General features: G+C 44.5%; 6 protein-coding genes across 14 annotated transcripts; 2 read left to right on the forward strand and 4 right to left on the reverse strand.

Annotated features, from left to right (window-relative positions):
* Positions 1-851: 851 nt before the first annotated feature.
* Positions 852-2985, forward strand: RAX (retina and anterior neural fold homeobox). The gene is made up of 3 exons (XM_041472238.1): positions 852-1269; positions 1390-1619; positions 2179-2985. The coding sequence occupies exons 1-3, from the start codon at positions 1002-1004 to the stop codon at positions 2629-2631; spliced, it is 951 nt and encodes a 316-aa protein (XP_041328172.1). The 5' UTR covers positions 852-1001; the 3' UTR covers positions 2632-2985.
* A 4556-nt stretch (positions 2986-7541) lies between these two features.
* On the reverse strand, positions 7542-14383 carry LOC121356130 (gastrin releasing peptide). The gene is made up of 3 exons (XM_041472233.1): positions 11739-14383; positions 11095-11342; positions 7542-7943 (listed from the first exon to the last, which is right to left on the reverse strand). The coding sequence occupies exons 1-3, from the start codon at positions 11875-11877 to the stop codon at positions 7890-7892; spliced, it is 441 nt and encodes a 146-aa protein (XP_041328167.1). The 5' UTR covers positions 11878-14383; the 3' UTR covers positions 7542-7889.
* A 137-nt stretch (positions 14384-14520) lies between these two features.
* Positions 14521-19602, reverse strand: SEC11C (SEC11 homolog C, signal peptidase complex subunit). 2 transcript variants are annotated; one of them, XM_041472235.1, is made up of 6 exons: positions 19434-19602; positions 18676-18785; positions 18082-18231; positions 16808-16927; positions 16223-16280; positions 15638-15819 (listed from the first exon to the last, which is right to left on the reverse strand). In XM_041472235.1, the coding sequence occupies exons 1-6, from the start codon at positions 19473-19475 to the stop codon at positions 15766-15768; spliced, it is 534 nt and encodes a 177-aa protein (XP_041328169.1). In that variant the 5' UTR covers positions 19476-19602; the 3' UTR covers positions 15638-15765. The 2 variants fall into 2 exon arrangements, with proteins under 2 accessions (XP_041328168.1, XP_041328169.1); XM_041472234.1 differs by lacking the exon at positions 18082-18231 and having other exon boundaries at positions 14521-15819; positions 19434-19582.
* Positions 19603-25664: 6062 nt separating this feature from the next.
* On the reverse strand, positions 25665-58739 carry ZNF532 (zinc finger protein 532). 7 transcript variants are annotated; one of them, XM_041472227.1, is made up of 11 exons: positions 58604-58737; positions 57465-57608; positions 56887-56996; positions 47500-49859; positions 42778-42959; positions 39741-39917; positions 35564-35726; positions 31834-32112; positions 28268-28380; positions 27781-27928; positions 25665-27521 (listed from the first exon to the last, which is right to left on the reverse strand). In XM_041472227.1, exons 4-11 carry the CDS (start codon positions 49837-49839, stop codon positions 27027-27029), a joined length of 3897 nt encoding a protein of 1298 aa, XP_041328161.1. In that variant the 5' UTR covers positions 49840-49859; positions 56887-56996; positions 57465-57608; positions 58604-58737; the 3' UTR covers positions 25665-27026. The 7 variants fall into 7 exon arrangements, with proteins under 7 accessions (XP_041328161.1, XP_041328158.1, XP_041328162.1 ...); XM_041472224.1 differs by having other exon boundaries at positions 57465-57635; positions 58604-58735; XM_041472228.1 differs by having other exon boundaries at positions 57431-57635; positions 58604-58735.
* A 10535-nt stretch (positions 58740-69274) lies between these two features.
* Positions 69275-89816, reverse strand: MALT1 (MALT1 paracaspase). Of its 2 annotated transcripts, XM_041472231.1 has the most exons (17): positions 89559-89816; positions 88597-88763; positions 86045-86166; positions 85496-85646; positions 85195-85373; positions 84853-84949; positions 84139-84171; positions 83063-83089; positions 81947-81979; positions 80903-81106; positions 77702-77879; positions 76493-76567; positions 75979-76106; positions 74248-74397; positions 73377-73534; positions 73056-73181; positions 69275-72314 (listed from the first exon to the last, which is right to left on the reverse strand). In XM_041472231.1, exons 1-17 carry the CDS (start codon positions 89708-89710, stop codon positions 71850-71852), a joined length of 2445 nt encoding a protein of 814 aa, XP_041328165.1. In that variant the 5' UTR covers positions 89711-89816; the 3' UTR covers positions 69275-71849. The 2 variants fall into 2 exon arrangements, with proteins under 2 accessions (XP_041328165.1, XP_041328166.1); XM_041472232.1 differs by lacking the exon at positions 84139-84171.
* Positions 89817-91204: 1388 nt separating this feature from the next.
* ALPK2 (alpha kinase 2) lies at positions 91205-121056 on the forward strand. Its single transcript, XM_041472223.1, is given in 12 exon segments — positions 91205-91477; positions 98331-100020; positions 103527-106365; positions 108323-108470; positions 109103-109230; positions 109325-109360; positions 110357-110631; positions 110752-110840; positions 111081-111298; positions 112140-112188; positions 115738-115858; positions 115860-121056. Coding segments are annotated over 11 exon segments (5328 nt in total). The 5' UTR covers positions 91205-91477; positions 98331-98649; the 3' UTR covers positions 115914-121056.
* Positions 121057-135836: the final 14780 nt, after the last annotated feature.

Consider the following 135836-nt stretch of genomic DNA (forward strand, 5'->3'; position numbering starts at 1 on the left):
AAACACTCTCTGCATCCCCCATGAAGCTATGCCCTGCCTGCTACCCCGCCAGCCGCACTCACACCGTGGAGCACAGGGTCACCGAATCAGCTCTTCTCACAGGCTCTGTGAGAAGCGGCATACTTGAAAATACTCTGTGGCATACTTGAAAACTTCTTCGCAAATATTGCTTAGTGCTCCCTCGGGTTTGTGAAGTCTGAAATGCTGAACCCACCTTCTGCGTCTATCCTGCCCAGAAGCACCTGGTCTGTGAAATGCCTTTGGAGGCAACAGGGCGCAGTGTCCCGCAGAGTCGGGCCGGGACCGCGGATCGTCCCGCAGGGCAGCTTTCGAGCGGCCGCCGTGAAACCGACGCACCTACAAACCGTCCGGGAGGATCTGGGCTGAGGCCGTCGGACAAGAGAAAAGCGGCCAGGCTCCGAGAGCCGCCGAACAGCGCGGGGCCATACCAGGGACCCGCTGTCCTCCGGCCGGGCACCTCCGGGCTCCCGCCCCTTCCCTTCCCGTTCGCTGAGTCCCCTTTACCGCGCCCCCGGCAGCGGCTGCCGCGGCTCTCGCCGTCCCGGCTCTGTCCCCCCGTGCCCGGCGCGCCTCTCGCCGCCCGTCCCACCGCGATTTCAGACAGCGCTGCCCCTGCCCCGGGGCTCCGACCGCGGCGCTCGGCCCGGGCCAGCCCCCGGCTGCAGCGGAGGCCGCCCCGCTCCGCCTCGGGCTCTCCGGATGGCATCGCCCGGCGCCGCCTGGGGCTGGGACTGGGGCCGGGTCCGGAGCCGGCGGGGAGGGGCGGGGCGGGCGGCGGGGGGCGGGGGGATGCCCTGCCTCCCCCTCCACGCCGAAGAGATGCAGGGGCCTCGCCTTCCCTCTCGCCTACCGCCCCCTGGCACTCCTCCCCCGCCCCAAGGAGGCCAGCCCGCCCGGCGACACCGTGCCAGACTTGCCCGCGCCGCCCTGAGGCCGGGTAAGACCGCAGCGGCGCGGCGGAGCCCCGGGCCGGCCGCCTCATGCACCCGCCCGGCGCCCTGCCCGCCATGGCCGAGGGCGCCTTCTCGCTGGCCGCCCCGGCGGCGCGGAGCCCCGGGGGAAACCCGTCGAGGCTTCACAGCATCGAGGCTATCCTGGGGTTCACCAAGGAAGACGGGCTGCTGGGCGCCTTCCCGCCCGACGGCAGCGCCAAGGAGGCGGACCGGCGAGGGCCCCGGCATTGCCTGCCCAAGATGCCCGGAGAGCAGCCGCCGGCCGAGCCCCAGGGCCGCGCTGAGCGCTTCCAAGGTGAGCGCTGTGGACGAACGCCGGGTACCGGGGGGCGGACGGGTGGGCGCCTTTCCCCCACGCCCCCTGGCAAGCCCCGCGGGGAGATCCCGCCGGTGACCCCCCGTCTTCCCCTCGCAGAGCCGTACTGTCCCGGCAGCGCCAGCCCCGAGTTGCCCGCTGGCAGCAGCGGCGAGGGGAAGCCGTCGGAAGAGGAACAGCCCAAGAAGAAACACCGGCGAAACCGCACCACCTTCACCACGTACCAGCTTCACGAGTTGGAGCGTGCCTTTGAGAAATCCCACTACCCCGACGTGTACAGCCGCGAGGAGCTGGCCATGAAGGTCAATCTGCCCGAAGTCCGCGTCCAGGTAACGCCCGGCCCGGCCCCCCGCGACGGCCGGGCCCCGACGGTCCCCGGCGCCGGGAAGCCACACACGGCCCGGCCCGACGCGCCTCGGCGCAGCCCCGTGGTCCCGGTGACCGGAGCAGCCCCGGTGCGGCGCGCGGGCCCGTAACCGCAGCACGGCTCCGGCCACACTCGGGGCCCCGCTGGAGCGCTGGACACGGCTGCCGCACAGCCGCGCGCCGGCCCGGCCGGCGGGACAGCGCGGGGCTCGGGCAGACCTGCGTCCGGCAGCCGCGTCGTCGGTGCTGCTGCCCTTTGAGCGGCGTGTCCCAGCCCGGGGCTGCTGAATCTGCTGCGTGCCAGGGCAGTGGCGGGTGGATGGGCGGGCCAGCTCCACTGAGGGACTGCTTTCCACCGAGCCGGGGCTGTGGGTCGTGGAGGAACGCTCGAGCCCCCCAAATTCCCTTTTGCCCCAGGTCGGCAAGGCGTGTTTCCCTCACTCCGTTTTGCGTGTGCCACTGCAGCCAGAGGTGAAGCTCTTTCCACTGCCTGGGGCCTGGCTGATACAGCTCTGCTTGCAGGTTTGGTTTCAGAACAGAAGGGCTAAGTGGAGGCGGCAGGAGAAACTGGAGGTGACCTCCATGAAGCTGCAGGACTCGCCCATCCTCTCATTCAACCGCTCACCGCAGGCAGCACCCATGGGTCCTCTGAGCAGCAGCCTGCCCCTGGAGACGTGGCTCAGCCCACCGGTGCCCAGCAGCACGGCCCTGCAGACCCTGCCTGGCTTTGTGGCCTCGCCGCAGAGCCTGCCCGGCAGCTACACGCCGCCGCCCTTCCTGAACTCTCCAGCAGTGACCCACGCGCTGCAGCCTCTGGGGGCCATGGGGCCACCACCGCCTTATCAGTGTGGAGCCACCTTTGTGGACAAGTTCCCTTTGGATGAGGCAGACCCACGCAACACCAGCATTGCCGCCCTGCGGCTGAAGGCCAAGGAGCACATCCAGTCCATTGGCAAGCCCTGGCAGACAATCTGAACTCCCTCTCAGCAGCTGGGAGAAAGCCATGGGGAAGACGCATCCCAGAACGCCTGAGGGGCACCCTTACCCTGCCTTGGCTGCCACGGATGGATGGCCAGGCACAGGAGGGCTGTCCCTTACACCCGCCTTTCCCCTACGCCTTGACTTGCTTTTGTATTTTGTGGTCCTTTTAATTCCCTTTTCCACAACACCTGAAGAGTTAGGGGCCTGATCATAGCTTAGGAAAAACAATCTCTTTTGCTCTCCCTCCTTGGCTGGATGCTTTAGTTGCAATAAAAGCTACAGCAGGGCAAAGAGCTATGTAAGGTGGCTGGGAGCTCAGGACTGCTGTACCTGGGGAGGGGGTTCTACTTTTACACCATTAAATGGCACATTCTGCATGGAGGCTGTGTATCATGTTTCTGAACCCAAATGGGCATCTTGGGCTGGACCCTCTGCTCCATGTGATGTACAGAGGGGTGGGAGATGCCTGGCTGTGGGCTCTTCTCTGTTCTCCATCAGCAGAACACTGCCCAAGCTGGCTGTGGCACTGGGGCCTGCATCCCCATGATGGAGAGTGTGCCCAGATGGGAGTGGGCACAGCGGGGCTGGAACCCTTGCAGTCCTTGGGCCAGGCACACCACTCCCACAATTGCCCTTGTGGAACAGTGCCAGGCTCAGGTAGGCTCTGCAGGCCAGAGTCAGTGACAGTCCTTGCCTCTGCAAAGAAGGGGAATGGCAGGACCCCCAGGGCTCTTGCCCCGTGCAGCCCAGCTGCCCACAGGGAGAGACAGACAGCCTCTGGTTGGACACTGACACCTGGCTGGGGCCTGGCAGGCTCATCCTGCCCACTCTGGCTGCCCAGGATAGCCCCTGGAGGCTGGCACAGAGCTGGGCCATGCCTGCTCCCCTGCCCACCCAGTGCCCATCGCCAGGCTGCCTGAACTAAAACTGCGGCATCTTTATTTTTCATTATCTCTGTTACTGCCTGTAATGGGGCTGAGAAGCTGTAATGAAACACCCCTTCTCCTCTGCTGGGCATGGGGTGCTCTACACACTCGGGAGGTTGTGGCAATTAATGTTTCTCATTAGGGAAGAGAGAAGGATGCACAAGTGCCCTCATTGTGTCCTGGGGATGATTCAATGCAGACTGGGAGACCTCTCCTTTCACCATTTCCCACTCGTTGTGGCCAGACAAAGGCTGGCGTCTAATTATATTTTCACAATCTGTGCGTATCTTTTAAGAGTCCAGTCAGAAACAAGTATGTCAGCCTTGTTCAGCTTCACTTCAGAGAGCTTTTTAACCTCAGACAGCAGTTTCTAAACATCCCTTCATAGCTTTCTCCACAGCAGTCCCCATCTATTGTATGGAGAGCTTCTTTTACAGATAATAGGAATCCTTCTTGTTTTCAAACGCCTTTTCCTCTGTCCCCAGCCTCCCTGCAGATCCAACCTGCCTCGCTGGACCAAAGCACACACTGTTCAGGACCCCCAGCTTCCCTTCCCTGAGCTGTGCTGGTCCAGGGCATGCAGGAAGCCAAGTAAGTGGTCCCCCCTGAATTTGAGGGGAATGAAGCCCTGCTGGGGGAGACTGTCCTGCTGGGCTCTGGACTTGACAGTTCTACTGTGTGTGCATTTGTGGCGGTGCCCACCCTTCCCCAGCCCACATCTCTTTGCTTCCTTGGCAGAGAGAGGAAGTGCTGCCAGGAAAATAACTGCCATTGCTGTCAGGAACAGGGAGGTATTTTGCTAACTTCTAGTAAGGACACCTAAAGGAGAAGAAAAATCATATTGCTTCAGTTTTTAGGTCTTATTCTAGTGGTCCTTTCACAGGTAAGCTTTGCTTGCATCACCAGTTGCAAGAAGGCATGGCATTTTTAGTGACTGCAAGAGAAGGATTTCTCTTGGTGTGCTTGAGAAGTGCCTGCATAGCCGGGTTTATGTCAGCAAGAGACACACACTAATGAGTGACTGCACAGGCTCTCCACACTCCTCCTTCTCAGGGTAGGAACAATCTCACTTATCATTACTTGGCTGTAGTCCAGCTGTGGCTCTGAAGCTGAAAACCCTCCTGCAGGCAAGCACATTAAATTGCTGCCCTAAAGTTCTCACCTGTGCTTATTGCTCATGGTTAATAAGCAACTCCCCAAGATTTCAATAGTGCTTTCCCGTATTTTGGCATTACTACTCTCCCTTTCTCTTACCTACAGTTCTTCTGTATCCTGTGAAGCCATTGGAAAGAAGCCCTCTAATTCCTGATCAGCTGTCACCAGCGCTGATGCTTGGTTACTTGAGATAGTCGAAGAGTGGCAGTAGATAAAACCACAACGACAGGGCAGCAGAAGTAGCAGCTGAAGACACCTGCTCACTTTTAATAAGGCCCTGATCCAGCGCCTGCAAACAAATAAAGATTATGGCAAGATATGGTGATCGTTCTTTTATTGGCATATTAAACAAGTGTTTGTTATACCTTGTACAGGTGAACCCTGTAAATGGATCGACTTTGTGCAGTCATATCCTTCAAGGAAAGCTGCGAGTTTATTGCTAAAAATGAATATTTTACCAGCTACACAGAAGTGGGCAAATAAAGAGACAGAGGGATATGCAAACGCATCTTTCTTCTAGCCTGTCTAGTTTTCTGTGTTCCTACACTTTCTTTCAAATTGTCCCATTCCATTTTAAAAGCCCATTTGTTCATTTTGTTGTAAATATCTTCTCCTCCTTAATTGGGTGCTGAGTCTAATAATCCTGCCTCGGCTTGTTAACTGTACAATACCAGTCAGAGTTAATGACCCATTAGCGATTAATTCCTTAAACAGCATCTAATTGCTCACTGTAAAACCTTTTCTTAAAACTGGATTAAATCATCTAGATCCTTAACCACTTCTTTACTCTAACTTTGCTAAGGCTATTAGCATGGCCTTCTGAGTGGTCTGTGTCTTCTTTTGCTCAAACTGTATTAGCAACGTAGTATTTTTAGTGTCCATACTTGACTTCTTTTCAACACCTGAAGTTATAAGGAAGAATAATACAGAAAAAGACTGCCAGAGAATGAGTAATTGTGAGGAAAATGCCATAATGGAATTTGTTCTCAAGAGTGTATTCTGGTCTCCCTTCCTTCTCTCTATCCCTGCTCAAAATCCTCTCAAAATTCAAGAAAACGAGCAGATGCCTGAGCTCTTTAATTTTGACTTGAGGTTCAGCTCGTTGGCTTCCCGGTGGAGCAGGACTGTCTCTGTGTGCAGGACGGACCCTCAGTCCCTGCTGGATGGTTTGGAAGCTGTCATTCCCTCCGGAGCAGCAGGATGGCTGTTGTGTGTGCTACTGCCATGGTAGCTCACAGCCCCTGTGACATGAAAACATGCGCTGCTCAGCCATAGTTTGAATTTCTGCTATTAGCTGCTGGGGTTGAGGGCAGTACTGTTCCCTTCCTCTGCGCAGAAAGTTCAACGATCTTATTTCCATCTGCCCTGGCTACATCTACAGCCATTTCAATTATGGACATTCAGTTTCTTACTATTGCAACATCTCAAGTAACAGCTCAAAGCTCCTCGTTACATCTTTCCTCATCTCTAGGGAGGTACTATGAACAAGTGTTAATTCAAGGGGGTTCCCTTCAGCTACAGTGTTTCAGTTTCTCTCTTCTATGCAGTAAGCCGTCCTCCTTTGTCGCTGCTATAAACCTTGGGATTTCCTTCAGTAGTTTGTCAGCCACAGAGTACCCACCCGCAAAATGCTAGCATTGGAGAAAATAGTGGAACAAAACAAAAACAAAAAACAAAAAAACAAAAAAAAAAAAAAAAAAAAAAAAAAAAAAAAAAAAAAACCCCAACCAAACAATGAAACAAAAAACCCCAAACAAACAAAAAACCCCCAAAACCCCAAAACAAACTAACACCCCCCCACAAACAACAAAAAGCCAAACAAAAACACAAACAAACAAACAAACAAAGCGAACCCAAAAGCTCGTTGGACTAGAACGCTGATACTACCAGTCTCTCTAGTAGAATTAATACCATGTCCCCCCTCTGAGCACCTCTGTGTTCTGCTAAGACATTATGTTAAAACTGGCTGACATTTGGCAGTCATCCCTGTGTCATATGACTCTTCTGCCCCTTAAAGATTGGGATTGCGGAGCCGGGCAGTGTGGTGCGACTGAGATACGGCAAACAGCCGCAGCCACGGGGCTCACCGGGCACCGGAGCGCACCGGGACACCCTGCACGCCGGGGCTCAGCCGGTCCCGGGGCTCACCGCAGCGCTCACCTCACGGAGGGGGCTCAGCCGGTCCCGGGGCTCACCGGAGCGCTCCCCTCACGGCCGGGGCTCAGCCGGTCCCGGGGCTCACCGCAGCGCTCCCCTCACGGAGGGGGCTCAGCCGGTCCCGGGGCTCACCGGAGCGCTCACCTCACGGCCGGGGCTCAGCCGGTCCCGGGGCTCACCGGAGCGCTCCCCTCACGGCCGGGCCGAGGGCGCCCCCTGCCGGCCGCGGCGGCAGCAGGAGGCCGGCGCGCGGAGCGGGCGGGTTCCGCCCCCGGGCACAGCGGAGCTGCCGGCGCGGGCCGGGGCGGCGGGGACACACGGGGCACGGAGGCTCCCTCCCGGCCGGGACAGCGCCATCCCCGGGCACACACCGGGCACGGAGGCTCCCTCCCGGCGGGGACAGCGCCATCCCCGGGCACACACGGGGCACGGAGGCTCCCTCCCGGCGGGGACAGCGCCATCCCCGGGCACACACCGGGCACGGAGGCTCCCTCCCGGCGGGGACAGCGCCATCCCCGGGCACACACGGGGCACGGAGGCTCCCGGCAGAGCGGCTGGAAGTACAACACACGCGCTGTCCCGGGGAAGGCAGTGGCCTTTGCTACTGGCTTTTACACAGCGAATTTCACTGCTTAACTCAAATAAAAGCATAAACTCCACCTTTTTCTTGTTACTATTTATTGCGAATGTTGCAATGTCATGTAGTTTCAAACTAAGAGATGAAATTATTCGATAGGTAAGTAATATAATTAATTGGAAGACCCTTCCGTGACAATTTTATATATATATATATATATCAAAGCCATTCAAATGAGAAAATGCAACCTTGAAAATGAAGTAGAGGATTTAGTCCTTGCTGAACCATACAAGAATATGTGTATTTAAGTACTTTACACAAAGGAATTCTTGTGTACAGAAAAGTGACCGTGTTGATTATCTGATACAATCAAGTGCTTGTGAAATATAGTCTCTTACAGAAAGTATTCGATTTCTTCATGATTTAGTGATCTTCTTTCAGCTTGGAGCGCTCTCTTTCATATTCACAACTTGAAGCAGATAGTCCATCATCTAATAAAAAGAAAAATACATTATTTATAGTCCAGTCCTGAATAAAGTAATTTGCTAAGATAATAAAGCTTCTATAAGTTAATAAACCTAATAGATAATTGCTGTGTGCATTCACATAACAAACATATTCCTAATAATCTTTCCGAAACAGACCCCATTTGTCTTGGTTAGTGTAATAACCAACTGTCAAAGTAGGAGGAAAGTCATTCTCCCAAATAATTCTGTGTGCCATCTCATTTATATCCTGTCTCATTAGTGTGAAAAAGCCAACTAATATAAACAATTTAAAGCTTATTTTCCAACTTACTTTTGCACTTAGTCCAACTTGCAGGAGAGATTTGCCATCCCTTTTAACTACATTAACTGTAATTTATTCACAGAATAAAGAGCAGGCAAGGCATTAACTGAAAATAAAATAACACAGGTGCACCATCCTAAGCCAAACCCCAAGAAGTATTGGGCTCACCTCATCAATTTTTTGACTATTTGTGTGTTACAGCTATTTCCCTCCTCTGAGTGAGTCCTTTATTCTTAAGAAATATGCAGCCCAGTGTGAGCATCAGTGGTGATGCACCGGATGATGTGGGCTAATAAGAGAGACCCTGAATTGAGTTGCTTGAGGCACTTATCTGTATTTAGTTCTAGCTTTGGCACTTCCTGATCTTAAATTTAAAATTCAAGTTATGAATTAAATCAGCTATATTTGAAAGCATCCATGGAACAAAGTTCTTGGAGTCTGTTTTTCCCAACACAGGCAGTGTTTGCTGTGTGCAGCAGGTGGAGCACAGGGCTGCAGGCAGGCTCCTGGGGAATGCAGCCCTCGGTGGGCATGTGCCCCTGGGACAGCCATACCAGAAGCTGCTGGCTGGGTTCAGTATTTACCTCCTTTTGGTCACATTTAGTATCTCAGTCCAACAGGCCACCGCACAGGGAACAGTAACCCGCTGCAATTCTGGTGTCCGGTTCCTCCTAGAAAAAGTTTCTGTTCCAAACTCACAGGAAATATGCTTGGAAAAGTATTTTATGCCAAGGACAAATTTTCTGGATGCGCTGTGCATCATCCTCAGCTTCCTTTACCTGGTAATCTTCTCCTGTGCATGGACTCCTTCCACAGCTGTGGTACAGCAGCACCTTACCCCACAGTGTTGTCTAACCAAAGCCTGTGTACCTGAAACCCCTCACATCCTGACAAATCTACACAATCAACCCCCAAAGGCCAGTATGCATTTGTTCCACCATGCACATGAATGTCACATTCTGTATACCAGAGTTCCACCTTTATAAATAAGGCCTCTTTTGTTCAAAATAACTTTAAAATGAAAAATAATTCTCACTATTTAAATGTTTAGGAAACTATCGCAGCCCTCAAAAGAGTAAAGCACATTCCTTTTGATCTTCATGTTTTCTTCATCTAGAAGGAAGACCTCAGAAGTACCTTAAATTTCAGGTGCTTTCTTGAAGCCAAGGGGAAAACAGGACATCATATCCTGTCTAGGCTGTTTGTGTCCAACAGCAGGAAATTACAGCTACAGCTCCTTTCATTAGATTTTACTTCAGGGTGGAGACAAAGAAACTGTTGAAAGATGGACATCAAAAGTTCTATGGCCAAATGAGGTTCTGCAAGTTGTCTTCTATCTTAGTCACAGGAAAAACATGAGCTTTTTTTACTAATCCTTGCAGAAATCTGGATGGTTAAGGCAATAACCTCATTATTCCATAAGGATGTTCAATGTCTGACCACAGAAATGCGGATGTTAATTTACGGTGAAAGTACACATATATGGATATGATTCAACTTACCGGAGGCAACTTCCAGCCTTCCTAAGTAGGATTTATTGACAGATACTTTTAGAAGTCAGAACATTTCCCTCTTTACATTAAATAATGGAATTTGTTCATTTAATTTGATTACAAAGCTGCACACTGCAGAACTGGAGATGGAATAAATAGTTTCTCTTTTAGACAGTATTAATAATCAGTTACTATGATGCATCACTATCATAAAGCTACAGCCAAAAAGAAACCTATGGGCAGCATTCGTATCACTGGTGTGAGAGATTTAAATCACAGCTTAATTTAAAGGGTGAATTTTTACCCACATTCAAATAAAAGCCTAAGTATTCATTGATTTGATTGCACCAGGATTTCAGGAGGGAAACCAGGCTGAAAGTTAGCACAGGAATATTAATGACATCATATTGCAGTAGAATACGGGAAGGAAAAATTCTTCCCATTAATGTCTTTAAGGGGGCGTATTAATCTTTTTATTCTATTTCACTGTCACCCGAAAGAATTCTGAAGCTTTATCACCATGACTGTGCCTGAGATATAAGAAAAGGAATTTTCTTGAGGACGCTGTGATTTACATTAGACCCCAACTACTTTCTTTAAAGCCTCAGTTATCCTTCCCAGTGTATTTTATAGGATTTCCCAAAATAACAGGGATTAATCTGTTCCAAACCTTGTTGTCTTGTGCAACAGCACTAGGAAGAACATCAGCTTGAGGGATGAGGAGGGGCAGCTTATCAGTAACCCCAGACTCCTTTAGCAAACCCAGGAATGACCACAGCAGTAGCCAGCACCATGGGCTGGAGAAAAGGCAAAGGAAACAGGGACAAAGCTGGCACCAGAGAAAATTCTGCAGCCCTGTGGCTTTACTTAGCCCAAGGCAGAACATCCTGAAGGGTGATGGAAGGGGGCGGTCAGTGTGATGCTGTTCCTCCTGCCCTCACACTTGTTTTTCACACCAGCTTGGCTTTGCTGGGCAATATCTGCTGCCGATGTGATCACCTAAGCATAAAGAAAAAGAAAAGAAAGAAAAGAAAAAGAAAGAAAAGAAAAGAAAAGAAAAGAAAAGAAAAGAAAAGAAAAGAAAAAGAAAAGGAGAAAATGCCCCAACCAAGCAGCTTGAAGGAGCCCAGGCACTAAAATCTGTTGAATGCATGCCGTGTTTATGCCCACTAGCAAATGAAGTCATCAAAAATACAGTCGGTGAGTGACAATCTGCAATCAAGGGCAGAGTCTTACTGTACTGAATGTCTAATACATGAAATGTTTTCTGCTGCTTTTCTGGACAATCCACCAGCTGATATGCTACTGTAAACCAAAAACTGAAAACATGGAGTATCTTTACAGGTTTTATCTTACTTACATGTTTCCAACTGCTATTGTCATCTGTCTCCCAGGTGTTCCTGGTATACCAGGGGAGCCCTCCTTTTGAATAGTGACTTTTATTTTCATTCCTTTCTAGCAGCCTTAGCAAATATTTTGAGATTTCTTCCCACTGCAGATACTCTTCCAGCTGCTTGATATTGTCAGGTAATGCTGAAAATGGTGTCTTGCTTTCTTCTTCAAAACCATAAGGAAAATCTCCAGTGCTTTTTTTCCCCATTAAATGTCCTGTATCAACAATTAAAGTAGCACAAAATTAACGAAAACGGGTAAAAATTTGATTGTTCAAACATCAATGGGACTTTGCTACTGATGGAAGGGAAGGGAAGGGAAGGGAAGGGAAGGGAAGGGATAGATGATGTCGAGTTGTAGCATTACTGGGAGTGAAGATATTGTCAGTGTATTAATTTCTTCTGTCTCTTGTGTTAAATGGTCAGAGAAAAAGTGGCTGAGAAAGGGGCAGCGATTACCAAGAGCTTTGTCTGGAGACAGAGAGAGGCTCTTGCTAAGATTCGCTGGAATAAAAGGGGACGGAGAAGCTGAGGTTTTAGACTTACCCTGCCTGGACACGGGACGCAGGAACCGCGCGTTCCAGCGCCTTTGTAGGAGTTAAAGCGCACTTACCCACAGCCCAGTGGCTGCCGCGGGGGTAGATCTTGGTGAGCGCGGGGGTCCCGCCGGGCTGCAGGGGCGCCGCTCCGCCCTGCGCCGTCAGCAGCGCCAGTGCCAGCAGCGGCAGCGCCGCGGGCCGCCCGCCGCGCATCCTGCCCTGCCGCCGGTGCCGCCGGTGCCGCGCTCCGCTCCGGCTCCGCCAGGGCCGCCGCCGCCGCCCTCCATTTATCCGGAGCCGGGCCCCGAGCGGAGCCCGCGCCTGACGCCTCCTCACGGGGCCGCTCCGCCCGCGGGGGGAGCCGGGGCGGTGCCGGCCCGGGCGCTGCCCCGGGCGGGGGGGCCGTTCTCTCTCTCGCTTCCCTCCGCAGTACGGCCGCGTCCCGCTAGTTCGTGCTCCCCTGCTCCGTCCGCGGGGCCGGCGCCGAGGGCGGCCCGGGGCACCTCGGGGCCGTGCTGCCGGCAGCGCCCGGGCACCGGAGCTCCTCGGAGGGCGGCGACAGCCGCGGAGGGGACCCGGGAGCCGCGGGGGGAGACGTCACCCCCATCCTGCCGGACCGCACCGTGCGGGCTCCGGTTCGGCTGCACTTGGGGCAAAGGGTCTCCCTGTCCCTCGCTGGAACAGCAAGTCTGGTGTAAAGAGCTTATTGTAATTTCCAGTATCTCCTAAATTTCCAGTCACAAGTGACAGTAAAGTGGATGCGCATTTACAGGACTTCAGCCAGGAGAACAGCAGGGACAGGATGAAGCCACGTGTAATGCGATGATTTTGCTGTCTAGAGAACTATGGCAGGAGCTGGGATACACAGAGCAGAGCTGACTGTAAGGAACTTGCCAGCTCCTCCAGCTAGCCCCACATGACAGAACTGAACTATCCCTACTACTGGAAACTCACACGGATGTGAATTAACATAATTTCCAGGCAAAATCTTGTACAATTCCTTTTGAAGTAAATCCTGTATCCTGCTCTATTGAGCCAAATTGTTCCCTTGTTTAGTCACAGTTTGTTTCATCTTCTTTCACTGATTAATGTGATTCATTCTTTTATTTTGGTTATTAATTATGCATTCCTGCTTAATTCACAACAGTATTCTCAAGCCTCAAGTTGCACTGTGCAGCCCACAGTACAGCTACTGACATGTGCTCTGTGCTGAGTGACAGCTGATCAAATAAAACATTGCCATCCAGAGAAAGTTCTAATTGTTTGGAGCAATCAAGGCAGGAAATTGAAAAATTGAGGACATTGTCCATTTTCAGCAAACAAAACCAAAACCCACCAAAGATGAATTCTTACTCAGTTCCAAATCTCTTGTACTGAAAATACCATGCAAACAAATAAACCTTTCTCATATGTTGTATATGTACTATGCCTTTTTCATTTAGTTGTTCATAAGGATTTATTCTAATTCTTAATTGATTACCCTTCTAAGGAAAATAGTAACTTGATTATATAGAGAAATATTATTGTGGACCCCCCAGAACAGAAAAGGAACCAGGTACAACCAAAGGGTGTTATGAACTGTGAGTGACTCAACTCACTCAAGACAATCTTTAAGAAGAAGCCTGATTACATCAATTTGTGTGTAAACATCAAGAAACAGCTCTCTCTGTTTTAAAATATCCTTCCCTTTTTCATATACCCCATGGCAAAGCAAAACGTTGCTGTGCTTCATGGCAGGAAAACATTCATGGTTCTTAAATGCTATTACCACGACAACACTGTGGATTAAAATCCACTTCCTTTACATTTTAGACAAGCATCATTGTTCTATCAGCAATGCATATTAGATGGCTATAAAAAGGGATAACACAAGAATGGTGTGCCTTTCATCATTTTCTTTGTAGGGATCCTGGCGTTACACGCAGCCAGGACGTATGTACAGAACAAACACTGGTGGAAGCCTATCCCCAACGTAATAACAGGCGTGATCACTGAGGAATACTCTGTAAATGTTGGAGATGCTGAATAGACTAATCTCCAGCATTTCTGACCCGCACTCAGGGCAGGTGTTCTGCAAATAATCTCAACATCGACTCAGTGCAGCAACAGCTCCCTGAAGAACTGAAGACATTTCTCAGAAAAGAGCTCCACAACTTTACAGAGGCTGAATAATATGAAATAATAACATTCATTTAACAAGGCCCAGTGTAAGACAGTTGACACTGTTTGTGCTGCACTTTGGGAAGTCCTGGACAGTTGAAGCTTAAGCAGTGATTTCTCACTGCACATTTAACTTGTGCCAGGCTGCTGTGGCAGCCACAAGTTTGGGTTTATGATTCTTGCGGTGGAGGGGTTCAATAATTGGAGAATTCAAATGGGAAGCAGTTATGCCTGTGGACCAGAACAGCCTACAGGGACCATCCAGCCCAACAGCCTGAGCCCTTCCAGGCTGCCCAGAAGCTCAAGGGTGTTGTCCAAGTGCCCCTGGAATGCTGAGCTTGGGACATCCACCCTCTCCCGAGGGAGGCTGCTCCAGGTCTGAGCACCCTCTCAGTATGGAAATGCTTCCTGACATTCACTCTGATCCCCCCTGGCACGGCTCTGAGCCACTCCTGTGACTGGATCCCAGTGTCACACTGGCCAGCTGCAAAATGTCCAACTGCACTCCCCAAGTCTGTGCTGACTGTGCTCGCATTAGGGTAGGTGGACAGCAAAAATCTGGATTTCAGCAACACCAAGAGAAAGAAAAAAATCTTATTCCACATACACTGTCTCCAAAAAACACATTATTTTTTCTTAACTGGGATGATACACTTCCAGGAAGACTGCATTAATGATCCCAACATTATTCTGCCATGCCATTTATTATACTCAATTTTATGTCTATATAATTTGACACAAAATAAGTAACTTTTATAATACAGTTGGACATGAAAACCGCTTAGTAGGACACAAAAGAAGTAATATTACTTGGAGAAATTCAGCAGTTGTCTGCTGACCATGAGCTGTTACAATAGAAAAGGTGTCATTATTGTATAATAGAGTATTTTTGCAGAGGTAAGGGATTACAGAAGAAACAGAACTCCAGAGGAAAAAAGCATCATGCTGTTCCTTATCAAAGCTACAAAAACAAAGCCAGCAAGGAAAACAAGTTCTGCTTTGTTGAAAATGCAACACTGACATTTGAAGATAAGAGAAAAATACCAAATTTCATAAAAGACAGTTATCAGGTAAGTTTTTAAATGAAAAATCAATTTTATGTTTAACACTATTCAGTTGTCATATGATAGGAGAGAACAATACATTCTCCAAACTGGCATAAGAGTTCTGGTTTCCCCGTCTTGGCAATATCTCTGAAGTGTACTACTGTGCTATTCATTCAGTAATTTACAAGTGTTATTACAGCCCCAGAAAACCTTTTTGTTGGGTTAGTTTAAGAGCTAGAACACAAAAGGCAGATCATCAACAGCCCGAGCGCTAGCAACACAAACAGTCCCTAAAAACCAGGCCTCTAAAAATCAGGCCATCTGCATTTTTTCCTCACCCGTGAAGGAGCAAATTTCAAATTCAAGGAAAAAGCTGTGAGTCCCCACTGCTCAGTACCAAGTTGGAGCGCAACTCCCCTTCCTGGCTGTTTTTGGCAGCCACAACCAGCCAACTTAGGCATAAGTCTGACTAAACTCCTAGAACTTACTGCCTGTTCAGAGATTCTGTGTCCTTACAAGCACTGACCAAAACAGTATGTATCGTGGAGAAAAGAGGGCAGTGACAGATGAAAAATAACCCCCAAAACCAACAGGAGGGAAAAAGTGGGATCAGATGCAGCAGCAGCCAGTCAAACCCACTGCAGCATGGCAGGAGAGCCCTTGGCTGCTCCAGCACGACAGTCCCCCCAGTCAGTGCCAGACTAGCTGAGAGCAGTCTGCAGAAGGTGCTAAATACATCATTTTGGAATTAGCCAGCAGCCAACAGCTTCACTCATTAGGAGTCGTTTATTCAGACAAGACAAAAGCTTGCACAGTTTTGTAACTGTATACAGAAATGAAACCATCTGAAATATATTAGTTGTTTCCCCCTGGGTGTTTCCCCCTGCTCTCAAGTTTAGGATTCCCGCTTGAGCAGTACATATGCTCCCATCACTGCCAGCAGAGCATACTGCAAGGAAACACAGAACACAGACTCGTTACAATTCCTCTCCACTGAGCTCTGAAAGCACAAACTGCTCAAAAGATGCCCTCTCAAACATCACACTCTGCACAATTACAGAGCTCTGGCCCTACAAAATTGCAGGAAGATTTTAAAGCGATCAAATTCATCATAACCAGGCATCACAACTGCATACGCTTAACTAACAAAATTCTAATAAATGATATGTTTTCAACTCCTTACAAACAACAAATTCTACTGCCCAACAGTCAGCAAGGAAACCCAGCTCATCCTACGTTAGATACCAAACCACAGGCACAAATCTATTAACATGTATGCTTAGAGACAAGGTTCTTATTGTCTGTACTTGTTATTTTAGCAACTCAAGTATTCACAATGTCAGCATACATACCTTAAATTTTGGGTAGTCATTCATTATTATAGTTACCATTCCCACATAGGGCAAAAACCTGTAATTGACAAAACAGGTGAATGTAAAATTGACCCTTAAATATTACATGGAAGTATTTTAATGTTACTCAGTCTGGAATATTTCAGTGTGATCCCACAATCTACACCTAATGGGGATCTGAATAGGAAGTAAAATTCATTAGTTTTCCTTAATCAAAGTTATCTGAGAAAATCTGAAGAGATTTCAGCTCAACTGAAGGAGAAGGAGACAAAGTCAAAAGCTCAAACCTTCCATAAAATTTCTGTGGAATGCCAAAACAATTTCCTAGAAATTCCCAGCAATTACAAGGAGAAGCTGGTTAATATTGCATTTTCAGGTGAACTATTTGTTAAATGCCCTTTTTTTCCCCCCCACACTCCACATCAGTGTGAGGACTATAGGAAGGAACTTTTCCAGGTTTTCTTTTAAATTACAATTCCATTTAAGAAATTGAAAAATACATCAGATCTGGTTTGTAGCAACAGCAGAACCGATTTAAGACCTAATTTTTCTCTTTAATTACAAAGTACATTTTGCTTTACTTACCCTCTTGCTCTTCCAACAACATCTTTCTTCTCCAACCAGTTCTGACCTTCTTTGTACAAGCCTCTATCATCAACTTCATTATTATCCCCTTTAGTCAGAAATTTGATGTTCCCATTTCCTCTAGAAGGCAATGAGGTGATAAACTAAATAGCACTTAATTTAAAAATCTCAATTAACATCTACAAAGCAAATGAGGATGAAAAGTGCTACAAGATTAGATAACAACGTTTGCTTTCAGCCCTGCTTATTGAACAACCACCATTAAATCATTAACGTTACAGACTTTACTGACTTTATCTATCAACAGATAGATAAAAAGCAAGAAACATTTTTTACAACACTCCTAGATTGTCAGTTGATGTAAGCAATTACACAATGGACATGAAAGGGACATTGTCCATCCAGGCACTAGACTTCCTCAACAAATCCTGTGTGTTTATCAGCATCTTCCACAGAACACAAATTCAAATAAAGTTCTTAAGTTTACAGTCTTCAAATGAATTTTGCTTAAGTACCAATATCAAGAAATGAGGAGTTCTCATAAAAACAAATTAGGTAATAAAAAAAATTAAATAAGCAATTCTTGGAAATTTTAAAAAAGCATGGAAGAACAGATGCTACTCAAGACATGAACACCTTCAGTTCATGGAGCAAATACATCACTGCTTGCCACCTCCAGCTTGGCTTTTCACTGTGCAGAACTAGGAGCAGAACTGTGGTTTGGAAGAACTGTTTGGCAGGGCAGGCATCTGCAATCAAGGCCAAACCAAGCCCTCTCCCTGCTGCTTTCAGCAAGAACTGTCATGGGCAGCGTGGCCAAGAGACACAAGAATAACAAGAGTCTCTTCTTTTATCCTGAATCAAATTTGGCAAACTTCAGTTAGCAAAGTTCACACACTCTGTCAGGCTGCACCCTGATTCTGGATCTCCACCTTCCATCAAAAATTTACATCTTACAACCAAAATCCCAACTGCACAACCAACAGCACAGATGTGGATTCTGCTCCCACGCACATTCCTGCTGCCAAGATTCCTCCTGGGCACAGCTCCACCTGCTCCAAGCCTGAGCAGCTCCGCTGAGGGAAAGGTCTCAGACCCTCACAAAGTGTGACACAGAACTGGGGACAGAAGCGGATCACATCCTACAGCTGAGCTTGCTCTCACTGCTGATGCTCACTTGACTTTCTCACACACTAAACCACAATTAAATTGACACTGAAAGCCATGGGGAAGGAAAGGAGCTTTACAAACAAAAAACCACCAAATTGCATTACTTTTCATGTACTTTGATAACTCTGTGAACTATTGGAATGTCTCTGCCTTCAACTTTAAAAACAACTATTTCACCAGCTCTGATTGGGTCATCATGGAAATTTGTTAGGAACAGCAGGTCTCCCCTGTGAAAAGCTGGCTCCATGCTGCCACTACAAAAAACAAGAAAGAGAGTCTGTTGGCATAAATGAAAGAAGCACCATGAAATCAAAGAACATTTAATTCTTACAGATAAATCCACAGTTCTGACTGAGATCTGTAGCTTCACCCATTCAGTTACACTGCTCAGACCTTTAACAGAACCCAAATCCCAGGAAGCAATCTGCAGGAGTTTACCCATTAAGTGAAGGAACTTGGATTTCAAAAGGTCTCACACATCTACTGCTCCTACAAACCTCAGTGGGAACTGGGCCATGGCTACTGACAGTGTGACTTTTTTTGTTGGAGCCCAAACACAGCTAGAAGAAAGCGAGTGTTTGAGTCTTTCTTTAAATAGGTGACATTTCAAATTCCAACTGTATCCAAGGAGGAGGGGGACCAGACAAAAGGCAAAACAATTCCTGGACTTGAAGCAGAAAGCCTTTCCATTGACTCACCTGAGCACCACCACAATGGGGCTCTCACTGCCAGTCACCACGATCAGCCCTTTCCAGATCATCAGGGCAGAAGACACAATCATAGCAAAATTTAAGACTTGGTAATACAGCTGTGTGAAACAAGAAAATCGGTTTTTAAAGGTCCTGTATTGTATTTAGAAGAACAACACAGAACTTTAACTCAAGTCCACCTCAAATTCTAGGTTAAAATCCTACTCCAACATAAGTCTGGTAGCACAGGTTGCCACGTCAGAATCCACCGAACTGCAGCATAAAGCTGGAATCCTCAGTGTGCCTTAGTCTTGGGATAATTCGCTCCTGTGTGGCAGTGACAGACGCAAACACTCTGATAAAGGCTTATAAAGCTGGGGAAGCGCCCTGGCAAACGATCAGAGCTGTTTCGGTGACACGACCCTGCCTCCCTGCCGAGCTCGGAAATACCGCACCGGCCTACCAGCAGAGCCTGGCTTTCTGAGAGCGACTTTTCTTAAAAAGGAGCTGGAGCAGACGAGACTCGACAAAAGATCATTTCCTGCTACTGTCATACTGAAATTTCTTATCTAGAAAACCACTGATTTGACTTTCTGCCCCCAGTGCTCCCGCTCCGCCGGCCCTCACAGCAGCGGATGCGCTTTAATCACACTCCTTCATTATTCTGGGCTCCTTTTCTCGGCAGCACACGGGGACAGTGGTGGGAAGGACCCTGCAAGCTGGCGTTTGCAATCCGCCGCTGCCGGTGAGGGCAGAGAGCCCGGTACCTGCCGCTTGTTCATGCGCCGCAGGTCCCCGAACAGATCCATGGCGGCCCCGCCGCGGCCCCCGCCGCTCCCGGGCCAGCACGGCCCGCGCCCCCAGCGCGGCGCCAACGATGACAGCGGCACCCGCGCTGCTCTCTGGGAGCTGTAGTTTTCTTCCTCTCCGCCCTGCTGACACACCGGGAGACTCTGCGGCCAGGTGAACCATAACTCCCAGACGCACCGCGGCGAGAGGTCCTGAGGACGAGGCCCCTTGCTTCTCGCTCCTGGAGGTGCCGGAGCAGCTGGCTATACCGTGGGACCGTCGGCGAAGGCTCAGACCCCTCGGCTCGGCGGGAAGAGCCGCACCCGCCCTAGAAGCGTCGGGACTGCTGCGCCGCTCGCCCGGCCGCGGAGAGTCTTGGGTCAGGCGACTGCCGCGGGCATCCTGGAGCCGCCGCTGCGTGTGGGCAGCTCATTGGCGGGAAGGGGAGCGCGGGGGGCGCGCTGGGGGGCGCGCGCGCTCTGTGAGGGGCGGACGGCGCTGTCCGCCAGGGGCCGCTGTGCTGAGCGACGTGAGGGGCCGTGAGGGTCCGTGAGGGGCCGTGAGGGTCCGTGAGAGCCGTGAGCTGCCGTGAGAGCCGTGAGGAGCTGTGAGAGCCGTGAGGGGCTGTGAGAGCCGTGAGGGGCCGTGAGGAGCCCCGAGGGTCCGTGAGGAGCTGTGAGGGCCGTGAGGTGCCGTGGCGGCGGAGGGGTGCGAAGGGACCGGGTAGCATCGCAGTGTCCTCCTCAGCAGCTGTGAGCGGAATAATTTAATGGCAGCAGCACCTCAGCGTTTGTTCAGGGACACGAGCCCCATCCGAGACGAGCACAGAGGCCCAGAAAAGCTGCAGCCCCTCGGTGCCCTCCGCAGGCCTGGCGGCCCACAGCGATGGGCCGGGGCTGCTCAGTGTGCCTGGCAGTGGGACACCCATTTCCAGTTCGTCACTGAACGGTTGCATGAGTGAAGCAGCAAGCAGCCACACAGATACAGCCTAGAGCCTGATTTCTTGGGAATTAAATGGGCCAAACCGAGTTAGGCATTCACCAAGTTTAAAATTAGTCCTTGAAGACTGAGAATGGGTGAGCAGAGAACACATGGAAATGCTACTAAGATAAATGGAAACAAACCATCTGACAGCAGTGTTTTTGTAATTTGCTAGAAATACATCAAGAGTTTAATGCTTGTAAACAGTTGCATGAAACAGACTAAGACTGACTAAGAGAGGCAGAACTGACATTAGACCACAGGGGAAGGTGTGATGCTCTCAGGAATGAACAGAAATGGCAAATTGGAAAGAAAGTTCCAAGGACACCAGGTAGGCATGATCTAGATAAGATCCTTTACTTCATCTAATTATTCTTACAGTGACACCATTATTCTTTTACTTATTACACAGGAGTTCCTCTAACTAGTTTAGGTTAGTTCTCTGCTATCCATTACATACTCAGAGAAAAGCATCTGCTACTATCCCCTTTGAGCAGATGCAATATTCAGAAGTAATTACTAACAGAGAAAGAAAATATACAAGAGGAGACTCAAAGGTAGTGAAAAGATTCTGAATTTTCTTTATGCAATTAAGAATTTAATTAAAAAGGTGTGTAACACAGTTATATCTTCTGTACAAGTGGGATCTACCCACTGAAATGTTGTGTTGACTCTTGACCAGCAAAAGGTTTTCTGTAATTCTCTGAGTAGGTTTTTCATACCATACTATCTGGACAGTTTTTTTTTTTTTTGTTTTTTAATAGAGTTTTTTTGCCTTTGTGTACAAATCTGCTTGCCTTTATTTTTATAAAAAGTCCCAAGAAAACAGAGATGAAAATGGTGATTGGGACAAAATTGATACAGGCTGTACAATCAACATAAGGGAGACTAACAATCCTCAGTGTTTGAAAACCTTGTTGAACATACCAGTAATTTACACTAGGGTTCACACTACTAACTCATAGCAATCCCAAACAAAAACGTCTTTGTTAAATGTGCTTTGCTATTGGAAGGAAATCTGTGTAATTTCTTGTGTTTTTAGCTGTATATTCCACTTTAGCTATTAATTAATTATATTAATGCTGGGTAACATATCTGCATCAATATGAAAAAAAAAAAACACAATAAACCAGCTTTTGTTCCAAGATACTGTGTATCACACCCAGATTCCTCCTAAAGTACAATAGATTTAATCCTTGCTTTGTATTTAATTATATATTTGCACTTAACAGTAAATATTTTAGACTTTTCTATTACCTGGTCACACAAGGAATGGCTGAATATAAATGGATGAATTTTCATCCATTTATAGTTGCAATGCTGCCACTCACAGAGCAAAGACAAATGGCTGTCATAGAAGAATAATCTCTGAATGTTATTTTTGGGTAGTGCTTTATTCATCAAACAGGCAGAAAATTGTTCTTGCCCATTGTGAAGCAGGGATATCATTTTTGGAGGCAAAAGACAAGCCACTCAGCAAAGGGAGATGGCAGCAGCTGAGAGAACGTAAATGACAAAGTTTGGTGTTAATTCCTTGCAGTCATTCCTGATGGAGAGAATGAATAGTGGAAATCGAGGTGGTAAAATCTAGCTCTGTAACAAGCAGAGGGAGGAAGCAGAGCAGAGTTAGTGTATGGAGAATTTAGAAAAGGCAGCTTTGTGTTGAGATCTGGGAGGATTGAAGCTGTTTTTGTTCACATAGAGGGGTCTTTCTTTTGTCCGAGGCACAAACCCACACTTAATTCTGAGACTGCAGTTCCTTTGCCTGTTGGTTTGATTGTGCTTGGTGTTTGATAGCTCAGAAAAGACTTGGGACTCCTCCATTGTTTGTGGTAAGAGAAACATATCAGGAAGTTGCTTTTCTTCCTTTTCCAGAGATGCTGGGAATCACCCACATCTCTCTTGGTGGCTTTGTTATTTTACCATCTGCATGATTTCGATTTTTAAAGGTTACGTGTATTTTGAAATCTTTCCCTGTGCTGGATGTTTGACTTCAATATTTGTACAATAGATCTTCTGGAGCTCTGCAGCTAGAAAATCATGCTAGTTTTTTAGTACACAGAAAATGTAGCTCTTGACATTCTGGCAGATTTGCCAGACCTTTGCACACAGCCAGGAATTAGTACTATGTGTATGTATAATATTGAGTGACAGCTCTTGGTTTTCCAGGGGACTGGTCGTGGGCACAGAGCTCACCCCTCTTCTGGATACTTTTAATACTTGTGTTTCATTGCAGCTTTGTAACAGTAGAAAGACTATTTGCTTCATGCACACCCCCACTTTGGAGGCCACTGCTTGGGAGCATGTGTGGCTTTTGTCTTGTGTCACTCCTGTCCTGAGTCTTGTCATGTGCCTTGGGAACTGGCAAGGACCCACTCACAGGCACAGTTTGCAACCCCAGTGTTACTTTCTAAGGGTATGAGTCAACATTTTGAGTCTGCTCTGTGACCCAGTGTCTGTAGAGCTAATTGGATTTCAGCTGAGTGGATTTGTTCCAGGGAATAGTTTATTTGTGAAAATAATTTCTTTTGCTCGCGAGGAAGGGTAGGGGGAGGGAGTGACCCAGCCATCTGAACATTCAATTGAATTTAGCAAATCATGTTCTCTTTTTCTTCCCCTTCTCCCATGGATCAGGGAAAAAAAATCAGAAACAATCACTAAATAAGGAAATGTTGTTGTGCTTGACCAGCAATATTGGTCTGGCCCGCAGAGGTATGGCACTGTTAGCCAAGTGCTGGACTGACCCGGGGAGAGCAATGCTGGTAATGCACTGCATCCATATCCCCACCATCACATTAGAGCCATGAATACAAAGTAGCACAAATTGAGAACAGAAAATAAATGAACTGCATAAAGCCTTTCGCCAAATCAGATAAGGGGACATATCTGAGAAGGGTACTATGATCAGCTTATTTGGCTAATAGTCACATTACTGTTTTAAATACATTTCTTCCTTCAAAATAGAATCCTGGGGCTCAGAGAAGAGAGCTGTAGTGCCTCCAGTTAATTTTCCAGGTGAATCTGGGTCATTCCCAGTGCAGTGCCTCACTGCAATGCCCTCAAGTGGCCCATTTGGTTCTCAATGAGGAAAACTCTTTTTTGCCAACTAGGAAAGAAATAACATCAAAACCAGGTTTTGTACAGTCACTGTTGAGGAGCAAATCAAAATTTTTTTTTTCGAAGTGAGGAAGTGCCCAGAGATGATCTGGGAAGTGGCTCCTTCTTTCGTGCGTCTGCGTCCACATCCGCTCCTGGCTGCAGAATCTACTTTGTACAGAGAGCCCGGGGATGTAGGTCAGGAACGCTTGTGCCTTCCATGGGTGACCAGTTCTGTACTTATTTCTCATGTCAGTCCATTCCCCACTGTTCCTAGTCACCCTTCACAGAGCCTGGGCGGATAACCTTTGAGTAATAATCTGAAATTCAAATACAAATAATTGACTACTGAACTGCCCTAATATTTGAGAAAGGTTTTAAACTAAAATAGGTTCTTCTGTGTGCCGTGATTGGCCTGGCAGCTATGTGTGTATGCTAAGTGTACTGAGAAAGGTAATATTAACAGAATGAAAAGGTCGGAGTTGTATAAAAATCCTTTTAAAAGTAAATAGGCTTGCCAAACCGAATTCCCCACAGGTAGACAGAGGTTAAGAACTGAGAACATTTGGGCCTTTGGCAGGTCAAGTTGTGCATCTGTAAGTGCCCTTCAGAAATACAAAAACCAGACAAGTGTAGAGAAATACAGGGATTGTGACTGGTCAGATTTAGCTCTGGTTGTACCTCCAGGCAAGCAGGCCAAGGCTCAACAGCTCCCGAGGGATGTATCTGGGGGCACCATGCAGGGTGGGACACAGCACCTCTGTGTCATGCCTAGGCACCCCAGGGACAAGGGAGGCAGATGCACATGGTAGTCACTGCCCACATGCCCTGAGGTGAGGTGTTAAACAATATTAGCAGGTGAAAAAACAGGTTTATTGCAGCTGTGTTGGCAGGTGGACCTGAGTGTTGGTGCAGTCCTGGTTGGGCAGTTTGCAGCTGGATATTTGGGCAGAGGTCTTGGTGCACTCCCTGCCTCCTTGAAGAGCAGAAGGGATAGAATGGGAAGGCACACAACAGGAGGAGATATATAGCCTTAGTTTCTGTTGCAATTTGAGGTTGCACTGTTAAGCACCTTTGTTTCCAACCACAAGATTGGCTGCAAAATGGTGGAGTCTACACAATCTCTTTCCTAACTCTCAGAGAGATTTTATGAGGTTTAATCCATTACTCAATCCTCACAGGAAAGGGGTAAAAAAGAGGAGTATTTATGTCATCACTGACTGTTAGTGTCACATTGTTAATTAAAAGCAAACAACTCAAATGTCAGGTCTTGGACAAAATTAAGTTTAAACATTTTTTCTATAGTTTACAAGAGGAAATAATTCCTTTAGGCATGCCTACTGATATTTGTGCCTTTTCACCATATCTCACATTGCTTTAAAACCTTCTGTTCACCTCCTGCTTCTCAGGACATTGTCCTCCTGTTATGGACATAAGTCAGCTCTGACACAGAAATGTGGCTGAAACTTATGGGGCAGTTCAAGACCCTCTATCCCTTAAACCTTTCAAGAGATTCCTGGCAGGACAGTTAAATTGTTCTGCCAGTTAGACCTGAAGAGAGCCCACTGCCAAGCAGCTGGGCTGCACTCCCTGGCTGTGCAGGAGCTCCTCTGGGGACACGAGTGGCAGCGTGACAGCCTGGCACCATGATGCCATTTGCATCATCAGGTTACTTGCAAACGTAAGACAGTGAGAAGGGAAAATAAAGGAAAGTAATAGTAATAGCTGTGAAAATTGAACTTTTATTATCTGTTCACTGTATACAAAACACCATTCTGCATAGTGATAACTGATTTGTTGTACAGTTGACAGTGCACATCAACAAACAAGTGTTCAGAGGTATCCACTAAATGGGAAGGGCAGCGGTGGCAGTGATGCTGTGCCCACTGCTTGCTGTAGGATGAAGTACCTCACAAGCACTTGATATGCCAGTAATAGAAATGAGCTAACAAGCATCTACCCAGGAGCCAAATTAGGAATGAGGACGGAGAGAGCAGAACTAATGTATCTGATAAACAATTTCCAGAATGATTAAGTTTTACAGAGGTGGCTGAGAGGAGCCATATTTTTTTAATCACTTCAAATTTTAAAACTATTAGAGTTTAATGATAAATAACAGAATCTCACAAGTCTTTTGGGGCAAAATGCTCCACATTTATTTACATATGAAATGTGTTTAATACAGTCATAATGGACATAGTGTATAGTAACATCTGACAGCAGCAAGACTTTTAAGGAACTCAACAATTACTACTGTTTCTCATGCAGCTACCTATATATACACAATTAGTTTTAAAAAAAAGTACAAAATTTTTTTTGTAGGGTTACATACAAGGTATAAAATGCAAAAACAAACTAAAAATATACTCTTACAGAGAACTCTATCTGAAAGGGACAGTATGGTACCTTTTTGTACTTGTGCAAGCAAAACTAGCGGTGCTGGACAGGAGTTTGCAATGTCTGGCCGAGCTCTGCAGGGCCTGTGCTAAAGCTGCGAGCCCCAGTCCTACTCCTGGCTGGGGCTATCTCCTTCCCAGTTGTGGCTGTGTGTGACACTGAGCACCAGAACTTTTGGCATGATCATGTGGAGCTGGCAAATTCCAACCCCTGCAGCAAGGGTCAACTATTTCCTTTCAATAACCAGCAAGGAAAATACATAATGCTGTGTACTCACTTCTATATGTTTAATAAATTACATTACAAAAAACATCATCATTATAAACCTATTCCTCTAATTACATCTTATTTCTTAAATCCAGAGCAGCCCAGCCCATTTGTAACAATTTGAGCTTTGATCATAAGCACCTGGTGACCTAAAAATGTCACTTCATGATACTCAGAGTTGTGCATTTATACTCTTCAAAAGTACTTTACCATTCCAGGGGGTCTGCACCTGTTCTGGTGTTGCCACCTAAAAACCAGCACTTTATTTTACACATGCAGTGGTACTTTTGTCTTTTGTTGTAATATATTTTGTAAGAAAAAGTTTAAAAGCTTCCTTTGACATCTGGAGATCCAAGTTCTTTAGAATTTAAAATCTCCCCTTAGCTTGCTTCCTCTCTCCCCTCCTAGCACCTCCCTCCTGATGCTAATCTTCCATTAGCTAAACTTTCTTTCAGAAGCATTCAAAAACCAGTTTAAGAGAACCAAAGGAACTGCCCCGGCATTCAGAACTCTGTTTTAAAGAAACTTACTACAAAAGAACAGAAAATAACCGGAAAAAAACCCATTTTTTCCACTAGATACTGATACAAACACATAACCAAAGAGTATAAAAATTATTAGTTTAAATATATACAAACATTTTTCAACTCAAATACTGCTTCAATGGTTCTGAGGGTATAGACAATGAGGTGAAGGGGACACTTTTATGCAGAATATATTGCAACAGCCTGAACAGTACTGTTAACACTATTATACCTTGAACTTTCTGTAGCAAAAATGTCATTAGTATTCCAATGTGGAGTGAGATTTCTGCATCCCAAACAGTCTGGTCACTTGTCAGCTGAACTCATTCTTTTGGACTTGATGAAGGCCATGCCATGTGTTCTCATGTGAGTGTTTAAGGCCGCTTCAGTTTCAAAAGTCTTTGCGCACACTTTGCATCTTCTGTCTGATGCCACACTGTTGGAAGAGTCATCCTCATGGCTGGGTTTGTTTTCTTGCTGATTATCCTCCCCAGACCCATTCTGTTTTGATACTGGCTGAGGCTCCTTCAGCTTATGTACAATGAAGAGGTGTCTGGAAAGGGACACATGAGATGTGTAGCAGAGTCCACATTCCCTGCATTGGTATGAAGAGCCATCAGATTTATGCTGAGGAATATGTTCATGAAACTGGAGAAGATTTTCTGTTGTAAAGCCACAAACTGCACACTTGTGAACTTTAAAAACATTTATCTTCAGCTTCTTTAATGGCTGAGTGATTGCACCTCGTGGAGGTCTGAACTCCATTACAGGTTCTTCCAATTTACGCTTTGGACTAGGAACCTAACAAAGAGACAGAAATGGTGTATCATGTAAGCATAAATATGCAGTTCTTTTCATAACTATTTGTGACTTGCAAATGTCAGAACCTTTCCCTTGGCAAATTCTAAAACAACTCTGATAAACCATCCTTTTGGGGCTCTACTTCACAGAAGATGAGACATTTATGGCATCGAAGTACCTGTATTTATTTAAAGATCCTGAATATATACCCAAAAAAAAAATCATTCTCAGTGATTGAATGAGTCTTCTAAGTGATTACCTTTGTGTCTTCTTTTACTTCCCTTTCTTCCATATTGGTAGATTCAGTCATTTCTTTCACATCAGGGTCTTTAATGCCATGCATCAGCTGAATATGTTTTTCCAACATCAACCTCTTGGTAAAAGTACGTCTCGAATCTGGGCAGTGCCTGCAGATACGCACACACACACACACAAACATTCAAGTGTCATGCTTAACAAATGCCCTTTGTAGACTGGAAGAGTGGTTGTGTATTTGAGAGTCTCCTGAAAACCAGGTTCCCCAAAGTGGAACTGTGAACTCTCAGCTCAGCCAATTTCAGATTGTAGACTTTACACACTGCACTCTCAGGAGCCTGACATGTTTCTGCAGGCAGGATAGGTAATTGATTTGGCCTGTCCGGGGCATCTGAAAGAACGGGACCCTGGCTTTTCCACAGTTAAGGAAAGATGTTTAACTAACAATGGTTTTTGTATTCCATTTCTAAATAAATAAAACCAGAACTTACGAGCACGTATAAACCTTCCTAATGCCTTTGTGCTTGATACGATTGTGCCGACATAAACTGTGAGATGAACTGAAAGATTTGTCACATTGCCGACAAGGATGTTTCTTCATTTGCTTTTAAAAAAAGAAGAGAAAAACATTCATTAAAAAAGCTCAGTAAAAGTGGTGCATGTGTTGAACCTTCTGATAAACAGGAAAGAAACCTCACTTACCCATTTTTGGTACTGTACTTCATGTACACCCCCTCTCCAACAACACTGTACAAGTCAGAGCTGGACCCCCTCATGGGGGTCAGTGTGGCCCCCATGAGCTACACACACACACCCACACACCTGTCTCCAGCTGTAAACTGGTGTCACAGACAGTGGATGAAGAGAACTTCTTACACCAAAGAAACACGGAAGATCAGAGGACTATTTCTGGATCAATAAAGGCAGCGGGATGCTTTCCCTTCCCATCACCAAACCATGTCCTCAGCTGCTGACTAGGAGCTCCTCAGCCACATACAGAGAGTGGTGAAGAGCACAGAAGAAGGACCAAACTTGAATCTCACAGACATTGACAGGGTTCAGGAAAGTCATGACAAAATGAGCGGTATGATCTGATGCCAACTTGATGGCCATCTGTTTGGGGAATTCTGTGGGGCTGATGTTGCAGCTGGTCAAGTGGAAGGAAAAAGTAAAGGAAGAAATTGAGAAGGGCTGGAGCAGTCACACACCGTAGCTGTGTGGCACTGAGCAGAAGCATCAAGCCCGTGGTCAGAAAAGCAGGAGGAGGATGATGCTCAGCAGGACCTAGGGGCACTATGTGGGGTAGCCAGCTGTGACCCCACACTTGTTCTAAATTCCTTGGGGAGACTCAAGATAGAGACCCAAACAGGATTTTGGATGCACTAGTTTCTGCAATGGCAGCCAAACCAAAAAGAACGGAAAAATTAGTTCTGTAATGAAGTGCAGCATGACCTATTGTACAGCATCTCGTCTTGACAGAAGAGGATGATCAGTGACTAAGCTGAGTTGGTAATTCCTACTTAGAAAACATCTGCCCTTTCACAGAAACACACCTGCACACAAGTCCAAGGAGCTCAGCAGATGGCTGCCTGGTGGAAGGCAGACACACATGATCCAGTTTCACACAGGAGTTATACAGGCTTGTTAGAACCCTCCCTTGTCTGGGCTGGTAACTTTTTTTTTTGTGGCAGCACTTTTAAGATCAGGCAGAGAGTCACACCAAGGTGGCTACAAAATTTCCTACCCTACAGCTTGCTCCCTTCATCCAGGAGCCTCAGGAGAGGATCAGAAAATGTGAATCTGTCTGTCTGCATAGACAGTTCCCAGTAAGGGCTGGAACCTTAAGGATCTGTCCAAAGGGGATATACATAGCAACACCTCTCCTGTGAATACCTCTGCCTAATCCAGCCTGGGATCAGCTAGGGGTTACAGCTCTTTCACTCTGGTCCTGCAAAAGCAGAAATTAGAAGTTTGAAACTAGTATTTTCATATACCTTGCATGACAATGGATTTTGTGAATAGCACATTAATTGCTTAATTACAGTTTTAACAATCATTCCGAAAGGATCATTTCAGAGCATTTAACCCACACCTATCATTCTTAAGAAAATAAGACTGTAAATTAGCTCCTCTACTTATTAGATCCATATCACATACTTGATTATCTTATGCTCATTCCTATTCTCTCTATAGTAAAAGCTTAGTTTTTCAACATAGTCTTTTTGACAGCTAACAATTACAAAAAATTTTGTCAGGTTGGGAAGGAATGTAGCACCTGGTCTGTATCCCCCATTTCTGAAAGACATGGAATTGTATTTCTGTTCATTTTAGTATCTGTGTGCCTCATGTTATTCAAAGAACTGCTTGAATGGGGATAAAAACCAGCACCTGAATGGAAGCAATGAAAGAGGTCTTCAGGCCAGGATCTGAGTGCAACAATGATCTAATATTTCATAATAAGGGCTAATAATAAGGTTCTCTCTCTGATATTTATGTGCAATGTTACCTCAAGGTAATATTGAGGTAACATTGCACATAAATATCAGAGACAGAAAGACACAGATTTAAAGCTAATATTTAAAAAGCTTTCTTGATATGTTACTAACCTTCTTTTACATGCCTTTGGCTACTCTGCTGTGGATGGAATCAGACTGAATATCACTCTCTAGTTCACTTAAACTGACAGTTTCATTGGGAGGTTGTGCTGCTTTGTTTTTAAGAACTGGATAAATGTACAGTGCATTTGATCTTAAATGCATTTCTGATTGCCAGTAAAAGCTCTGCTGAGTTAATATTCGGGCAGCAGGAAGCTGAAGGAATGGGGTGGGAGTTACTGGAGGCAGTGATGCTGGGGTGCTATTTGCTTGAAGTTGTCCTAAGAAAATTGAAGATGATACTCAGTAGTCCAGCATTTTCAGCTTTTCTATAAAACGTTTATAAACAGAATAAAATAATTTGCAGAACAGCTTTAGAGATAATAACTGTAATAGAAACCTCTGGAAATGTGCAATCATTTATTACAGCACATTAGAATCCTGATAACTACGGATTTTCAGTTAGAGTGGTTCTCCTCCACTCAGGCAAAACCAGCCTATTATCCCTCCCAGTCCTGCTCTTTTGCTGCAGTGCAGCACAGTACATCAGTTTAGCTCCCTGGTTCCCAGCTGAGGAAAGAGTCAGAGCACTGCCACCAGCACACAGCAAAGGTGAAGACTGGCTTGGCCAGTGGCTGCCACATGTCAGCAAGGGGCTGGAGCCTGCCACAGCTAGGCAGGGTCACTGTTGCCTTCCTGCCTGCCAGTCTTTTAAATGTCTTTTAACTGAAATGCTACTGAACACAGGAAGAACATCAAACAGTCTCTCTGCTGACATGAGGATGCAACATTGCCACGTTTCACTTTCAATCCATTTTAAGTAAGATAGCTCAAATTCAGGTGCTTTAAATATAAAATTCAACTTGTTAACTCAGCTGAACTCTTAAGTGTCAGATTAGAGCAACAGTTCAACTGTGGAATGTGTCTGCCTTTAAATGAAACACCAGTTGGCACTCACTGGATGAGTAAAACATGAGTGAGTCTCCACTCCCTGAGGCTAACAGGCACTGAGCTTCAGAACAGAACAGAATCAAATTGTTTGAGCTGGAAAAGATCTTTAAGACTGAATCCAACTGTTACTCCAGCACTGCCACATTCACCACAGCACCGTAAAGAGAGGGAACTGAGAAGGCACAAAGAAGAAATAAGAACCTGGAACAGATCAGATGGCTTGGATGAAATACAGCAATATCTCTCACTCTTTCCATCTTGAAAAAATTTCGGTACTGAATGAACAAGCCTACAAATGATTTTCTCAGTAGAATGATGTAGAAACTGAAATAAACTAAGCAGACAAAGCAAAAAAGATGAAACAGATATAAGAACAATGAATAATAATACTGGGACTTAAAGGAATTATTTTCAAAAACAAATTTAGAAAAGTATTTAGAAAAAGTATTTAGAAACAAATACTTCACCTTTCAGGTTTAATTCACCTTTTTGTACTGAATATATTCCTTTACCTTTCCATGTTCTTTCCTCATGTGGGAGATGTAAACGTCTCTCTGAGTGAAGAGCCTGTCACACTCCCAACATGTCCAGCCAGGACTAGTGACTTTTTTAGGTTCTGCTTTCTTTATGGGAGAAGGAGATTTCTTCTCCAACTTTTCTGTTCCATTGACAGATTTTGTGTCTTCCTTGTTGTGACTGGCTGAGTTTTGAGTTGTGGGCTTAGTACTGAGAGGCAGATTTATCCCCAGGTTTGGTGGCCCCTCAACACTTTTCAAAGTTCCATGCATAGACTATAATAAAAGAGAGAGAAAAAGGTACAAAATTGACACAGACATACACAGCTGTACTCAACCAAAAGCCTTCAGTTACTTCTTTGGCATACTATTATCATCAGATCACATTAATAAAGAAACAGGATAAAGTAAAGGCAAGACCTAGCATGCCCTAACAATAACTGACATTGTATGTAGGTATTTTCACAAAAAAATAAGAGACTTACTTTGGAGGTTAAGTTTAAGTTGTGGTTTAGCAGGGAGGAAAAAAGGGGTCAAGAAGTACTTTATGTTAAGTTTAATTTCTTGCTTTACTTACCTGACATGTTAGTTGAACATCCTCATTCCAGACTATGAGACTGGAGTTTTCCAAGAAGGAAAGGTGTTTTTACTGACCAAATGTTGACTTAGCATATTGGTAAATAAGATAAGGCAAGTCTGGAAACATCACATGGCTATGTAATTTATTAACATTTTATGTTGAGGCTGAGATTAAGGCCAGCCTTACTCTCTAGTCAGGTTATGAGCACACTCATTTAGGGCTACCTTGCTAGGTAGTGTGGAGCAAAGTGTGTGGAGCGGACAGGGCCCCACAGCAGGTCAGATGGGTCTGAGCAGCTGTTCTCCAGCCCCTGAAGCTCCTGGGTGGGAAGCTTTCCTCAGGGACTTTTGTCTGCACTTTAAGTCAGTGGTCAGTAGAAGGGAAGAACTCGTCCGTCCCCCACTCCCCGTTTCCAGACTGGTGTAGTGCACTGGTGTGACACCTGAGCCTTCCAACAAAGTCACTTGTTCAGAAAGGGCTGGGGGGCTTCAGCTGTGTGTCTGAGTTCCATGCATGGACGTGGACACAGCAACAATGAGGAGGGTTGTGGGCCAGCAGAGATGACTGCAGCACAGAGCTAATCCACTGCTAAACAGGGACCCACAATTGAGGTCTCATGTCTGGAAGGCTGGTCTGAAGGGATGGTGTTCTGATCCTGTCACCTACTGACCCTTTCTGTAACCCTCTTGGAGGATACATTTAACCAGCCCAAATGGAATTATTTTTCCTTCAGGTAAAACCCATTCAATCCATTCTTGATTCTGGGAATACAGGAGTATCAATGTGATACTCCAGCTACAAGTTCTTTTGTAAATACTTTGGCTCTTGGGACTACCACTGGCTCTAGAGCAAATATCAACCTCATCAGTAGAACATGTTCTTTGATTTAACAGCTTTTAAACAGCAGAAAAGCCAGTAATTAACCCCCCATAACTGTTAATAAAAAGCAAAGTGCACAGGACCAACAACTAAGAACGAAGTGCAGTTGTGTAGTAAAGGAGGAGGCTGGCTTTAGTATCCAACTGCACAGGGGAGCAGGAAATGAGGTTCCTGTACTCTTAGGCAACTGAAGCTGACCTGGAGATTCCATTCCAGCCTAACCTGTCAGCATGTAAAATGTTAGTGCTCAACTTTCCAAATGTCTTGTAAATACAATACTTGAAATTTCATTTCTTATTTGAAACTACACCAAGAGCATTAAAGCATAGTATGGAGTCCCAGTGCTGGGCAAACAGGGAGCATTATACCTCCAGGCCAGGCCAGGCAAGTCCTTCACCATCTTCTGTCACTGGCTCCTGGAAATTTTCTTGTAGTGAGTCATTACAGGAAAATAAGACATACATTTTGCCATCAAGAAATACTGGCATCTGCGGGAGTTATTCTGGGTTATTTTCTGTAGCTTTAAATAATCTCCTCCTGAGCTTCCTTTTGTCCCTTTCTGTCCTACTTTCACCCAGGTCTGTCTCTGCCTTGATGGTTTATGTCTAGCCATACCAAACCATTACTTTCTGTGCAGCTGAGCTCTGCCTCTGTCTGGCACTCGTTTTCTCTCTGAGTCCTTTTGTGCTTTTATCCTCTCCCTGAATCCTTTTCTGATTTTATCTATAAGCTGTTACTGTTTTTTTCAGTCCCGCTTAACTGAATTCCAATTTACACTGCTTTGCTCCAGTCCCTACTGCTATACAGACATTCTAAATGCAAAACCTGCAATACTGCTACTGCACGTGTATTGATTAATCCTCTAATTTTAGTCTTAAAAATGTCTGAATCATTTATAGTGAATCATGCTAAAACCCCACTGGTTGAAAGTTCAAATACTGTCATGGAACACTAAAGCCAAAGAAATTAAGTAGTGCCCAAGTAACTGAGCATAACTTTGAAATGTGAGATGCTAAGCACCTCAATTTCTGTAAAGATAGCTTCTGGCCCTAACTGCAGTCAGATTGAGCTCCTGAAAGTGTTGTCTTCAGGTCTTACAGAAGTACTTGTGTACAGATATAACAATACATTTCCAGTAACATCTGAGTCAGGAAAAACTAATTACAGAAACAAGACTACATTGCAATACACAGAATTTGCCTATTTAGTAAAAAAACCCCAACCATCTGAGTAGATGAAAGGAAACAGAAATCAGAGTTTTGCATTGCTGCACGAGAGGAGCATCTACAATATCTTGCAGTAAACATGCAAGAACTAGTGCTGCTAGTTCAGAAACAAAGAAAATATCCAGTCCTTGTATTTCTGAACATCCTGGCTCAGCCTCACCCTCATCTCCTCCTCAGGTTGAAGACTGGCTTTAAGACCACCTGTTTTTTTCAAGACTTGTGATCTTATTTTCAACACTACTTCAAAGAATTCTGTGGTAACAAGTGCCATCGTTGGGACTAAAATGCAAAATGATGGTTTTAGCAGCCAAAAAGATGTCTGGTTTTCCACTCTGTGGTAGAGAAACAGTACTCAGAAATTGTGTCACTGCCAGAGAAGCGCAGTGAGCTCCACAGTCCCATTCTGTGTTCAGGCACCAGGGATTAATAAGGCAGAAAACCTTAGCTTTGGTCTGTATGACATGAGGTAACAGTCTGTGTCAAACACACAGCCAACAAATGATAGCCAGGGGGCTGCTGATCCTTCAAACCAGGACTTACAAGGATCACAGTGAATCGTTAGCTCTTAAGGGTGTTTATGAGGAAATCCACTGGAGTTTTTTTCAAAGCACACATGTTCAAGTTCATATAACACAGGTAACCTCTACATCCAGCAACATACTGCTTCCTGGTGAATTCTGAACATCAAAGGTTTGATTTTGTGATGCACTCAGTATTCTCAGCTCCTAACAATTGGAATAATACTTAGAATACTGTAAATAAAACTCAGTATTTGTTAGGATTGGACTTGCTGAGATATTCCCAGTATGCCAAAATCAACATTCTTACAGAAAAACTGACTGAGTCATCACAGATATGCTGAAGAGCAGACAAAATATAAAATTTTAATATTTGATAACAACATTCACAGATTACCCCCTCAGAACTATTAACATCTGTCTCAGCAGTCTTGTTACTCCATGCCTTTTCACAGCACGTTCTCACAGCATGTATTGCATGACAAATGGTATCGTGAAGGAAACAAGAGAAGATGCCTACACACCTTGATATGATCCATCATAAGCTGTTTCTGTGCATATAGAAGAGAACAGTCTGGACACTTGAAAACAGACACCTTCTGGTTTTCAATGTGCTGATCAAAGTGGCGATAGAGCAAAGGTTGTAGAGTAAACACAGTGTCACACATAGAGCATTTATATATTATTCTAAAAACAGAAGCACAATAAACAGTGTCAGTCATGTTGATGATCTATTTGCAAGAATCATGACGTTAACTTTTTTTCTCATCACAGATAAGATCTGACATGTTTAAGCAATCTTTTCACACTGCCTGAAAAAAGTTAAACTAATTCAACACATGCTCCAATTTCAAAATATGGGAGCAGTAGAAGCAACAGAAAAATAGAAAAAAAAATTTAAAAGTGCAAACAAGAAGCCAGAAAACAACAGCGTGTGCCAGTTACAGACACAACAACAATATCTGCTCAGGATACTCTGACAGTTTAACACCTTCAGTTTCTGAACTCACATTGTAGCTAAAGGATAATATCCCTGCTCCAGGTTACAAACCAGTATATTGTATATGCAGTATATTGTAAGGGAGTGATTCATTCAATCGTAGTTAGTAACATACTTCAAGATATATACATTTTTGGCAGTGTTCATGGCTTTGATGCTCCTGAATGCCAAACCTAGACTCCGTTAATGCCCTGAAGCTCCAACAGCGCAGGACGGGATTTCCCTGATCTGCCATTCCAAGCCTTGATGAATCTGTCACAGAAATGTAGAGACAGCACCAAATGCTTCCTTTCTTGGAACACACGTGGCTTTTGAACATAGGTCCCCCATGCTCCTGTTCTTACAGCAGTTTTCTAACCACAGATCATGAGATAACTCATGAGAGAAATCTAAGCCATGTAATCTGTAGTGTTGCAGAGAAAGTTTAGCTAAAATAAAAGAAACTCAACCACAGGTGGTCAGTACATCAACAGGCACTTCCCATCTTTAAGAGTAACTTCCACTTACAAAAAAACAACCCTCAAACCCTCCTACCTAAATCTTCTCATTAGGCACATAAATGTTCCCACTCATTTCTGTATCCCTCTAAGTAATTATCATTGATAGTACATTGTTCCAGAGCTCTAGGGATCACTCTGCACTGTGTTTTGAGATGACAAGAACATGGGCATTGCTTCCATGTCCAAGCTGTCCTGTAACTCCAAATGAAAAACAATACACTTCTTCATATTAACTGGGAAAGACTTTGTGCTATCAAGGGGTCCCAGTTTCTCACACATGCTAAGATAAATGTATTATTTTATTATTTACACAGCATCCTCTGATGATCAATGTAATATTGTCCTGCTTTCTGTGGTGAACCCTTCACTGCAGATCTGGAGATTTGTAGAACTTCTTTCTGAATTTATCGCATATAAAAACTGTAACTCTCTAAAAACACCACGAGCTGAATCTCTGTATTTTCTGTGGCAGCTAAAGTACTTTACCCTGCCTTCACAGAAGCAGAACTATCTGGTAAAGATCTGAATTTCAGACAAGTCTCTGGGCAAAGACTGTACTCACTTAAATTCATACCAACACACATCACAGTATGAATTATGACTATACACACCTGGAGTATTTCCTTCAGACACAGCAAAAACATGACTTTCAATCCTTAACAATATATATGCAACCATGTACGCTGGATTCGTTTTTTGTTTGTTTTTTTTTAATTGAAGTAGTCAGTGTTTAACATGCAACTGCCTAAAATGCTGTTCAAAGCTTAAAGGCAGTTGTGCTTCCACAGGATGTCATTTACAGGGATGCTGGAATAAGTCTGGCAGTTCATCCCATCCCATCCCATCCCATCCCATCCCATCCCATCCCATCCCATCCCATCCCATCCCATCCCACTCCCAGGCTGGTTACTCAGCACTGCTCCTGCCCCACAGTACACACCAAAGCAGGCACATGGCCTTTTCACTTCCTAAAAATCTGTTTAGCAAATTCATGTACTATCTTGGAATAAATACATGTGTTATCTCACAGGAAAATACTTTCAGTCACATAAAAGACATTTAGCATTTGGAAAGCTTCTGCACCAGAGGATAGTATTCCTCCTTCCCAAATTTTTTCTTTAAAAAAAGGAACTTGTGGGATAATACACTTTTTTACCAAGATTACCATAAATATCCATAATTTGGCTTGATAAAAAGAATTTCTCCAGCACTCAAAAAGAGATCAGCCATGAAAAATATCTTAGTGCCATTCTTAGACACTGCTTACTGAAAAAAGATCACCTCTGTGGTTTTCTGGGAAACCAGAGCTTTGAGTATGTTAGAGGATAGAGCTTCCCAGAGTTGAAAGACAAGACAGCCATCCATTTCCCTATATTAAAATAATCTTATTTCATCCCACTGAGAATCCCTGCATATAAAAATCATTTTTCATACACCAAATTATTTAGTGCATCTGTTCTGCAGCAACTGTTTGTAATGTAATTGTAAATCACACAGTTCCAAGTAAATGCTAGGGGCAGGCAGCCAGATTCCCCAGGAGCCCAGTTCCTGTAAACAGAGGAGTGTGACCTACTACGGAGTCCCTCAGAAGCCAAGGGGCACTGCTGAAGCCATGGCCAGAGTCCTTGGACTGTGCCACACCCCTGGGCTCAGGAATGAGGCTGGCAGGCTTGCAGTGGGTGCCAGTCGTGCAGCCTGGGTGCTCCATGATGCAGCACAGATAACCCAAATGGGAATGTATTGCCTCAAATACAACCTGTCAGCTCTGCTCAGAACTAGGCAAGCCAAGAACTCTGAACACTGCAAGGGCTGGAAAAATCCCACCAGTCACTCCACATGCACTGTAATTAAAACTGGCAAATTTAAAGGAAACACCACTTCTTAAGAGGAGTGCTCAACTATGGACACATAATAAAATTTCATTTCACTTTTTAATAATCAAAGTAAATTCATCAAGTAATGCAATTATAAGTGCATCTGTATGGAAAAAAATAATGCAAAATACTTAATTCATTAACCTGATCAGAAACAATTTGGCAGATCGGAGCACAGTTCACTTTTCGTATGTGTAGCATCTTATACAAACAGTGATCTTAATCTTTTAGATTTCTCTAATGAGAACTATGGGAACTTGAAAGAAGTTTTAAATGCTGGTATCTCACAGCTCCTGACTGATGACACTATCCTGAATTAAAACATGTATCATTTCCCACACAGCAGAAGTTACTTCCATTTGGTATTACACATGGCAACTTTGTTACCATTTTGCTTTGCTGGAAGTGTAAACAAAGAAAAAAAAATCTGCTGTTAGTATATTAGAAGAAACAGTGAGAAACTGAACTCTCAGGAATGCTGGTTATTACATCACATGACACATTCCATGTTCTTGAGCCTGCAGGTTGTTACCGTGCTGGTGCTCTGTGCATGCCCCAGAGAAAACAAGCAGCTCAATCCCTGTTTGCTCTCAACAGGGCACTCTAGCAGTGAGGAAGAGGCAGATGGAGGAGAAGGGGTGCTCAGAGAGGTTCACACCCAAGGGCCGGAGGAGTCTGCACACACAGACTCTGCAGCACCTGCTGCCTTCAGCAGAGCCCCGCAGTGCCCAACAGCTTTAAAAAAAGACCCTGAAGCCAAGTCCTACTTGTACCCTGTGTCACCACCTTCAGCAAACCACCATTTTTATGGGCAACTTTCCTAAGTACAGAACAAAACCACTTCTGCTTTAAGCCAGAAAGAGATTACCTATTGGAAAAAAAGCTTATATAAACACAAAAAATCACTTTTTCTCAGCTTCTCGACCACATTATGAAACTCACCACATAAGCACTGATTAGAATTAGCAGCTCTTTTTGGAATCACATTATTTTAATTCACAGTAAAAATGCAGATGAGCTAAGCAGATTAAAACATCAGAACGAGCAACACTCTGGCCACCTGTCCAAATAATTTGTGTAATTACATCTTGCAATCACTCTCTTGTAGCGTGCAGTGCTTAAAGACCTGCTAGTGCATTCAGAGAAATGTCACCTTTGCCCAATGAATAACCAGCTGAAAAGTCATGAAAGCACTACACAAATCCTACATTTCCAGCAGGCTGACAAATTGGTGCAGGTCAGAGGTGTCCTGCAAGCACAGGACAGAATGCAATTTCACAGGCCATTCAAATGCAGGCAAGCGCAGTAGAAGATGAATTTTGCTTACTTTGGTTCGCCTATCTTGATACCCGGGTGTTGCGTGTAGGCGTGGGAGTGTGTGCTGGGAGCAGATTTAAACGCCATGGGACAGATAGGACACTTGTAAAAGACTTCACAGTGACAACCTTGAATATGAGACTTGAGTGCCGCCACGTCGGAGTACACAACATTGCAGTGCACGCAGCTGCGGAGAGAGCAGAGGAGAGTCAGTGCGGCCTGCCCTGAGCAGTGCTGGACATAATCAACATGGATTTTCAAGCAAAGGGAAGAGAGAAACACGCATGGATGACAACTGGATAAAACTACATTTCTCTGTCAACTTAAACAAGCCCGTAAGAATCAACATAACCAGTGATTTGTGGATCATAAAGTAAGGGGAAAGAAATTTCACACATTGTTATTTGAAAATCTAAGAGATATAAGGTCAGAACATATTTTTATGTTATTACAATAAAACAGATAGAAGGGTGGACAGACAAATACTCTATTGATTGCAGAAAAAATGCTTAAATCCTCTGCAAATTTGGAAAGAGATTTTCCAGAACGCATTTTTATCACATGCAGGGCATTGTTTAGAGTACACCACCGCAATTTAGAAACTACCACCGAATGGAAAACCAGTAAGGAAAATATTTTCACCATTTCCCTTGTTTAGATTTAATGAAGATATACTGGTAATGATTTTCTGTATGTGTAATCAAATCAGCACTTGGATTGAAACTCAGGAAAACTAAACCAAATCCCTACTATCAGATCAATATATAATATTGGAATTCAGAAAATATTTTTCAAAAACATACTTCTGCTGTGTCGAAAATTTGTGACCTTTCTGCATCTATTCTAAAATGAAACGATTAAAAAATTGAATTAATATTAGAGCATAAGAATTTTTATACACAATGATCCCCTTTAATGCCCTACGTCTCCAGTAGCAAATGCTCCCACATCATCCCAAGAACATAGTGAAATCAGCAATTACCTGTCAAATTAGACAATTTCTTATTGATCAGTATTTTGCAGTAAGACTTTTACAAACTCTTCAAAACGTAGAAGGCCTCCATCCTTCCAGAATTTTAATTTTAGCATCCATCATGGCAGTATGATTGTTTTCATATAAATGTCAATTTAATTTTTCAATAGTTTTACTGCCCTGATGATAGCAATAAAGTAGGAAATGCATTTCTACATTGAATTCAAGGATCCCATTTTACTCTTAAAATTTATCACCCTTGAATTTTATGAAATGTCATCCATTCTTTTTTTGGGCATTTAATTTACACTCTTAATAATATTCATTGAGTTTATACCCATCTAGTCTCTGCTTACCAATGCATTCTCTAAAGCAGATTATTCTGGTCTTTTTTGGCTCTGTTAAGAGCTTCTGTGCTCATAGAGAGCTGAGCACTTCTTCACAGCCGTACACAGCGTGATGCACTCAGTAACACATCTGCTCCTGAGGTGTCCCTCTGGAGAGTGCAGTAGCATTTTCACCTCCTGTGCCATGGCTTGACTTTATTCTCTAATGGTGCCACATAACAACTGATCCCCAGCATCCACCATTGTATATTACACAGTTCCTAAGGACCGAGCTTTCCTCTTGGGGAGTATTCTTACAGCTGCTTGCTTTCACCTTGGCAGGATGCAGTGAAATTTCAGGCTGAAGTTTTCAGCTGATTCAGTGCAGACTAGTCTAAATCACTGGAGTCAAAGGGAACTTCTTGGCAGAGGCCCTGTGGAAAGCCAGGACAGGGTATGCTGCTCCTTAAGCAAAAGCACCACAGTTCTAAGGAGTGGCTGAGGAGGCTAAGGAGGGAGACAGTAACATTCCCAGAGACTGCTTTTGCTTGCCTGGGTGACTTTGGTTTAGTCTCACCAGGTCAAGAAATTGTGACATGAGATGTTTATGAGACATCTTGAAAAGTTTAGTGACTTAGATTCCCAGCGAAGGGGATTCTGCTGGTGTTACTGGGGCAGGCCAGGAGTCTTTAGAAGTGATTCCGTGTACAAACCCAAGGGGCATACATTAGAGGGAAGAGCAGTGGAGTGCAGGAAGCAGATGGAGGAAATGCAGGAAAAGACAGACTACTGCTTGAGAGAAAAGGGTAAAAGAAAAGAACGCAAAGAAATGAAAGAGCTTGGAGTTATGTCAGGCAGTGAACTCAAGCTGAAAGCAGAGGCTTGATGCAGTAAAAATGCTTTCTTCCCTTAGGGGATGGTTGCACAGCCATCCTGGAAAATGAACTGTGGCACCTTAAGGGTGGAAGGAGCTACCTGCTGTAAGATTTTTCCAGGCAGACAGGGTGAAGTGGATATGTTTTTGGAGTGCTAAGCAAAGCTCGAGGTACAGGTGGCTCTTCTGATCTCTTCCTGTGCTGCCTGCCATTCAAGTGCAAGGAAAATGCTAACAGAAAGCATTTTTTCAAGTCTTTCAAAACTAAACATTTCTATGAAATGCCTCTGCTCCCCATTTTCTCAGTGAGTTGCCATTACAGGGAAATATAAAAGTCAAAGGGAAACTGAAGAGTAACAAAGGAGAGCCAAAAGACAAGGTTGTTTGAGAAAGGCAATTTCCAAGTGATGTAAAGTGATAAAGTCAAGGAATCTTGACTTGCCACAGAAAAGAGAACAACCAGACGGGTGCAGTATGTCCATCAGCATCTCAACCATACATTCTGGAAGTACTGACAATGACTGTTCTACCAGAAAGAACAATCTAGAATTCAGGGTTTTGGAAAAACTCAAGAAGGTTTTTGAAAACCTGAAATTAAGATGAGGCATCTGAATTCTCTAGACTTTATAAACCGTGAAGTCCTGAATCTGTGTTACACTAGCTAATATTCTGATTTAATAATATACAGAAGTGGATGCCCAAAACAAAGCAGAATCCTAATGTATTTATTCCAGAATTTCAGTACTAATAGTACTGTTGCCATGACAATCTTAAACCCATGAAGCTGGTATTGTTCAAACAGTGCTTATGAAAAACCACTTTAAAAACCATAAATTATACATAAATTGACAGCAAAAGGAATCATTATACTGACCGAAACCCAACTCTTCGGGTATAATGCAGGCAGTTCTTAGTGACATGGGTCTGGAAGTGGACAGATCTGCAGATTGCTCCACATTCAGGACACGTGTATGGAGATTTATGCTGATGAATTCTCTGGTGTGATGCAAAACTGCACTGGTTAGGAAGCAGCATCTGGCAGATATTGCATGTCTTCTAAATGATAAACCAGAATAGATGAGACAAAAGGTTTGGTTCAGCTCTACATAACGTCTTGAGTCAAACACTGCAATATAGCAAATAAAGGTTAAATGTCGTAAGTGGGACGGGACCCAATGTAGTAGGCAAGTACAAACACAAGCCCTGCTGACAGAGCAGGCAGGTGCTGGTAGCCAGACTGACTGGCACTTTGGGCTACAAAGCTCCTTCCTACACCACTGACCACGGGAGATACACATGCTTTACAGAAATATTACACGGGTGCCTTCCCAGATTACCGTAATAGTGCAAGGGGCCTACATACAACTCCAGAATCAAGTTATTGCTATTGTCCCTTACAGCTTGGGACTTGTGAACCTCACCAGTGACTTGCAAAGATTCAAAATCAAACCCAAGACTCCTTCATGACATCAGTATCTTTTTGAACATGTATTTGCACATCTTTAGGAATGTTCTAAGAGTCTGGCATATGTAGTGATGTGTACACTCTGCAAGAATATTGACCAAAAAAAGATCTCCAGATCTGCATTATAAATTATTCACTAACATATGCTGAAGAAATCCTGAAATAAACGCTCTGGGAGCACTGTGGCCTGGTGTGTTTGAACACAGTCTCCATACAATGTTCTCCAGTGTCCTGACGCAGCAAAATGCAAACCATGAAATATACAGCATGTTAAGCAAAGAAAACATGCCATCACTGCAATGCAGGTTCCACTAGCATTCCTGCCAGCCCACTACAGTAGTGTTCAGCATGGGTAGATGTACTCCTCTCCTGCAAGGCTCTGCCTGAGTTCAGCTATCTACAGGGATTTCAAACCGGCATCTGCTTAGAGCCTTTGGGATGCAGCAAGGCTATACTGAGACACACAGAAATACTCACTTTTAAATGCCAAATACTTGGCCTTAATTGACTAAAGAGTGCCCAAAAGTGGGGGACTCACAGCCTCAGACTGACTAGAATTGTTTTGGGGTTTTAACTTTGTCTTAAGTTCAGATAAAGGCAAAACCCTCTGACCAGCAATAAGTGCTACATTTACTGGGCTCAGTACCATTCCCCAAATCACTCTTTGGCTACTCCTGTATTGTAATACAATACTGGAGAATCTGAAGCACTAGTTGATTACGTAAGAAAACTGAAAACCAGAACTTATTCCAGTAACAGAAACATTTGCAAGTTTCACAGTCCTTCCAAAGCCTTTGGCTTGCAGGACTTCTGAAGGAAACCGGGATGTGATGCCACAGAAGAGTCACACAACATTCCAGCCCCAGCTCAGTGATCTTCCTGATATTGCAGCAAGCTGCCAGACTCATTTGCTGACCCAACATGCTAATAATGCTTATTAGCCCCTGCTCTGCTATTTCAATGAGTACAGAAAATGTTTAATTGTAACTGACTACAGTAGAACAAGAAGCATCTACTGTGAAATTCTGACATTCAGCACGTTTGCTTACCATTTTATTTTGGGCTTAAGGTGGCATTAACTTCCAGTTCTCTCATTCCAACCCACACCAAAATAAAACACAGTTTGTGAAAATCATCACCTGCCTGCATTTAAAGTCAAAGTTTCAGAAAAAAAAAAGGGTTAGAAGGAAAAATGGTGGAGGTGGAAAATAAAGATACACACGTACGCTGAGTATGAAGGGAAATGAGCTATGTAGTTTCCATGGGAGCTATATACTCCTATCTATAACTAAGAGAAATACTAACATTCATTAGCCGAGATTTGCTACCTTTTCCCTCCAGCAAGTAGATGAGGGTTTTACTCAGCCAGAAAACCTGTCAGTGAGTCAGGATTAATGCTCCTTTAGCAGGAATATTCCTTTAGGTTAATATTCCTTTAACAGGAATATTAATGGCAATAAAACATTACAGAAAGGTAACAACTTTATAGTGAATGCATTTTCATTGATAAAATTGTTCTACCATTGCTTATTTTAAACAAAACATTCTACCTCTGTAGCAGGAGTATAAGAGCAGCTACTTACTCATTGGAAACACAAAACTATACATTTTCCATTGCAGGAGCAATTAGATGGGACACTAGAAAGAATAGTATGCTGCAAATAACCTTTTTTCCTATTACTTGTTTGCAAAATCTAAGTGTTTATTCTTTCTTCCTTCCAAAGAAAAAATACCAATCTCATCTAACTTCCCTGTCTTCTTCCCCCCATAATAATGGCAGTTTTACAGCAAAAAGACAGTGCCAAGCACTAAGAAGGAAAACAAGTCAGAGTATTTCTCATACAAGCTTCTCAAGAGGTAACATCTAATGAAAAAGCAGCAACATACTTAGTAATAAATGCCTATACAGAGCCTTTCTCCAGGAAACACTACCCCTACAGGATGCAACCAAACTCAACATAAAAAAACAGCGGCTGCTTGACATATGAAAAGGACTACAAAAATGTGTAATTAAGATGTAAAAGGATACTTCAACAAAGAACATTTAAAACTACATTTATTAAGTGTTCTTTTCAAACACAAGAACATGAAAATAGCTTATTTTCCTCCAGTGCTTTGCACCGTTTTTTTTTTTTTAAGCTGCAGCTCAGCAGAGTAGGTTTCCATGAGGAGACACAAACACCCTGACAGGCAGCAGGCAATGCCAACTGCTCCTGCAGCTCCAGGGGCTTCCCCCCTTGAATAGCAGTACCTGGGAACCCATACTTCTCTCTCCACCTCCATGCAGCTGCATTTTGATATTCTGTGAACATCACAATTGCTTTCCTTTAGTAAATTACCAGGATAAACAGCATCTAAAGGACATGTATGGAGAGCAAACTCAGCAGCAACAGGGCAAAAGCATCAGACAGAGGGAGAAAGGGAAGGGCAAAAGGTTTAGTTTACTTGGCCATAAAGACAAAAATCCTCACACTCTGAAAGTGAGAACATCACTTTATCTTTGTTCTCTTTCAATTTCTATTTTAGCCTCATCCTCCCAACCTATTCTCTGTCCCTCATCCAACTGCTTTGTCTTGTCGCCTTCTTACTTGCTTGCTTTTCCAGTACCAAAACCACCAGGTTTTTGCAAGGTCTGCTGGACCTTAGATGGAATGTTACCTAATGGGCTTATTATGGGGAAAAAAAACCAAACAAACTATCTACAACCAATAAGCATCAGCAAATCAGTTAGCTGAACACCCTGAGTATTAAGTAGCCCGAGTTGGTGCAGAATATACTCTAATGGTCAGCCATTAGATCCTGTTCAGAACTGCAGCAACATCTATGGATGGACATGTTCTGCTGAAGGAAACTCCTTCAGGTATGCACACTTGTAGTATCTTACAAACCGAAATTGACTTGCATGGCATTCCACTTGGAATCCAGATAATTTCAGTGTAACTCTGCTAGCCAGTTAAAGGGAGGAGCTAAGGCAGAGCCACATAATCAAGGTTATTTCCACGTGCAGATTTCTTTACCACCTGTAGTGGTAGGTGCTTCGTGGTACAGAATAGGTCCTACATGTAGCAAATAGATCCTGACAGGAACCTGTCTGTGCTCCTAGGACTAGTGCATTTTTTTCCTAACTGCAGGACTTAAAAATCTTTAGCCTGTCCGCTGTTGTGTGATTCCCAGGAAGACTCCTGGGGCATTCCTGTCTTGAGCATGCTTGCAGGTATTCAGCTTCCCTCGCAGCAAGAAGCTGGAGCACCAAGCTCACCTGACTGCTTTGAAACACACCAGAATCCCTTTTAATTGGCACACCCCAACAGAGATCCAACCGTATCATTTAATTAACCACCTTCACTCTGCCAGGATTATAAAATACATCGCACACTGATTAATATTAAGTTTTATTGAATGACGTATTTCTTTCAGGTCAGGCCACATACATTAGTAAATAATTTTCAAATGGTTTTTATGTTGATCTCATTAGCATTTGTAAGAGGAAAAGAAACCGAACCAACTAAACCAATGGTCACACAGAAAGGAAGACGTGCAAGTGAGAACAGCACTTTGCACTTTCTGAGGAAGAGCTGAGGCAAACAGCAGCATTCCTGTCAGTAGTCAGTGTGCCATTTGTCACTGCCTGAGTCCCTCCCTGCACGTGAGGGGAATGCCTCGCTCACTTAGGGCACTTGGTGAAAACTCTAAAACCTGAAGACCAATCTAGAATGAATCACTTAAAGCTATCATTCAGGTTGAATAGACGGGCTGTTAATGAGGGTGCCAATTAAGTGGATTCCACAGGCTAGTCAAATTCCAAAGCACAGAAAGAAGCGTTAACATATTATTAGTAATACCCACGATCATTTTCTGTATTACCATGTTCAGCTGTAAGAAAGCTAATGCTAAATTTTAGCAAAAATATACAGTGTCAATTTCAGACTTCAGGGCCTAAAAAGATTCTAAGTCTTATTTAAAAAGTGTTGACATTCACTATGTAAGTGCTTGCAAGACTTTCTGTGGTTTTCATTTATCATTTTAATCACAGAGGTTCAGATAATTAACAGCTAAATGAAAGTAAAAACATATCCAAAGTCCCCTAGGCTTATAGATGAAACATTGGAATGTAAACATAGGATACTCTACTTGTCCACTTGTGTCTGCGGCCTGCTGGAAATGAGTTGCAAGAGATGTCTCATCTTGGAAAACTTCATTGCACTCCAAACACTTTAGACTATGTCTACAGAGTTTTGATGGATCTTCGTCTAGCGGCATAGCTGGAATGACAGGAGAGCTCGCAGGGGCCGAGATCACTGTCCCAGTTAAGCCAGTCTGGATCTTTGTTACGGAGTGCGTGCCAGCTCCCCCTGCGCTCTGGAGCGTGGCCGCAGTAGTATTGCTGGAAGAAGATGCTATCATTTGATCTGCTGGGACTGGTTTTAGGATCAGGTGGGAACACTGCATCACGACGCCCTTCTCCTTGTGCCCACGAGCATGGGACAGGAGACTACATTTATTGTAGAAAACTAAATTCTTTGTACAATGATTACAAGTCACTTCAATTCGCACACTCCTCCTGTCATAATGCTGGGTCAGGCTCTTCTCGAGAGCAAACGAGTCGCCACACTCTAAACACTTGTAACCTCGTGTTGGTAGCGTGATTCCGGCACTGGCAGGGGGGCTAAGGTTTGGGATGTAAACTGGTACGGGATTGACACTGCTCAGCACCTTATTGAATGCTTCCACTACAGAGCTCTGTAGAGATGACACCACCTGCACTCGAGACACTTTTTTCGAAGGCTGGGAGGTGGCTGCAGAAATTATTGCCTGCTTGATTTGCTGCTGGGGTTTTGTTAGCACTTGGCGCAGTTCAGAGGTGGTTTGAGCACCCTGAGGCAAAAGGTTAAGGTTGGCAAGATGGACTGTCTTTGGCACAAGTTTGGCACTGGCAAGGCTCGATGCTGGCACCACGACCGTCTGCTGCTGGATGGCGTTGGCAGCTTTGATAATGGCGCTGCTGGCGCTCTGCACGGACGCAGCAGAGATGACAGTGGCTTTCACTGTGGTGTTATTAGCCAGTTTCAGATTGATCACTTGGGAACCTGCAGTTTTCACTGCCGAAACGGGCAGGAAGGCAGTAGCCACGGGTTTGATAGTGACCTGTTTGGGGGCAAGTTCTGCAGATCCAACTGCATTGGTGACAACTGAGGACTGCAGAGGAGCTCTGGGAGGAGAGGAGAGAACAGCAGTGGAAGTTGGTGAGGACAGGAGAGATGTCATGGAGGTTACCATGGAAGCACTCTGCTCTGGCTTTTTCCCAGAGTCCAAATCAACTTCTGGCAACACTCTAGTAACAGTTCTCTTGATCTCCCCAGAAGAAGTCTTGATAGTTTTTATGCGAACCTTAGGAATTGCTGGTGTTGACCCTGCAGGAGAAGATGGAGACCCTTTGCTACTGTTCTCACTTGAGATGCTTCTGGGACTATCAGGTGGTTTGACAGACAGCTTCTTAGCACCATCAATGAGACTCTGAGACTCAGGAGATTTTTCAATAGCCCGGGGACTTTCACTCATGTCTTTTGGTAATGGAGAAGACTCTCCTGAATTAGACTGTAAATCTTTACTGCTATCTGTAGCTGCCTTTTTAGCACTCAGTGCTGCAATTGCAGCAATGCAGGACGAAAGCTTTGCTGATGACTTCGCTTTGGACTGGGAAATGCTGGCAAGATTTGTGTCACATTTTTCAGTACTCAGTTTTCCATCAAGTACCCTGTTTTCAAGAAGCTTCTCAGAATTGTCTTTTAGTAACTTGTCCTCTGTTTTTCGAGTTTTAAAAGGCTCATAAACACCTAAATTAATGGAGCTTGTCTCTGTCTCTCTTTTAGCAGTTTTATTTTTATCTATACTACTTGAAACAGTGATTCCAGATTTAATTAAGTTCTCTGCTCCAAGTGCCTTTAGTTTGTCATATTCCTGCTGCGATAGAGATCCTGCCAAGACATTTGCTCTGAAATTTGCACGTATCTCCTCTTTATCTGGGGGGTCATCCACCTCAATTCTCTCATCATCATCAAATTCTTCTGCACTTGATATTGGGCTGAACTGGTTGAAAGCTGAATCCTTCAGTGTAGTCTCAGAAGCTGACCCATCATCTTTAAGTGATTTCCCTTCTTCTTTACTGTAACTCTCAAGAGCTGCTGACGTTAGAAAGCCATTGTGCAAGCTATTGCCTGTGGAATGGTGGCCATCCTTATCCAGACCTTCGGAAGAATCAATAGTACGCACATTTTTCACAATGACGCTCACCCCAACATCAGATGATGATGGGACATGGGAGTCTTCATCTGCGTGAGCATTTTGTTTTATGTGGCTTTCGTGGTCATCATGTCCAGATTCAATAGCTGCTTTGGGATCTACCATGTCTGGTATGTCAAAGGCTGCAAGAAGGTCATCAAAATCTGGGGTCTTCATATCCCCCATGGCCATGTATTTGACTGTAAGCAAATCTGTAAAATAAGCAGAAAATCATCACTTTAAGCATTAGTAGCCCAGCCTTATACAAAAAAAGCGCTTGTTCACATCTGCCACGCAAAGAAGTGCTATTTCACTTCTGAAGTAATGTTTTCAGAGATTATTCATTACAGAACAGTGTCCAAGTGTACAGTTGAATTATTACACCAAGAACTATAGTAATTTATAAACTCCACAGATGGTAACCTGGCAATTTTATTCTGGGCCCAAATTGCAGTGACTTTCATCCTGTTCCCTCTTCTACACTCACTCCTATCCTCACCCACCCAGACTGCAAAATACCTGACAAACATAAAAATAACACAAGACAGTTGTAATTTCTCTTAAGTCTTGACTTTCCTTAACAGTTGCACTATTAATCTGAGGAGTAATTAATCTTCCTGAAAATAATGAAGTAGCAAACATCTGTAAGACTTAGGTATCATCGACACTGGCTACCTGGAAGTCATTGTGGACTATGAGAAGGCAACTGAGGAAAATTTTTAAAGGATACTGGAATAGACACAGACATTTCATGAAACAGCTTCAAATAAATACAGGAGGGTTTAGAAATTTGTTTACACAGTCCTTTGTCTAACCTATGAAGTCCTTAATAAAAAATAGATACATGCATAGAATCAAAATTCAAATCAAAAACAAAGCAAGTTTCTATGAGGATTAAATGGAAAAGATTGCAGATACCAAAGCATATCAAATCCATGTAAACTGACAGAAAGCTTTGACATAGTTTCTCATAATCAGGGATACTAATTAGTTGCATTCTGCTTGTATGTCTGTCCATAGGTGTCTTTTTACAGTTGTTGCATACACTCAAGAAGAGCTACATAGTCTCCATAGTCTGAAACTTCCTCCAATTACATATCTTGGAGTTTAATTAACATTTACCCATAAAAATGAATGAAGGCCTGCTTACACACTTAATTCCTCTTCCTCCAAGTATGTTTAAGACCACAATTGCCCAGCAGAGGAGACACAGCTGTCCTTCATTGAGAACCACCGCGGCCCTTATCAATAATTTCTCTCATTCTTCTAACTTTTCAAGCAATCAAAGTTAAATAAAAAGGGAGACAGACATGGTCAGTTGTGATACACAAGGAAGAGAAGGTCTAACCTGGCCATTTTATTAATCTCTTCCTCACTATTCTAGGGCACCCATCTTAAGATTCAGAATATAAACTATGTTTCCACCACAACTGCCAGGACTCTGTAGCCATATTCCTCCCCCCTTTTTTTTTTCCCTCCACAAACCTTTTAATAACTCTTTCCTTTAAGGATAAAACTCTGCCTTTTATCCAAAATCAAAATCAACCAACACCCTGGCTGCCAGACAAGCTGTGAGTCTATTCCTTCTCTGGGCCAACATGATGCCTGTAAATACTTCAGAAGAGGAAATCAGGCAAGCTCCTGGTTCCCTAGGAAATCATGATTTTCCAGGAACTGGAATTTCTTTGAAAAGTGATCTGAGAATGCTTGACAAAAGTTATACAGAAAACCAGTTTCTTTAAAAATTCAAGCACTACTCTGCTTACTTTTCATTCAATGATAAAAGTAACGAGGAAAAAAATCTGGATATGGCAAATAAAATTACACAGCTAGGGAGCCACAAAGCAGTAAGGTGAAATGTTTCTGGGTTTTGCTTTTCTGATGGTGGTTGAGAGAACTGCTGGGAAGACAACGAGTCTTCAAAACTTAAAATAACAGATTCTGAATATACCCTTAGTACATGGTTTCCCTGAATCTCTTCAGTCACAACACCCACCCCTGCATCTGTGCGTTAGCATCTCACTGAAAGTAAGTTCTGGGGGTGAACCAGCAGTGGTTTATTATTGTTCATGCTTTCCCAAAGCATGTGTGCATGACTTCCTACATTGTTGTTTCCTTGGAAACACATCTCCTCAAATGTATCCTGTGAAGAGCAGGAAGAACATGGGGCACAGAGGTTTTTAGCCAAAGCAAGGCACTCCTTGTATGTGCCACTGCCTTGCTCCTCCCAGTCAGCCTTTTTACTCCAGTTCACTTGATACCGCATTCCAGTGAAGCACTCACTTGGGGAATTATGTCAAAACAAGAACCAGACCATGAGAACTCTCTTCTGATAGCAGAAGCAGCAAGCAGGACAAGCAGGGCTTAGAAGTAAACAGCTGTTTCTGAAGAACTGACTTTTTGTTTTACTGCATGGAATTATCACTCCTCCTCAGCCCCTCTATCTGTACTTGTTACAGGGGAAACAACTCTAGCAATATGAGGAAAAACAAACCTACCCTTCCATGTTCTCTGTTGAGATGAGGGGACACACCAGAGAAACACACACATTTTTTCTTACTTTCAAAGTCAATTTTATCTTGTAGCTCTGGCTTCAGGACACCTGCAGATTAGGCCCAGCATTCTCCACAGAAAGACCAAACTGCCTAGAAGCTGTTGCTGAGATTAAAAGGTGTGTTTCTGGGTAAAGCCAAGCAATTGTAAACACTCCAATCAGAACCGTTCTGAGGAAGCTCAGCAGCCTAATGAAGAAATAGAATAACCCGGCAGCTCCCAGCCAGGTCCTATCTGCAAACTGCTCAGACCCCTAATTTTTGTCTACCAGGTACAAGAACAGCTTCAAGCTTTCCAGAAATGGCAAATAATCCTCATCCCTTCCCAATACTTTTCCAATTAATATTTTCTATGCATGAAGTCTTCTATAATTTCTGGATCACAATCATGGTCTTACATGCTCAATTTTCACTTTTTTATTTAATCCTTAACCTTTGAAGAACCAACCAACTCTTCCTTCTTGACATTCACCTTCCTATTCATCCACATCTTCCAAATAGCTAAACCACAAGTCTAACAACTTTATATAATTGCTTTAACTGGACCAGACCATTCTGCCTTACTGAATTCCTACCCTTTGCCTCCTTGCTTTTGTTCAGACAACTACTCAACTTCAGTTCCCTCAGCAGCAAATCCATTTGTTATCAAAGGAAATAGGAAAACCACCAAATTTCATCTTCCTCTACTTATGGCATTCACGTTCTTGCGACTACATTCCTTTACCTGCCCTAAACTCTTGTTTTTACCGCTCTTTGAACTACATACATACATCCTCATACTACATTTGAGGTCTGTGTATCCTGTAGGATGGAGACGTTTTCTTTTGCATGTTCTTCCAAAAACACCAGCATTCTTTCCAGTTTTGTGAAATGAGAACACTGACAGAACACTGAGAAACCTCGTTTCAGGATCTGGCACATGGCAGCATCTTGGTTCTCTTATAGCCACATATAGGAATTGGTCCGTTACTTCTACTGATTCCCAGGCAGACACACTATTCCAGAGCAAAATTCCAGTAATCTGGAATAATTACTCCACTTCCAAACAAGAGTAATGATGCTTAAATAACATCAAGCTCATTCTGGAAGAAAATGCCTACACAGAGAGCAATACCAGCCTAGCCAGCATAAAACCACACTTTTTTGGGTTTTGGTTTCTGTATTGTCGTGACAAGAAATTTCATCAGAGATGAAGACATAAGGGATTAAATCAGAATTACAGTAACGTATATCCTAACATTAGACAGACTTCATCTTAATACACAGATTATGAGCATTTCATTGGTTATTGGTAATTATGACTTACACTTCCAGTCATTTGCTCTGAAAGCCAAGCGTTGTACAAACAGACAAAGCAATATGCTAATCTCACCACAAAACCTTCTTCAGGAAATGGGAACCACATCTCCAATCACAGCCTTGCCTGGTTTGACACACTCAGCAGGCAAGTGGGATGTGCAAGAGGCCACTTCAACCTCAGTCAGCAACGGCTCTCATGCTCATATACATAATGAACATAGTGAAAGGTTCCTTTTCACTATCAAAGGGCCCATGACCTGCTACTGTTGCAAAACCCAGACAAACACCGAGTTCCACAAATCACAGAAATTCCTTTTGTAATATGCAAAGTAATTCTTACCCTAAGAATTTTCGATTTCTTAGGATGATGGTCTTATTTAGCATCCATTTAGCATCCACAGCATCAGTAAGGTCATGCCAGTCCTAATGTAAACATCTTTGTGAAGTATGGGGTGTTTTACAGTTAAAATCTATCCCAAGAACCTACTTTTTCTATATTATACACCATATCCACCTGCCTTCAAAAAAGGGGAAAATCCAATTTGCTTCCATGCTCAAGACTCAATGAGTAAAAGACTTAATCCACCATTCTTACGGCCGAAATAGTGTTACTTGTAGTTTGTGACTCCCTAAGGAGCCTCATCCTGTAGTACAACACATCAGTTTTTGAACTGGGTATTTCAGGTTCTCTTTGGGTATGAGAAAACAAGACGGGAAAGAGGAGGGGAATCTTCTGGAGTCTGAACCACTGCTAGCACAGTCTGAAGAGAACCATGTGCAGCTGGTTCAAAGTTCAGGACAATCAGCCTTTGGCTGGCAAAAAGAACAGGGATGTTGCAACACGTGAGCAAGGAATCTCCTTCTGCACAACATGGGGCTGAACAGGCCATCCCCAGCTACAGCTGACCACATCCTGTATTTATCAATAGATTCAGGCCAGGGTTTGGGTCTACCTAATTCCTAAATCCCTCCTAAAACAGAGATGAATTCCTGAAAAGCAGGGAAATCTACATACCACTCTTTTTCTAGTCTACTTAGAAATTAATTACAATCATGGCTTAATTTTGTACTTCTATATGCAAAATAGGCTGGGGCAATACTACGTGAATAATTCAAATGCACAACAACAATGAAGAAAATGTTGAGATTCCCAAATGAATGCAGACTGGAATTACATTCTAAATGGCACAAGCTTCCTACCTCTTTCCTTTAAGGTACCTTTTTTGAAGTGGATGACAACTGTGGCCCAAGCACAGCATGAGCAGCTGTAGCCTCTCAGGGAGCTCTCCCAGCCAGGCAGGGCACATCAGGCCAACAAGCAGGCTCGAGAACATTAGGGTCAAGTTTGGGTTTTTCTGAACATATATTCCTGGTACTCTGCTGCATATTTGTATTTTAACACATAGGCATATGGCTAGGAAAACAAGAGTTAGTCAATTCATTCCAAAGGGACTTGGAATGTGATAAATCCTTACCCTCATTCTGAAGATCAAATAACTGAGACCAATGCAAAATGAGATCCTGGGTGCTGATACAGAAGACCAGCCCTCCAGCATTAGCATTTGCTGCTGGCAAGCTGGCCTGCGTGCACGATCCAAATCTCCTGATGAAGAGCGTTTACAGATATTATTAGACTGAAAAAAGATAACTCACCAAGAACACAGACTCCATCTATTCAGTTTTCTCATCTTACAGACACCAAAAATCCCTGCAAATTCAAAATCTCCTTTGCTAAAAATAACAATTCATAATACAGATAGCATTCAAAAACCCAAACGAAACAGATTCAAGGAATTTTGTCACAATCCAAGAACTTAATATTTTAAAGCTGCCTACTATTCTGGCAGAAGGGAAAAAATTCCAAAAGATGCTCTTGTGTAATATATGAATTTTAGCTGACACTTGGAAAAGAACATGCATCCTCATCAGGAAAAGATCCTACTCCTATCATGCAACAAGAATTCCTGTTTGCAAGCATCATTCTGCTACAGGCGTCTATAGTCAAATATAGACCCTCTGCATCCCGATGCTGAAGAACAGGAGCAGAAATCAGCACAGAGATCTGTCAGGCATTTTTTGCTCCACCACAAGCTATTCACTGCTCTATGAAACCTGAAAAACAACACATCACAGCTGCAGTAAAGCTCACAAACCCAGAATTTCAGGCCAAATGTTAGCATGCTATTTTCACTTTTCTACAATTAATAGCTCAGTGCCTTACGTAATCTACTGCAGTCAGAAACAAAAAGGTTCCCTTGTATTGTCACCCTGCCTCAGCAGCCAGCACACAACTTACCCAGTATCCACAACCTCTGAAGGCTTTTAGGACTGTCTATTCTGCTGAGCACAGAGGAAAGGACCCTCATTTCACACCACAACAGAGTATTTCCAATGTTCTGCCTCCATATTATCTTGATTGTAGGTTACCAAACCAGCTAACACAGCCAGGACTAGGAAGATTTTTAAAAAATCGCACTGGTTGGCATTCTAGAGTTGCTGATTTCCTGTTATAGGAAGTAACAGTTCTAGCAAAAGAATCCCCCAGGCAAAATGTTTAGTGATCCACTGTGCAAGCTCTAACAGCCTTTGTTCTTCCCTTTGCTAGATTCATTACTGCTTCCTTCTCTCTGCCCCTCTCCGTCTCTCTGAATCCTTCAGATTTCAATATAAGATAAAAGCGTCAGCTCAAATCTAAGTACACATTTTGTATTTTCTAGTTGAGAAAGAAAAACTAAAAAATTCTCTCCATTATCCATTGCTTTAAGTTAAAAGCAGTCACTCCTCTGCAGTTGCTGCACTGCCCATCCGGTTTCCTATGCACAATATTATAATTCACACCACTGGAGCTCCATCCAGCCCCCCAAAATACTTCTTTCCACTTGGCTGCTGCAAAATCCTCCCCAGGTCACAAAAGTTTAAGAAAAGCTATTTCTTTTGCACAGTTTTTTTCTCTGTAGGCGATATTAAGTACATGTTTAACACTGAAGACCTTAATTAAAAACCAAGTATTGGGTCTCTGAGATGTGTTCAAACAACAATGTGTAAATAATCAGACAGCAAATCCTGCATGTGTGAGTCTCTTAATACAGCACAGAACAGCTCCCTGCCACAACTGGTCGGCAATTCATGATTGTCAGAGGCCTATTCCGTATCACTACACTGTGAAAAAAAAAAGTTTATCTGGATATATTTCAATGAAAATACTGTATTTAGCCAAGATATCAGTAAGTCTTTACAAATAATAGCTTTAATCCTTTTAAAACTGGAGGACCATAATAGCATTTCTTCATTAACACTTAAACAATTGTCTCCCTCCTAATGTGCCAAGTGTGCAATCAGGATGTAACTCCACGCTATTGTTCTATTCAGCCCAAACCACCACTCTCACCTTGTGAACCTTGACCTTTCAGGGATTTTTTTAGCCAGTGCTCAGTTACTGCCACAGCCGCATTACCTCTGCAAACACCAAAGGGTTAAAGGCAGCCCCAATCAATAGGCCTACAAGGAAAAAAAAAAGGGAAAACGAGTATGCCTTACAGCATCTTTTCAATGCTTTTATGCAAAATTCTACAGCAATATTGTTTCCTTCTGGCCTTAGAGAAAGGCACAGCAACTCCCCCCCCTTAATGTTTCCTAAGGAAGCAAACCACAAGACAGCACCCTGTAAATAAAACAGCATGCAAAGCATCCTCAGTCACAAGCATATCTACAATTACAAATAATTCAATCAATTTTATTTAGTTTAGTTTTAAAATAGACTGCATAACCAGTGTCCCACCCTTGCAAAGCAAAAATATTTTAGTAAGGGTCATAAATCTCAGCTCTTGCCCATTCCTTAAGCATAAAAAGGCACGAAAAGCCAAAGTAATCTCAGTTACTGCAAATATGTACATTTACATACAGAACCCTTTATGACTACGTTAGCCACATACCAGTGCTGTGTGTCTAAAGTGTGCATTCACATACTGTTTTGGGATGGTATCTTTCTGCAAGCTCCTCTGCTTTTGGCTGCCATGAAGGGAGGAAGCTATCCCAGTGTAGTAGCTCAGTGACTGCATTGTGTTCAGGAGCTGATCTGCCTCAAACCAGTTCCAGCCGGTTCTGGTCACCCTACATAAAAAGCTATGGCAACCCTCGCTGAGTTGCCAACAAGACCCTGAAAATCGCAGGGGCTGTTTTTTGTGTGGCACGGGGCTGGCACAGCCCTGTGCCCCGGCTCCCCTCTTGCCCGGCCCACGCGGCCCCTGCTCCCCAGAGCCCCCCACACGCTCCCTTGCTCGCCTCCCCCACTTACCTCCCACAACCTGGCTGAGAGCTGTGTGTGCGTGCCTGTCTGTAGCTAACAAAGAGACCGCAATAAAAATCCTCATAGGATCTCTCTTGCAGCACCAGGCAGGCTCGGCCACAGCCCTGGGAGACAGGCTGCTAACCCGGACTGCTGCCCCTCTGCTCCCCAGATGAGGGGTGGCTACTCACACACGTCACATCTGTCCCCTCATGCCCACGGCCATGGGGTGCCCGATCAAGGGCTTCTCCCATCTGCCCTCCCCACTCCTCGTTCCGTCTGGGGCCGCCCGAGTGGCATTTTCTGTGCTCTGAGCAGCATTACTATAGAGTACCCACAAATACGCCTCCCTCCCCTCAAGAAATCCATTTCCGCAGCAGCAAGATGCCTACAAAATAGTTCCTTTGCCCCCTCCTCGCAGCACCGACTTGGCTGCTACACTGATTTTTTTTTTTCTTTTGCTATTCGACTATGCTGGAGGCCTTGAGAAGCGGCGAGCTGCGGCCCCACGGCTGGGCAGCCCCCCCGGCTTGCACCCGCCGGCTGGGGAGGCCCGGTCAGGCTCTGCGCAGCTCCCACCCCGCAGAGATTGTGCGGACAGACCGCCTGCCCGGCCCTGCGCCTCTCAGGCGATGCCTGCCCAGGGTCTCAGCCCCTTGCGGTGCCCACGCCGCTCCGGGGGTCCGCACCCACCTGTGCCCGTGGCCGCTCTGCTCCTGCCCGCTCCCCTTCACCTCGGCCACGCAAGGGCCTTCCTCCTGCATGGCTGACAGGCACCCAGACCGAGACAGCAGCCACCCCGCTCCTCTTGGCTACTCACCCTTGCTCTGGGAACACAGTAACCACCTCCGCCTACGCGCTGAAACCCCCTCCTCTCGGAGGCTGCGGGAGATGCTGCTCTGCAGGGCTCCCTCCGGGTGGATGGGCGACCCCGGCAAAGCCCCTCTGCCCCTGGCTGCACCTGCAACTGAACAGAGGTCTCGGGCACAACCCTGCACCCCTCCCTGCGGAGACACCTTCTTCGCATCCCTCATCCCCACCCCGTTCTGGGGAGAACCACCATGTTCTTCCGCTGCCTCGGCCCGTCTTCCCCACACAGACTGCCGCGGCCGCAACCGCGGCCGGCCCTCCCTCGGCCCCTCGGTCCGGGGGGCCTCTCCCTCCTCCGGGCTGCCGCGGCCCCGGACACCTCCCCGCGGGTCTGCGCGCTCCCGGCACGAATTGGCCCTGTCCGAGCGGGCCTTGCGAACCCTGGGGACGGCCGGGGAGGAGAGGCCGTGGCCCCTTCGGCGGCGGGGAGAACGATCCGCCCCCGCCCGGCCGGCCCGGAGCCGCCGGCCCGGGCAGTCCCTGCACGGGTGCCCCCGGGGCTCCGGCCGCCGCCGGGCCGGGAGGAAGCGACCCCATAGCATGCAACCTCCGGTCCCCATGCGACACACCTGCTGCGGCCGGAGCCGGCGGGCTCGGGCAGGGCTACGGCCCGCGGCGCGGCCCAGCCCCGCGTCGGAGGAACATAATGGCAGGAGGCTGCGGGGCTGGGCGGTGGGGGTGGGGGTGCTCGGCGGCACAGATGGGGAGACGCTCCCGTGTGATTCCGTGTGGAACGGCTCCCTGGAGAGTGCCGGGGGCGGGGAGGCTGCGGGGCCGCCGAGCGCCGCGGGGCCGGGGCCGGGTCGCGGCCTCCCGCAGCCCGCACAGCTCGGGGGGGGTTCCCGAGCGGTGCCGGCGGGCAGAACCGCGCCGGCCGCCGGGGCCGATCTCCCCCGCGCCGAAGCCGGCGCCGCCCGTGTGCCGTGGGAGACGCTGCCCGGGGCCCGCCGGGCTCTCCCCGTGCCCGAGCGCCTCAGGCCTCGAAGGGCAGCCGGGGAAAGAGCCCGCGGCCGCTGCTCCGGTTGCAGGCCAACAAAGGACGGGAGGAGCCACACGCTGCCAGCTCTGGCGGTTCAGCCCCTCCGCCGGCGGTGCGGCCGCTGTGCCCGGGCCCGGCCGAGGTCACCCCCCAGGTCCCGGGGCGCGGCCGGGAACCGTGTCCCGGAGAGATGCTGCCTTTCCTTCCACACCTCGTTAACCGGGCACTCTCGAGCCCGCCTGCACAGCGCCTGCGGCCCGTGCGCTGCCTGTGACCGGCCGCCTTTGTTGGCTGCGCAGCATCCTGGCGGCATCGCCATTGCTAGGAACGGCAGGACGAGATCCCGCCCTCTCTCTGTTACCACCGTGCAGCACCATTTTCAGAATGTAAAGTTTTGCACGCGAATCGCTTTATTGAAGCATACTAATGGCTTTAAATACAAAACACCCGTCTCAAATTTACGCTGTGAGCATACAGTGTACTAAATATTCTAGATAAAATCATGCTGGTGTATTAACGTCTCTTACGAGCCTGTTAGGAAGGCAGCAGAGTCCCAAAGGCGTTCTGCACAAGCCCAGCTCCTTCTGGGAAGCTGCCCCAGTAGCTGTGCCCGCAGGTATCGGTAGGGCAGGAAATTACCCGTCGCGCCGTACCCTGGCTGCTCCAATCCTGCCTCCACATAAACATTCTAACTTATTCCAATTAATAACCAAAACAGCAGCAGAACATAGGTTCTACTGATTTGAATTTGAATATAATAAATGGATGTTAGGATTGGTGCACTAGTTTTAATGTTCAGAAGGGTCATGCAATTCAGCTTGCACAAGCCTTGGGCTCATCCTGTAAGTGACTTGCAGAATTAGGCCATGATAATGTTTCTTCCCAATTCACCAGTAAACTGATTTGATTAAAGAAGTGAAAACTACACTCTCTTTACTTACATTGAATTTCTGTGGTCGGCTTGCATAATAGCATAAAGAAGATGGCAGCTGCTACTACTTCTCTGGTATTAATATCTGAAATGTTAATTGATTTCACAGTTCATACATGGCACAAAGGTCTTTGCGTGTGCTGCTTTTCACACAAATCTACTTGTTTTCCTTCCAGCCAGGTGTCCTTGACAACTCCATAGGAGAAAAAGTCTGTCACCCTAAGTATTTGACTTAAAACACGTAAAATGAAGAGAAATTAAAGTATATTTTACAAGTCATGCCAGGCTGATAGCACTTGTCCAGTGGTTTTTTTTAATTCAAGCATACAAAAAAAGAGGTTCAGCACCATGAGTGTCCCTGCAGTCACTTCTGCATTGGGAGTTTTTGGCATGTTGACCTTATGTCTTGGCTCTGAAGTCTTAGACCAGAGGTCCTGATCACTCTCCCAGACACTCTGCCACATAATGCTTAGAACGTGTGGTGGGAGAAATTCTCCTTGTTTCAGTTATCCTGTTTTATCCCTTGGCTTTGCAGCAGCCAGGTTCATAGTCCCCAGCCCTGCTGTCCTTGCATGGACAATCTTCATCCCAGCCAATGAAACCATCACCAGTGGATCCTTCCAGCTGGACTCCAGCTCTGAAGTGGGATCTCCTGGTCCCCTGTGCTGGCACCTGCGCAGTCCCATAACTCATACTTCTTTCTCTGGGAACCTTGAGCCCCTCCTTTCCTTTTCCTGAAGAGATGCCTCCAGTGCGACCTGCTGTTCCTTCTGAGCAGTCAGCAAGGAGTGCTGCCAACTCAGAACACTTTGATGCTACAGTGAATGCTGAACTTGAGTGCAATAATAACTTCTTAATTATTTAACTTCTAAGGATTTTAAGGCTCTTGAAATTCAGAACGCAGAACAGTGGTGTATTCATTTCATGCCTTCTGTACAGGGATCAATTTTAACTGCATCAAACAGAGCTCCTGCACTTTAAAGATGTGCTGGGACAAAAGAGGATTTTGCAGGTGGATTGACACAATAAAAACTGAAGTCAATTTACATCTGATTTTTTAATGTCAGAATAAATAATACCTGTTTTGTCCTTCCTACGTTTGGGGAACAATAAGAGAACATTTCCTTTCTAGCTTTCTAGCTAGCAAAACATGCTTAACTTAAAGCAAGAAGGGTAAAATACAGATTCCATATTTCCAATCCTAAATTTGTTTTCAGAGTAATAGCTTTACAACTTCCAGCAAATGCTTAATAGTGTTTGTTAATTCCATTGCTGTTTTCACCATAAGAATTCTTGTAACATGTGATCAACAAGAGCAGAACAGAAGCATATACTTCTTGTTTTAGAATACTTATATTTTTCTTTTTATCACTGTTTATACATGATTAAAGGAAAGTACCACTGCATTCTGTTTAAACATTCAATATTTAAAAACCAGCTTACAATTAAACTTCCCCTTTTCAGATGCTCCTATCACTAATCTCTAGGTATTTTCTTGGGAAAAAAAAATCATTTTCCTTTCCTGGTTATTAAAATGTATCTTCTATTACATTTTGGACTAAACCTCCCAGGACTGCTTTTTAAAATTATGAGTTTTATTAAAAGAAGGTGATCTCATAGGAGATAAGATGAAGGACTTTGGTAGGGAGAAATCTACAAACACTGCCCAGAGCTGAGGAACATCTCCGCAACAGGCAGTTTCCCCCAGATTTAAAGAATGTGTTCATGGAAGATGGCAACTCATGCTATCCATGTGTAAGGAGAGAATCTTTAACTACAGAGTGAACATTTGCAATGCCCAAGCAGCATGAAGGGTGAGAAACCCTAATGACTCTCAAGATGTTAAATACTGTAAAGGCCCAAATACTGCAACGTCTTGAACAACTCAACATCTTGAGACTCCCATTTTTAATCATCTATAAAAGAGATGCTGTTTTAGATATAATACAACGCCAAGAGGATTTTTCAGGGCTTAATTATACTTTTTCTGGCTGTTAACAAAACAGAGCTAACAAAGCATTATCCAAAGAAATCAGAGTTGGTTAGTGAGGATCATGGGCCTAAACCAGTTCTGTTTGTGAGGAGTTGCAGTCAATACCTCAGTTTTTCCACATGTATGAGGTATGACATATGAGGTAACCCCGTGCTGTGCCGTGCTGAGAGGTCCCAGCTCCTCTGAACAGGCAAGAGCAGAACACACACACCTCAGGCACTTACCTACATATGAACTATAGTGTGAAGTGTATTCCCAGTGGGGAAAAAAGGGCTTTGCTCAAAATCTGCACATATGTGAGACGCAGTGTTGCACATGCAGCAAGCCTGGTACACAGGCCATATGCCTGCAGCACTTGCTGGCTCATCCCCAGGCAGCCAAGCGGTGACACTGGTGTTCAAGGCAGACAGCTGAAGGCACTGTCACAGGGTTACATCTGTTGGCAAAAGCATGCCTTCAAGCCCAAGCATTTCTAGATATGAAATAGGAAAAATGTAATAGAAAAATCTGTGTGACTTGATGATTATCAAAAGCTGGGAAGACATTTCTTCTGCACAGGAGTACCGTTTTTGGAGAAATTGACTACTCCCAGAGGACCAACAGCAGAAAATTGACTGCTCCCCAGAGGCAGGGCAGCCACAGCTCCTCTGGGCAATCTGCCAGTGCCTCACTCCCCTGACAGGGAAGACTTTCTTTCTTCCTTATTTCCTATCTAATCCTGCCCTCTGTCAACTTAAAACTGTCATCCCTTGCCCTGTCACTAAGGGCCCTGATGAAAAAATATGCACCCTAATACTTTATGTCTATATATTCTATTTATACAGCATCTACCACCCTGAGGCTCCCTGAGCACTGGGCACTCAGTGCTCAGTGCATCACACCAGTACTTTAGCCAGAGCAGCAGCTCAGGATGTGCAGGCAGGAGCTGCTGAGGGACAGCACACACCTGATCACAGCCATCCTCAAGCAGCACAAAGAGCACAGCCTCAGGCCACACCTCCCAAACTCAGTCCCCCACCTGCTTACACAATACAACACAACCACAGGCATATTGCAAAATGCGAGGCTGATGGATTTTTGGATTTTCCGTTACGTTTGGATTTGCTGCTTATGAACACGTTCCGAGTGCTGGGCCAGAACCCCTCAGTCAGTTCCTCATCAGGAATTAGCCACCTGCGTGATTAACATCAGTACCACAGAGCTCAGCAGCCTGGCACATTGAAAAATGCCTGTTTTGTTCCCTTAACGTGCCATATGTATGGGGCTTTTTCCTTCCTCCTCCTTATATTAATTCAAGTATACAAGGATTATTTCTGAATTATTCATCATACAATATCTGATTAGACTTCGGCGGTGCTGGTTCCCACTGCTTAATGAATGAGCCATTAGGCTTTTGCAGATGGTGCCATCAGCAGCTCCTGTGCTGTGTGTTCCGTGCATTTACCCAGCAAAAGGAGAGTGCTGAACCTGAACACGGCATGGGAGATGAGTAATACCCATGCAGTGACCCCGCAGACCACACAAAGAGAGCAAGTGTTGCTGTAAAACTTATATTTTGTCCTAGATGTTATCTAATACGATTTTCTCAGAAAATCTTGGTATAGCTAAGTATTTATCCCACCAAACTACTCAATATATCACTTCAGGCAGTGAAGTAGAGGACAGAAACTGCCAGCAGTTTATATATGTGGTCCTGCAAGGTATGACAACTGCTGCCATGACTTATGGGCATGAGCAGGGCCAGACATCATCTGTGTGCTCCAGGCACTTCTTTCTTGGAAGAGGAGACCAAGAAGTGAGAGAAGACACTGTATTCCAGAACCCAAGGGGGTTCTGTGTCTGTGAGAACAGACACAACAGGCACAGCTGTACCCTAGCTTTGGGAGAGCCTTAGGAAGTGGGAGACACTGCATAGCTGCGGGTGTCAATGAGCTTGAGAAATCCATCCCAAATCACACAGCTTGGCGGGTTTCCTGCTGCTCCCTTGGGGCTGCCACCTGGACAGCTGGGGATAGGGGTGCTGGGGATGGTGCTGATGCTCCTCTGCAGGAATGGGCACACAGGCACTCGGGACCAGCAGCAGCTGTGCTTGCACTTCTGCCTTTCCAGTGCCTTCTCTGGAAATGGAATAAGCACATAATAAAAGAAGGAGGAACCCAAGAGTGATTTTTCTGCCACTTTTCCTCTGTTTACTTCAGGAAATGTCCTCACAGATGAGGGTGGCCTGGCTGTAGTTCCTGATTCCAAGCTGCCTATGATGATTTCCCTACAGTGAAAGCAAAGTTAAAATCAAGGCACCTTGCTAGTTTGTGGCCAGCATGGCCAGGGAGTCTTTCAAGCACTCATACTTTCCATGCTGGTCCTTGGCATCTCCTGCTGGAAAAAGGACATCTGATTCATCCCCACCTACCAAAGATGAGTCAGGATTATACAAATTCCATTTAGTTTGTGTAACAACACTACTTCCCATGTTGCAAGCTTTCCTGTCTGCTGCCATAAAAGTCTACTGAACAAATCTCTGAACACACAGTGATCAGCAAGAGATGCCCCCAGTGGAGGCTGGTGGCTGGTATGTCCTGGTTTTTGGTCCCTCCCTAAGACAGACGGGGGTTGTTATCACCATTTTAACTTCTTTCAAATTGCAAATACTGCTGCCTCTGCGGTGATTCTCCCACCAGACACGATTTAATAACAGCTGGCTATTGGCCGCAGCTCAAACAACAGCCTGGTGGCAGCTTCCCTCTCCTGACAGCCTGACCCCCAAGGTCTACTGCAGGCAGTCCCCTAGCCCGAGGTACATGCCCTGTCCTTGCCAGTTCACTAAATCCTTACTGGGCTTACCCATGCTCCAAAAATGACTTTGCCTGTGTTAGCACGGCAAGAGGGAGGGAAGCTGCTGCACTCTCCACCTGCTGAGTGCTCTGCTACTCCACAGAAGTGTTAAAAATACCCAACAACCTACACCACCAAAAATACTTTAGAGTGCACCTGAGTTAGAAAAACACTTGTGCTGGAATACTGCACCACCCTACGGCATGCCACACTGCTCCTCGGATGTGCCAGCACTAGGGACAACCTCCTCCCATTCAGAAAGGGACAGAGGAGACCAGGATGAGCTCTTGGGTACAGAGGTGGGGAGAGGCACCAGAGCAGCATCCAGCCCCAGCCCCAAGGGTTTCACTGCTCAGTAGCAGCCCATGCTTAGTTCCATCAGCCAGATTAGCAGTCTCAGATGGCTTTCCCCTCTGCAGTACCAGTGGGCAGGCTCTTGACTTGTTTCATGTGAAAGAGCAGCTGCAGCAGCTCCAGCTCCAGCTCCCAGCCCCTGCCTGGAAGGGTCCCCCAAGGACAGAGCACTGCTCCCTGTGGCACACGAGGTGCTTGAGCGTGGGTTTCCCATGCAGTGCAGTGGCCACCAGGAGCCACTGGCAAGGCACCTCCTGCTGTCACTAGTGACAGTGCTGGGGGCTGCCTGCACTTGCTTGGCCAAATTATACGCTCATGTTTTCTGGGGGGGGTCATCATCCTCCCTTCCAGCCCCAGGGATCTTTTCTCTCTGTCCTTTCACCTCTGCTTCAGAAGTTAGGCTCCCACGCAGCCACCCTGCAAGAACTGGCTTGGCTTCAGATCAGTCAAAAATCTCCATCTTGCACTGCATGAGTGCAAATAATAATGCAGGCTGAAAAAGCAACTGAAAGAGCATCATCTCTCTACCCATGAGATTTTTTTATTACTTCTTAGAGCTGTCCAGAAATGTCCGTCTTACATAACTAAACCCACTCTAGTTTGTGATACACCAAAATTCTAATAATACCTTTTGTACCTTATATATACACCACAGTTTGAACATCCTAGAGCTGGCAGGCAGATGGAGTTTAACAGGAACTATTCCATCAACAGATGCTACTACCACCGAGTTCTCTTTGCTCAGTCTGGGAATGAACTGATGGGCAAGGCAAGAAAACATGTTTTCTTACAGAGACACCATCTGCCAGCTTGAGAAGCTGCTGTCACTAGTGACTCAGGGTAACTCGTATAAGGAAAAATATTACTAATACCATTCTCATGACAGCCCTATTATTAACTATATGTTAACTGTATTGTAACTATTGTCTAGCATCAAGACTATAGCAATAAGAAAATACTGCAACTAATTAGTCTAAAAGGAAAAGAACTGTAAACAAAATTACTTGAGAAAGGGCAGTTATTTATCTTGGGAACCTTTAGGTAACAAACCTGGGTTTAATCCTTCTTTGCTATCGTATTCTGTTAAGAATTGTTGCATGATATCAGACAGAGCTTTTCCAGTTGTGGAAACTTACAGTCTCCATAAAACAACAACAAAAAAAGGTATTTGTTTATCACAGCTTATAAAGAAAAGAAGGGATAATTGGATTGACAGCAGCAGAGATGAGGAGTTCCCATGGATTTTTTTAGAACAGGATGATGGGAGGTGTAAAGGTGTACCAGCACATGCAGATACTAAGGGCCCGCTGGGCACGTGGCTCTTCTCATCAGATCAGAAAAGGAAAAAAGATGCTGATGGCAAGACAACACCAGAGTGGAGGGTAAAACACCTCATTCCAAGTAAAACTCACTCCAGCTGGCAAGTGGCTTGCTCCTGTGTATCCCACCACAGGAAAGCAAGTTGTACTCATGTTAAAACCTGGATTATCCTAGTGCAGACAGCAAGAGAGGAACTAGCAGGGAGGCTCTGCAGTGGTAATGACTCCCACCTCTGATTTATGTGCTGGGATGCAGTGAGATGCAAACAGCTGCAGTTCTCCACCTGCCAGCATGGGTAAATGGCTATTTTCTGATTAAATAAACCCACTACTTACACTAAAATAAGAGCTAGGGTGTTTCAAAATTGTGTTTTCTTGCAGCTGCAACACTGAACCAGAATCTGCAGCAATTTTCTGCATATGCCTAAGGCAGGGATGAAACAAAGCCTACAAAGCTTTGAGAATCAGCAAACTAGTATTTTATAGCGACTCTGTAGCTTCTTAGAAGACTGTTATGCTTCTTACAGGCCAAAAAAATATCTGATTTTGTATGTTATGAGTATCTCAAAGCAGTCCTTAAAAATTTCTGTATCAATCCCGGTCCTGCAAGGCAGGTCGCATGCATACCGCTGGCATTCAGCAGAAGAGGAAAGAGAGGAAAAGAGCTGGCAGGTACAAAGAAGACAGGATGTGAACAAAGACTCCTGGGACTGCTTTAAACACCTGCAGTTCTGGCAAACAGCCCTTTCAGAGGGGAATAATCGGAGCAGTTTCTGACAGGCTGCCTGATGGTAACCCACAGAAGAGGTGCTTACCTCTGTTAGGCATTGATATCTTCTTTGTGGTGACTGTTGACAGGACCCAAAGGAATGGCCTGAAGTTGGGGCAGGGGAGGTTTAGGTTAGATATTAGAAAAAGGTTCTTCCCCCAGAGGGTGGTAGGACACTGACCAGGCTTCCCAGGGAGTGATCACAGTCCCAAGGCTGCCAGAGCTCCAGGAGCATTTGGACACTGCTCTCAGGCACAGGGTGTGACTCTTGGGAATGGCCTTGTGCACAGCAAGGAGTTGGACTCTATGATTTTTCTGGGTCCCTTCCAACTCAGCATATTCAGTGAGTCTGTGTGCCATGCACAGTCAACATCCCTCTTCTTACAGGATGTCGGGAAGCAGAGCTGGCGCATGTTTAGAGAGATGAAATAAATCATAACCACCATGTTAAGTCATCAGAGAGCCCAGGAAGCATCTGAGAGCTGCTTGATCTTATGTGCAGTGAAGTAATTTGCTTAACAGGTTGAAGACTTTTCATCCTAATTGCAAGTGACTTTGAAAGCTGAAAGCAGGGTGCCAGCAGATTCTGTGTGAAGGGCAGATGGGAAGGCCTGGTCGCTTCCTCCCACATCCGCTGCAGATGCGGAGGCTGGTCGCTGTGGTAACACGCCCCCACAGGGATCCGGGGCTCCTGCTCACTGCATGCCAACAACAAGGATGGGAGACAGCATTTCTTCTCATTAGCTCTTAAAATAAGCCTGGTATGACTAAATTGCTGCAGCGATACCTTAGAAATTACTAACTGCTTAAATGCCACAACATGGAGGTGTCCTCACTCCATTCCTAGACTACTGCAATTACTAAATGATCAATCTTTTAAAAAAACCCAGCAAACCAAATTCCCAACCTGTTCTCCTCCACCTGATACTTTAAACCTATCTCCAATTCCCAGAAAAAACCTTGGAGCTCAGAATGCTGCACTCTAAAATGTGAGTAGATCTTACTGTACCCTGAACTAAAATCCTGTGCAAGGAATAAGTAATACTAAAACATATCCACATGACAGCAGTGAGGAATCTATGTCAAGGTGAACACAGCCCAGGAGCTTACTGCATGTGAAAGCTGCCAAAGTTACTAATTAGCTGACAGAATGAGGAAAAGTAGTTGATGCATGAACCAAGGCAGTAACTACAGAGACAGCAACACCAGCCCTGAAATCTACTGAAGAGTTCCATGGTGCAGATGGTCTTCTGGAGCCAGAGGCAGCTTCAGGACTCTCAGGATAACGAGAGGAGTCAGCCTGCACAGCTCTATGGAAGTACAGAATGTAAATGCACTCCCACCTTACTGCAGTGTGGTGAGGGACAATGGAAGAACTGTCTTGGCCTTTCTGAAGCACATGAACCCTTCTCAGGCCAGAGAAGCCAGAGTTTATTTAGATTACCTTAAACCTTTTTTTTCTAAACATATTCAACATCCAAACCCAGGTAACAAACACTTAAGTTATACAAAACAATACAGCAATGCTACAGCAGAGGTCAAAGTAATTTAGCCTACCAGATACTTCAGCAAAAAATAATCATCTCCAAATAACTGCACTGTAGAAAAAAACCCCAAAACCCTGAGGCTTTGATTTAAAAAGCGTACCACAAGTCAAAGAGAGCAGTAACAACTGCCTAGGTTTAGGCATGTTTTTTAATCCCACCAATTTCACTGAGATTGAAATGTTAATTTATGCCTGTTGAATTTTTAAAGTGCTTTCCTGGACCTGGGCCAAAGGAAATGGGTGCTGCTTGCTGCTTGCTCTGAAGAAGCAGAGTATTTCATTGTGAACACTAATGATTAAAACAGTTAGAGCACTTCCTAAAGACAGTGCTGCAGTGAGAAAATGCCTTTTCATCACCAATCTCTTTTTAAAGAAGGTTCAGACAGATAAAAGTTTTCCTCCAGACACTCTACTGCCACAGGCAGACTTTTGTCATACAATTTGGACAAGTCTGAGTGATTTAGGTCACTCAGAGAGCCTCTGTTAAAGGTGTTAGCAAAATCAGGTTTAATGTAAATGTGCAAAAGGGTGATGAGGTTGAATGGCAGCGTTCACTCTGGTAACTGCTCCATGGATTATGCACACAGAGGGAAATCTGTCCAGAATCAATGCAGAATGATTTACACAGGCACCATGAATGCCAAAGGCTAAGAGAGGCCCTGCTGCTGAGTCACAGGGTTCAGACCTGGGCAGGGGTTTACGCCTGAAGAATTTGGCACCACCTAACTGCTGACTATTTAACATCTGTGAAAGTATTTAATTCCTATGAGTGCAGCAGGAATTCAATTCCAGATCTAAGATGGCAATATCTATACTATACTTCCCATAGAGGATTTAAATCAATTCACACACACAGAAGTACATACATGCACATACAAATATTTCCAAGGATACCTGTTAAAGATCGAATGCCTCTGCACCTCTCAAGAGGCAGGGGTTTAGCTTCGAGGGGCAAGGCTATCAGCCCAGGCCCAGACCTGTATTTCTTGAGCTGAAGCTCATAATTCAGATTTCCCTTCTTTTCTGTTAAGGAAATTCTTTCCTTACATGTTTTGTTTCAATAAAGTTTTGGGCTTTTTAAGGCTGGAAGGCATAGAAGAATGTAGCAACTACATATGCACATAGTACATGATTTTGTGGACAAACAATTTATTACAGGGTAAGAAAAAAGAATAAGCTTTTATACATATTAGGAAACTGACAAAGTATTAGCTAAGTAGTACACTCCTAGACCATAGTCTCAAACTATAATCTGATTTAGAAGTCAACTGCACAGAATAGTTAATGCAGGTCCATCTCATTCATTAATAGGTATGATGCTATTTAACACCCTGCAGAAGGAAAACAGAAATTCAAGCTCATGTACAGGTTACTTCAAGCATGGCTGTCATCCTGGAACAGCTATATCCATGTACCTATATCCACCTTTCAGCACAGAGCATCCTGAAGATCACCAGATTTAGTTAAAGAAGCATTAACATTCCAATCTCAAAAGTTTTATGGCCACACCAGGACATTGCCAGGCCACCAGATCGCAGCACTCTCCACTGGAGATTGAAACAGGCTTGTCTGCTTCAATAACATTCACTTATCTTGTTTTCATGATGAGGATCTTAATTAAAGCAATTCTTCCTCTCAACATTACCAGTACAGGAGAGGCTACTACCCCTGTCTGAAAACTCCCTTTGATTTTAGTTTCCTTACACCCCAATATTTTTTGCATTTTCAAAGCATCAAGACTTTCAATGACCTAATAAAACATCACTCTTCTTGTAATTCTTGTTTTAGCCCTCAGCATGTCTGTGAGACTGACCATACAATACCTTGCTTGCTGAGCAGGTACTTGCCCTCATCTTTCCAGTTAGTGTTCTTCCAGAATATGAAAAATCAGGTATCAGATCAGCAAAAATCTTAAGTGTTATGGAAAAGAAAAAAAAAATCAAAATAGAAACAATCCACCACAGTATGATTCCATGACTTTGCGCCCTCTGATAATCTGTAGTATTCTTAAAAACAAAAGTGATGTCAATTTGCTGGCTCTCCAGGTTTTGGGTTCCTTGCACAGTTCTTATCCCTCTCAGACACTGCCAGATGCTGGATATCTGGCAATCAGAGAGGAGAATGCAGTCAGAGCTGCTTTTTGGCTACATCCAAGGCACTGGAACATCAGTGACCAATCCTAACACACGATGGCCAAAGAATAGAAAAGAAAACTTTGAGCAGTTCAGATTTTTCTCTGTACCAAACAACAAATAGTAGGTGAAAAAAAAATAGAAAGAATGCATTTTTCATTCCTAAATCTATTGGTCCAGTTTTGTCTCTTAAGATATGAAAAATTTTCACCACAACCTCATTCCCAGCACCTACTCTAGACCCTGCAGGGCCTTGTCTGGAAGTCTCCAGACTCCAGAAGATGGAGAGTCAGTGTGGAAGCCCCTCTGTTCAAGGATGGTCTAGTCCAAACACATCCCAGCTATTGCTGTTCAGAGAAGCTAAGGCTGTCAGAGAGGAAGAATTCCAGTTCAACAGTATCATCAGTGGTCTCTACTGGTACATTATGCTTTTCCACAGTGGGTGAGTAATGCTGTACTTCGTGTCTTGAAGCCAACATCCTGGAAGTTCCATTGCAGGAACATGCCTCTGCTTGTGTGATGCTGTTTGAGCAAGCACAGTTTGGATGGTAAACACCTGGAGAGGAATTGGGTTGGCAATGACTAGGGATGTAGTATTCAGCTGCCTCTGGACTCAATTCTACTGGATTATGAAAAGGATAACCAGGCATGCAACATGTCTGGAGACAGTTCTTGGTTTTGAATCCAGGGTGAAGCCCTAATTTAGCAATAAGGGGCTTCCCAACATTAATCTCCTTTCTTTCATCCATTGTATCTTCTATTCCTGAATACTCATAGTGCAAGCAAACAGTGAAGATTAAATGTTCCTGTAAAAGCAGAAAGAGGGGGAGAGAAAAAGTTATACTTCCTCTCCAAATAAACACGACAGGAAACACTTAGGGAGGCTCCAGTCTCCTGGAGAAGCAGAGTGACCTTTTTAGGAGCTAGAGACACACAATGGGCAGGCCTTGTTTCCTGAGGTCCTCTTTTGGTCACTCCTTGTTCACTGAACAGTCTGTATTTCCAGAAACACTTGTGTTACCTCAACTGCCAAAAGCACTGAAGAAGAGATGCCAGGCTGTGTCTGGCACAGATGTTCATGACACAAAGATACAGAGACACTTAGCTGTGACACAGTCTGCTGAAGAGAGCCTTTCAAAAACTGTGTGCCCAGGAGCACAGGCAGATGATACACAACACTTTCATCTCCTACTAATGACTTTGTAAGAGGCAGCTCTGCTTCAGGTCATGTTCCTCCTAAAAAGCATAGGAATACCCTCAGAGCATGCAATAGGTGATCTGCACAAAAATAACCATCTTGGCCAAGTTCAGCATGGGCCTGGAAAATACAAAGGGCCTTGCACACCTGTTTCAGGATTTCATATGCATCAATTCCCTGCCTTTTACTTTTCAGCTGAAATTAAAGTCACTGAACTGTGCCATTATCCATTCTTTCCCTCCAAAGAACTAACTACACTAACAATACACAGCTGCCTCAACAGAACTGCAAAGCAAAATAAACAGTGTCAATTATCTGGGCAAACTCGTAACTAACAGTATATACTAACCCTTAGTTTTTGCAGTGAACTCAGCCTGGTGTAGAGGCAGTGTTTGGGAAGGTCCTTTGATACTAAATAGCTTCCAGTTTCCTCAGGAGTTCCTTTATTGGCCTCTTTAGGATCTACATCCAAGTCCTATTGCAAGAAAAAAAAGAGAACTTAATTGATTATATAGAATTTGTAGACCATAAAATAGTATTTCTTTCAGTTTGAGAAGTTGCAGCATTTTAGACCCATTTCATTATACAAGATGCAACTTGATATGGGTGGAGCAGAAAATTTTCAACTTCAGTGGGGCAAGATCATGAGACAGCAACAGGAAGCACTTACGAGTGGGAAGTCTGTGATGTGGGCTCTGCAAGCTGTGATTTCAGGGGGCTTCTTAACTATCTGTGTATAGATTATCATGACATTGGAGAACTCGGCTGCAAACCCCAACTGAATCTGAACACCACACTGGAATTCAAGGGACATACTTTCTGGAAGCTCTGCCAAGAAATAACACATTGTTACAGTCTAAATATAAATTTAGCATATGCATTTTTCTTTTTCAATCCTTTAACAAACAAGAATTTAGTGCTTGGGATCACAAATAAACTTCTGCATCTCTGAGAGAGTCTTCCTATATGACGAGTGGTCTTAGAAATGCCATCCCTGACCCTCTGCCCCAACTGTCAAAGAAATTTGAAGATGTATTCCAACAGGTTTAGGTGAAAAAGGTAAAAACAGGTCTTAAACCCCACTGGCCTTCTTAAAAGGCTAGGAAGCCTGGAACTCATCTCAGTCTTATTTTATTTTTCTTGGTTGTCTGCACTGAAAACTTCTTTTCATCATGCACATTTACCATACAGTTCACCTGGCTTTTCACCTGGCATTTTAGGTGATGATGTTGGAACTAGATCAATGACATCTTACAAATGTCACTGCTAGACAAGCAGTACTGGGAGGCTGTCCCAGAAGACAGACAACCCCTAAGTCTCCCCCTCCAGTGTCTGAGTGGTCTTAAATATACTGAACATACACGAATTCTACATGTCACCTTGTTCATTACTATCTCATGCAGTGGTAAACTCCAACTCAAAAACTTCCAACTGAACATAGTAATGAAAATGTAGCTATAGCCTTGAATTTCTTCCATTTCCATTCAGTAGTACAAGCCCTTCCTTCTCCCATCAGGATCTGAAGGCAGACTGTACAGTACCATGAGCTTTGGCCCACTGCAGGTTCCGTGCCAGGGACTCTGCAGAAGATGTGCTTTGTTGAACAGGATCAGTTAATGCCCTTTTCTCTGACAAGCTGCTGCGGATCTCCAGGGCTTGCTTGCCTTTGGTAAGGGGACACTTGCCCATATCTAAAAACAAGATGCAGAGAGGTTCTTTCAAAATCAATGCTGCTGCAATTCCAACTGAATTAAGTACCTTCCTGCAATGTGTGGTGACTGTGGTTATGCCAGAGCCAGCTCATCCATCAGGAACCTCTGTTTTACAGGTACTCCTTGCTCAGCTCCTCCTTCCCTGAAGGCTGAAGCAGTTCTGCAGAGCCCCGAGGTGTCGCATGCAGCCTGGCCAACATCGTCCCCTGCTCCTCAGAGCCAGCCCAAGCAGCATCACGGCTCTGACTGGGTAAGGTCCTAATTACAGGGGCTAATTTCAAGAATGTGAGTAATTCCATTGGAGGAGATTATTCTAAAGAACTGGGGGCAAGGGGAGTATTTTAGGTTTAGATACAAGGGCCCAATATTGATTATTTAACAGCATCACTAATGACCCACATGTCAGGACAGAGAATAAAACTTGGAAAGTTTGCAGATGATTAAAAACGGAGAGGAGTGGCTGATACCCCACAAGACTGTACTGCTCTTTAGAGTGTCCTGGACAGGCTGTGGAATTGAGCAGAGAGGAAGGTCATGAAGTCCAGTAACAGGGAACACCAAGTTCTGCTCCCAAGCAGGAATAATCCCTTGCAGAGGCCCACAAAGGGCCCTGACTCGCTGGGACGCAAATCTGCACAGAAGAACCTCTGCAAGGAAGGACTTGCTTGGGGACCTAGTGGCCACCAAGCTGACCATGAGCCAGCACTGCACTCTTGTGGCACAGGCACAGCAAGAGCCACAGAGCCAGCAGGCTGCAGCCTTTTCCATGGGGGCTGTTTCCATGGAACACTTAATGGGAACATTCCTCTAGCACTGTCTGCACAAACCTGTGTACTCCCTGACACCCAACACCTGGGAATACTCACAGCAGTGCTTGTCATGCTGCCTGACAAGTCAATCTTTCCCTGCACTCTTGAACAGAACACAAAGCTCTGTGACCTGCAGCTGCCCCAGGCTGCTGAACCCGGGGCAGAGCTGGGCTGATGCACCTCCACACACCAGTTTGACACTGTTCTGCGCTTGGAGCAGGTGTTTGCACAGAAGCAGTAAGCTTTCCCTCCACACTTTTTACTTTAGTAAAAACATCAAAATCAAAAACATCAAAAATACAATCACCGAACCAGGCAAATTAACACAGTGCATTGCCCTTTTTACTGCACTTAGAGAACAAATCATTATTGCTATAGCACTCTGAGGCAAGTAGGATAATGTTAATTGTTTAAATTAATATGCAAACGACTGGACTACCACAAGCAGCTGGCACCACAGGACAGAAGAGCTGTTTTGTGGATGGACAATTCAAAGCTCCATGCAGAAAGATACTTAGAACAAATAAGGTTCACTGAAGAGGAAAGTATAAAACTGAAAACTATTAAACAAGCTGAGCATCAGTAATGTTGTTAATATGCTGTCCAGCAGCACCTGCTATTTGAACAAAACACAACAAGAAAGAGATTTAATTAGTGTAACACATTCACAATGAGAGGAAAGACATGGAAGCAAAGTTGTTTTCAGTAAGGCAGACTGAGGAGACTGTTAGTGCAGTAAGCTGGAGTTCACCTTCTGCAACCTCATCAAGCAGAACAGTGACCTTCTTGTCTTCTAACAAACGGTCCTTCAGGAACTTCATGAAGATTCCATTGGCCAACCCCAGCTGCTGAATTTCATAAGCTTCTGCTCCTTGGCACCTGTGAGATCATCAGCATTGGACACGGAAAAAACACTGAAAAACCTGCAGGATTAAGAGTAAATTTATACTGGGAATGGGGAAAGAAACCCTGCAATTTGAAAACCAGGTTGTGTCCAAGGCCAACCTGCTCTTCATGTCCCCTTGCAAGCAGCTGATGGAAGTTTCTCTTAAAATGACATCACACACTAGACCTGTTCATCAAACTGCTCACATGAGGAGCTTAAATTTATTACTGATGACTTTAATAAAGCTCCTGACTACTTCTGTTCAGCAATTTTTTGCACTTGAAAAGTGACCAAGGTTACTGGCCCACAGCACAGTTCTGAAAAAGATCAGCTATACAGTATCAGTTATTTCTGTGGCACAGAAGAATAACTTCCTTACGTTGCATATCCAAAAACAATGTTTGCCGTAACCTTCAGAGCATCCAAGATAAGAATAGTGTCATCATATTCATTTCTGTAACAAACGGAAACACGAGAAAGTAAAACAGTAATTTGAGAACTCATAATGGCAACAAAATCAAAACACAAAACAGAGAGAGTTCAGAACCAGTGATCTGTTTCACTCCTCCAAGTCTGTAATGAATCCTGACTGCTCATTATACAAAAGTCAGCCCCATCAACACTCTGCCTGAGGGCAGTGTAAAGACAGAGGCACCAGGCATTACCCAGAGAAGGGCATGCTGTAGTAACCAGTGGAGTTTGGCTGCATTCTCTGCAAAACACAATTCTGATATCTGCCCATTTTAGGTTACTTAAAAAATGGCATGTTTTTTTTAAATTTTTCTTTTCCCCACCAAACATGGTGCTGTTAGTACAATGGATTTTCTATTTGGACAGCAGATTGTGAAGCTGATTGGGTCATGGGCATTTCATTGGCAGAGAAGTTTGGAGGCTGCACAGATACTAAAGTGCCAGAAATTTTCTATTATGAAACATTCCTCAGAGACCAACAGCCAAAAGTGCTGACTGAAGAGCTGATTTCAAGTGAAAGTTTAATTGATCACAGTAGTTTCTCAACATGGAAAGAACACAGTACTTTGTGTAGAAAAATCCCATAAATTAGTTGGTTTTTAACCTCTAAATAAAGATACAAGATCCTCAATATAGAAGCAAAGTCCATGGCTCTCAGGAATTCCAAAATAAGCACTTCACTTGAGCCCTTCTGCTAAGTTAACATGCCTTTGATCACAGGGCTTCTCCTTCCTCCCTGTAATGAAGAGGATGGATAATGATCTCAGGGGAAAGGGTCCTGTTTCTTCTTTAAGATGCCAAATTTAACTTTAATCTGATCAGTCTGTTTATAACTTCTAAAAAACAACAGCAAAAAAGAAATAAATGTCCTTGAAATCAGGAGGTAGGAATGTACCCATGGGAACAAAGTCCAACCACCAGGTTCACAACTCTATCCAAGGCCATGGGCAGAAGTCTGTGGGTGAATCCTACTGATGCTAAAAGCACTCAGGTGCAGGCTGTGAATTCTCAGAACCATGAACTTTGCAGTACAGTGAATTTTCAGCCTGAAGACTTCTCATTGGCAGGAGGCCCATCTTTCTGTTCAGACCCCAAAGAGCTGCACCCCAGGAGATACCTTTTGCGACACATATCCAGCAGGAACACGTTGAGTCCCGTCTGCTTCTCCTGCATCAGCCGCAGGATGCTCTGCACGCACAGGCAGTTTGCTGAGCGGTAGGGATTCGGGGCATCAACAGGAACCATGAAACTGTTCCCATAGTTTTCGTAGCCGTGGCCAGCATAGTATAACAAACCTGAGTTCAAAACAGTGTGATAGTGAGCAGTGCATCAGAGACTTCTGTCCATTTCAGAGGGTGAAAACCGTCATGCACAGCGCTGACTGTGGGCCAGGGAGTTCACTGAAGCCACTTCAAGCCACAATAACATCAACTCCACAATACACCAACACAATAAATTAAAAGAAGCACAAAAATCACACATGCAGTAGAATCAGTTAGATATTTGCATACACACACCAAGTTAAATACTTAAAATGCTCTAACCTGTAACAGAGACAGCATGTTATTTGTGATGTGTAACTCACAGAGAGGAACAAGGAAATGTGCCAACCGTAAAACATCTTCTCCACAGGTGCAATTACAAAGCTCTGAGCAGCACTAAGTCTGCAGCTTATAGACAGAAAAAAAAATAATGCTGAAGAGTTTGGCAGGACTCCAGAGCACATCCCCGTTACCATCTACCAACAGCTCATGTTCAGTTGATTGCAGCTATATCTCCTAGTTACACACTCATGACTCTTCTGGGTCTACTAAACAAACTCTTCTCATGCTTACCTAGCCAGAAATTATTATCCTGCCATCATGTCCTTCATGTGTCACTGCACAACAGTCTACAACATTTTAAGATTTAGAATCTTCAATAAAACAAGAAAGTTGTTCTCAACCCTGAGAAAGGGAACTGCAAACTAGGACTTAGATTTTCCTAATATGAATAAAAATGTCCAATATTAAAGTCATTTAAATTTGCATGAATATTTGATGATCTTAGAATCAGCAATCTCTACTGCCATAAAATGCAGTTACCAGAGGTTTGCATGATTTAACTGAATTTTCCTATTGCCTATTCCCAGTGCTGGTTTTCCTTAATTATGCAAATTCCATCTTCTAAAAAGAATTTTTATTTATCTAGCTAAAGCAGTCTGTGGGTCAGATCTGAAATTAGAATATAGTGCTCAGCTGAATAAAAGTCAACAGAAATCTGACAATTTATGCTGGCTAGAGATACCATATTCTTATGTTGTTATTCTTACTAAAATTTGCTGAAAATTTGAAGTCACTACAACACTGGCAGATTCAGACAAAACCCAGAATAAGCCTCACCCTAACATACTAGCTTGTGGAGGTGGGCTAGATGCTTTCACCTTTTCAGTACACACAGCTACAAGAAATGAAAATATGAGGGCTACCTGAGCCTGGTGAGCTTCAAGAGAGCTAAAAATGGTATGAAGTGCAACTGCATAACCTTGTGTCAGGCCCTAGATTAAAAGGAAAGTCTTAATGTGATTTCCAGAGCTTGGATCTGGACCTAAATCAGGGTTATATCTGAGATTCTATGTGTCTGAGCATATATTCTGTAAGTAATTGGACTGACTGACTACATTCCTTTTCTATCCTTGGCAGATGACTGTGCTATGTGCCAAGTACCTGCAACAGTTAATACGTTGAGCTCAAGATCAGAAATAAATCTGCACATACCTGGGGTAAGTGGAGTAAACATATTTGGAGGGCCTCAACAGAGACTCGCACACAACAATTTTAAGTAGGCTCAAGTTCCTCAGAGACGTCAGCATTTAACTGATATCTGCCTCCCTCCCTCCCTCCCTCTCTCAGTCCCTCTCATTTAAGAAGAAAGCAGCCTAAATATTTTTAGCCTTTCAAACACATGGGTCTGTGCTTTTACCCTGTGTGGAATACAATGTTAATTGCAACCCACATTTAGAACAGCACAGACTAAGACAGCAGAGGAGACAATCATCATCACTTTGTTTACTACTCCTGCTCTTAAGGACCAGCATCTGAAATGCCACTTTCCTGGCAGTAAGCCAGAATTACACAACCTAGTAAGCATCAGGTTTATATGTAGCAGGGACTAAACAGCAGTAGTCATTATGCCTCTCCTATTTGAAACTATGCCCACTAGAAAAGGCAATAAATCGTTACCTATTTGTGCACTGACAGCATCTTTTATAGGCTTTAAGCCATTCATAGCCACTATGCAGAAAGAACAAAGTAATCATTTAAACAGAATAGTTGTTGCCAAACACCACCGAAAACTCTTCTGCTTACCTTTTGTATCAACTGGCTGGAAAAGTACAACTGCAAAAATATGCCATGTAAGAGCTGTCATATGGTGCTGCTGAGAAATTAATTAAAGCCTTTCAGTACTTTATTTGCTACATTCATGTCCACAATTAGGGAGAAAAATTGAGAAGGTGCAAAAATCTCAAAGTTCACCCAAATAGATAAGCCCATCTATTTCCCAGGGAATAATAAAAGCAAACTGCTCTCAAAAGCCAGACCGAGGCTTCGTGTCAGGCAGGTTTTGGCTCAGATATAAATGCCCAAATGTCAGAGCAGGCAGTTCTGTACAGAGAGAGCATCAAGTAACACATTTGTAAAAAAAGTCATGCTAAGAAATAAGCTGACCTTGTGTTCCGAAAAGGGATCAAATCATGTTTTCTCAAATGGATTTTTACTACAGGAATTCTGCAATCCAGTAAATAGGGACCTGGGAAAACATTTTGCTCTCTGTCCTAAATAATTTCTGGAGTTTTCTATACAATCTCAGCAAATACACTCTTAGAAAAATGACAAAATAATGGCAGTCAGCAGAAAATGTAAGAACTTTACTTACACCCTAAACCAGATCACTCTTGGCCTTTTCCATGCAAGGCTTTTGCTCCATGCATAAATTCCATCATGCTCTCCCCCACTTCTGTCTTGTGCTTTGTGCCCCAAAATCAAATCTAGGCAAGCAAAGTACTATCAATACTATCAAACAAAATGAAAGCCTGCACTGCAGTTTTAGGTGTGGTTAAAGAATGAAGTTCAAACATCTGATCTGTTCTAAAAGTAAAGGAACAATAACATTTTAACCAAAGCCAGAGGATATGTTGGTGGTTGCCTTTAACTTTTTCTTCCCGTTCTACATACATCATATTTACACTGAAGGTTGTTTAGCTGAGGCAAATACCAGATGTTTGCTACTTGATACATACAAAATGGACCTACTCCAGAAGGGATTTCTGTATCCTTACCATAAACTCCTTCGTCCAGGAGAAGTAAAAATTCATCCACTGCATTTCGCATCTCAGACTCAGTAAGATCCAGCAAAGATACAACTTTGAAATCCAGCTGCCTTAGCAAACTGGTCAATTCATAGACATCTACCATTGGAGCCTTGAGCTGGGGATGATTCCAGTAGCTCATGTTTCCTATTAACAGAGCCACCTTGTCTGTGGCTGCCAAGACACACAGAGAAAAAAAAAAAAAAAAAAAGTCACATTTATATATTCCATGGATTTAACACCTTTAAATTTAAACTTTTCCAAAGTGAAATCTTACTTCAGGCACAGTATTTTATCTGATTTTACAAGTCATCCCACATCAACACAGCTCAACTCTCTTTTCAGCCTGAAGAAAAAAGCCTCACCCGCATGAGAGGGGAACACTTCCACTTCCCCTCACACTAATGAACCTGAAAGAGCCATAAAATTCTGACAGAGGCCAGCAGCCTTTCCGTCTGGTTAAGTATCAACAGGACAACATGCCTGACCACTCAAGTCTACAGTGCAAATTTAAGAAAGTGATTTAAAAACCCAGCAACTATTCTTCATATCACATGTGCTATCCATCTCTTTCTGAGCTTCAGCTCAGCATCAAAGCATCCACATGATGGAACAGGCAGAGCTGCAAGGACAGCATTTCCTTAGCAGACAGGATAGCAATCGTTTCTATCACATCCCAGTACCACTGGCTCCAAGTGTTCAAAGGAATGGAGTAACACCCTGGCTAAGGCCTGGCCACAGCAATCTGAAGCAGTAAACTGAAACAGATGAGAAGCTGCAAACGCTTCACGGGTCACTAAAAACACTGGTACCCTCAGCACAGTTTACTCCTGAAAGGGCAAACAAGCATACTAGAAGGACTACACAAATATGCACAGATCTCCCTCCCTGGAGCTCCCTATTTGCCCCATGGGTCTTGCACTGGCAGTGTCAGTAGCAGCAATACTCAGGAGCAGCAAAATCTGCATCCTAGATGTCAAATACATACAGTCATTTCAGTCCAAAACTACTTACCCACAGGTCTGTGACTTGATTCTTCTTGTGGATCTGTTTGAAATAGAAGAAAAGAGCAGAGTGTCAGTGACTACAGGAAATGAACTGCATCTTCCCCACAGCCACAGTCTAGTAGCACTGCTTTCTCTAACACTTTGTTAGTTTAATGCAAGAAAAAGTCCTCTTTTTGTTTTGGTAGGGTTTGGGGGTGTTTTGTTGATATTGTTATTTTTGTTTAGATTATTTCCTTCACCCTCTTCCAGCAAACAACCTGACAGGATGTGAATAGCTAATTCTATAGATTAAGGAAGAATAGATGCTGAATCTCACAAACTGCACATTGGCATTTTCAGTGACATCTGACCAGTTCATCGTCTCCAAACAAAATGCAGACATGCACGGTGGGGGATGCTTAGCAGAGATTCCCATCTGAATGTGACAATTATTTTATTCTGCACTTCACAGAGGGGTGGCAAAGCCAATGCTGTGCCAAGAGAAACAGTAAGCAGTGTGCCAAAGTGGCTCACCTAGATAAAATGACACAGTATGACAGAGAAGCCCTTCAGTGGTTGAAACTGAGGCTGGGCAAAAAACATAAACATATTTGATATCTAACCCAGAAAATTATCTTTGGGAGTTGAGGTTTTGGAAAAACTGTATCAGGGATAATCCCCTCTGGAGCAACACTTCTACAATAACCACCTAACAGGCTTCAAATCACATTGGCTGACTCCAACGTGACTGGAAGAAATATGCCACTCAACATATCATGAATGATAGCCAGACACCTCACATCTTTTTCACCATAATTATCTGAGAAAGCAGCAATGTGCTGAAACTGAGAGTCCCAAGAAACCCCAGACAAGAAAGATAATTCCCTTTGTATCTATGTAAGTATATGTGCAGCCTTGGGTTATTTTACAAACAGCACCCCTGTGATTCTCTATGTGCTTCAAGTTAAATCTCTTGGAACTAGAAAGCTGTGCTGCTCTTAAGGTGATACCAGATCCTATTCAATTCTCAGTTACAGGTACATCCAAATACTGTAAAGTTCATACTGCAACCCAGCGAGCTTTCAGTGATTTGTAACATAAAATAAAGATGCCAAGTTAAAGTTTTTCAAAATTTATCATTTACCTGATTCCTGAAGATCACTTAAATCTTCTGTGAAGAAAAACACCGATAAAATAATAGTTTAAACAAGAAGGAGAAATCCCATTTTATTAGTAAAAACATGTCATGCCATTATTAAACAAAGCTGAACACAGAAAACAAACTACCTTTCTAAAATACTTTTGACTTTGCATTTCTGCAAATCAAACCTTTTGTGCTTATTCCAGACAGAGAAGAGAAAATCCTATAGCAATACATTAAGCTGTGACACAGCATTGCAGTACAGTAGATGTAAAAACAAAGAGGGGGGAAGTTAGGACACCTCAATCCCACAGGCATGCAAGTAGGTTGAAGGAAAAAGGAACGAGGTATCAAAATCATCCCACTGAAGAACAGATGCTTGAAGGGCTGCTGAAAAAGCAACATCCTGAGCAAAAAATCTGATTTTGGGAACCTGTGTGTATTCAGAAAGACTTCAGACACAATCTTCAAACATCCTAAGCTACCAGGGGATTCACCTCTTTATTGTGAGAACACTGGAAAGCAGGGAAAAGAAAACAAACATCTCTGGAGCAGCAGTGCTGTCTCGGAGCACCACTGTACACAATCCCCCGTGCTGCGGACACTGCAGCCTGCGAGATGCTCGGCAGTCGAGGGAGGGATGGCACCAACACTAAGGGTCACAATACACTTCCTCCTCCCTATTGCAACAGTGCAAAGGAGAACAGAAATCATCCTAAGGAAGTTGCTGGAAACACTTCTGCACACATGGAGCTGATACTGGAACTAGCTCGATCACCCAGGTACCCGAATATCTCCAGATTTTCTTGCTAGGATGTTGCCTCCTGAGCCCCACCAAAGAAATCTCCAGATCACTTGAATACAAAAGAAGGAAGTAGCCTGTTTTTTCTCCTGTGTGATCCAGATCATGGTGTCCAGGCAATGAAGAGAGAAGCACATGTAGAAGGACTGTCGCATCATTCATCAGTGTGTTAAACCCAAGCTCTTAATCCACACATGCCTTTCAGCAACACACTCAACAACCTGTCATTCCCATCACCGATTTTTAAAACTGATTCACAGTTAGAGGGTTACATTACCTTCTGTGCACTCCACTGCCATAGCTTTCCTTCCTTGTGTTTTAAGGAGGAGAAAAAATTGGAAGATGAGCTCTCAGTTATGAGAGTTAGCACACAAGGTGGAAGACAAAGGGCACTGTCAAGCTGCTCTGCAATGTGGCTCACTTTACAGCAGTGTAAATTTGCATTGGCCATAACACTGTACAGTAATGATTCCTGAAACTCAGGAGTACTAAACCAGGGTATTTCTTAGGTTAGGAAGTTACACAGTAGTATTGCCAGATAAATCTGGAAGCTATGCAAACAGATCTGCTCCTCTTCAGTTCACTACAAATACACATGCACTGAAATGTATTCATTCATTCTACTTGAAATTAACAATCTCACTTCTCCTGATTGCTGAAGGACTCCATGTAACAGAGTTCATGTCCCCAGCAAGGGTTAAAGCGGTTTTTAGTTGTCAAAAATCATAAATCAGCTAGCAATCTGCTAACAAGCCACATACATCCTGGCAGGGCCAGAAAGGGTCAGCAATTCTGTGCTGGTTACCATAAAAACCCAAAACTCTAAAATGCCATTTGCTGGATGCAAGCGCGGGTGTTTTAACAAATGGATAAACTAAAAATATAGAAGGCATGTGCTTGTCTTAATACTGAAGGCTTCAAAAATAAATTTTAGTGATGTGGAAGAAATGGACAAAGGAGCTGACCTGTATGAAATAGAAGAACTCCTTACCTATAATGACTTCTACTTTCTTGCTGTCTTCATCCTCCCGGTCATTGAATACATGACACCAGTATGTTCCTTGATGTCCCACATCCACATAAGTTACCTGCGCAAGGATCATCACAATCATCCCAACAGACCTCCAAAAAATACCTGCATCAGGTATTTAAGCCTTGCATCTAAGCCCCACAGGCAAGAAAGAGTAAAAAAACTAAAAGCAGCACTTCAAGTAAGCACTTCATCAAAAGTTACCAAGGTTCTAGAGAAATTATTTTCTTCAAGGGAACCTTCTGTGGTAAGCTCAAGGTGGTCAACATTAGCTCCCAAGTGTGGCCCATTGCAGTAACTTACCGTGTAGACACTTTTGCTCCCATTTGCCAAAGGAAATCCATTTCTGAACCATTGGTAATGAGGAATTGGGTTTCCAACAGCTCCACACTCCAGTACTAAAGCATCCCCCACTGTCAGGTTTTGTGGCTGAGGCTGATTACAAATGCACAACTTGTTTTCAGGCAAACCCATTAAGAGCCCTTATAAAAGGAAAAGGAAGTAACAAGAAAAGGAAGTGTGAGACAACCTAAGCACAGCAACAGGGACCCAAGCACCTTGAGGAAGCAGGAAGGCACTTTCAGAAGGTGTTTTTGCCACTCACCGTGAGGCGGATCCTGAAGCTCACAAACTTCAAGGCGTGCCCACCGACTGAACGTGAAAGAAGATTCACTGTTCACTCGACAGATGTAAAAGCCAGAATCCTTTACACTCACTGGACTCAGAACCAGTTCTGGAGAATTACCATGGGGAACCTGCATCACAGGTGAACCAAAAATACTTCAGTTTCAATTGGTTTAATCTTAACCAGGATCAAGCGTTATAGTATTTAATCCCAAGTCCTTAACACCATCCTCAACTCCTTCACTTATTCGAAACTTACTGGTAGGCTGACACAGCTGAACTTACAGCTTTCTTTCTGCCCCATTCCACATTCACAGCCCCCAGCAATGAAGTGGTGTGAACACAAGGAATCACAGTTTTGTTTTAGCACGTTCGCAGGATCATCCAGCATTTCTTAAACTTTATGAGTTTTATGAGTATATACAGCAGTCTTCTCTCATTGTGAATAAGAGTCTTAAAAAAAGGACGATCCAAAATCATCATGTTATTTTCACTGTTTAAAAACCCTGCATTCTCTATGAACTCTTACCTCTCTTTCCTGCTTGAACCACTGATATTGCACAAATGGGTGTCCTGTTGCCCAGCAGCACAACTTGACGACCTGACCAGAGAGCACTGCTTGAGAGTCTGGCTGTACAATGATCTTTACACCTTTAAGACAGAATTTACACATAGGAAAGTTATGAAGAAATACAAGTCCATAATTTATATTTGCATTTAAATTGCCCTTGGAGCACAGAACATTTCTGTCATTAAATATACTTGAAAATAATTTGTTTGTACTGTGTATACACACAGTTCCAATTAGTTGTATTACTTTAGAACATTCAAAATTGTCTTCCACTACACAAAATCCATGCTCAAATCCATCAGTACTCAATGGAGCTCATAAAAGATTTGAAGTATATCATTCAGGTATTTTAATTTTAAAATAAATAATATGTCTCATGGTATCACGGATCCCTTTTTGGAAGGATATTCTCAGTTTTAAATGTTTGCTCACTCCCAACAGTTTCTTTGAGCTGTTCAGATTAAGGCCCAGCCAGAGGGAACCAAAGCAGTCAGAGTTTAAGCCCAACAGAGCACATTTTCCTGCTATTCCTTATGCACTCTTATGAACCAAATCTTTGGTTTCAGCTTTATGCCTCTGACTCCTGCAGAACACAAGGGTGGGGTTTTCTGCAAGGTAAAATTTTCTGCTTCAAATCTTAACTGCCAGGAGAGCAACTCTGACACCACTCCAATATGATGCAGTTATTTTCTTAACCTAAACCATTCCAGATCTTGTTACAGGATGGTCTCAAAACCAAATCCACTGGTATAGCCAAGGTCATCAGAAGGAGAACAGAAAGTTTAAAAATCATGATTTGAAGCATTCTTTGCTCTGGATGGTACAACTAGACCAGAACCCTTGGAGACAACAGCCTGAAACAGAGAGCACATGGCACTGGGAAATCGCATAGCCTTGCCTGCAGGACAGTGAGTTCTGCCTTCACACACAGGATTTCTCTGAAAGAGTGGAACACACTGGCAGCTACTCCAAAAAAGCTGCAGCACTTTGAAATTCCCTGCCTTTCTTGCTCTAAAATCACTTCCTTCTAGACCTAGCACTGGAGATCACTACCTCAGTTCCTCTTTAACACTTCCTCTGCTGCTTTCTGCAGTTAAACTGTGTTAAGTAGTTTTTGAGCATCACAATCCTCTAACATTAACCAACAGAAAAAGCAATTATACTATTTCAATTTAAATGACAGAAAAATTAAGGTTTGCCCTTTCCAAAACTTCCATTTTTTTTTTATTTTTTTTTTTTTTTTTTTATTTCTCCCAATTTGCATCGCAAACAGCTCTTAAGAACACAGATCAGAAAAATCCACTGGAAGATAAGCATTTTGCACTCATCAGAAGCAAGTTCTAAGAAATCTGATCCATAATTTCTTCACAGTTTCATTTCTTTTCCTGCAGTTTGTTCAGCACTACACAGTCACTTCCTGTACGTACCATGGAATTTAATGGTTGGAAAAGAAAAACCTTCCAGCTTAATTTTGTGATTGATTACAAAGACACATAAATACTTCTTCCATTTTACTTGGAAAATGCAGAGCATAAGTGTTACCTTTGAATATGGCAAAGTGACATCTATGGTTACCAGACTTTGAAACCATGCAAATTCACTATTCATAATCTTACCTACAATCCAATTGTTATATCCTTAGCTGACACACTGGGAAACACTTGATGGAAGAGTGAAAAGCATTGCTACAATACACTTGAAAAAGCCCAAGATTGTCCTAACAATGCTTCTCAGCCCATGGCTTCTTTTCACACACTGTCCAAAGAACCGGACAGCCATCACCATGGTAAGGAGCCTGCAGGATTCATTTCCACTTCCCATTCAAGGAGAAGGTTTTTCATTTCCCAGGAGATTGAATTTCACCCCATCCTGAAGAAGAAGGACCTAAGAGAGAGAGCTCTGGTTCTGTACTACAGCAAGTAGCACTTGATCTACATGGTCCTACTTGTGTATCTCCTTGTGCTGCCCCACTTCCTAGACTTTGTGAACAGCCACACTGAATCACAGAATATGCTGAGCTACAAAGGATCCACAAGGATGATCAAATTCATGTGTTAGTAGAAAATAATCTAGTTCTATCCTAAATTAATCTGTCCAGTTAGCAAGCTGGACCCAATCCAGCACATACTGGACCCCAACTGGACCCTTCCCCTTCGCTTGGGATAAGTTACTGACACCTCCAGACCCCAGTGCTGGCAGCACTACCTGTCTGTCCATCTCAGGTCCATAAGCATCTCCCAGAGGCACACGGAGACCAAACCCCAGTCAGCAGACAGAATGACAACACCCAGCACACCCAGGCAGCCAAGTCCAAGTCTGCAATAACACTGCGTGAAGGCTTGGCTCACATTTAACCTCAGAATCAGATCAGCCAATAACCTTGGTTATCATCTGGATCCCAGCTACCAGAATTCAAGCATTAAAGATGCTTTTGGTTACTGTAGAGTGCTACCTTGAGTGTTCCCAGTCTAAAATCCAGGGCTGCAGTGAAAGCACAGCCCAGAACTGACCTGAATGGCTGAGGCACCGGAGAGCCTCTGTGTGCTCCAGGGCCTGCAAGGACTCTGCCAGCTCCACCACAGTGCAGCCCCGATCCCCCAGCAGCTTCAGCAGACTCCAGCTGGGACTGCCTTCCGGCTCCAGCACCTGGAGGGAACACTGCTCCAAGTCCAGCGGGCTGTGGAATAATGCGAGAAAGACAAGACACAGACCTTCTCAATACCTTTTCTTCAGAAAGAACCTGGGTAAACAATCACTTGTAGATAAATAAAAAGACTTTCAAAAATAGAGATGGGAAATTCCTAGTTGATTTGGACATATTTGCAGCATTTCCTTCAAGTTTCAGGAGTTCAGAGGTTATTCAGTGACACCTCCACAGGCAGAAACTAGTATTAGTGAGCTAGATGGTAAAAGGGATGCATTTTCCTCACAATTCTCAGTAAATGTATTAAGAAACCTTCTAATTTTCACTTTTAAAGTGTCAGCAGAAAAAGTAGTACAGCACCTTTCATTTCCATGAGCCTAATTCAGAAGCCGTAGAGAGTGAGTCAGACTCTTAACTTCAAAGTACAGGAAGACTGATTTTAAAGTTGTTGTAAACAAGTGACTGCTGGAGCCCAGCCTAACACACCGACTGCGCAGTGTAGTTAACTGTGTCTAAACTTTATCGTTTCAACTTTGGCGTCGTCATCCCGCACGTTCAATCACAGAGGATTCAATCACAAATAAAGAAATAATGACAGCTTCCGAAAGAGAATACAAGGTTACGCATTTCCACTAAAAAGATTCATCAACGTTTCCTTCCTTAAATCACAGTGCCACGCAAACCTGGGGGCGAGATACCTTCAGTACGCGGTGATACCTTCACTCACCAAGCGGACTTTCAGTGTTTTACGGGATTAGAGAGGTAAACACGCAGCGCTGGGCCGCGCCCCGCCGCCGCTGCCCGCGCCCCGCCGCCGCCCGCGCTCACCTCAGCCGCACCGTGCCGCGGCTCCCCGCTCGCTGCGCCAGCTCCCGCCAGCCCTTGCCGGGCGCCGCGCGGTCCAGCAGCTCGCTGAGCCTACGGAGCAGCGGCCCGGCCAGGCGGCTGAGGAGCAGCGGCCCCGCCGCGCCGCGCTCCATGGCTCCCGCCGCGGCGGCGCTGCCGCCCGGAAGGAAGCGCCGCGCGGGCAGCGCGGGACGGGGCGGCGAGCGGGGCGCGGCTGAGGGGAGCGCGTGCACCGCGCCCTGAGGGGGGCCAGCCCTGAGGGCACCGCGCCGCGGGGACGTCCCGTCCGCCCCCTCGGACACCGAGAGGGAACACACCGGGTGCGGGTGTACCCGTGTTGAAATGGGAGTGTCGTGTATCCGACTGCGAGGGCGAGACCTCCTGCAGCGTCCCCAGCTGGCGCTGAGAAGGCCGAACGTGGCTTTAGAACCGGGCCTGGGGCGTAAACCAGAACAAAGCCCACAGGACGCTGCGGGCAGGGATTTCGCTTTGAGGAGAAACAGCTTTATCCAACTGCAACCAGCACGACCATGGACTCTCCTCCTTGCACAACTTTCCCCAGCCTGCTGCCACAGTGGAAGCGCGCAGTGTAAGGCACCTTGCGTCCTTAGCGAGGGAGAGGAGGGGCCGCTCGGGAAGAGGCTCCCAAGGAGATGTTCCCGTGGGTGATGCTCATCGCTGCAAACGGACAGATGGTCTGAGGAGAATTCTCACCTCTCTGGTATGGCAACTTGCTCAAAGTGGACTGAAAGTGCCTAAGAAAGTAATTTTATGAACATTTTTAATCAGTGATCAAGCATTCAGGTAGCTCAGAGAGGGGGTAGATGCCCCATCCCTAGAAGTGTTCAAGATCAGGTTGGACGGGGCTTGGAGCAACTTGGTCTGACAGAAGTTGTTTCTGCCCATGTTGGTGTAGGACTATATAACTCTTAAAGGCCCCTTCCAACCCAAACTGTTCCAATTTGGACGTGGCTGCCTGTCATTTCTTTGGGGGTTATTTTGACTATTAGGATCTTATATAAAACACAGATATCCTTATTGCTATTTCTGGATGAGGGTGGTTGGAAGTGCTGTATTTATTGCTGAAAACCTGTTTCCTATCTGTGTAGATAACACTGGGAGCAAGAAGTATTTAGCACAGTAGTATCTTGTAACAAGTTCTAGCTGCATCCTTCAAAATGCTTAAGAAAAAACTTGGCACAAAAGTTGCTTTTCAGCCTCTTCCAGATCCCTTGAGCTCAGGGCAGTTTCTGCAATTCATTCCACTTTGCCCTGTGTGAGACTTGTCTCCTTGGGTACCAAGAGTGGAAATACTTTCTTACTTCAGGATTTTCTTATTTGCCTTTGAGGGATGAGAATCATTCGGTAATTTCTGTGTAAAGATTATGAAAAGTCCACTGTCCACCTTTGATTTCCTCAGCCTACTTGTTAGACACTGTGGATTTCCTCATGCTCAGCAGAACTTTTGTGTGCTTAACTTCCAGCAAGTAAGAAATTCCCAATGTGCCCAGGAGAGCAGTAAGGCACGTGCTTCAAAAAACACGCCAGTGCTTTGTTATGAAAAGCTAAGGCCAACACTTCCTCTGTCTCAAGGCCATTAGGAAATTCCTATGGACTTCTATGGAAGTAGGATGTGCCCTCTTCTCACTGCCAACTCCCTGTCTGGCAGAGGTTTTCCCAGGAAGGGCCATCTGCTGCATGTAATGAAATCGTCTCTCTTAAAAGTCAAACTGTTCAGTGATCAGACTCCCTATCCTGAGGTCACACTCCAAAACACCAGCGAAGCCATCGGGCTGGCTTGCAGCTCCAAACAACACGCACAAATTCAGCCTCCTTTGTCTGCAGCAGGGAGGCCCTGCCCAGGACCAGCCTATCCCAGAACATCCACGAAGAGCTTGAGGGTAAGTGAGGCGTCCGGGTGTTTGACTTTGAAAATGATTTGTCTGCTTTTTTCTCCTGTGGGCAAATAGAGTGTGTATCATAAAACACTGATAAAGGAAGAAAAGCAAGTTAGTTTTATTATCAATGCACTACATGGATATAGGGATTTATACTGCTATTGACCAGGAAATGGGATTTGTTATTTCCTTCTGCTAAAGAAGAGCCATTTTTGTTTATCCTGATAGATTTAGGTTTTTCTAAACATGTTGCATTTATAATTCTGCTCACTGTTTCTGAAACTACACTCTGCTACTATTTCCACCAAGTCTCCTTAAGACAAAATTGCAAAAATTGTACGAAAGCAAGCTTCCTTCTCTAAAGACTGTGTAAGTGATACTAGGTATCCTGAAAAACACATTTATGAATTCTAAATATTTATTGCACTGTCTAATACTCATTAGATAAAAAGTTCCTCCATTCTTGAGAAAAAGGTCTGGTCACTTGTTAGTAACAGACGATTCCCAGGCTTCGTGAATTGCTCAGTCTGACAGGGTCAGATGCTTGACAGATGTTAAAAATAGATTAAGACAGATCAGTGTTAAGAGTTGTGCTGTGATTGCTTATTTTAATTACGCTATATTAAGGTGTTTGTTTGACATGTGCAGAGTCAGTCATTTATTATTCTATTTAGCTGATGAATTATGGCTGAGGTGTTTTTACAGCGTGGGGCTGTTTACAGTGGGTACTGCACTAATCAAAATGTTGTCAAAAAGCCTTGGATATTGGCAGCTGAAGGACCGCAATGTATCACAGAATTTTTGGCAAGGGCATATTTTCCAGACATCTGCTTTTTGAACAGCCACAACTTCACTGATGTTTTTCTTACCTAGACCTTGTTAATCCAATAGATAGTGTGATAACTGGTTTAGATAATTCAGCGTTTCTGTAGTTTGGTTTCTGACACTGTGCACTCTTTGACAAGTACGCTGCTCGAGGTGTTCCATTTGGTTGTGGTATCTCGACGGACTTGGAAGAGAATAATGTGGTTATAGTTATTGTTTGTATTTGAGACAGAACTGAACCAGGCAGAACTCCTGTGAGGGGGAGAAACAAGCAGGAAATGGATCATTGTAAATTGTGCACATGTGGGTTCTCATTACTACCCCATCACATGTTTCACTCTGTGGTAGGCTGACTGCTGTATAAATCCTCACTATAGCCCTGTGGTTGAGTAGAGTTCACAAAGTTACAATGAATCTGGAATTCTGGTTTCTGTTCTCTTGGAGGTTGTAACTTTTACAAGGTAACAGTTTAAGAATGCAACCATGATCACAACACATTTGGAAAATGTTTTTGTGGTGCTCCAAGTTGGGAAGCTTGTATAGACCAGGAATAGTGGATCAGAAATTTCACGTGGAACTTGATTCCATTAGTACTTACAGATGCACTGAGCTTAAAAGATTCACAATGTCAGTGCTGATGAAACCTTTAGCCAAAAACTTTTGAAATCTTTGATTTCTATTAAAGGGAAAGTTTAAACAGAGAACATTTAAAACAAACAAAAGCATTTAAACATAGCAAAACATTCATGGAACCTTTCTGGAAAGATGAAGTTATATGTTCCAGATCATAAGTATATTGTATGTATTTCCATACAGAGCATATAATACCTCATTTCAGAAATACAAATTGGTGTGTAATGTCTGTGTTAATTGTATAACTGAAAAGTCTTGTGTTTTGTTTTACTTTGGAAGAAGAAAAATGTTAAACTTCAAAAGATCTCTGTTGAGAGCTGCCCTGCATGAGGAGTAAAAAAAATATGTATGTTCCCAGACAAAAAACAGTTGACAGGGTGGGAATGGGGATTGGATGCAATTATACCTGTTGACTTCTTAGAGAAGCTAAACGAAACATATGCAAAGTTCTGTAGGAAAGCTAAGACATATTTGAGGGACATTCCAAGGAGAATGGCAAGGGAATTAGCATTAACCTTGGAGCATTGCAGCATTTAAGCAGGACACTCAGATTTCACAGGTGACAGGTTTTTTGTTATACATATGATGCTGTAGTTGGTCAGTCTTGGGATCCTGTGGTTAGTTGAGATTCCTTTCTGCCTTTTTTTTTAATTTTTATTGTTTCTGTTCTACTTATGCTGTTTTCTGTTCCTTTAATCAATATTTCTTACATCCTGCTGTTCATACCAGCAAGCTTTGTGGTTGGATCTATGTAATATATAACCATTTCTGTTCATCATCAGGACAAGTTCTCTGGTTATTGGTGGCTTGGTTTGGAGATATTTCATGTTCATCTTACATGAAGTCTAATTATATTGACCAAATATATTATATTTCTTTGTGGTTTAGCTACTTGTGAGTAAAACGTCTCTTAAAGGGAATGTATAATGTATGCTCAGGCAGGTGGAGAACGCTTTTGCTAAATCTAAGAACAGGGGTAGGGTAGGGTGGGATGGGATAGGATAGGATGGGATAGGATGGGATAGGGTGGGAGAGGAGAGAGGAGAGGAGAGGAGAGGACTGTGTTGCAGAACAGTAACTCCAGATCCCAAAGTTCAGCCTGTGGAGTGGAGGGCATAGTGGGAAGCTCAGCTGGCAGCTGCGGAGTTGTCTCAGACCAAAAAGCTCAGATTAAAAAAAGCAAAGCACACAAGCACTGACTCTCTAAACAGGATCTGTCTGCTGGAGAAGCGTTCAAAGAACAGGTGAGCAGACTGTGTGTGGCTCACATCCACATCCTCCTCAGGTGCACCTACGTACAAAGGAGAAAGGCTGGCCTTTTTGTGCGTACAACTTTGGTGAAAGTTAATCCTTAAGGCAAAGGGTTCTGACTGAATTGGTGTGGCCAGCAGCAGTTCAGTTCCTGCAGCCATGGTCCACGTGCCCTGAGGCACGCAGTGTTTCTGGAGCTCTCTCTCATGTTTCAGGTATCCCAGAACTGCTGTCAGCTCGGTGTGGAGAGCCCAAAGTGTTGGTTGATGAAAGGCTGTTTCCCAGTGCGAACCACTGTGGCATTATCAGTGTCATTCCCCCGGTGTTCTGCTGAGATACCGCGCGTGTGGGCTCACTCAGCCTCCCCCCTTCCCACTCCTCTGGCCCGGTGGGTGTGAGGCACATCCTTGGCAGGACCTGCTCTGAGTGGGAGCTTTGGGGGGGTCACAGCATTGACCAGGTGCTCACCGTGCCATGGGAACGCGTGGGACGGGCCCTGAGCCCCAGGGCTGCGGCCGCACAGATAACGGGACGTGGCTCCTGGCTGGGTGGGACAGCTCCAGCAAGGTCAGGGACGAGTGAGTGCTGCTGGAAGATAGGAAGGAATCCTACTGAAAAGGGTGTGGGCTGAGGAGGGCCTGCACACAAAACAGAGATTACTCCATGAATAGATCTTAAATAAAAGAAAAATGCTTCAGAGAGGTCATAAAGGGGGTTTTTCCACTGACTCTAGAGGACACGAACCTCACAGAAAGGCACAAATTCACTTCTGTGTTGCTAAAATGCATAAGCTTCCTGTATAAATAATTTCTGAATATAAAATTGCTTACAAAGGAATGTGAAAAACAGAAATCATTGCTTAGAGTTTTTAAAAGTTTTATGATAATAATAGTAATAGGATTAAAAAAGGACAATATTTCCAGTGCTGGGGGAGGTGGTGCATACAGACAGTGTTATCTTTATACAGTTACATCGATAAGATACATGCATATTCTTGTGTTTCATGCATTTTTCAAACGTTCTTTTGAACTTTCTGGTGTTTTGGCAACTCCTTTGTTTGACTTCTTCATACTCCGGCTTATCTGCATGACATGCTGGGTGTCAGGTCAATATATTTTATTTCTTCTTGTGTCTCCATCCTGCTGTTTCACATCCTCTGATAAGACTTTAGTATGTCCTCCTTAATTTTAACATGGTCTTCTCTAATTGTCCTCCGGCGCTCTGGTTTGTGTCATGGTTATCTTATCACTTGGACAGGTTGGTCAGTGGATGGCCTTACACTGTTTTTGGTTACACAAAAGCCTTTTTTTTCACATCTTATGTTTTGCTAAGGTCTATAACACAGTACATTCATCACACTGTTATTTCCATAAGTGATACATAGCTGTTATATTCATTACACTACTATTTCTATGAGCAATACAGTGCATACTTCAGCTGATAGATTATATTATACTAAAATGCAGCTAAAAACAGTTATAATTGATACTATTTCTAAATAGTTATAACCACTAACAGCATGCATAGGCTAATACATAAATGCAAAAGCAAATATTATGTAGTCATTTTTCAGAGGAAGATTTTCATTTTGGTAGTAATTTAATAAAGTAGGAAAAAATGTGATGCAAGAGAGAAAATTTAATGGCCACTTTTCAAGTTTAATCAAGTTTATATTTTTTTGTCGGTTAATTTTTTTTTCTGACATGAGGAATAATCCCTCAGGTCCCTCTGAAATCACTAGAAGTGGCTTTGTCACCAAAACTACCTACAGAATATAAAATAATTTAAATTTTTTTCCTTCCATGTTAAAGTGTAATTCAAAACTGTTTTGATCTCAATTGAAATAAATTATCAAATATTGAACATATTTAATAACGTATAAAAATAAGGTTCAATTTGGAGTGATGTCATTTCAAGGAAAATAATTTCGAACAGTCAAATTTTATATTTAGAATTGGAATTTCAGACAATACTTGCACTATGAATAGTGAACAGGCTTTTCACAACCAGTGTGGAATTATGGCAAAGTATGAATTTTAAATGAAAAATCTCTTCTGGAAATTGACTTGAATTTGTTTTATTATATATTTGCCTTACAGAAATGTTGGGTCATTGTTTTAGCCATTTTGATGCTTTTGCCAGCCATTCTTTTGTTAAATATTATTTGACATGGATTGTTTTTCACAAACCCTGATAACTTCCTGCCATCAAAGGGTTTTGGCGAAGCAGCTCCATCTGCCTCTTGCTGCCTTGTTAATCTGACTGTTGCAGGTCTGCATCAGTTCAATATTTCTCCTCAATCACACCCAAGCACAGTTGTCAGGTTTTTGTTCTCATGCTGCTCCCAGCTTTGTTCTCCCTTAATCTCAGTTCCCAGGCACTGAGCTCAGGCAGGACCAGACCCTGCTGAGCATGAACTTGTGTTTCATTTGCCTCAAGGACTACCATAAAAAATTCCCCATGGTTCTGATCAGTACAAAATGGAAAATCTGTTTACAGAAGATTAGAGAGCCAAACAAGGCGTATTTCCTGCCATGACCTGCTCAAACCTGGGGTGTGAATTCCTCCTGTGTGGCTGTGCTTCAGGTGTCTCCTGTTGTGAGCCAGGACCTGATTCAGCAAGTAACATCATTGGTTTTCAGAGTGAGAGCTGGGACAAGCAGCCACAACACCCTGGCATGTTCTCATGTCTTCTGCCAGCAAGTGTTCCACTCCACTTTATTGAGAAGCAAATTAATTTTCAGGTTACTAGTCAACAGCTGATGGTAAATTACCATGGTGTCTCCCATTCCTCTTCCCTCTGTGAATTTCACTATGCATCCTCTGTCACAAGTTTTCCTGACGAGCTGAGAGGGTATAGTACTAAAAGTTCTCTTTCCAGTTTCTGTCTAAATTCAGTAATTGAATTTTAAAAAAATCTTAATACTTTCTATTTTCTTCCCAGATTTAAAAAAATAGTATCTCTTTGTCTTGGGTGGAAACCCATCATTTATTGCAGTTTTCTCCTGGAATGTTATTTTGCTTTCATTTCTGTGGTTGCATCTGACAGTGCATGGAAATCCAATGTAATTTTCATATGGAAAATTCTTGACAGCTCTTTTCCCCTCAATGTCAGAGTGCAGCCAAACTGAGACAACAATAACTGTCTACTACAATGGCTTTAGTAAAGGCTCTTCATTAGCCAATCTACATTAAAAACATGTTGCCAAAGCACTTTTCAGCTGGGGAAATTACCATGCTTTTAAAATAATTTGCAACCTCCAAAAGAGAGGAGGGAGACATCTGGTCTTCTGAAAAGCAAAAATGAGAGAAGCGTTGAAAGAATGCAACAGGAAACATTGGGCAAATGCATATTTAAGAGGAGAGGCTGAACTCTGAAGGGTATTTCCATGGTACTGTAATAAAATGGGTGAGGGCTTTGTTACAGGAAGAGAGGAATGATTCCACCTTTCTTTGGATTCAGCCAGTGGAAACCTTTTGGTGTATCTCACTTGGATTTTATGTGAACTCCACACCACTGTGCTACTGCACACCCGCTTGAGGGGAAAACTTGATATGAGCAGGAAATTGAAGCAAGCCTGCCTCATTTCATTGTTCTTTCAGCACAGAAATGACAAATATCAAGCCAGAGCACAAGAAAATTGCTTTTAACAGAAGTTGTCCTAAAAGGTCTAAGCAGGCTGGTCGTTCAGGGTATTTCTATAAACAGAGTTTGGGATTTTATATCTCTATGATGCCAGTCCAAGGAATAGCCTGCTGTTGTGCCAATGTGGCTACCAAAGCAGCAGGCAGCTGCAGCAGTGGTGTACATGTGGAAATGTACATTGTCTGCAGGTTCCTGTTTGCATTTAGAAAAGTTGAAAGGCTGTGTACTAGAGCCCCTGTCGAGGTGCCACACGGATGTGTGGGTGTGCTCAAGGATTTGTTCTAGCACAGATCACTCTGGACACTTGCAATGTGCTGCCAGTAAGTGTCATTGCATAGGCAGCCAGGTTAGGGTTACTGCCTTAACGTCTGATCTTGGGTTTTAAATAGCGATTTCTTGTTTTGAAAGTGCTTGCAAATATGTGTCAACTGACCACCTTTTAGGAAATACCTATAGCCATTTCAGAAGTAATTTTAAACTTTGTGTTTCTTTTACTTGCAGGTGCACACAACAAGATCTGCACTTCACTGAGAGCTAGAATGACTTTTCTTGACCCAGAACCACATACAAAGAACAAAACTTGCCCAGAATTTGTTGTTGACCTAAATGAACTCGTGACAGACTTCAGGGCAGAATGAGCAAAATGGGGAACATTTTGCACAATGCAGGAGTTCCCCCTGTGAGGGTGAGACCGTGTTGATTTCATCAGGTTCTGACTCTTCAAAAATCATTCATTTACTGCTTGAGAAACTCAGCAAAGCAGGAGTTTTTTCTCCACTTGAGAAATCCCTCAAGACACTTGCCTAACACAGAAGACAACATGGATGCTAAAAATGTAGTTAAATCCCAGGCAACCTTTTCCTGCCTGAAGGATTTGTTAGAGGATGGTGATGACCTGCTTCATTTAAACGGTGTGGTTGATGTCACTGCTGGAAGAGCAGAGGAATACTGCAGCAGACAGGTGCCTTCCCACTCCACAGATGTAACCACTTGTCACACAGGCAACTGTTGCCTTAACACAAAAGACTCTGGATCTCCTCAGTCTCTGGCAGATGTCCAGGCATGTAAAAGGCCTGGGCTGGGCAGACCTCTAAGCAGGAATTCCCTGCTGGGTGAGCAGGCAGACACTTCCCTAGGTAATCTCACTGATTTTGGAAAAGATGATTCTGAAAATTCTGCTGCTGTTCTGGAGATTTATGCAGAGAAAGTAACAAATGTAAATGATGACTTTTCTGATGATGACCTGGAGTACTTTGAATGTTCAGATGTGCTTACAGTACATGAAGATGAAATCTGGAAAAAGAAATTAGAATTTTTATTAGAAAGTGATGATGAAGATGATCTAAAACTGGGTAAGGATTGTGATGGGTGTGCTTACTTCCTCAGTGAAATGCCTTGTGTGTTCCAAGTGTCAGATAACACTACGCCTATGGATACCCCCATTGGCTTCTGTGAGCATCAGTCAAAAACCAAAGGAGTAAACGTAAGGAGAGACCCCTCTATGTACAGCCAGTCAGCTTTGCAGACAGAGATGACTCTCACTGTTGGACACCACCGAGATAAAAGTGCCATTTTGAAAGACAAAGAGAAGAATCAAGTGCCTGTTTCTTCTGCAGCCACTGGAAATGAACATCCCAGAAGTGAAGAAGAGACTAATGGAAGTGGCCATTTGGCTGCAGGTTCCTCAAGGGATGAACCAAAGCCCACGGACACTGTCCCTGCCCAGGTAGATTCCTCTGCCAATGGCATAGGTGCTGCTTGCACAGCTCAGGCTTCGGGGACAATGACAGAAACCAGCCCCGACGGGGACATGCTGGGGGAAAGCTCGCTGCTGCTGGAGGAGGGGAGAAGGAATGTGCCAGAGGGAAATGCACAGCACGCTGTCTGTACCTTAACAGAAAGTCTGAGGAGAAACCTTTTGAAGCTGTTGAACCCTATAGAACTTTGCAGATATGTAAGTACTATAGGACAGTCTTTCCAGGCTGCAGCAGCAGGCAGGGAATCCAGAGCTCCGTCTCCCAGCCAGGAAGGTATCTGTTCAGCACAGATTCCCGAAGAGGCAGAAAGTGTGCAAATGCAGGCTGGTCTGTGTCGGACAGAAGAGGCAGATAAGGACAGTCACTGGGAAAGGAAAAGGACTTGGGGGCTGTCTGAGCAAAAGCAGATGCCAGATGAGAACATCTTGTTTGGGGTAAGTAACATGTTTGTCATTTAACACAAAGAGCTGCTCTGCTGAAGTCAATGCGATTTGTTCCTGCTTGTCACAAAATAATGTAAAATCAAAATTACTTTGAAAGATACTATTCATGTACTTCTGAATGACAGCTACGGCTGGGAGGGAAATCTGGGTTTAGAAAAGGCCCAAGTAAAGCCTAAGCTGTTCTAATTATAGAGTGAGTCTGATAATGGTGAGAGGCACTAATGGGCCTCTGGACAGCTGGATAGGGAAATCTGATATGGAGGGTATTGCACAGGTCTTAGCGAAGTAATGCTTCTTTCAACCCAGAAAGTTTCTCAAATACCTGTTGGTATTTGAGCAGAGAATGCTTTGATTTACTTTTTTTTCAATCTATATGCAACACACAAAACCGTCCTCCACTTATGGTGCTGGAAACCTAAATCAAATCAGCAGGGGTTTGCTCTGGTTTTGTAACAATGAAGGGAATTCAGTGCAGAGAGTTCATGTTACAGAGGTGAATGGAGCTCTGTGATTTTTAAAAATAAAACAATGAAAGAGTTGGATATTATGGCTGAAACATACAAACCAATTAAAAGTTCAAACCCCTGTGGTACTCTCCAAGTACTTGCATATTTTATGCTGTTGGTAGAAAATGAGCTGGAGGAATCACTACAGTTGTAGAGACTGGTATGATGCTCTACCAGTTTTCCTAAGTAGGAAAATTGAATCATCATTTTTATTTCACATTGTAAAGACTCAAGATATATAAATACTATTAAATCATGAATAATGTTATTGTCACCAATTTTTCTGGTTTGAAGGTGTGTAGCTAATTGCATAGGAAAAAACCCAATTTGTCACAAAAAAGTTTTTTCCAGTTGCACATGCTTTTCTTTTGATCATCTGGGCAAAAGTATCTCCCAGTTCTGGGTGTAGTGTCACAGTAGAGTGACTTTAATCTCACCACTGGGGTATCTTCAGCAGTCAGAAATCACTGAATTATTTTTCCTGTAAAATGCTGATAGGTTTCTCTGGTTTTATGGTACATAAAATTCCAATCCCATCTGAGGAGCACATGATGTCCTTATGATGGGGAATACCCCTCACTGGAATTAACCTCCCCAGAGCTTCCTGACAGGGTGCATGGCCGTGGTTTGCCAGAGGCTTTGTTTGCTTTTTTTCCCCCAAGTCCAGTGCAATAATTTAAATCCCAGAAGCCTCTTAGCCAAGAGCAGCTGTCAGGTGCCTGGCATAAATTTCAGAGCAGCCACTTAGACTCTTGTTGTGCGTAGTCAGTATGTCTGCATTTCCATGGCCAAAACTTTTCATTGGATAAAAAATGAGTATTGGTGTACACAGAAGGACGAGAGCTGGGCACACACCAACCCCCCATTTTTAAACATGTGTGTATGACAGTGAAATTCAGGTGTAGGTTCAAAATTAAGTGGCCTTGAAAATGAGCCAAGCAAAGCATCCCACCTGAATACTGCTCCTTTTTTGGAGTACTAGAAAAATGTGGACAGTTTCTCACAGCGCCCATATAGTAAGCCAGAAACACCTCAGAAATCTGCCTGTGTAATCTTAGAGAGGTAAGAACGAATCTATTGCTGCACACGGGTTTCTGTAAAAGTTCCCTGGGGCGTTTGCTGGAGCCCAGAGCGAGACAGCTCTGCGGGAGCAAGGGGAGGGGCTCGCAGCAAACCCCACTGCTGACTGCTTTGGAAGGGCGTGCTATTTTCCCTGTCCATGTGGGAATCAGGTCTGCTCAGGGGTACAGAGCAGCCACGGGATCACAGCACTAATGACCCAAGGATTTACACTTCCCCTTGGCGCCAAGCGTTCGAACTGGAACAACCTTTGCAGAGTGTCTTGTGCAGCACCTGCTGTGCTGAGTGACTTCTCCTTCCATTAGATAGATAAGGTGGGAGGCTCCTCACTCCTTTCACGACCTCATGGCCTAGCCCCAGCTGAAATTCTTTATTTACCTGGTGCTTCAGAGCAGCTTCATTAATAATAGGTCCAAGACACAAGCGGTGCCAGCTGTGTGATGTTACATAGTGTACAGAGAGCCAGGAGGCTTTGCTGGGTGTCACTGGGAATCAAGTTCTGTTAGCAGTCAGGCAGCACCCTGTCCCTGTCAGTGTCCAGCGCCCTGTTCCTGTCAGTGTCCAGCGTTCAGCCAGAACCCTGTTCCTGTCACAGTTCAGTGGTCAGCACCCTTGGGTCCCTGTCAGTGGTCAATGTTCAGCACTCTTAGCACAAGGTGCTGCTGTCACTCCTGGGTTACAGAGCCATTATTCTATTTTTTTCCATATCAGAACAGCCTGTTCACATAAAATCTGAGAGATCCTTGGTTTGACCTTCCCAAGACAAACTTCTGTCACTTTTAGATCATTTTGAATTTTGTTATCCAAAAAGGAGAGAAGCAGAACTGACACAACAGAAGTTCCAGGTAATTGGGCATCTGGCTGAGATGAGAGCTCGGCGTTGCAAGGGAAGGGTCCAGGCCTGAGCTGTGCCAGAGGGGCTGTAGCTCTGTGTCACAGCAAGCAGGGGAGTCCTGCGTGGAGTGACTGCAGCTCATGACACCAGCCCTGCTCGTTCAGTAGGATCTACCCTAGGAATGGCAGTTAACATCCCATTTTGTTGCCCATGTCTTAAGCTGGCTCCAGTCTTTCCTGGGAGACACACCGAGAAAAAAATCCCTTAGAAAATCCGTACTGCATTGGAGCATGGACTCCTGACAGCTGTGCATGATTAGCCTGTTGCTCTATGTTGTTGCCAGAGAACTCACTTTCTGTCCTTTAAAATATTATAGTTCTTCCTCTTTTTCTGCCTTTTGAGCAGGAATAGCAGGATGCTGGCAGGATGTGCCTGTCAGTCTGCAGGACAAAGCACAGCTCAGGTATTTTGTTTCACCTGTCTAAAGCAGTTGAAATAGTTACAGATATTGAGGTATTTCAGCTACTCCAGGGCAAAAAATCTATCTAAAAGAGAGTGTCATTTTAGGAAAGGGGAATTTGAGTTGCATTGCATGAAACAGGGAAGTGGCAAGATCCATTAAGGTGGATTACTGGAGAACAATGTAAAGTAAAAGGAGTCCCAAATGTAGTGGATTTGAGGGAGCTGAGACCCAGAGACAGTGATGTAATTTTAGTCTGTATTCTAGGGATTGTTTGTTACACTCCATTTGTGCAAACAGAGGGATATGAATGTAACATGGGGACTTTACTTGCAAAGGAGAATTACCTTGCAAAACTATTTCTGCTTAAAAAACAGTGAGAAACTGTGAGGTAAAATTGATTAGCTTCATTACAAATCCTTCTCTAAGGAGCAACACTTTCAGACTCAGACCCAGGAGGTTGATTTCAATCCATTATGTTGACAGTTACAAGTCAGAAGCTTGACTATTGACAAATATATTTAAAAAAAAAGTTAAAAAAAATGCAAGCCTTCAGGCCTGTGTCAAGCTGTAATTCTAATTTTTAATTACATTGCTCTATTTTCCTTCTTTGAAGAGTCAAGGTGCTAATCATAAAAGCATTACCCAGAATTGTGAGAACCTCTGTATGGAGCCCAGAACAGAAAAGGAAGGCATCTTCAGGACTTGTGAGAGTGCAGGAACCAGCCAGCTCTCTGCTGAAAACATGCTGCAAGTAAAGAATGCAGATTTACAGACCTCTTCTCTTCACTGTGCTCCTTGTGAAAAGAGAGAAGGTTGTCACCAACAGGTCTTCTCTGGACAACAAATTATTAGGAGTGGCAAAAAGTCAGAGAATAACATTTCCCCTTCTCCTCGATGGGATATGGACTCTCTTCCTGATAAACAGGAATGCTTGTGTGCTGTTCTCTCTTCTGCAAAGCTGTGTGATGAGCCAGGGGAGGGAGAGCAGAGGCCTGGGCTTGACATACATGATAGCAGTAACCCAGATATTCTCTGCAGCCGATCAGCCGATGAGGCTGTGTCTGAAGCTAATCCCAAGTCAGTTCTGGAATCTGGAGAACCTGAGTGCCAAGGAGATGCTGATGTATCTGCAGTGCATGACAAGCTGTGGAAACTTCTTCATGAAGATGACTCAGACTATCAAATCCCATTTGAAAACAGAGGCGTCCCAAGTTTAGGTACGAGGCTGACAGATATCCAAGTCACAGAACTGAACTTTGTGCGGGAGACCTGTTCCGATCAGCCTTTGCCAATGGATTTGATAGAAGAGCAGGAGCCCATCACAGAACCAGCTCATAACCCCAGAACTGAGAAAGCTGCCTGCAATGTTTCTGATATCCTCCTGCAGAGAGCTGCAGCATGTGAGAGTGCATCCATAGGAAACATTTGTCTTGCACAAGTGGTAGGAACAGATGGTGTCTGTCTAAATTCTGGCACTGGGAATGAGAGGGAAACACCATCCATTTGTGTTTCAGCAAGCAGTGTCCTACTAAGTACCCAGGAGTGCTTAGAGCCAAATCCAATGGCCACGGACAGGAATGGATCCACTGCAGCTTGGGAAGGGAAGCTTGCTGTTAATAATGCTGCCCAAACCTGTGAAGCAGATTCTCCTCAAAGGTTACAAAATACTCAGAGTTGTAATTTAGCATGTCCCAAAGCTGACATATCAGATATGTCACATGGGACAGCTGGACAGTTACTTCACACTGAATACAACATAGCCATGACAAATGAGTCTGTACCTGGAGAAGGCTGTCATTTTATGGACTCCTATCCAGTGAGAGGAGAACTGCCTTATTTCCTTGAAGAGGAAGACATTTTCCCCTGTGAAAATACCAGCCAGTTTATACATGCAGAACACTCTTCTGTTAACACCATACATAAAAGTTGTGTAGTGAATTTACAAGAAAAAGGAAATCACTCAGGCTTGAGTGCACCAAATTTCACTAATTCTGACAGCTACCATCTCTCAAAAAATAATGGCTGTCAGGATTTTCAAGTTGTTTCTAATGCACAGAAATACAGTGATGTAATGCAATCACCTAGTTTAATTCAGATTCACGAAAACATAAGAACACATAAGAATCTACCCCAAAATACGGACCAACTGACAGAAACAGCAAAACAAGAAGGAGCAGTCCCTCCCCCTTCTGGGGAGCCATTTTTAAGAGATTTTTATGTAGAAGTGCCCAGCTGTGAACCATGTAAACCAGGAGGAGAACAGAGAGAGATTTGCATACCTGAGGAACACAGGGCTGAAGCTTCCTGTGACTCAGGAGTTAGTCAGGTTTCAGAGAGTCAGACTGCAGCTTCCCTTTGTAATACAGCAGAACAGCATTCATTTTTTGTTGACAGCACCTTCAGGTCTGATGAAGGGTTAAAAATAGATTCTTCAAAAAATCCCACCTATGCAGCTGGAAGTGTAACATCAGTCAGTGCTCCACTGCCCAGGGAGGCTCAAAGTGAGCACCACAGCACAGCAAGTGGGGAGGATAGAGGTTCCCAGGATTGGCTACACTCCCAACAACTGCTTGGAAACAAAACCCTGCCCTTCCCCACATCTGTAAGCCACTCAGAGGGCCTTCCCAGTGAATCTGCAGTGGCGTGTCCTGCCACAAGAAATGAGGGAAAAACTGGATCCATACAAACTGGAGTCAAAGTAAATGGAAATTTAACTACATTGGAAATTTCCTGCAAGTCATGGAAGGGTCTGTCCCAGAGGGTCCCTGGAGAAACCAAAGGAGAAGCAGCCTTGTGTGAAAATGAACGTGAGATTCCAAGAGCTATTGAATATAACCCAGATGAAGCTGAAGCAAAGGCTCCTTTGCACACTTTGACTGGCTCCCAGGCTCTGGAACAGATTATGAATACTAGCACAGAGCAGTCTTGTCCTGACTTGATCCCTTCCAGCAAGATAGCTGAGGCTGAGAATTCAATTAAGTCCACTGAGTATGATAAAAAGGAGGAAGTCAGGACAGCAGAGAGTGTAGTAAGTGGTTTGGTTAATTTGCCATCAGTTGATTCAGGGAACAACCAGTGTTTTCAAGAGCAACCACCCCACAGAAGAACTTCATCATTCTCTTTGGTGTGGACCACACTCGATCCATTCCCAGTCAACACAGAAAGCCAAAGAAATCAGGAAGGGTCAAAATCCTGCCAGATACCAGTGGCTGCTGCAGAACCTGAGCCCATCAGATGTAGAGAGGACACAACAAAGAGCGGCTATGTAGCTGCTGGAGCTAAGAAGAAATTACCACCAGCAACTCTGTCCAAAAAACCCAGGCTGGAGGAGAGGGGAAGTGTCAGCAAGGATACCAGCTGTGTTAAAAAGTCTGGGAAGAGCGAGGGAGGCGTGATTCATAAAGAGGATAGAAAAGAACAAAGGAAACTCATTTTGAAAAAGGATAGCAAAGGTAAGAGAAAATGGATTTTCTTTTCTGTCCTTTCCCATCATTGTGGCTACAGTACAAAATTAAGATTATTGAAAGGCACTGCAAGCCTCTTTCAGACTGACTCAGTCAGCTAAAGGTGTCCTGCCCTCATGGAGCTTTATTTCCAGATTTGTGCACTCAGTAATAAGTGCTATGCCCATGCCACAGAGATGAACCCTTTTCCCAGCTGGCAAGTATATTCAATTCATGAGCTTTATAACCCATTTGAAATAATCACTGCCTCATTGGCCTCTTGGAGTCATTTTTCACAGATGAACAGCATAATGGCACCACATAACTATACACCACGTAGCAGCTGCAAGCCCGCTGCTTGTTCTGTTCCTGCAGGGCTGTGTTCCCACTTATGCTCCTGCATTGCAGCTCCCAGCTGCAATTCTCCCCTCTTGGTTACCAAAGGATTTATTACTAGCAAAGTATTGTTGTTAGCAGCAGCATACCACTGATAAACAATGTTTTGAGGTCCTATGTGCTGACTTCTGACTGGTTCTGCATGGCTTTGCCCTGCTGCAAAAATGACACGGATGAAATGAGCAATATTAAAATGATGTAGGAAATGTATAACTGAAAGGAGATCCGGGTTGCTGTCAGAGTCTCTAGAAGGTTCCTAACACTGCAGCAGGATTGTGACTGCCGGGCAGATGAGGGATTTGTTCTTTCTATGGGTAGTTTGCAAGGACCAAGGTCTTATTTTTACCTTTTGACGTGACATTTCATGTTTACATCATAAAATTATTTAATAGTTCAGAGCAAGACTGAACAGTGACTAAAGGTAAGCTACACATTTGTGGAGCTTTTCACACACTCTAATTACTGTGTGGTCTCGTGAGACTTCTACTTTTTCTAATCACATTTAAAAAACCCCAGACTTGTCTCTGTTCAAAGATGCATCCTTTGCCAGGGAACCAGATGTGTGGGAGGAGAGACATATTCCTTCAAAGCAGAACAAGCAAACTGCAGTGACTGTGCAATGCCTGACCTGTTTCCATTACTTGAGGCTACACTTGCAAAATGTTCTGAACATTCAGGCTGCATCAGATAACACTGAATTTTCTTCACCTGTTTCTGCTCTGCCTCAGTCTCAACTGAAGTATGTCTGTGCTCTAGAGCACAGTTGTGGCCCTTTCCCTGGCATTATGGGAAGGCCGATTTGGTTGCTGTGGAATATACTCTGTGTTCTTTTGCATTATTTCAGCTGCAGGAGAGAAGGCTGGCCAGGGCAGTAACCTGGAGCCACTAGTGCTATTTCTAGAGCTGTCAGGTCCTGTCTGTGTCACTTTAGCCCTGATACAGCAAGGTTTACATGCCCCAGGACTCAGGGACTGCTAGTCCAGTGGGGAGACCTGGACTGGATGGGGCCTGGAACTGGGAATGGGGAAAACCATGGCAGTGTGCCTGACCCTGTAAGTGGGTGTTACTGGAGAAACACCAGTACACAGTGATCTGCAGGAATGGGATCCCCGAGGGACACATGCCATGCTACCTCGTTCAGAGTGCAACAGCTCAGAATTAACACAGATGGAAACATCTGGCATTTTACATCCTTACATCGAGCAGGGATGTGTCACTTGGGGTGGGGCTGTGTTGTGATCCCAAAACCTTTCTCTAAGTATATGTCGATTCCCTTTCTTTCCAAGTCCCCTCCAGCCCCCTGCCCACACCATGCCCATGTGCAAAGTGTCTGGAGGGTTCTGTGAGGCAGGGAAAAGTCCTAGCAGAGATCCAGGCTAGGTAGGGCCTTTTGGGACTTTTTTCCAGGCTGTGATCAGCTAAAAAATTCTACTAGTTATTAGTATTGAGACACAAGAAGTCATAATTACTTGTCAGGGATTTCAGCATTTGTGTTCTTAACGTGCAATGTTAAAATGCCAAAACAATGTAATTGTCTTCAAATCCTAAACTGTTGTTCTTCTGTTTCAAGCCCCCAGGCTGCTGAAGAAGATCCAAGCAGAGCTATTCCCCGACTGCTCTGGAAGCATTAAGCTGTGCTGTCAGTTTGGTGACATTCATGGTGACTCCACCATTACATGGACTAAAGATTCCAAGGTACTGGCTCAGCTGCAGAGAAGGTAAGGGAATGTTTCTGAAGGACTGGGAGTTTCGGGGTAACTTTGCTATTCGTAGGAGGCAGATCTTCTCACAATGCATTGATATTGGTCACAGTTTGTGTTATATCACCTCTCAGCTTGTTCACAGCCAGATTTCAAAAAAATATCAAAGACATTTAACTGAGAGAAAGGTGGAAATAAAAGCTTCTTAAGGGCATTAACAGCATTTACCCTTTCCATTTTAATGAAATTAGTTATTTTCCTTGTAGCGGTAATGACATTCTAATCTAAAAAACTGTTTAGAATGTTTCAAAAATACAAAATTAACATTACAGAAAAAAAAAAAGAAAGAAAATACATTTCCATCAAAATGCACACTTCTGAGGAGATTAAAAATTTTGTAGGAAGGATTCTTCTTAGATGTTCTTTTAAGTGGAGAGAAAAAGTTGCATGAATTGGTTAAACTTTCTATTCTGATTCTTCTTGTTTTAACTTTTCTGATTTTGATTGTTGTATTGCAATACCAATTGTAGTATTAATACATGTCATTATCTGCTAAATAATTGTGCTGTGTTTTAACAAGTAAACAGTGCAGAGAGATCAAATTTATCAAGAAAGTAAGATATGTGATAGCACAAAATGCTCTGTTCCAGTGCCCAGGATGTCTCTCCCGTCTCTCTGGAAATAGCTGAAGCCAGTTACCAAGACCAGGGAATGTATTATTGCTGCTTGAATAACATGTATGGAAAGGTGACTGCTGAGTTTCATCTGACTGCTGCAGGTAAGCCCCAGTTTAGAGTTTTGATTAATAATAATGACAATGACAGTTTCCATTCAGAGTTTTTTACTACAATTTTTTTTTTATTTCCTCCTAGTATTGGAACGTCTTTCAAGTTTTCAGAGTTATGAAGGTAAATATAAAGTGAAGTAGCATTGCATGGCTTCATACAGAGACAGACAGACAGACAGACAGACACACCCACACCCACACCCACACACACTGGCAGCTCTTTGGCACAAACGCATGGTTCTTGCAGGTCACCTGCTGTGTAACTGTACTCCAGGAGAAAGGCAGGCATGGAGCTTTGGAATGCTTTCCCTATGTGTTAACTGGTGTTCAGTGACACCCAGCATGTGTCCTGTGCTGCAGCTAAAGATAGTGCCTTGCCAGTGGGGTTGTCATTCCTGAACAGCCTGCAGAGGTCCAGGCCTTCAGCTGGCATGCTGACTATTCTTTCTTTTCCTTGAAGAATTAAAATGAAGCATTTATTTCCTTGTGCAAAATAAAGACAGGACTTTTCGTGTAGCAGCACTGTATAACTTTTAATCAGAGAATTTTAGGTGGAATTAAGGAGTGTTCTAATTCTGGCCTTATCTGTGCAGTGTTTCCTCTGTGCTTTGAAGAGAGGCAATAGTGTACAGAGGCTAAACCAGAGGTAACTGCAAGGGACAGCTGGAAGGACTTCTTTGTTGTGTAGCTCTGTTCTCCTATTTATCTTCTTTACTGATGGTCCTTGAAATGTTATTATTAGAGACACTTGAAGTGCAGTTAGAATTTTTTGGTTTCTCTCAGTGCTTAACTGTTTTCCCCCTTATGAATTTTTTTTGCATTTGGATTCCAAAGATCATTTAAAGGGGTGAAATCCAGAGTCTTCCTTGATTTCATCTGCAACAGACTTGTTTGCTACACTGTCTTCTCTCCTTATGATCCTGAGCTGCCACCTTTCTCCATGCTGGCTTTAGGTCATACAAGGAGCTGCCTTTTAGGAGCTGCTTGAGATCCCAGCCCTCAGTGACACAATTTGTGCTTCCACTGAGCATTTTTTCCTCCTTTCTGGAGAGATGCATCTGCTGTCCCATGCATGCCACCCCTCCATGTGCCTGCAGAGATTCCCGTTGTGTTTTAGGCGTGGAAGAAATCGAGTTCATGCAGCTGATGTTCAGAGAAGACCCCCTGAGCTCCAGCTACTTTGGTGGGACGCTGCATGGAGCGATAATGACAGAGGGGCTGCACTTTGGCGAGGGGATGCACCGCAGAGCCTTCCGCAGCCGCGTGCTGCAGGGCCTGGCGCCCGCCTTCGCGCCCGGCCACCCCTGCGTGCTCAAGGTGCACAGCGCCCTCGCCTACGGCACCAAGAGCAGGGACGAGCTGCTGCAGAAGAACTACAGTCTGGCACTGCAGGTGAGCTGCCCCCGGCCTTTGTAACCCAGACTTGTGGGCCAAAGCTGTCCTCAAATTCAAACAGATGATCCGCTGAATGTTCTGAGCAATATTCCCATGGGCGTGTCTGTTGTAATACAGGAATGCTATGTCCAAAATACTGCAAGAGAGTATGCAAAGTTATATGCAGCTGAAGCTGAACCCTTGGAAGGCTTTGGAGAAGTACCAGAGTGAGTATAAATATATATTTTCTATACATATATGCTTACGTATACTGTCCTGTGCCATGGCAAGCACCGATTGCTAGGACTAAAGCGGAAAGAGGAAACCTGGGAACAGTGTTACAGCTCTTCCAGCTTGGTTTAGAGTTGGTAGCTGTTCATTCTGAGATCACTGACCACTTTTGTCTGTTTCTTACCCTCTTACTGAAAGAATTCTCAGGATTTTATGTTTCTATCCCTTGATTTCAGAATCATTCAGATTTTTCTTATTCATCGCCCTGCTAATAACATCCCCTATGCCACAGTGGAGGAGGAGCTGGTTGGGGAGTTTGTGAAATACTCTGTCAAGGATGGCAAGGAAGTGAATTTCCTGAGAAGAGACTCAGAGGCTGGCCAGAAGTGTTGCACCTTTCAGCACTGGGTGTATGAGAAGACCAATGGGAACTTGCTTGTCACTGACCTGCAAGGTGAGTTGTCTGAGTAGGGGCAATTTTTATCTAGCTTATGTTCTTGTAAGAGGGCAGTTTGGAAAAGAAAACTAAATCACACTCTTAATGGAGGAGTTGTTCTTTCACATGTACCTTAGTGAATCAGGACACTCAGTATGAGCCAAATCTGCCTTTTTCATTCAGCACCCCGAGATTCATGAAATAGCTGCTGAGTGAAAGACTTCAGGTGTTAATGACACCCTAGTCCTTCCTCCTTGCTTGTATTTGAATACTCACCAACAGTCACTCAACAGTGGAATGCTCCTGGGGTGGGGTCCTGGCTAGTTTTGAGAAATATATTCCTTAAGAAAGAAGAATAGTGAAGAAACACCCTCGTGTTTGCTAAGTGCTACCTCAGCTCCCATGGGTGTGACTCCTCTTCAGTCCTGCAATGTATTTGGAACAGGGGAAGAGAGACCCTTCTTGAAGAAAAACAGAAAAAGCTGGAATCTTAGGAAATATCCTATATTCTTTTATATGTGAAGGCAGGAAAAATAACAAAAAGGCACCTAAACAAGATCCCTGAAGTAATTTAAAGGGAGGAGAAAGAACAAAATCCTAGCACAGGAAACAAGCTGTGCTGTTGATCTCCCTGACAGCTGTAAAATAGTGGCATGAGCCTGACTTCTAGAAACTGCTGGTGACACAGAGAACATCCTCTTCTTAACTGGGGTACTTGAAAATGCTTTGAAAAAAATGTGACAAATAATTAAAGCGAAAAAGGTGACTCAATAAATAATATTCAATGCCTCCATATGTGAATATTGTCCTAGAAATTCCAGTGCAAGCTAAGCTCTGTGTTTTCCTTGCTGCCTTGCAGGTGTAGGGATGAAGTTAACGGATGTTGGCATAGCAACCCTGGCCAAAGGGTGAGTGAACGTGATTTCTCAGCAGCATGGTTGTGCTTTACTGCTCTGTCTCTTCACAGTTAAATGTGGATGGGGGAGGGTGCACTGGAAATTCATTCTTGCTTTAACTTTAGAAGAAAACAGTCCTTATCTAAGTGTTTTAACTTCTTCGTGTTCATATTTATGGAAACCTGCCTGTAGAGGAAACGCTTTTATTTTGTTATGAAAGAATGGGGCTACCCTGTACATTGAGCTTTGTTTTTCATGCATGCCTCCCTTGAAACGGGCTTGTCCAAAGGGCATTTCACAAGTGACATGAAGGGTTCTGGTGACAGCAGGTAAGGCTCCTCCATCAGCTGGAGGAAGGTAGGGCTGAACACACTGGCTGCAGTCCGGGGTAAAGGCAACCCGGAATCCCTCCTGCAGCCAGCAGAAGTGCCAGAGCTTTGGGATAAGTATTTGTGACACAAGCTTTTATAAAGACACTTCTCAGTGGGATGCTGTGTATTGGCCACTTCCCTGATAAACAAGGACAATTGTAAAGGGATTTGATGGTATCTCTCCCCTTTCTCTCTCAAAAACAGCAGTTCTGAGCCGTAACAAAAGATTATTCAGGGCATTGCTAGAGCTTGTTTTCTAGTGCTGTTGCAAAGGCTTCAGCTCTTTTAGGGAAAGTTAAGCATACGTGTAAAGATGTAGGCCTGTCATATTCTAACTTTAGTCCACTTCTCTTAAGTTAATTAAGGCTTTTAGGTATAACATGGGCCAGCAGAGTTTTGGATAGGAATAGGCAGTGGCTGCTGGACAAGGAAAGGGGATGGAGGTAAGTGCTTTAATTTCATATTCTGCTTTGAGAATTTGGCAGGAGAAAGAAGATCTGGTCATGTGTTCAGCCTTTATTCTAAATGGGACCATGTCTGTATACCTCAGATACAAGAAGAAACTTCACAATGTCATCTAAATTATTAAAAACATGACTCTAGAATATTCTGGGAGAATCTTGAACATTTGCAGGCTGGCATCCATTCAGTTAGACTGATTTACTGATTTACTCTTGCAGCTGTGGATCCAAAGTAAAGCAGTTGAAATGAATGTACATCATCCTGTTACAAACCAAAAAAGTAATAGATGTTTTATTTAGGCAACACTGTTCTCAGGAATCAGAAGATTTATAAAAATGCTTCCGTGAATGTTGTCCAGCTCACTGTGGGAAATGATTTCTATAAAAACACACATTGTTTTGGGGAGGAGGAAGTGAGCACACAATGCAAGCTATAGTAAGGATCAGCTCAGGCATATAGAAAGGAAAATAATTTCCCTAAATGAACAACCTCCTGAAAATGTTGAATATCATTTTGTTAGGTATTTAACTAATGGTATTCCTGCAAGATGACAGATTTTTCCTGGTCCTGTATTTTGTTTTCATGCTCCTTTCCTAGAAAGAAGATCTCTGTATTAATGTCTGCAGTTGGATTTTTAATTCTGTGAACATGGGTGGAGAAAATCAACTCAGTGCCCAGAACTCCTGCGTGTTGCTGGGTCTTGCTGCTTTGGGCTGTGCTCAGCCGAGCTGCTGAGAGCTAACCTGGTCCCATGAAGGGAGAGCACATGGTTCTAGTGAGCCAGAAATGCAGAGTGGGACTGGTGTGGCTCGAGCTGTGCTGGCAGAAGGGACACAGAACGTATCTCTTCTGTACTCCAAAGCAGCCCGCGATGCGTGGAGGAAGGAATTTGGATCTTTTGTCCTTGCTCTGTGTGTTTTGCCAGGGAACTGGAAAGCAGAGGAGCCCAAAGCAGTGGTGTGGTGAATGTGCTGCAGGAGCTGCACTGCAGTTCTGTCAGGAGAGGGCGAAGTGGATCTAGAAAGAGGAATGCCAGGGAAGCATTTTTAATGCGGCCACAGTGCTGCTCCTGAGCCTTTAAATCAGCTACTCTGTAGCTTCTGTGGCGAATGGAAATACACAGCACAGTGCCTGACTCTGTGCACGCAGTGTGCATGAGGGCCCAGGGATTTGTCCAGGAAGGGCACACAAAGGAGGGAATGAGGAGCACGGTAACCCACAGTTATGGTCATTAACTGGAGTGCTGGTTGCCAAGTCTGGATCTGAAACTCTGCCTGGTTCCAGGGCACTGACAAGTTTAGCTTTACTCCACATGGTAACAAGAGGCATTGGGGAGTTTAAGCCTGAGAGCAAATCCAACATTTCCCCTTCAGATTTAAGGCAGATTTGGTTTGGTTTGGTGCTGGATGGAAGAAATTCCCTTGCTGAGGGCAGGTGTGTTTGCCTGTGGAATTCCTGTTCTGTGGGTATGTCTGGTGCATCCACCAACACAATACATGTGAGCTCTTGAGAGCAGCTCAGTAAAGTCTGAAGTCTCTGATTTCTCCAAGGGAACAAGAGAACCGTTGACCCTGCTGGACTCCAGGATATAGTCTTGGGGTAACAGTGACATGCCTCCTCAACCTGCTTTGGTTGAACAAACACACAGTTTACTTGGAGAGGAGGGGAAAATCCCTTTGAGGTTCACCTGCTGCTCAGAGCCAGCTGAGTAGTGTCTCCAGAGCAGGGTCTGTCTGTCAGCAGGAGCCTGACCTTCTCCGAGCAGCAGTATTCTCTTTAGCACTGCACAGTCTTCCTGAGGAAGACTCCTACTCTGGATGATGGGAATGAGCATTCTCTGTTCATTTCAGAACCAAATCTTGGTTGGTTGGTTTTGTGTAGTCACAACTCACAGTTCACCTCTGAGGACACTGGATGTCCAACAAACCAAGAGAACAGGGTAGAACAGGCACTGATTAAGGTTAAAAAGGGAGAGGCCTGGCCCTGGCCTTTCTTTTCCCTTCTCCATCCTGAGAATTCAACCAAAAAAGGCTCTTTGAAGAGCCGGTGCACCTTTTAAAATAAGCTGATGCAGTTTAAAAAGCAGGCCCTGGGAGGACTGTCAGCATCCAGAGGCACGGTGAGGAGAAGAGGGATACATGTGCCCTGTACTTCTCATGGTGGGAGGTACAGCGGAGGCTGGATGAGACTGCCTTCCTCAGGAACATTCCTTCCATCTTCCCTGGGGGGCTTGGCTCCTTGAGACCCCGTAGGCAGCCAGGGGAGGGGAGCAGCATAGCATGGAAATGATGTACATGTTTAGATGGAAACAGCTTCTAGTTCTGAAACACCTTGTGCAACGACCTTGTTTCTTCATGGTGGCCAACAGAACTGTTCATAGAGAATGGTGCAGCACGGATTTCATGTGTCTGTTACTGAGAAAAGTAGCCAGCAGACAATTTTATTCCCAACCTAATGCCATGAAAGACAGTGCCAGGACCCAGCCCACAGAGTTTTGCCTCTAATGCTTTTCCCTCTTCTATCACCACTTGTTACCTGGTTCCTCTCACCTCCCAATGACCCAGTCTGAGTTTCTGTGGCAGTGGATGCTTCAAGCCAGCATGGGTAGAAGAGACTTGCTTAATGTTTTCAAGTTGCTTATGAGTCAGCAGTCATACTCTGCCTCCCTGTGCTGAAAATGAGTCTTGAATTCCCATTTGGTTTTGTTTTTTTCCCTTTGTTACTACAGATACAAGGGGTTTAAAGGCAACTGCTCCTTTTCCTTCATTGAGCAGTTCAGAGCCCTCCACCAGTGCAATGAGTACTGTGAGATGCTGGGGCTGAAATCTCTCCGAACCACTCATCAAAAACAGAGGAAAGCAGCACCCACTAAAAGCAAAAATCTGCCAAACTCATCAACAGTAAAGAAAATGATGCCCAAGAAGGCAAGAGAACCTAGAGACTTCATTTCTTCAGAACACTGAGTGTCACTATCCCACCTTGTGAAACTACTCTTGAGGACATGGAGCAGTGACACGCACCAGTGACCTGAGGGGATAACTTTAGTCTTGCCTTTTGACATTGCTTTGTAATCATCCTGATGCTGCTGCCAGCAACAAAGGAAGGAGCTGATCCTCTGCTCTTGGTGCCTGAGATACAACACTGGGGCAAGGTTTTGAAAACAAACTAAGCCATCTCCTGGATTTCCTTACAGGCTTCTGTGGACTGGTATTGGAGAAGAAGATCTCTGTGTCTACATCCATGGCCCTGTGGTTCAGCTGCTATGGAAACATCAATATATTTAAGTTTTGCACAGTATTGCATATGCATATGCATGCTGGGTTACTTAGAAGTCAGGGAAGGTGAAGTTTGGAACACACTGATAAATATTAAAGTTACCACTTCCATTGCAAATCAGAGCAAACATCCTTTGAGCCTAAATCTTGGACTATTCAGTGCGATTTAGGCTTCACAGTGCACTGCTGGTACCTGGCTTTTGGAAGTTCCTACAGGTGATGCCTATTCTTTACAACAATGTTCAGAAGAGTTTCTGTGAGGACGTTGTGACTGTTCCCAAAACAGGAGGTTTAGAACATCAGGCAAGGGGCTTGAGCATGGTGGGACGGGAACAAAGCTAAAAGCATTGGATAAATGGTATTTCAAGGCAGAGGCAATAGGTTTTTATCAGAATTTTGGGAAGTGCTCTGTTTGAAAAATGCCATGAGCATCTCAACCAATTAATATTCCAAATGTATGTTGTAGTTTGGTCCCAAAGTCAGAGATGGTGTTTCACTCTATTGGCTAATTACCTTCAGTTTATTGTCCTCGTCAGTTCAATGAAAATCACAAGCTGACCTCTCAGAGGTAAACATAGCCCTGTTAATGCCAAGGAAATCCACATTCCTAATGATGGCAGTGTAGTGGTGATTCCTTAAGATGTCTGATGTGCTTTACAGTGGGGATCTGGAAGTGCATGTGTGAGAGTATGGATTTCTCACATATTCTGGTGCTTTTGCCTCTGAAAGAAGGAGCAGAGTCATCCTGTTGTGCACGTACCACAGTTGTTTATTTCTCAGTACAGTGGGAAGATGTACTGCCAGAGGTCCCAAAGCTTCCTGACCCGATGCCTTGTCTGCCAGGAACTATTTAGTGTGATAATGGCGTTTGATAGACTGGACACAAACACCATTGTCACACTCCACAGCTCTGGGAGCAGGTCCTTAGCCTGTGGAAGGAGTGATGGAGGCACACTGCAGACTTCAGCAGAGGGGCTTTCAAAGACCTGCAAAACAGACACAAGACCAGGTTTGTGCATATTTATATGTGGCACATCAGGGTCCTCACAAGGAGGCAGGACACAGGATCCTGAATTGGTTTGAGGTGGATATTGTGTCTCTGCTAGCTGTGGGAATGTAAAAGCTAAGTGGCTTTGAGTGCCCTTACAGACAAGGGAGATGGACAGCACCGTAGAAAGTAATGTGTACTATTCTAGAGGCAAATTCCTGAGGAGAGGGATGAGTAATTTCTGCAAGGGCCTGTGTCTTCCTCTAAGTGGTAGGGTCAGCTCAGAATCAGCATCAGACTTTTATAGCTATGTCAGACCTGAGGAATCAAAATGCTGGGGATTACATTTGATCTTCATATACTTGTTTTTAGCAGCATTTTTGAGTAGCCCACATATAAGACAGCCAAGTTGGTCTGTAGTCCTGGTCTCACTGCCCCTGTGCTATTCCATAATGTTCTTCTGGGACACATCAGCACCTGTGCATCAGGGAATTAAGCTCTAGGGTCCAGAGCTGTGGTGCTCATCTCTGCACAGGCTGGATGTTTTCAGAGTGTTTCTCTGTGTGTTTGGCCTGCTAGCCAAATAACATTTCACCACACTCTCAGTCTGAGAGTAGAAAACATCCCATAACAGATTATGTGGACTAAGGAGTGGATTAAGAGCACACAAACATGCTGCACAGGGATTTGTAATCCATGGAAGTTCAGTTATATGCCATCATCACATCTGAATACTGCAGAGAGGCAGAGAAAACAGAGAAGGAGGAGCACATGGAAGGGGGGAGGTTAGAAACCAGGGCTGGGGTGAACAGCAGTAACCTTTTTTTTAAGTACTGAAATCTGAACTTTCTGGCTCAAAAGAGAATCCCCTGTGTGCTGGTTAGAAGCCTCTTGGGAGGGGATGCAGTTGTCTTTTTGTGCCAAAAGGTGAGAATGGGTTGTCTTGCTGTAGTGCTTTTCAACTCCCCTCTCACTTATTTTTAAGCTCAGAAATGCATTCCCATTTTACATGCTGTGGAGAATTTGCTCCTCATGTGTAGTAAACCCAGACTCTCCAACAGTCTTCTGAATCTGGTTCTGCATTAGCAATAGAGTATTAAGGAAGTTAAAGCCCTCAAAAGGCTCATCCTCTGAGAACTCCTCCCTGGATTTAGCCTTTTCAGCAATCCTTTTTTGTGAAGGGAGCACAGTGCTCCCAAATCAGCCCACTCAATTCTACAGCGTCAAATGTCGAAGTGCCTGCACAGAGGTGATGCCAAGGCACCCAGACGAGCTGCTGCCCACCTGTACTGACACAACTGAACCACCAGCCTGCTCTTCACAGTGTAACAGGGGTCTCCTCACCCTGTGATCTAACTTTGTATCTTATCTGCATCTTCTTCCCAATTGTAATGTAGTTCAACCAGTGTTGATAGGTCAGGGCAGACATAGTAGGGCTCTGGATCGGTTTAATTCTTCATTTACATCAGGGACCTCAGGGAAGGGTTTGTGATAATTCAGTGCCACAAGCTGTCAGTAGAAGCTGGGTTCTGAGTGCCCTTTGCTGGTGGACAGACCAGCAGATTTCTCTGAAATGGACCTTCAGTGTCTGATTACCAGATCAGGCTGTTTCATTTCTCCAGTGTGATTATTACAACAGTAATATTCTGGCATTCCCATCCCTGCCACAAAAGCAAGCTTAGAAATGCTCGGGCGTGGCTGACATCCAAGGGATTTTCATGTCCCACTGGTTCTGTCTGTGTTTTGAGTCTGTAGTGCTGCAGTGGGACAGAGCTGAGCGTTTGAACACACACACACACACAAAACAGGCAGATGTGCAGATCCACAGGTCAGGCGCCTATGCAGTCCCAGCTATGAAGGAGACATCTCTGAAAGAAGGAGATGAGTGCAGCACACCCTGAGCATCACATGGCATTGAGTCTTTGGAATTAATCATGGCAAAAACCCAGTCATGCCAGAACATTCTGTCAGTAAGGATGCAGCTGTAGCCCTGAGGTCCACGGGGCTGGTGTTGGTAAATGTGCCTATGCTGCAGCTGGTGAGAGTGAGAAATGATTGCCAAAGGGACAGAGCTGCTGTACCTGGCTTTCTAGTTCACCTCAGTGTTGGTGTCTTCCCTTACCTTTCCTCATACACATTTTACTCAGCTTTCTCTCTGCAGCAGAGGGGAAGGATCATGCAAATTCCTACTAATGAAGCTCCCTGAAGAAAAGCTTGGCAATCCTGTGCAGAGCAGGAAAGCCCAGAAATCCTGGCAGAAGGACTCGACTTCACTGCAGAACACGTAAGGAGAAAGCAAGGCAGCTGATGCCACTGCAAACAGGCAATTTTTAGTCTCTCAGCTACATGGAAGCTTCCAGCAAATCAACAGGAATATTTCCAAGACAAAATATCATGCAAGAAAGAGAAATGGCCACTAGTTTTTAGTACTGCAAGGTGGAAAAAAACCCCCGAAATAATGGGAAAGTTACAGGGAGAAAACAAAGTAAACATCAGAGAAAAATCCCCTTTTTGCTTCTCTTCTGCTGGACATTTGTGTAAAGAACATCATTGGGATGTTCCAATGCAGAGGAGCATTGTGAAGAAAAATGGGTTTTCAAGAGTTTTTTGAGATGGGTCACAGAACCTGTCCTTCCCACAAGGCCAGACCTGGAAGCATTCTTGGTGCTCCGGAAAGTCTGTCAGCTTCCCCACCACACCATTTCTTAAAAACAATACACAGGGTGGTTTGCACTACCCTAACAAAAGCGTAATCTCTTTCCAAGTGCAGGTAGAGATCCCTAGGTCCAAGACATTAAATCCTGTTAAATCACACAGTTGAGCCCCGGGTATGTGTGGATATTTTAGTACGCTGAAGTGCTTAGTGTTGGAAATCCACCTGCACTATTTTATTTTTGTTAATCTCTTTTAGCATTTCCTTTTCCTCACTTAAATTTTGCTCAGGAAGGCACTTACCATTGGAGACAACAGCCAAAGGATCCTCTGGTGTGTTGTTAGGGCTTGGCAGAACTGGGATTCTCTCGCAGGACATTTTGCTGACTGTCTGTACTCGAATCTTTGGAGTCCTGGTTTCTTTTCTGAGTTCCCAGCAGTGGGCAGCTGCTGCAAGCCTCTGCTTCCAGTGGACACCTTTCCCTCTCCCTTTATGGGATCCTGAGGTTTTAAAGTAAACAATTCATTCTTGCTCTGATAAGTCATATTAAAATATTGATCTGGGGGAGGGAGATGACCCTTGCTGCTCTGAGCCGGAGTCACCTTTAGTCAGACTAAAGAATGGAAAAAAGCTCTGAGACTTCAATTTTCTCTGTTCCTTCAGAGAACACATGTGGGGAGGGAAAAATGCAAAAGATAAGGGGGTTTCAGCTCTTTGTTTTGCTGAACCCTGAGATGAAGAGTGTTTACTCTGGCTGCGTATTAATTGCTTACTTCTGCCAGTGAGACTGATTTCGTCAGTTCCTCAGTGCTCATCTCATGTTCACTGCTGAGGCTTGCCAATCTTTTTTCTGTCTTAAATTTTGATGTACTGTCTACTTTTCTTGGTAATTTTCAGGTTTTACACCTAGGAGGTAGGGGGAAAAGCCTGGCTTCAGTTGAGCCTGTGTGAACACCACTGGCAAACCCAGGAATGGTACACACCTCCCAGGACCTCATTCAACAACGAGACCATTGCATAAACCTCCAGTTTAGGGCCTGATGAATTTCACTTTTTTTGTGAAGGCTAAAATAGGATTTGAACCTGAGATTTTCTCTGAACATAAAATAAAGCACATTTTGGGTATGAGAACATTTGCTAGTTAACTAACAGGTGCTTCATCACTTACTTTCATTACCATACTTCTGTTCCATTAGAACGTTTTGGAAAAATCTGAAGTAATATTTTGGGGGTTTAAGAAGCAAAGTTTTCAATATAAATACTTCACAAAAGTGAGGAACCAGGTAATTTTACTGAATTTGGCTGGATTTGTCCATCCAGCAGCAGAAAACCACCATGAAATCAAATTTGGAGAACATTCTTGCCCTCTCCTCCTCACACTCTCTTTGTTACCAGTTGATGACACATCTTTTTTTGCTTAACACTGTCTTGGACTGCAAATCTGTCATGGCAAGAATAATCTACTCTTTCCTGAAATGCTGATTTCTAGTCCCAGTCCTGTTATGTAAATAGTAATTCATTGTTTGGGACTGGTACACGCACCCAGTGTAAAGATGACAAAAATACTACTTCTACTAGTTCAGAGTCTGCCCTAGTAGCAGAACAAGGTTTGGGGAAAGTAGGTATGTAAAAATTACCTGTACAATTATATCAGCATCCTGTGTGCAAACTCGTTATGCTACTCTGAAAGTATGGGTGGGCATTTGAAGTCTACAGAAGATATTGGATAATATGTTTAATCAGAAAAAGAGGACAATATTAGGTCAAGAAAACCTCATATTAAAAAAGAAAACAACCAACCCAAAACCAAAATGCCATGTTGTCCAAAACATGTAGTAGAAAAACCCTAAAATGTGCTACTTTTCATCACAGCAGAAACACCACTTACTTGGTATTTGTGGGTTGTGTTTTTGGGGGGAAAAAAACCCCCAGTTTCCCTCAAAATGAGGCTCTGCAGCTGTAGGTGAAGCACTGGTCACTCCATAGGGAGCCTGGGGAAAGTCTGGAACTGCATTGCAACATCCAGTACTGCTGCAGACTGGTTGGGGTCCAGTTCTCTGAAATGAAATGCCAAAGTATTGGGAAATTCCTGGAAAAAGAAAAGGAACTGGTTTGTTTAAATGTTACTAAAGGTGACACAGGGGCAGATAATGCAACATACATTGCAGATAGACGTGAGGGCCAGATTCTTCCCTTGGAAGTATGTTCCTATGACCCCAAGCAAAACTGTCTAACTTTGAAGTGCAGTCTAACTGTGCAGGCTGCCACTGCTCAGAGCAGAGGACTCAGTCCTGTGATCTCCAAAAGTCCCTTCCAGCCTAAATGATTCTGTGCTTCCATTTTATATGCAGAGTTGCTGGTGAGTGAGGTGTCACTAGACAAAGGACACGATTTGATCCCTACAAAAGTTCTTTCCCCTCATTTATCTTTTATATAATGTGAAAGATATGTTGAGGGAAATGGAAGTCACAGGGATGGTATCTTTTCTGTGCAGAAACAGTGGAAGAACAGCTTCAAAACTGAAGGAATAACTGCAGGGGTAAAAACCTGAGCTGTATCTTTGTGGCTTTACTCTAGCATATAATACTATTTCATTTTTGGAAAAATCCTGCCACTGTCCCACCAGCTGTGGACATGGTTCCCTTGGCTTAAACTTCCAGACAAATCTGGATCAAAGATTTAGGCCAGAATCTTTTATGGAGAAAAATTATACATATCCAACAGTGGAACTGAATTTCTCCCTTTTCTTTCTTAATGTCAGTGACTGTGCTGACTCACGTCACTTTTGGATATGGCCATATAATTTTGAGAGGACATTGAAACAGGAATTCTTGGGCTCAGAGCAGACAAAAGGTGGTGTTTATCAGCTTATCCCAGAGTACTGCAGCATTCAAAGGGCATATTTACCACAATCTCATGGACAGAGGTAAGGGCTACAAGTGCTGGGACAGCTCGGGTCCCAGAGGAGAAATGCTGTGATCCTTGTCAGTCAATGGCCACTGGTTAAAGATTACCTGTGCTGGTCACTCCGATGGCTGGGTAGAGAAAGATTAACTCAGAGCAGCAGAAAGCTGAGCAAAGGTCTTTAACCTGGAAGCCATGATCTCTTCTGATTTCTGCTGGGGATCAGTAAACGAAATTGATTTGGGTTTCCCAATCATCAAACTCATTACATCAGTTCTGGATCGTCCTGGCATTTCCTGTAACCATTCGCCCTCTGACAGAGAGGGGCTGGGAATTATCTTCAGATTAGGAGACTGAGGTCTGGCTGACAATGTACCCTCCATGATGTTGCTTCTTCCCCAGCAAAATAGTTGTGGACAGGGCTCTTGGTGCCCTTGGCTTGCAGCCCGCTGTAAATTGTTTTAATTGCAGCGCTGCAGTACAGCCAGGAGCAGTCCCTGTGTGGTTCCCGTGTCCCAGGAGATGCCTGTCAGCATCTCACACAGGTGCTAGTTTTGAGTGCACTTTTGAGAAAAGCAAAAAAGTCAGTTTGTCCCCTTGAAGAATCGTGCAGACCAAGTTTTTATAGTGGTTTTATAACTCCATGTGATGTTCTGCCGAGGCCAGTGGTGACTGGAGGAGCTCCCTACAGCTAGTCTGGCCACCAGAAGGGCTTAAAGTCAGGGCCCAGAAGTAGCCAAGTAGCCTCAGTTTGGCATGGGCTGGACTTGGCTTTCCTTTTCTATATTCATCTGCTCCTAATTCCCCAGTTACACAGAAAAACAGGGCAGCAGTGATGGCAATGTTTTGGAGACACTGGTGACAATGTAACGAAGAATGAGCCATCCAGTGACATTGCAGGCACTCTCCTTGCTAGATGGAAACTTCACACAGATTCCACATTTAGTCTGAGCTGTTTTACCAACTCATTTATCACCCTATGTACCGTGAAATTGCATTTCCCATAGCTATTCCAGTCCCGTTTGCCATGGCTCTGCTGAACTGAAGCCTTTTTCACAAAATCCTGATTTCAAAACCTCAGAGAAAAAGAAGCTGCTATCTTTTCCCAGTCTATCCCTTGGGTAATCCAAACCAACAGGTCTGAGGGGCAGGCTGTGGCTGCTCAGCTGCAGCTGGTCAGAAATTACTTAGGTTGGTGCAGTGCTGAACATCAGACATCCTTAGGTGTTCAAAGATAGTTTTGAGTGAGAAGAAGGACTGAAGTGGGAAGGAAAGTGAGGCAGCAGCTTTTGTGAAAAAGTTGAAGTACTCTCTTTCTAAAAGAAAATATTTGTAGCATTGGTAACTGGAGAATGCTCCAGAAAGGATTTGCTCCCAGTGGGCAGAGGCCAGTTACCAGTGGCAGCCCGAGCCCCTGTTACCTGGCCAGGGAGAACTGGGAAGTTTCTGTGTCAAAACTAGAGAATCCCAGAATGGTTTGGGTGGGAAGGGACTTTAAAGATCATCTCCTTCCACCCTCACGGGCAGGGATGTCTTCCACTCTCCCAGGCTGCTCCAAGCTCTGTCCAACATGGCCTGGGACACTACCAGGGAGGGGCAGCCACAGCTTCTCTGGGCACCCTGTGCCAGGGCCTCATCACCCTCACAGCTGAGAATTTCTTCCCAATATCCCCTCTAATCCTGCCCTCTGGAAGTGTGAAGCCATTCCCTGTGTCGTGTGAGTCCAGGCCCTTGTCCCAAGTTTGTCCTCATCCCTCCTGTGAGCCCCTTAGGTGCTGCAGTTGCTGTTTTGCAGGGAATCTGCACACAGAAACAGCAGGGGGGTGAAATACAGATCTTGAGCTCAAAATAAAGTGAGCACTGGCAATTCCTGACCTAGCACTGGGAATTGCAACATTATGTATCAAAAGGATGGAAAGCAGAATTATTAATGTCCAGTACATGCTGTAGAAACAGGTGTGGGAATTACACAGGTGTTCAGGCATGCTGGAAGTTAGTCCTGATTAAGATCAGCTGTGAGGGTGGTTCAGGGACCTTGTAACGGTTTTTTGGTCTAAAGTGATTCTCAGTGTAGTGAGGGCTTTGGAAGTGGTTTTGCCAAGTTGGAGAAGCGTAGCCATTGCATTGGATATTAAATTTACTGGATAACAACAGCTCTGGAATTCCTGAGACTGCTCTTCTAGACTGACTTGCCTGGAGAGACTTAAAACTGACAAGTAAGTGGACTTCTATTTTTTGTGGTTGGAATGGGGTGACTGAGGTTCCTGTACTTGGCAGTTAAAATACGTGGTGGTTTGTCTTGGCATGTATTAGATTTGGTGAGCTTTATGGAAGGGTTATCTGTGGGAAATGTGCTGGATCGGAAAGAAATTACCAGAAAACTTTTTGCCTGCCTGCCACACCATCTTCATACTCTCTGAGGATAGCTTAGAAAGAGAAAAACAAATAAACCAGGGTGTGGTTAGTGAATCAGAGTTGGCCTTGTGTTTCAGCTTCTGGATGATCAAGGGTGGTGGTGTCTGGATCATGGACACTTCTGCCTTTTTTTCTGAAGCCTTTTTCACAAAATCCTGATTTCAAAACCTCAGAGAAAAAGAAGCTGCTATCTTTTCCCAGTCTATCCCTTGGGTAATCCAAACCAACAGGTCTGAGGGGCAGGCTGTGGCTGCTCAGCTGCAGCTGGTCTGTAATTACTTAGGTTGGTGCAGTGCTGAACATCAGACATCCTTAGGTGTTCAAAGATAGTTTTGAGTGAGAAGAAGGACTGAAGTGGGAAGGAAAGTGAGGCAGCAGCTTTTGTGAGAGAACAATTCCCTGTGTTCCAGGGCTTTTTCCAGATCAGCTCTTGGAAATCAGTGGGTTTGTACTGTGCTCACTGAGCACCGTGGCACAGAGCTCCCAAAGGTATTTAGCTGAAGTGTAACCCCAAACACTGTGTCATGGACTAGGCTGAGGCATTCACGTGCCCGCACTTCAGAACCCCCGTGTGATGTTTGTACCCGGCAGCTGCAGCTCCAGCGTGTGAGAAACAGGAGCAGTGTGAGCACTGGAGTCGCAGTCCCCGGGACAAGAGGTCGCTTTGTCCCTGCGGTGCGAGCCCGGCCGCAGCTCTGTGACAGCCCGGCCGTGCGGAGCTGCGGGAGGGCGGCGGCGCCGCGGGCCGCGCTGTGCCTGCGGCGGCCGGGGGGCTCTCGGGGGCTGCGGGCAGCGCCAGGGCACGGCCCTGCGGAGCCTGGTGCCGCCCGGGGGGCGCTCGGGGGCTGCGGGCAGCGCCAGGGCACGGCCCTGCGGAGCCTGGTGCCGCCCGGGGGGCGCTCGGGGGCTGCGGGCAGCGCCAGGGCACGGCCCTGCGGAGCCTGGTGCTGCCCGGGGCCCTGGCACCTGCAGGGCGGCCCGGCAGGCTGCTGGCTCTGTCCCCCGGGCACCGAGCGCTCCTGCGGGTGCAGCGCTGTCCACAAAGCTCCAGGGCGTGCGTGTGCTGGCATTAGAGAACAAAGAACAGCCTCTCCTCTCCTCGCTGTGGAAACAGACACAGTCACTAACCTGCTGTTCCGTGTCCGCCTGTGTCCCGCACACCGTGGAGATGTCACTGGGCAAACGGGGCCGGCCGGGGCCGAGCCGGGCTTAAAAGGACACAGGTTCTTGTTGGGTGGGGAGGGGAGGAGTGCCCAGCTCTGGAAGGAAACATCTGCCCGTCTTTAACCACTAGGAACTGCATGCACGACCTGCCTGGGTGATCACGTACCGGTTCGGCTCACCAGAGCCTGAAATCTATTGCCATAGCCTCACAAGGTTTCCCAGTTACACAATGTTGTCGCCAGAATACAGTTAAAGAAAAATTATTTGGAGAGTTCCTTTTTTTGTGTTTCATTTCTTACTGTTTCACGGTGTTAGTAGTATTAGTGTTTGAGAAAGGAACTAGTTTGCTGGTTAAATTAATTTAATTATTTTTCTCTCTTTTTCTTTTTAATGGAGAAATGAGATCCAACAGTGAAAAGTAACCTTTTTTAAAAGAAACACAAAATAAGGGAGAAGGGAGGAAAATTCTGTTTGGTTTCCAGCAAATGCCCACTTTAAATATCTATGTATTGATATTCTTATTTGGAGATACTGCTAAGGTGTTTCAGTGAATTTTTTTTGGACCAAAGGTACCTGCTCTATCAATCTGTATCAGTCTCACCAGGGGTTATATGGCACAGCCACTGTAGAGCCTGTTAATGCTGTATGGGTCCCCTCTTTGGCTGAATCACTGGTATCAGCTTGCTGTTTGGGAGTGTTTTTAATTTTAAAAGCTAAAACTTTCTACTGGCTCTAAAACAAAATACTTTCCAGCCTCTTGGAATTTTTCTGTTGTATTGGAGAACAATTCAACACATGCAATCCTTGTCTTAGTGATCTCAGTGAATGAATCTTTATTTTCATTAAACAGGAGATAGAATGTGCCCATTTAAAGATCAAGAAACAATTAATGAATTTCATGTCCAAGTGAAGACTCTTTAACTGTGTAATTTGCAGTCATTTCAACATTATTTGCTTCCAAGGCTTATTCAGAGATTCAGATATTATTCTCTCTGCTTACCAAGACAAAACTCCAACTTTTAATTAATGCTTGCAGGACTAATTCTGTATGAACTGAAGTTTAGAACTCACCTGCTGTTCCTAGAATACTCCTGAAAACTTGGTTTTCTTCCTCACAAGTTTATTATGACTAGAAAAAACCAGAACACCACATATACAAATCTGAATCTTTATCCCCAGCGGGAAGTGAGTTATTTCCTCCAGATATCAGCTGATGCTTTTCCAGCTTTTGTGAGAGCTTTCTCCCACTGCCCAGGCTGTGGAGCTGTCCTTGGCACGGGATGGGGTGGCCCTGGTCCCTGCCAGAGCCTCCAGCCGCGCGTGTGGCTGCGGGCAGGATGGAGCTGGGCATGGAGCTGGGCATGGAGCTGAGGGGTCACAGCTGCTGGGGACACGGATGGAGATCTCTGGGGCCTGGCTGAGAGGGGCTGTGGGCTCTGACCGAGGGCAAGCCGGGCTGTGCTCGCTCTGGGGTGGGGGGACACGGCTCTGTGGGTGTGGTGGCACCTGCCTGCTGCTGGCACAGCACGTGTGTTCCCAGTGTGCCTGGTAATGAAGGTACCGTGTGCCCATGGCTGGCGTGTTGGAGCTATTTCACATACGTGAGCTGGAGCATGTTAAGCATTAATCATCCCTCTCAAGCCTCCGTGGGCGTGGGCCAGACTCTGCTTTAGCCAGGTCAGTGAACAGGCTCCGAGGCCATGTTTGAAGCTAAGTGGTTGTGTGGCAAGATTATGTGTGTTTCACAATTCTTAAATGCTAGTAGAACATTCCTGAGTGCTAGTGGAATATAAAGTCCAATTTTAATTTAGGATCAGTGAGTAACTTAACTAGACATGAGTACCATACTGCTGTGACAAGCAGTCTGGGAATTCCTGAAGTTTGTTGAGGAGAATTTCTCGTCACAAGTGCTCAGCGAGCCAACTAGGAAAGGTGCTATGCCACAGGGGTTTGTGAGTAGAGGACTCATGGCAGGAGTGATGGTTCTGGTCACAGAGACCATGAAATGGTTGGATTTACATTTTTTGGTGTAGTTACAAAAAGCAGAGTTGTCACTCTGCATTTCAAGAGAGCAAATTGAAGCTGCCAGGGAGCAGTTGGCCACGTCCCCTGAGGAGCTGGTCAGGGGGCCCAGAGTGCTGCTCAGGTTTGAGTGAAACACGTGCAGGAGAGGTGATGCCGTTCAGGCAGAAGCCAGGCAGGGGGGAGGTTGCCAGCTTGGCTGAAGAGGGCACGCTGCTCTTGGCTCTCTGGAAGCCAGGCCAGGTGCCACGGGAAGAGGAGAGCTGTGGTTTGCCAGCAGAGTCCTTGGGCCTCAGTCCAAGGGCTCGTACTGTTCAACGCTGTTATCCAGGATCTGGGTGCAGCAGGGAGTTTGCTGAGGATGCTCAAGTGGGAGGTGCTGGGGGCTCAAGGGACAAGAGGCCTTGCAGAGGGATCTGGAGAGGTGGAACACTGGGCAGCCATCAGTGGCAGGAAATCTAACAGAAACAGCAGTGCTGCTGGCAGGAGAATTCCTGGTGGTTTCTGCAGGGCCTGGATTTCACCCAGTATGTAGTAGTGCAGCACTTCCCATGTGAATTACAAGATTTTGCTGAAAAGCATAAAGATTAATGACTGTATCTGTTGGGAGCATGGGATGGAGTTCTCTCCAAGTCAGACAGTGGCAGCTACAGGTTTGTGAGAACTGGCTGACTCACCTTTACCCAAACTGGGAATTTTTCATCAAATTAAGTTTTCCTGAAATGCATAATTTGACAAAATATTCCAGCTCGGCTGAAATTTTACCTTAAAGGTTTCTATTTAATTTGTACCTGTATTTTTATTTAACTCCTGAAAGCTGGCATTAGTACGGCAGTTTGAATTAATGCTGCTTTTTAAGTGCTGTTTAAAGTTGTGCTTTCATTTACATGAAGTCTTGGGGGTTTAGTGGTTGGGGTTTTTTTTTAAAGTCAGCTTTAGATAGTATAGTTTGAGCATAAGAACAGGAAGAAGCTGAGTGAGGGTTGCTATGTATTACTTATGTGTGTTTGCTGATCCAGCATACTTTTTTTTTTTTTTCCCCAGCACTTTCTAAAGGCACTCAGTTATCTTCAGTTTCCACAGCTATGCTAGCAAACTGAGAACTGTCCTGGCTTCTCTGGGGTGGCCCTGTGTGCATGCAGGAGGTGTAGGAAGGCCTTGCCTTGCCTTGTGCCTCTCCCAGGCTGGTTCCCCAGCAGTCCCTCGCCCTGCTGAAATGAGCAGACTCCCTACTGCTGAGCTGGAAGGAGCTCAGGAGTTGATGTGGCACTTTCTTGGTGCTTTTCTTCTCTCGTGGTGCCAGGTGAAAGCTCTGAAAGTGATGTTAAACTGGGAAGGAATGTTCTGTCAGTGTTGTCAGAGCCAGGCCCGGCTGTGCACTGGTCCCAGTGGCTGCCTGGAGAGGAAATGGGGTTTTATCATCAGACAGAAAAATCCCAAGCGAGGTACTTGTGCTGATGCTGATAGAAGACTGTGTTTGCCACGTGATAAATGACAACTTGGTAGTAAGAATACGATGAATTGAGATGACTTGTGTACTGCACAGACCTGTATTTGTTTACAAGAAATGTATCACTGTATAGTGGGTATGTGTTACCAAACCATGCTTGAGGTGAATGCACCAGAGGCCAGACATGCAGGAACTGGCTCTGAGTTGAGTTTCCTGGTGCCTGCATTCAAGCCTGAGAGACACTGGACAGAACAGCCCAAAATCCTTAGGAAATGTGGTATCCTAGGGAAGCAAGGACAGTTTTGGTTTGTTTTTGTTTGTTTGGTTTTTGTTGGTTTTTTTTTTTTTTTTCACCTAAGTGAAACATGAAGTAAAACCTTGCTTCCAGGAATCCACATTGGTGGAGATTTAATTTCTGGTCCAAATTTGTGCTTAGAAACAGTGATTCTGCCTCTCTCTAGTGTTTGTCTCTGCACCAAAGTCTTGATTAACTTCTCCAGGTCCTAAGAGCTGCTGAAGGAATGACAATGCTGCTGACATCTCACCATGAGAGTGTTCTTGCCAAACAGATGTCAGCAGCTCTGTTGCTCTGGGAATTTAGAGTACAAAGCAATCTCAAGGCAGCTGCATTTTCTTACTGGACTGCAGTTCTTGCCAGTGCTTTCCTGGGCCAGGAGGCTGCCAGGCTGGACCCTGGCACTGCACACAAACTGCTGCACTCTGGCTGCTCCTGGCTGTTGTCCACGTGTAGGGCAGGAACATCTGTCACATCTGGGTTGTTCCTGAGGAACACTCATTTCTCTTGGGCTGCTTCCCTGGCATGTAACACACCTGCCTTTGTCTTGGGGATTTGGACTCCCAGAATATTGGCTGATGTGCCAACTCTTGCAATAGGTTTGGCATTAGGCTTGGCATTGTTGTTACAAACCAAAGGCAGAAAGGAGCAACAGAAAGATGTTTCCTGCCTTGCTACCAAATAGCAAAGTCCCCTAAAAAAAGGTGAAAAAATGGAATTGAATGCTTCTGTTTTCTCTCTCTTTCTCTCTCTCTTTTTAACCTATGGGCACAATCAGGAAATGCTGAGTCCAAAATGTGTGTGTTGTACCCAGCTATTGATAAAACATAGAAGCACAATTTATACTTACTTTATTATTACATAATTGGAGAAGGTGAACCAGCTGCTTGCTTGCTGAGGTAGAGGAACTGTTTCAAACTTGACAATTTTCTTAAAAGCTGCTGTTCACAGAAGTAATGCACTAGGGCAAAGGAAATTACTGGTGAGGTAGGAAAAATGTTGTCACTTGTGCAAACAGGTGGCCCTCAGTTCCCTGAACTCTAGGTGGGCTGCAGAGGAAGGTAGTTACTAGACTTACACTATGTTACCCCACTTTTAAGCAGCTAGAAGTTATTTAATGGCTGTGCTCTGTAAAGAACCCCAGTTCTGTAAAGAACCCCCTTAAATATCTGTGCTGCACCAGCACACTAAAACATGTAAAGGTACAGCAGACAGGTATCTGCCCATGGCATGCGACTAATATTTGCCAAGTATTGATCTGGTGTGCATCTCTTATCTTTTAGCTGTAGTCCAAGGTTCAAAGTTTACCTTTTGTTTAAAAACTGATTTCACAGGGAGGTCATGTCCTTTAGCTTATCCAGCAGCAATAGAGGTCTGTAAAATTGAAATTGGTTTGCCACTACTTGGAGGAAAGCCCTGAAGCTCACATGGAAAGCCCCTGTGGCACTGAGATGTATCCACTGACATGGCAGTATGCAGAGAGCCTGGACAAGTGACAGTGGAGGAAATAATTAGTCTGCTTTGGAATGTTGTGGTGTTGCCAGACCCAGCCTCAAACCAGGAGAAGATAAACCCTGACCATTTGCTCCTGACCCAGGCACACCCACAGCCCTTCCCAGGGTACTGGTCACTCATCTCCACCTTCATATTTTCACTGCAAAGAGTCAGCTGAAATTATTCCCAAATAGCTGAAACCCCAAAGCCCACTGGGAAAGGTAGGTTTACCACAAAAAAAAAATGGCCACAAGAAAATAATAATCTAATGTAGCAGAGGGTGTTGGTTTTTACTTCCAATTTTCCTTTATAAAGTTATGTATATATATATATTGTATATAACAATCTGTAAATAGGGGTGAGGAAAATCTCTCCCTTTAGAGGCAGAATTAAGTGATTATGCATCAAGAATTTACTCACAATTTTAAAACTGAGGCAAGCACAGAGTAGTTCCTGTCTGCAGCAAGTTTGGCGCACTTCATTTCTATTTAAGTGACACTGGCCACTCTGGTCAGGGTTGTCTCTGTGTCTCAGGCACTGGGGACTGCAGTGACCAGGGCATGGACAGTCTGAAACCAGAGCACCGTGCTGGGGACAGGAATGAGCAGAAACCATCAGCCTCTGGGACAAGGACTTCATTTTAATTACATAGATCATGCCACATGTGGGGATGCAGCTCCTCAGACCCTCTTACAACACGAGCCAGTTCTGATCTAGTTCTGTCCTCCATAAAAACCACAGGAATTCGAATTTGGGCTACCTTTACAAACTGCATTTCAGCTTTGCTAAAGCCAATCCCTGCAGGTCCCTGCTTCCCAGAGCACCTTACTGATCTCCAGTTCCCTGGAAAACCTGCCCCAGTCCCAGTCTGAGCCAGCAGCAGCCACAGCCTGGCTGAGGAGAAGTCTGGAGAGGTCAGAGCCCTGCCCTGGACTGCTGCACTTGGGGTGAGTTCCAGCTACAAACGGAGCTCTGGAAACAGCCTCCAAAATGTTCTAGGACCACACCTTTAAAATGGCTCTGAAGAGCTCCGGCACGAGGCCTTGTCCCAGCCCTGGCTCGCTCACACTCACACAGGCCCTGCCTGCAGAATTCCCGATCCAAACCTCCGCCTTTCGCGCCCAGTGCTGAGGGAAATCTGACAGAGGATTAAGAGCAGTCATCACCTCAGGCCTTCAGGTTTGGCAAGATTTTGTAGTGAACTGATCCAAATTCAATTCCTAAATCTAAATCTCTGACAAGTCTTGTTAGAAAGATACCAGACAGTCACACAGGCCACTGAATTAAAAGCCTGCAGAAGGAATAAAAGAAAGGAAGTTCCTTTCTTCCCTCATCATTCTGGCACTGTAGGACTGAATCTTTGCCACCAAGAGACGAGAGAGTTGCGTTTAGACATTGTTATTTCTCAGACCTGGGCGGTGCTGAGCTGCTCCCGTGTGCCTGCAGTGCTTTGGGAGGGACAAGACGACATCCCACTTCTGCCTGGATAAATGTCAAGATCATAAAAAGTCATTTCCCTTCTCTCTCTGACCCATAGTGCTGCAGAAAATCCTGCTGAGACGGTGGGGTCTGGGTTGGAATCGGGGTCAGGTGCAGGAATAAATGCCTCTGGGTGCCATGAGGGGCTGGATTTACCCGTGGCTTTCCAGACAGCAGCAACAAGAGGAAACGGGTGCCAGAGCTGGGTCCTACCAGGTTGTGTTTCCTTCTGAAGACAGTCTCCATCCTTCTCTGGAGAAGAGGAAGAAAAATGGGAAAAATGAGACAATGAGTATGGACAAGTAGGGAAAATTGTGAGAGTACATCTTGAGAAAAGCTCCATGGTATTAAATAAATATTTTGAAGTAAAAATGAGGGAATTGGTAGAAAAGTAGGGGAATTTTGGGGGATAAAACTTTAAAAAAAATCTAAGAATGAGTATTTTTGGGTAAAAAATAAGGTAAGGAAAACTTGGGTTGTAAAACTGGAGATAGTCCCTAGAATAGATGATTAATATTTTCTTGTAAAAATGAGGAAATCAGAAGTGGAAAGACAGGGAAAATTTGGGGAGGAAAAGTGAATAATCCCCGGAGATTCAGGAATTAACATCCTGAGGTAAATTGAGGTCATCAGTTGTGGACATGGAAGGAAAATTTTGGGCGTAGAAATGGATGTTTTCTCCAAGATGGAGAATGAAACATTTTGAGGAGAAAATAAAATCACTGGTAGTGGACAGGGAGGGAAATTTTGGGGTAAAGAGTTAATCTACATGGAATATGTAGGGGGATGTTTTTGAGGGAAATTGGGGCCAGAGGTGAAAGTCAATCCAAAGCCAACCTTGCTACACCTCTAAATCCCAGGATAAATTCTACAAGCTGCCAGTGGAGAGACTAAAAATTATAAAAATGGAGCCAAGAATATTAAGAAGGTTTCTGGGAATCCCATCCCAGTGTTGTCATTGACTTTTTAACAGATCTTGAAGTTTTTGATGACAATCATTTATTTCTCAGTTGGGATTGCCATGGACCAAGTGAACACTCAGGACTTGTTTTGCTCGTTTCTCCCTGGCGTCTTCCGAGCCATTGGGAAATGCTGGAGAGGGCAGGAATTCCAGGTTATTGGAGAAGGTTTGTGCTGTCTTGTCAGGCGCCAGCCATTTCTGCCTTAGGGCTGTTCAAGGGGCTGGTGTGTAAAACAGCATTAGCAGAAAAGAAGAAGCAGCCATTCCCAGCCCTTTCTCATGATCCCAAAATTTGCTCAGGAGCTGAGAATATGAATATTCTGAGTTCAGTCCCTAGGTAGGTCAGTCACTTGTCGTCATTTGACCTGATCATCCTCGGGGGTCATTCCAACTCAGAATCTTCTGTGCTCTGGAAACAGAGGCACCAATTTCCCCTGGCATTTTAAACCCAGAGGTTTTTCCATTGCAGAGGGACACAGAGAAAGTGGGGAGAGGAAGGGGAGCACGAGGTCTCGGCGGGCAGGTGTCACATTTACGGGCTGCACTCGGCAATTATTTATTAATTATTACTAGAATTATTAATTATTCTTTACGTTATAATAAATTTTATTATTAAGTAATTATTATTCATGACATAATGAGTTATAATTACTCATTAATTATAAAATTAATTGTAAAGTAGTAGATAATTAAGAATTAGTGGTGACCTCATGGATAATAATTACACAATTATACCTGCAGTAGTAAATCAATAACATGAATTATGGCTTCAAGAATAATTAATTATAAAAATAACTATTGAGTAGTAAATAACTGAGGGAGCCGAACCGAGCTGCACCGAACGCAGCGAGCGGCACCGAGTTCGGCCCAACCGAGCCGAGCTGCGCCGAAGTGCCGAATCCAGACGACTGCGGCCGGAAATAGCCGAGTTCAGCCGTTGAGCCGGCCCGAGCCGAGTAGAGCCGAGCAGCCGACAGTAGTCGAGTGTGGCCGAAGAGCCGAGTGTGGCCGAGTGTGGCCGAGTATAGCCGAGCCAATCCGAGTTTAGCCGAGTGCAGCCGAAGAGCCCTGTGAGGCGGGGCCCGGAGGCGGCCGGGGGCGGTACCGGGGGCGGCTCAGGTGCGCGGGGCGGGGCCCGGGCCCGGCTCAGGTGCGCGGGGCGGGGCCCGGCTCAGGTGCGCGGGGTCCCAGGGCGGCTGCGCGGGGCGGGGCAGAGATTATTTAACTCCCGGAAATCGCCTCGCCCGCCATTTGCTCAGTCTGAGCGCGTTGAGGACGGCAGCGTTGTGTCCGGGCTCCGCAGCTCGGGACAGGAAGCGCTTCGGCCTCCCCTCCTGTCCCCACCTCTACCCTTCCTTCTGCATTCTCTTCTCCTTTTCTGCCTTCTCTATTCCCCCTGTTTCTCTGCCTTTCCCACCTTTCTCTCTCCTCCCCAAAGCCGAGTCCTTTCCCTCTTTTTGGCCTCCCCTCCTGTCCCCACCTCTACACTTCCTTCTTCATTCTCTTCTCCTTTTCTGCCTTCTCTATTCCCCCTGTTTCTCTGCCTTTCCCACCTTTCTCTCTCCTCCCCAAAGCCGAGTCCTTTCCCTCTTTTTGGCCTCCCCTCCTGTCCCCACCTCTACCCTTCCTTCTTCATTCTCTTCTCCTTTTCTGCCTTCTCTATTCCCCCTGTTTCTCTGCCTTTCCCACCTTTCTCTCTCCTCCCCAAAGCCGAGTCCTTTCCCTCT

The sequence above is a fragment of the Pyrgilauda ruficollis genome, unplaced genomic scaffold (assembly GCF_017590135.1).
Source record: "Pyrgilauda ruficollis isolate IOZ18807 unplaced genomic scaffold, ASM1759013v1 scaffold286, whole genome shotgun sequence".
Classification (NCBI taxonomy): Eukaryota; Metazoa; Chordata; class Aves; order Passeriformes; family Passeridae; genus Pyrgilauda; species Pyrgilauda ruficollis.

What these genes read in the sequence shown, in the direction of transcription:
- MALT1 (XM_041472231.1), bottom strand. Translation starts at nt 89,710, where the DNA reads ATGGAGCGCGGCGCGGCGGGGCCGCTGCTCCTCAGCCGCCTGGCCGGG. An exon ending in GCTTCAGGATCCGCCTCACG is followed by an intron (nt 85,374 to 85,495) that starts GTGAGTGGCAAA and finishes TCCTTTTATAAG; the next exon opens with GGCTCTTAATGGGTTTGCCT. An exon ending in ATCAAGTCACAGACCTGTGG is followed by an intron (nt 81,107 to 81,946) that starts GTAAGTAGTTTT and finishes GTGTCTTGGCAG; the next exon opens with CCACAGACAAGGTGGCTCTG.
- ZNF532 (XM_041472225.1), bottom strand. Translation starts at nt 49,839, where the DNA reads ATGGCCATGGGGGATATGAAGACCCCAGATTTTGATGACCTTCTTGCA. An exon ending in CCGCAGACACAAGTGGACAA is followed by an intron (nt 42,960 to 47,499) that starts GTAGAGTATCCT and finishes TTTATCATTTAG; the next exon opens with AAGACATGCAATATCTGCCA. An exon ending in AAGTAAAAGAAGACACAAAG is followed by an intron (nt 27,522 to 27,780) that starts GTAATCACTTAG and finishes TCTCTTTGTTAG; the next exon opens with GTTCCTAGTCCAAAGCGTAA.
- LOC121356130 (XM_041472233.1), bottom strand. Translation starts at nt 11,877, where the DNA reads ATGCGCGGCGGGCGGCCCGCGGCGCTGCCGCTGCTGGCACTGGCGCTG. An exon ending in CGGCAGCCACTGGGCTGTGG is followed by an intron (nt 11,343 to 11,738) that starts GTAAGTGCGCTT and finishes TTGTTGATACAG; the next exon opens with GACATTTAATGGGGAAAAAA. An exon ending in ACAATAGCAGTTGGAAACAT is followed by an intron (nt 7,944 to 11,094) that starts GTAAGTAAGATA and finishes TCTTTTTATTAG; the next exon opens with ATGATGGACTATCTGCTTCA.
- SEC11C (XM_041472235.1), bottom strand. Translation starts at nt 19,475, where the DNA reads ATGGATCTGTTCGGGGACCTGCGGCGCATGAACAAGCGGCAG. An exon ending in GGCGCATGAACAAGCGGCAG is followed by an intron (nt 18,786 to 19,433) that starts GTACCGGGCTCT and finishes TGTTTCACACAG; the next exon opens with CTGTATTACCAAGTCTTAAA. An exon ending in CCCATTGTGGTGGTGCTCAG is followed by an intron (nt 18,232 to 18,675) that starts GTGAGTCAATGG and finishes TGTTTTTTGTAG; the next exon opens with TGGCAGCATGGAGCCAGCTT.
- RAX (XM_041472238.1), top strand. Translation starts at nt 1,002, where the DNA reads ATGCACCCGCCCGGCGCCCTGCCCGCCATGGCCGAGGGCGCCTTCTCG. An exon ending in CCGCGCTGAGCGCTTCCAAG is followed by an intron (nt 1,270 to 1,389) that starts GTGAGCGCTGTG and finishes TTCCCCTCGCAG; the next exon opens with AGCCGTACTGTCCCGGCAGC. An exon ending in TGCCCGAAGTCCGCGTCCAG is followed by an intron (nt 1,620 to 2,178) that starts GTAACGCCCGGC and finishes CTCTGCTTGCAG; the next exon opens with GTTTGGTTTCAGAACAGAAG.